This window comes from Populus trichocarpa, chromosome 13, assembly GCF_000002775.5.
Source record: "Populus trichocarpa isolate Nisqually-1 chromosome 13, P.trichocarpa_v4.1, whole genome shotgun sequence".
In the NCBI taxonomy this organism is placed as follows: Eukaryota; Viridiplantae; Streptophyta; class Magnoliopsida; order Malpighiales; family Salicaceae; genus Populus; species Populus trichocarpa.
The window spans coordinates 9,699,646-9,843,824 of record NC_037297.2 but is presented as its reverse complement, the minus strand read 5'-3'; the positions used below and the strand labels follow the sequence as shown (position 1 = coordinate 9,843,824).

General features: G+C 33.0%; 9 protein-coding genes and 1 long non-coding RNA gene across 24 annotated transcripts; 7 read left to right on the top strand and 3 right to left on the bottom strand.

Moving 5' to 3' along the window:
* Positions 1–16,127: 16,127 nt before the first annotated feature.
* On the top strand, positions 16,128–26,370 carry LOC7477753 (sucrose-phosphate synthase 4). The gene is made up of 14 exons (XM_002319284.4): positions 16,128–16,698; positions 20,088–20,177; positions 20,866–21,086; positions 21,274–21,337; positions 21,459–21,658; positions 21,748–22,228; positions 22,690–22,815; positions 23,083–23,214; positions 23,308–23,484; positions 23,877–23,930; positions 24,081–24,143; positions 24,692–25,534; positions 25,619–25,746; positions 25,859–26,370. The coding sequence occupies exons 1-14, from the start codon at positions 16,492–16,494 to the stop codon at positions 26,133–26,135; spliced, it is 3,063 nt and encodes a 1,020-aa protein (XP_002319320.3). The 5' UTR covers positions 16,128–16,491; the 3' UTR covers positions 26,136–26,370.
* On the bottom strand, positions 26,290–36,287 carry LOC7479018 (uncharacterized). 2 transcript variants are annotated; one of them, XM_024583593.2, is made up of 13 exons: positions 36,179–36,287; positions 36,022–36,079; positions 35,786–35,872; positions 34,944–35,077; positions 32,948–33,006; positions 32,811–32,865; positions 32,662–32,712; positions 30,270–30,309; positions 29,625–29,665; positions 29,448–29,552; positions 28,638–28,685; positions 28,139–28,258; positions 26,290–26,688 (listed from the first exon to the last, which is right to left on the bottom strand). In XM_024583593.2, the coding sequence occupies exons 2-13, from the start codon at positions 36,068–36,070 to the stop codon at positions 26,620–26,622; spliced, it is 858 nt and encodes a 285-aa protein (XP_024439361.2). In that variant the 5' UTR covers positions 36,071–36,079; positions 36,179–36,287; the 3' UTR covers positions 26,290–26,619. The 2 variants fall into 2 exon arrangements, with proteins under 2 accessions (XP_024439361.2, XP_024439362.2); XM_024583594.2 differs by lacking the exon at positions 28,638–28,685 and having other exon boundaries at positions 36,022–36,283.
* A 1,901-nt stretch (positions 36,288–38,188) lies between these two features.
* LOC7477754 (glycerophosphodiester phosphodiesterase GDPD4) lies at positions 38,189–43,145 on the top strand. Its single transcript, XM_002319285.4, has 9 exons — positions 38,189–38,505; positions 38,609–38,695; positions 38,820–38,917; positions 39,294–39,354; positions 40,015–40,095; positions 40,308–40,400; positions 41,682–41,771; positions 42,605–42,732; positions 42,817–43,145. The coding sequence occupies exons 1-9, from the start codon at positions 38,287–38,289 to the stop codon at positions 42,986–42,988; spliced, it is 1,029 nt and encodes a 342-aa protein (XP_002319321.4). The 5' UTR covers positions 38,189–38,286; the 3' UTR covers positions 42,989–43,145.
* A 7,755-nt stretch (positions 43,146–50,900) lies between these two features.
* Positions 50,901–53,830, top strand: LOC7479019 (uncharacterized). Its single transcript, XM_002319286.4, has 5 exons — positions 50,901–51,123; positions 51,204–51,274; positions 51,362–51,467; positions 51,701–51,833; positions 53,446–53,830. The coding sequence occupies exons 1-5, from the start codon at positions 51,062–51,064 to the stop codon at positions 53,608–53,610; spliced, it is 537 nt and encodes a 178-aa protein (XP_002319322.2). The 5' UTR covers positions 50,901–51,061; the 3' UTR covers positions 53,611–53,830.
* Positions 53,831–57,390: 3,560 nt separating this feature from the next.
* LOC7479021 (RING-H2 finger protein ATL7) lies at positions 57,391–61,712 on the top strand. 4 transcript variants are annotated; one of them, XM_024583211.2, is made up of 4 exons: positions 57,391–58,182; positions 58,273–58,358; positions 60,483–60,904; positions 61,290–61,712. In XM_024583211.2, the coding sequence occupies exons 1-4, from the start codon at positions 57,940–57,942 to the stop codon at positions 61,304–61,306; spliced, it is 768 nt and encodes a 255-aa protein (XP_024438979.1). In that variant the 5' UTR covers positions 57,391–57,939; the 3' UTR covers positions 61,307–61,712. The 4 variants fall into 4 exon arrangements, with proteins under 4 accessions (XP_024438979.1, XP_024438977.1, XP_052302178.1 ...); XM_024583209.2 differs by having other exon boundaries at positions 57,392–58,182; positions 61,287–61,712; XM_052446218.1 differs by having other exon boundaries at positions 57,394–58,182; positions 58,276–58,358.
* A 14,779-nt stretch (positions 61,713–76,491) lies between these two features.
* LOC7479022 (phytolongin Phyl1.1) lies at positions 76,492–78,607 on the top strand. Of its 2 annotated transcripts, none has more exons than XM_052446686.1 (2): positions 76,492–76,630; positions 77,028–78,607. In XM_052446686.1, exon 2 carries the CDS (start codon positions 77,430–77,432, stop codon positions 78,258–78,260), a length of 831 nt encoding a protein of 276 aa, XP_052302646.1. In that variant the 5' UTR covers positions 76,492–76,630; positions 77,028–77,429; the 3' UTR covers positions 78,261–78,607. The 2 variants fall into 2 exon arrangements, with proteins under 2 accessions (XP_052302646.1, XP_002319325.1); XM_002319289.4 differs by having other exon boundaries at positions 76,493–76,661.
* Positions 78,608–80,368: 1,761 nt separating this feature from the next.
* On the bottom strand, positions 80,369–92,134 carry LOC18104268 (tRNA-specific adenosine deaminase TAD3). 7 transcript variants are annotated; one of them, XM_024583803.2, is made up of 13 exons: positions 91,985–92,134; positions 91,737–91,812; positions 91,485–91,556; positions 91,177–91,257; positions 89,573–89,841; positions 89,430–89,481; positions 89,268–89,341; positions 84,102–84,223; positions 83,909–83,991; positions 82,336–82,435; positions 81,510–81,965; positions 81,181–81,290; positions 80,369–80,907 (listed from the first exon to the last, which is right to left on the bottom strand). In XM_024583803.2, exons 5-13 carry the CDS (start codon positions 89,652–89,654, stop codon positions 80,718–80,720), a joined length of 1,269 nt encoding a protein of 422 aa, XP_024439571.1. In that variant the 5' UTR covers positions 89,655–89,841; positions 91,177–91,257; positions 91,485–91,556; positions 91,737–91,812; positions 91,985–92,134; the 3' UTR covers positions 80,369–80,717. The 7 variants fall into 7 exon arrangements, with proteins under 7 accessions (XP_024439571.1, XP_052302644.1, XP_024439572.1 ...); XM_052446684.1 differs by having other exon boundaries at positions 91,177–91,249; XM_024583804.2 differs by having other exon boundaries at positions 89,573–89,844; positions 91,485–91,550.
* LOC7477755 (uncharacterized) lies at positions 92,116–95,802 on the top strand. The gene is made up of 8 exons (XM_002319290.4): positions 92,116–92,279; positions 92,376–92,480; positions 92,881–93,028; positions 93,718–93,807; positions 94,432–94,486; positions 94,594–94,716; positions 95,286–95,342; positions 95,494–95,802. Exons 1-8 carry the CDS (start codon positions 92,116–92,118, stop codon positions 95,625–95,627), a joined length of 876 nt encoding a protein of 291 aa, XP_002319326.2. The 3' UTR covers positions 95,628–95,802.
* A 9,755-nt stretch (positions 95,803–105,557) lies between these two features.
* Positions 105,558–110,942, bottom strand: LOC7479024 (uncharacterized). Of its 4 annotated transcripts, none has more exons than XM_002319829.4 (6): positions 110,401–110,942; positions 110,080–110,212; positions 109,502–109,637; positions 108,599–108,635; positions 107,205–107,490; positions 105,558–106,865 (listed from the first exon to the last, which is right to left on the bottom strand). In XM_002319829.4, exons 1-6 carry the CDS (start codon positions 110,581–110,583, stop codon positions 106,840–106,842), a joined length of 801 nt encoding a protein of 266 aa, XP_002319865.1. In that variant the 5' UTR covers positions 110,584–110,942; the 3' UTR covers positions 105,558–106,839. The 4 variants fall into 4 exon arrangements, with proteins under 4 accessions (XP_002319865.1, XP_024439748.1, XP_052302421.1 ...); XM_024583980.2 differs by having other exon boundaries at positions 105,558–106,845; XM_052446461.1 differs by having other exon boundaries at positions 109,502–109,631.
* A 4,574-nt stretch (positions 110,943–115,516) lies between these two features.
* On the top strand, positions 115,517–116,583 carry LOC127904232 (uncharacterized). The gene is made up of 2 exons (XR_008057165.1): positions 115,517–115,733; positions 116,341–116,583. It is a non-coding gene; the product is annotated as an uncharacterized LOC127904232 (long non-coding RNA).
* Positions 116,584–144,179: the final 27,596 nt, after the last annotated feature.

Sequence of the window (144,179 nt, the reverse complement as noted above, 5' to 3'; positions counted from 1 at the left end):
AACTTTCTAGACTAGATTTTGAGTAGAGTTTTAGTATAAGGAAAACTTTGCTGAAATTTTATTAAATTGGGAGGGTTGCCCATTTAAAAAAAATTAATGTGAAGTGTAGGCTAAGACCTTTGAAAAGAACCAATAATGGTAGAAGTAGGATAAGCATGGATTATGTGAAAAGGAAAAGGGAACATAATATGGAAATGTTATAATGAGTTCGATGAATATAAAGGATGTAAGTGAAAAGATATATTGAGATGAGCTAAGAAATAGATTGTAAAACAATGAGTTATTATGAGAATGTCGATGATAGCTAAAAACAAATAATGATAAAGGGAAAGGATTTGTCATTAGTTGGTGAAAATGTATTAAGTTGGAAACCGATATAGAGTTGATTTATATGCTCAAAGTTAATGATGTTGGTTTTCTTCATATAGTTTGAAAAATGTTAGAAATTATGAAGATGCAAAAGTTTATTATGATTTCTATGATCCCATGTGTAACATCCCTAACATTTAGGTACAAATTCCTTATGAATAAATCCAAGAATAGTGTAATTATTTTTTATTAGGTAGTTTAATCGGTCATCCAAATCGATTGAAAGATATCTATATTTCTAACTTGTTAAGATTTTGATGAAACTTAGGTAGAGTCTCCTTTGTATTTAGGACATTCCAAGTGTTGACATTAACAATTTGTTAAAGATAACAACACTTCATAATCACAAACACCATAAAATTTTCATCCCAACTTCTAATCCAATCATCCTGGATACACAACCAGATGATTGACACCAACAACAATTAATTGAATAGGAACAACATGTTACTCTTGGAGAAGATAAGAAACATGGATGAGCAGATTAACCGAGCCTCTAGTTATGCCTGAAGAATATGTAACAATGCCCAGCAGGTTAGAAGGGATGTCCATCGATATCAATAAAGCGGTTGAGACCAATGTTTTTCTTAGGGACATAGAAAATAAAGGTTTTGCCTTTGACCCTGTAAACAATAATGATGAATAAATTAGTTTTCAAATGTAAATGTTTTCATCAAGTATTAATGAAAAGAGCTTAGACCCAATCTTTTAAGCAATATCTCTTTGTGATGAGTTTACTTTTATTAAGCATTAGCTCAGATTAAATTATCTCGATAGTTATAAAAGGATTTAAATCCTGCCTGTTTATACAGGAATGATGGTCATATATTAGCCCGGGATATAACTAATCCATTCCAACATACATCATAATTCATAATCGTATATCCATATGCATTTATGAATTATGGAATATGCATTAGAGGTATTCGAATATAGGGCCCCCTATCAAAGTCTACAATACTAGGTTTTGCAAAAGGATGGAAAATAAAGAGAGGGCTCACCTTGAGGCCCACTACCAAAAGAGTTGGAAGATGTTAAGAATAATATGGCTCAGATGGCTAACTTAGTCGAGCAACTCTTGTAAGCGCAGTTTGGGGGAGGGACATCCAGTTAGCGGCAACCCATGTTACTGCCGCCAATAGCTCTAGTTATCCTCGATTCACATAACTTGAGGGCAAATCCTACTACTAGACAACAAGGAACAATGAGCATTCTGATGGCTTGCCTGATTACACATGCTCAAGTATCGACCATAATAGATCTAACAATGGAGCGACCCCACAGGGTTGAATCCTTCAATCATCCTGAACAAGATAAATGGGCTTCCTGGGAGGAAAGATTGAAGGTTGTTGAGGGATTTGACGTTTATGACCTGGTTAGAGTAAATGAAATATGTTTGGTGCTAGATGTAGTGGTGCCCAAGAAGTTAGGGTACTAGAATTTGTCAAGCATACGGGAATGGAATGCCCTAATACACAGTTAATGTCATATTGCAACAAAATAGCAGAAGTCATGCATAATGAGAAGTTGCTCGTCTATTTCTTCCAAGATAGTTTGATCGGTTCTATGTTAAACTGGTACATGACCTTGGATAACACAAGGATCAAGAAATGAATCATGTTTACGAAAAAGCAATAGTTTTTGTAGGTTCCATAAAGAAATGAAACATAACATCGATGAATGTGAAGAGTTTCACCAGAAGGTGATATAAATGATGACTTGTGTTCTGTTACAAATAGAGGAGGAAAAGGATGATGTTATAGGCATGATAAGTTTCCAAGGGAAGAAAACAGAGATGTGTAGGCTTCAACATACCAAGAGCGGTCTACCAAAGCTCTTCCTGACAAGGTCTGCCATTACCTATAATAGAATATATAATGCATTGCCTTATAATTACAAAAATTTTCCCAATGTTGAGGGTCTTGCTCCTGTGTTTCAGACTGAGATTGATGGATTAACTCAGTAACAGATATTTTACGCTTGAAGAACTAGAAATGCAGTAAAAAGCCAAACTAAAAGAGGTTGTGCATGCCATCAAAGATATGGAAATAAACAAACCCATAAGTGAGGAAGAAGCTGATGAATTCCTAAAGCTGATGAATTCCTAAAACTGATGAAGCACAATTAGTATAGTGTGGTAGAGTAGCTGAAGAAAACCTCTGTCAGGATATCCTTGATGTTTCTTATCCTGAGTTTCGAGCCACACCGCAATGCGCTATAAAAAGTGTTAAATGAGGCATATGTGCCCCAAGACATGGCCCAAAAAACTATGGACCATCTAATAGGAAAAATCCATATGATAAATTACCTATACTTCATTGAAGACGAGCTCGATACTAGAGGAACAGTTCATATTAAACCTCTATACATCACTATAAGGTGTAAGGATTGCATCATTGGCAAAGTGTTGGTGGACAATAGTTCTACTTTAAACGTATTTCAAAAGCATGTGCTGGATGAAAGGCTAGTTGATTCAACATATATGCTGTCAAGCACCATGATAGCTAGGGCTTATGATGGTTCCCCAAGGTAAGTAGTAAAGACCATTAAAAAGTGTTGTTCATTGGCCCATAATTGTTTTTAGTAACCTTACAAGTGATGAACATCCACCCTTTATACAACATGTTATTAGGAAGGCTCTGGATACACACCACTAGAGACGTGGCATCATCCTTACATTAGTGTTTAAAGTATATTATGAATGGAACATTGGTGATAGTTAAGGCCGAAGAGACCTTGGCAATGGGGTAGAATGTAGCAGTTCCCTACATATAAGCCGAAGGAAGCAAAGATGGAAATCTTCATGCTTTTGAAAATGTTAATACAAAATGGGTGCTAGAAAACACGGTATTGATAAAATCGGTAATCGAAGCCGTAAGAATGGCGGATAAATATTTCTTAAAGCATGGAATTCCTTTCCAGTATGATCCTATCTCTAGGAATCCTGAGAGGATAAGTTCGATAAGGTTAAAGACTGCAAATTAGAGATTTGGGCTCGGTTTTAAGCTTAGAAAGAGAGACTATAAAAGAGCACTGGTATCAAACGAGAAAAAAGGTTGGCCAAACTAAAAGGAAGGGAACCAGAAGAAGAAGAAAAATAGATTATCATCCCTCAAGGTTGCTTATATAATGCACTCTGAAGATATGACAAATATCCTTACCCAAGGGCTGGCAACTATGGGCATCAACATATTGGAACAAGATGACAATAAGATCTAAAGTTGCAGTGAGAAAGGAAAAGTTGTGGAAGGAGAAGAGTTGTTATCACAACTAACTATTCACACCGTGGAAGAAACATCTACAAAGAACTTTATGCAAAAGCTGGCAAGTGGCGAAATGATTAATACTTACAAGTGTATTTTTATCAAGGTTTTATATCATCATTTTGCACTTGAAGTATCAATAACTCCTTAACTAGAGCATGTTTTATAATATCATGTCTAATACTATAAGATACCTTTAATTTATGGTAAATGTTCATCTTAAATGCAGGCCTATCACATAAATGAAAGGATTGATTGATGAGTTTAACTACTAAAATTGAGAAGACAAAGAGAGGGCTAAGCTTAGAAAAGAGATGTTGGTTCAGTCCAAACTGGAACACTGTTCAGCCATTGGGTCATATCTAGAGCTATAGATTTTGGATTTCAGTTTGGTTTATATAGCTAGAAAGCTAAGACAGAGGCCTAAAACATTCAGGAGAGTCCAAGACTCAATTCTGCTGTTTGGAAGTCCAAACCTTAGAATCAAAAGAGAAGTCGGAATCTATCCTGCAGCCTAGACAATGTTCAGTGTTCAGCCCATATCTCGAGTTCTAGAAGTCTAAATGCACCAATTCTTTTCTTGTTAGAAAACTGAGACAATTTCCTAGAATTTTCATGAAGACAATCTGTTAAATTCTGACGTTAGCAATGAAGTTTTGTTCAGACAAGAAGATAAGGATTGTCACCAAGTCAAGATGTGGCCACCTACTCAAAAATTAGTCATCAAATCAATAGTTTCAAATTTTGTCCTATAAAAGGAGGCATTTGCCATGCATTTAGGCATCTTGGTTTTCAGATCAAGATCATGTTCTTGCTTTCTCTCCTTATATTTTTGTAATGCTTAAGTTTTGTTTATATTAATCTCTTGTTTATGCTTTTCATTTCCTTTCCTTTACTTAGTTAACTTATATCTTATTTATGTTCTTATCTTGTTTATTTATGTTTCTCTCTTTCATTATGTTTAGCTAAGTTTATTATGTCAAGGTGAAAAGGTTACACTAATGGTGTAAGAATAAGTATAGTATAAACTCAACATGGACTTTAATGTTTGATACTAACATGTTTTGTATTTATTATCTTGTTCACTTTTAATACTTTGCTTGTTAAATGGTTAATCTAGATTTATGTTGTATAATCCTTGGTACAACAAATACTTGGCACTTTCATAGCCCAACCGTATGGTATAACCGACACCTGTGCTATAAAAGAAACTTGATTTGTTGTTAACATAAGTTATAATCATAAATACCTGACAACATTTACAAGTATTAGCATTATTCGAATAAGATAACTAATGTAATCATGTTAACAATTTATAATCCGATTGGAACCTCCTTTATATGTGGTTTCCAGTTGAGTAATAGAAAGAGTTTATATTATACTTGTTTGAAATACCATTAGTGGATCCTCTAACCTTGACAATTGTTTTATATTTGTTTAAATCCTTACATCAATATCTCATCTCAAAGCTCTCTTCAACTCCTTTTCTATTATTATCTATTTGTAGTTTATACAGTTAACCTCCCTGTGGTTCGACTCCGGTCTTGCCGGGTTATTTATTACTTCGACACTCCTATACTTGGAAGAAGACATCAACTCTTTGGTCGTGTCATGAAAGGTTCTGAAATTGGGTGACTCAAAAGGCTCCTATAGTCTTTAAAAAGTAAATGACAATGTTGTTCTAATGTGTTTTTTGTGCTCTCCGTGTTTGTTTATGTGTTTGTCTTTGCTTTCATTCCAAGTTGGCAATTTTGGCTCAAGATGTCAACATATGGTTTTTATTGTAGTTGAGCCTTTCTTTTTTATCAATAAGATCATCAATTTTCATGAATTTTTTTCTCTTTATCTTTTCTAAATACACACTTACACTAAAACACCTTCTACTTTTAGAAAATCTAAAAGCAGATTATCCACAAAATCACGAGCACATTACATTAAGAATGATTGGTAAAATTTTAATGAGTACATGATTGCAATGGAAGAAAATGAATGGGAAGGTGATGATGTAAAAGAATTTTCTAAGCTAGTAGAACAATCAAAGCGAGCTTGGTAACCGGCAAGAGAAGAATTAGATACAATTAATATCGGTATAGGGCAGGATGAAAGAGCATTGAAAATAAGGATTTTAATCACTGATAGTGAAAGGCAAAACTTGATCTCACTGCTACGCGAGTATGTCGATGTGTTTACTTGATCCTACACAGATATGCCTAGTTTAGATACTGATATTGTAGTGCATAAGGTGTCATTAAATGAAGAAAGTATACCTATGAAACAGAAACTACAAAGAACTCGTTCATATATGGTGCTCAAGGTGAAAGCCAAGATAAAAAGACAATGGGATGTTGGTTTTCTAGATGTGGTTAGGTACCTACAATGGGTATCAAACATAATAGTAGTTACCAAGAAAGGCAAAAAAATCAGAGTATGTGTAGACTACAGGGGTTTAAATAAAGCAAGCTCGAAAGACGACTTCTCTTTACCACGCATCGATGTTCTGATTGATAAAACGATATAAAGCTCAACACACTCCTTCATGGATGGTTTCTCTGGGTATAAACAGATCAAAATGGCCAACAAATATAAAGAGAAGACAACCTTCGATACTCCATAGGGAACCTTTTACTACAAGGTAATTCCATTTGGACTAAAAAACACTGGGGTCATTTATCAAAAGGCAATGGTAATTTTGTTTAATGACATGATGTATAAAGAAATTGAAGTGTATGTGGACAACATGATTACTAAATCTAAAAAATAAGAATATCATTGTTAGAATCTAAGAAAGCTATTTGAAAGGTTAAGAAAGTATTAGTTGAAACTGAACCCTGCAAAATGCTCATTTAGGGTAAAATATGGAAAGCTGCTAGGATTTGTGGTAAGTAGCCAAGGTATTGAAATTGACTTTGATAAAATAAAAGCAATTCAGACCAAGGTTGTCAAAAATGCATTTTTGACATGGCACGGAAAATACAAAATAAACTCGGATCGTAAAAACAGATCATGAAATCGTAAAATCGTAAGGAAAATCATTCAAGAATACTAATTAACAAGCAGCTCGTATCCCAAACACTTAGCTGTTTAGAGCATGAGCTATTACATATTGTAACAGGATATGTTGCAGAATGCAAAATGCTCTATTATGTCAGCTACTTTTGAAAAGGCCATTCAAGGCTATATTCTTCTTTGAGAATAATATAAATAAATAAGCAAAAGTTGCAGAGTTGAATAAAGGTCTATGACCAGGAGGGAATAAGGTTTTAGAATCAGAATCCTAAATGAAACATTAGCAAAATAACAACACATAATTGGCAGACAACATACAAGGGATGAAATATAGGGATTAAATAATGAATGATTAAGAAACGGAAACAAAAGTGACTAAGCATGAATAGGTAGCATACCCGTTGGGCCACCATAAAATCCTTGAGAACATGATCAGGAAGAGTTCCTCTATGTCGGTATGCGCTAATTGGAAAATCCTAATAATAGCTAGCAATACAAACTCTATACTTCCTCTTTTCCAAAACAAAAAGCCTAATCGATTTCAGTTAAACGAATGAACTAAACCCCACCAAAACCCTGTGATAGTCGAAGCTTCAATATCCCCATCATGTTGCACAATCACTAAAATACAAGGGGGGAAAGGCTAACAAAGCGATGATGATCAAAACAAGTTACAAAGAAAAGAAAGAAGACATTTAGGTAGAAAGAAAAGGAAAAATACACAACTAATTACCTGCATTTTGACTTTGAAAACATCAAGAGGAGTGATAGCAAGGTGAGTAGTACCAGCACTGAGGATTCCTCCAACAGTGCAGAATCCATAAAAGGTCGGTGAGAACTCCTCCACGAGACTACTCCACCCTTTCACTTCCTTCATTCCTCTCTTTGATCAGATTATTCTTTGGTTCTCTTTACTTATTTATTGAAAAAGAAGAGAAGAGAAGCCACATTTCTCTTCAAGTTCAAAACTTCAAACCAAAAAGCAAAGACCCTTTTTATAGGTTTCTTGGATTGGAACCAAATGTCATGTGAACTATAGAAAAGCATAAACGAGAGTGGCGGTTGATTGTTGGACGGTTGAGAGAAAGAGACTAAGGATTTAGAATTTTATGGATTTGATTTTGTTCTCTGTGTGTGTGAAGTGAAAGAACGTGATTTTGCTTTTGTTCTGTAATAGCCAATAGCCAATAGTCACTGGACACCTGGTGCTGGAGGAAATAATAATGACAATTTATGTTTATTTCATGAAATCGTTAAATCGGTCCTGAAATCGTGATTTTACGCGATTTCACCCGATTTTAACGATTTCACCCGATTTCACCTATTTTCGAGTTTTTAGACTGATTTCGCACGTTCGCGATTTTAAAAACCTTGATTCAAACCATGCCAGCTCCCAAAACAAACAAACGAAAAAGTAAGAGGGTTTTTGGGTCGTTTGAATTACATTGCTCATTTTATATCTCAAATGACAGCAACTTGTGAATCAATCTTCTGACTCTTTTGAAAGAAAAATCTTGGAGTATGGAATGAGGAATGCCAAATAAAGATTTGCTAGTAGTAGGGGAAAAAAAAGAACCAGACTGGTGGACAATGTATTTTGATGGAGCAGTAAATGTATATGACAATGGGGTAGGAGTAGTGATAATTTCTCCTAACAGAAAACAATATCCTGTTTTGATCAAGCTACAATTTGAGTGCACCAATAATATGGTTGGTATGAAGCTTTCATCCTCGAATTAGAAGTTGCATTATAATTGAAGATAAAGAAACTTGATGTCTATTAAGACTCAATGCTAATAATCTGCCAAGTGAAAGGAGAATGGCAAACAAAAGATGAGAAGTTGCAGCATATCAAGAATATTTGTCCAAACTAGCAAAAGAATTTAACGAGATAAAATTCACTTATATGGGAAGAGACAAAAACCAATTTGTTGATGCTTTGGTCACTTTAGCTTCCATGGCCAAAATTAATTATGGGAATAGAGTGAAACATATAAGTATTGAAGTTAAAATTTTTAGGCTCACTATTGCTCAGTCAAAGAAGAAGTAGATGGGAATCAATAGTATTATGATATCAAATAGTTTATCCAACATCGGAAATATCCCTCAAAGGCATCCAATACAAATATGAACAGCCTACGAAGGTTAGCCATGGACTATTACCTCGATGCAGAAGTGTTATACAAGAGGTTATCCGATGAAACATTGTTGAGATATTTGGATGGGATAGAAGAAAAAAAAAGCACTACAGGAAGTTCACGAAGGGATTTGTGCAATTCATGCTAGTGGACATATGACAGCTAGGTAAATACAGAGGTCGGGATATTTCTGGATGACCATGTAAAGTGTTTGCATAGAATATGTTAGAAAATACCACAAATATCAAGTGTATAGTGATAAGATAAATGTGCCTCCAGATCCTCTATTCAATTTGACATCTTTATGACCATTTGGAATGTGGGGAATCAATGTAATTAGGTTTGTCAATCCAAAAGTCAGTAACAAACATTTGTTTATCATAGTGGCTATTGACTACTTCACAAAATGGGTAAAAGTCAGTTCATATGTTCATGTAACCCAAAAGGTAGTGAAGTGATTCAATGAATGAGATTTTATTTGTCGATATGGAGTGCCTGAAAAGATAGTGATTGATAATACTCAAAACTTCAATGGAAGAATGATAGTAGAGCTTTACATAAAATGAAAAATCAAGCACTCAAATTTATCTCCATACATGCCAAAGATGAATGGTGTTGTAGAAGCTGCCGACAAGAATATCAAGAAGATTAAGCAGAAGATGGTAGTCATGTACAAGGACTGGCATGAAATGCTTCCTTTTGTTATGTATACATATCGCACTGCAATAAGGACATCTACAATAGCTGCACCTTATTGCTTGATTTACATGATAGAAGCAATAATGTCGTTAGAAGTAGAAATCTCATCTCTAAAGGTACTGATGGAATCAGAACTTGAGGAAGCTAATTGGGTTAAGATGAGATACGAGCAGTTAAATCTAATTAGTGAAAAGAGGTTAGTTGCAATCTGTCATCACCAGTTGTATCAACAAAGAATGGCTAAAGCATATGACAAGAAAGTCAGACCTAGGGTATTTCAGGAAAGAGATCTAGTGTTGAGAAAGATCTTACCTCTACTCGATAAAGATTAGAGTAAGTAGACACCTAACTATAAAGGCCTATATGTATTGAAGAAATCCTTCTTTAGGGGAGCTTTGTTGTTGACAAGAATGGATAGAGGTGACTTGCCTAGGCTTGTGAACTTTAACTATGTAAAGAAATATTATGCATAGTATACTCGTCTTCTTTAAATCAATAAAGTTTGGTTATTCATTCTCATTACATCTTGTATTTTGCAAATGATCTCAAAAGGCTCAAGAAAAAAACCTTTTTCAAAAATAACTTTTTCTTAAACAAAGGTTTTCAAATTTTGACTTTGACTAACGATTTTAAGAAAAATCAATGATTTGTCAAGAGCAACGATTCACCTAGCAACTCCCTAGGAGATGGCTAAATACCCAAGTGAACGATCCAACCATTAAAGTTTATTATGCAAAAGCTACATAAAACAAAGACGATGAAGTTTTCATGAGTCATAACTTGCAAAATAATTTTGTGCAAACCGTTATGGTAATGAGGTCAAAATTTATCAATCCTGACCAATCTTGCTTGAAATGAGGAAATGCCATTTTTTATATCCCTTAGAGATAAATATGTCCCTTGCAGTCCCAATTTGAGCTGAAGTGAAGTTTTGTTTCTTTGTAAGATAACCATGGCTAGGATCACACCCCCTACACTAGGGGCAAGTATTAGAAAATGATGAAAATGAAGGTATTTGAGAATATCCATCAACGATGAGAAAGTGGTCAGAAAACCCAAAAAAGGTAGAACACCTATAACAGAATCCATGAGATCTTAATTGAGGCCACAGAATAGGAAAGCCTAATAAGCTCAAAAAAAGAAAAAAGAAAAGAAAAAAACTTTGCTAAATGATAAATCTTGAAAAGACACACAAGCAAAAATTTCTCCTGCAGCTTCAACGAACAAAGAAAAGGAAAATCATTGAGGAACTTGCAAATGGAATAAGATAGGGCATTGATATCTTAATAAGAGCAGATCAAGAGATTTTAGGAAAGAAAAGCCAATTAGGTGTTCGATCAAAGGTTTGGAGTGAAAAGGAAAACCTGGAAAGATCCCCTATCTCAACTTCTAAAAGTGAAAGAATTTAATAACATAACATATGTTGGAAGAATAACAAAAGAGGATGAAAGGGCATAAAGGAGTGAAGTTGATCATAGACCTACAAAAACCCTCAAACACTATTTGAGCCTGTGAACTCCTTTTTTTTTTGTAGCCATGAAACTCAGCCTTCATTACGTGCCTTGAAAAGTCCATTCTAATCAAGCAAACAGGAAAGAATAATAACTATCACTCTCAAAATGTAAGGAACCATTTATGAGAATCATGATGAAGTGAAAAAGTATTCGTTTTTGTTCACGTTGAGAAAATCTAAACACAAGACTTCAAACAAGTATTTGATCTTTCTTTTGAACCCAATGCAAAATAGGGCAACTCCTAAACCAATCACCATGATGAAATATCTTTCTTCAAAGACTAATACAAATTATGAGAGTTGCATGAACGTTGTTATTTGACATGTCATTGAAAAATCTCAGGTTTCAAAAAGACAAAGTAAATCTTACAAAATCTTTGTTAAGGAAAACACTCTAAAATAAAACCAAAATGTGTGTCACGAGTATTTGAAAAAAAAAAAAAGCACACGAAAAGTAATGTTGTCATAAGACAAAGAGTTTCAATTCATTCCTAATTAGAAAAAATATGATAGCATTCAACATGACCTAAATACTCATAAAAAAAGAATGCTACAAAGGCAGCTCGACACTTAAGACTTGAAAGTAACATGCACAGACTTGCTCGAGTAAACTAAGAGGGTGAGCTGGCAAAGGAGACCACTTCAAAAATTACAACCCTCAATAATAATTAAAAAAAAAGGAGGTTATTAAGAAAAGGGGGGCTATATTTTGAAAGGTATGCATTGCATATGGTTTAACCTCAACTTTGAAATAGTGTTGGCATAAGATTCGCCTAAGGTAGTGAAATCTACATGGGTGAATAAAAGCTAAGAAATGACAAAGCATCCCATCAATAGGGTGTGGATAACTAAGGTCATAAGACAAGGCTCTCGTTTTAAGAGTTTACCCTTGAAGGATATTTTGTTTTAAGTTTCGTTTTAGAAAAGTTTTGGAAGGATCCATTGTAGATCCTAATATTTGGAATTTAAAAAGGGTAGGTTACCCGTGAAAATAGACTAATTTTAGGGAAGCATAGAGGTTTGCTAAAATTCTTTTTGTGATTTAAAAAAAGATAGGTTGCTAATGAAAATAGACCAATTTTTGAATTTCAAAATGGATTGGTTACCTATGAAAATAGACTAATTTTAAGGAAGCATGGAAGCTTGCTAAAATTCTTTTGGGAATTTTAAAAAGAACAGGTCACCCGTGAAAATAGATAATTTTTTTAATTTCAAAATAGGCAGATTGCCCATGAAAATAGCAAAACCTTTAGGGAAGCATAGAGGCTTACTGAAATTCTTTTTTGGAATTTTAAAAAGGACGGTCACCCATGAAAATAGATCAATTTCAGGGAAGTATGGAAACTTGCTAAAAAAAAATTTTGGAATTTGAAAAAGAACAGGTCACCCGTGAAAATAGATAAATTTTTAAATTCATAATAGCAGGTTGCCCATGAAAATAGACCAATTTCAGGAAAGTATGGAGGTTTGTTGAAATTCTTTTTGAAATTTGAATAGGGATAGGTTGCCTGTAAACTATTTTTTAATTTCAAAAAGAGTTGGTCGCCTGTAAAAATAGATCAATTTTTTAATTTAAAAAATGGACAAGTCATTCATGATAATGAGACTATTTTCTTTCAAAAAAGTAAAGTTCTTAGAATTACAAGATGAGTTGATCACCCAACAAGTTCGACAGACACTGTTTTTTTTACAAGCTCATGCACTATGCAAAATCTTGATGAGATTTTATCTTGTAAACATTGTAAAGAAATGGCATCTATTGTTACATATTTTTTACCCCATAAAAAATCAAGAATAGAAAGAGAGAGAGAAATCCAGAATACAAGAGGATATATTTGAAGAAAGCTTAGAAGAATGCTCAGATTGATGATGAAAGATCAAAGTGACAAGTGAAAAAATTGAAAGACCAGTATAATTAATGAATAATATTGTACAAATAAACAAATCTTGCAAAATTTTCACATACAAATACATACGAGTATTGTTTCGTTTTCATTAAAAACCAATCATATATTGTTATGAGATCCACACTTTACTATCAATGAGTTAACACATCATTTTGCATAGGATCTTTGTATAAAAAGTTTATTTGTAAATTATTTTTTATAATTAATCGGCACCCAACACAAATTAGAAGCTTCCCTCCTCGAGAATTACTAACCATTCAAAAATAAATTGATTTATAATCAAAACTAAAATGAAAATGGAGAACCAAACGATCGGTATCAATTATCATTACATAGATACATGACAAAAACACATGTATATATCACGAACCTTTGTTATTCATGTGGCTGTTATGAGAAAAAGTGCAAGTGGTATACCTCTCTTGGGAGTGAAGATAAAAGGAAGAAAAGGAATTGAATGGTCACTAATATGATAAGCGTCCTTACCAAATGGATATTCCTTCAAATATCCATTGGCATGGGCGTTTCCATTCCTGTCTCGAGCCCTATATTATTATATTGCTTGGCTGCCCACTTGAACTCTTGGTTCTTCTCATGATGTAACCTTCACGACCTCCATGTCCATCCACTTAAATCTCTTTCCATAACCTTGAATGATTTGCTTTCGTTTTTCTCCCCCACTTTTCATATCTAACTAGCTCCCTTTCCTTTTATTCCTTGCTTTTTTGTATTGCAATATTTTTCTTCTTTTTGTCAAGATACTTCACATCTTCAGCCTATGATAGTCACCCAAGTTGGGTGTTCGTTCCTGTGATATGCCGTTGCCTTTAAGGTATCTGATACCGCAAAAATATGCTGAGTTTATTCAGCAAGAACCAATGTATTAAAGGATCTCCTCTTAATTAGTAATGACTTCAAGAGTACGTTTTACTTGTTTCGCTAAGGCATCCAGGTTTATTTCATTTTTAAAGATTGCCAAATAATTTCTGGTTTATTTCACTTCTTAATCTTGTGGTTCCAAAAAAAAAAATGGTAACAAAGTTGAGTCATTTATCTAATTCAACTTTCAATGGTCAAACTTCTCACCCACTTGATCATGCCTATGGTTTTCGCAAGTTTGGATTTTTTTATTTTATTTTTTTTTTTAGGAAAGCTAACAAAATTAAAGGGGATGGTTATCTTTTTCCCGGATCCAAAATGTTATAGAGATAACTAGCTATTTGATATATGTTTTGCCGTGAATAATTTACTTTTTAGAAAAAAAAAATTATTTCTTGGAACCAATAATATTATTTCTTGGAACCAATGTTTTATTTAATAAAATGATAATAAAAAACACGCATAAGAAAACGATCGTGTAGAATTAAAGGGGGGGGAATTTAAGTAGGGCTACAAAGAAAAAATATCTCCTAACATTAAAAAAAAAATGATGAAATCTTATTTGTGAACTAAGTACAAATTAAATCATGTTTTATTAAAAAAATCATAAAAAAAATTGTTAAAATTTTATTAAAATTGAAAAAGAAACCAAGTAATAAAAAGTGAAATTGCAAGGAAAAACACCCAGCTTTTAATTTCTCATAGATATAAGAGAATTTTCAAAAGTGAAAAAAACCTTCATCTATTTCTTTCCTTTGCAAAATGTATATTCACACACATCTATTCGTTTTATATAATTATTAATCAAAATCATGATTAAATACCAAAATAAAAATTTGTAAATAATATCCCAAGTGTTTTTAGCCACAACTTTTAGGATTTCTTATAATTATAATTGTTGTTTTTAAAACCACATTATTTTTACTGTAAACAAAAATTAAAATTACATGTACCTCCGATGCCGCTGGACGAATATTGAAGACAGATGCCTAATAACGGAGCTTTTTTCACCCTATTTATCTCCTCCTTCAAAAGCATATTTACCTTCTTAGGAACCACTACGTACATATATGGAATTGTTTGCTAGAGAATAATTAAGTACTTTGCATATCCAATTCATGAACTCGTTAATTTGGTGCTCTTGTGCATGTAATTAATCTCCCCTTTCCACATTCACGTAGAGGTCCCAGCAATTGAAGTGAAGAGAGAATATGTGCTTAAAGCTTATTGAATCTTTTCTGTGTGCTCAACTCTGCAAATTAAAGATAGTTCTTCATATATAATTGGGAATATAATGATTATTAAATATGATACATTCGATTCATCGCTGCTTTTGCTGATAATGCTTCAGCCTCTACGTCTCTGGTTCGAGCCTCACAACAAAATTATGCTACAAACTATTCCTGAATCCTCCTACAGATTAATCACAAGATTCCACCATTCTTCATACTGTAACAAACTTCTTTGATTGGTCAATTAACAAAGACAAAGGATGTAGAGGACCAAGCAAAGTTGACAGTGGAAAGATCTGCCCTTTCGCCTAAGGGTTAAGACAAACATGTTTAATGAGAAAGCTTCTAGCTACATGCATCGCCCATGCAAATTATTGCAAGAAGATTAAGAAAATAAAAAAACAAAGAGAATCGCAAATCATGTAAAACAAAACAATGCTTTTTAAGCACTCAATGGACCACGTATGGATGCCAATATAATATTACATATATGTTTTGGACACAGGGAGGCGAGAACCAGAAAAAGAAATATCAGCACATAAAATATCACAAACATAACATGCAAGATAAAAAAAATTAAAAAAAAAGGCACTCTTTATTGAACAGCATCGTATTTTGTGAGTTGTTCAACAGTAACAGTGAAAGTTTTAGGTTTATTGTATAATTTAAATATTTTTGTTTTGATCAAAAAGTATTAGAGAATAATATAAATTATATCTTGAAATCGCACCTAACAGTTTAAGTTATTAGGTTGAGATAGTTCTTTGATATAGTATTAGAGCCCTGATGACCAAGCGGTCACGAGTTTGAATCTCACCATCCTTATTTATTTAATAAAAAATAAACACAAGGTATTGTAAGTCTGTATAAGTTTCAAATCCAAAGGACTTTTATTTGAGAAAATATATTAAAAAATAATATAAATTATATTTTGAAACCTCACCTAACAAGAAAAAAACTAGAGGAAAGGAAGTTCTGTGCAGCTTGGAAGAATAAGTAGAGAATAAGGATGTTTGTGTAATATGCTCGATCGTGAAAGAATATGAGACAGAAACCAAAGCTTCCCGACCCAAGTTGCTAAATTTAATCATTCTTAGAAATATAGAAAGTAAAAAAGAAACCGTGGCCTTTTTAAGCAAATGCCTTGTCCACGTTGAACTCGGTTTCAAAGCACAAGAAGCCCTTGAAACCAAACCTCTCTCTCTCTCAAGAACCCTTCATCTGCTGCTATAAATATATATTCTTAGCAGACCATCAAGCTTCGAATATATACCAATTTCTTGTATTATTGTTTTCTCTATTCTTTCGAAAGTGTTTGACAGATGTTCCTTTAATAACATAATTTGAATTCATCATCACTTCTCTTAATTTTTAGCCTATTTTAAAAAGACTTTCCCCCTGTAGTGCTCTTAACACCATCGAAGTGCTCTTATTTATCTCGAGAAACCCAAGTGATACACTGAGACATTACTCGAAGGTCGAGAAATGGCCAGAAATGAGTGGATAAACGGGTACTTGGAGGCTATATTAGATGTGGGGAGTGGTGTTATGAAGAAAAGAAGTGATGGGAGATTGAAGATTGCCAAGTTTCAACAGGTGAAGGAAGACAAGTTGTTCAGTCCCATAAAGTACTTTGTCGAAGAAGTTATTAATAGCTTTGATGAGTCTGATCTCCACAGGACATGGGTCAAGGTTAGCTCTCACTCTCTTTTTTTTTTTTTCCGTAGCTGATGAATCAAGGGCCTATTAGATTATGAACGTATGGTACAGAAGAACGCTTACTTTTTCGTTTCTAATATGCTCAGAAGGAGCGATATATGTTGTATATGTGTGCGTGTGTCAATCTTTTGTGCTCCTTTCGAAAACTCTCTCCTCCATTCCATTCTATTGTTTTAAAATTTATTAAAGATAGATGCCCATTAACAACAACAACAAAAAAAAAAAGGGTGTTCATTACTTCCCATAAACAGTGAACCTCTTGATAAGGTTTTTTTTTTTAATTTTTAAACTTTTTTTTCAATTGCATTTATATATATATATAATTAAGCTCTAAATTAAAATACATAGAAAATACATGACTCGCCTAAATTGTTGGTAATTTTTCTTTTGATATAAAAGTTCATTTTGTTTATTTTTTAATCCCTGAATTAGAAACAATTAAGAAAAAGTTGTTCAAAATAACAAAAGAGAGAAAAAGTGATTGATCATCATGATACCAACAACAAGAATGATCAAACCTAGTATCCACGGGTTTCATTCGATGATGGAAGTTTAATGGTGGTGGGATTACCCTATAAACATGTCTGAAAAGAAAGATCGAGTTTCGTTTTGATTTTTTAGGTTCAGTTGATTTTGGTTTTATTGAGTGATTTTAAGATTAGTAAGTGTTTTACAAAGACTTTTATATTGTTTATTAGATGATTTTTTATGAGAATTGATTGAAAATGGATCTTCAACCCCAAAAAACCCTACCTCATGCTTTTTCAACCACTATAATGGTGGCCGGATTCTGAGCTAGGCACAACAAGTAATGCGTCATCTACCCTAACATGTTACACATTGCATGCCTTCATCTTTTTATCATATAATTAAAATTAAAAAAAAATATAATATATTATTGAACTCATTGGGGTCCACAACTTAGGTCACGGGTTTGGTGAGTTAATTCAGGTTGATCGAAATCGATCCTATATGTCATCATCTATTTTTATAAAAAAAAAAGCTTGAATTTTAAAATAAAAAATTCAAATCATTTTATATTGGTCCAGATTGCCTCACCCAAGCCTACACTCCTAGGCTTTTTTTTAAGGCCTGATATGTTAGGACACTCAGGCTTGCGTATTTGGTTTGGTCTATTTTTTATAATTTTATCCTTTAATATTTGATTTATTTTTAATTGATTTTTCTTTTTGTCATATAATTAAAATAAAAAAATATTATTGAACCCATTGAAATCCACAACCATGATCACAAATTTGACGAGTTAACTCAGGTTAACCAAAATCGATCCAATATATCATCATCTCAATATTAAAAAAAAAAAAGATGTTACCTTCAATTTTAAAAAAAAAAATCAAACTCTTTTTTAACATTTTTTTCAAGTTGTTTTTAAACATGAATGTCTGGTTTTTATTTTTTATGTTATTTTTTATCCTTTAATTTTATTTTATTTTACTCATTCATTCAACTAATTCTCATCCTTCTACTTCTACGTGATTTAATTGAAAACATAAACTTAACAAGGACTCAAGGAATAGATTTAACTTACCGATCAAATTTAATGATAATATCAAAAACTTTCCGAAAGCTCTTTTGTGTTCAAAAAGTTTTTACTCCAACCCGTATCATACCACGGGAAGTGAACTACTGACACCAAAAGAAAATCAAAGTTTTAATTAATGGGGACCCTTTTTGCATGATGCTAGATCGTTTCTTTCGGTAGTCCCGTGACAAGAATTAGTTCCTTGGATGAGGCCCACACTTACTTACCTTTATTGTCTTCTTTATTAAAAAAAATACTTTAAAATACTTGGGAAAATATTGTTATTTATGTTACTGTTTATCAAGGAATAAATAACTCTGAATTGCTATAATAATTTTTTTTTGTCCATTTTGTTTTTTTATTACACTCTTATAAACCCATCTTAATAGCCAATTAAAGCATATTTATTAAGAAATAGCAAGATTCAAAGATAGGAGACTAAGATGAAAGATGTGGTAAAAATAGAGTTTTTCTAAACTTGAAACTAAACATACACATTTTAGTCCTTCAACTTTTTAAATTATAAACTTTCAATCCCTAAACATTCATGACATTCAATTTTGATCCCAAACTTATTTTTCTTATTTTTTTGGTTCCTAGTTTGAGAAAGGAGAGAGAAAGTTGTCGGATTTCGATGGTAAAGAGTGAACATCTTAGTTGATACCAATTTTGGCCATAAAAATTGGTGGTTTGGGTGTCAATCGGTTCTTTTGATGGGAAAAGTTTATACAATGTGTTTATTTTCCTTTAAATTTGTCTGAAATGATATATTTGAACCCGAAAAGAATTTTGATTTCAAATATGTTTTATGAGGTGTTTAGGGTGGTATTTCTTTTCAGGTCAAAATACAATTGAAAATGAGTTTTTTTTTATCTGAAACAGAGTCATTGGAATCTAGAAAGTGTAGGTGACACATCATCTGCCTCGCATTGCCTGCTAAATTTTTTTCAAAGTATTAAAGGTGGATGACCTTTCATCCACTCCTTAAGAAAAAAAAATTAAAAAAAATAAGATCTAGTCAAGTGGGCTACTCCAGGCCTACATGCCTAAGCCTTCCTAGCTCGAAAGATAGGATCTTTTTATTTATTTATTTTTATCATTTTTATCCATTACAATTGTATTTTTTTCTTGTTTATTTTTTTTAATTTCATCACTTAATATTTTTTATTGTTATTAATTAGGCAATGTAATTTGTTTCGGTGTGATTTTTTTTCCAATCAATTTAATATTTTATTGGTTTTTAATTTTATAAGTGTAGATAAAAAATTATATAAAAAAAATGTTCAAACCAATTGAGTCCATAACTCGGACAATAAGTTTGACTAATTAACTTTGGTTAGGTAGGGATTGAACTTGTTTTTTTTTTATTGCATAAATAGTTCTTAATTTATTTAATTAGATGCATGCATGAATTTTTTGAATCCCTCTTGGGATTTTTTATTTACAAAATCATGTTGTAAAAGTTTGCATAAACATTGTTTTTAAGAGAAAAAAATATTTCGCCCGGTAGCAAAGCACGAGTCAAATAGCTAATATATATATATATATCTCACAAGATTTATTGAAACACTAATATCAATTGAGTTACATCTCATTGTCATATTTTTCTCATGTTAATGCTCAATTTTTTTCTTATGTTGATTCTCAGTTCAATATATTAAATTTCTATCATGTAAGGGCAAACCACAAAAACTTTAAAATCTTATATATTCTCTAATTAGTTTTGGGATGCCTGCTTGTGTAATTAATGGAAAGTATGCATGCATGGAAGTAACTTGTGAATGACGGTGAAAGTGAATGAATATGCTGCGGCATGCAGATGATAGCGACAAGGAACACTCGTGAACGCAGTAACAGGCTTGAGAATATGTGCTGGCGGATTTGGCATCTCGCCCGTAAAAAGAAACAGGTCTGCTGCCTATATCTATGCTTTAATTTATCCCCTTTTCTTCTTTTTCTTTTCCCTTTTTGTCTCTTTTTTTTTTTTTTTTCTAATAACTTATAGGTTCTATCTTTCTTTTTCCTTCTTCCCCGTAGTATAAACCCTAACCTGACTCATGTCCCAGCTTTCAAATTAAATAAGTCAAACCAAGTTAACCACATAGCTTATTTAAAACAGTGTACAGTAACTCTCTACACTCCACCATCTACTCTCCAATGACTATTAGGCCAGCCCATGGAAATTTTCAGCGAGCCTATTGCCCCAGTTTCAGGCTTGAAATGGCCTGTGCAAAATCTAGACATAGCTTATTAAAAACAATCGAAATGGGGAATCATCAATAATCGATTTGAATATCCTGCATCGTTTACTGGGTAAATAATATGGGAAGAGAAGGATATACAGAAGTGAATGCAACAAATAATAATAATAATAATAATAATAGCAGCATGTCCATATATAGTCCAAGGAAAAGCAGTATTACTGTAGTATATATCTGAAAGAAATATTGGTTATAAAAATTGCAATTCATATCTTAGGTTTACATCTATCAGAGTGGATGCTCTGAGGTTGAAGTCTACTAGGGGCGATTCGATAATGGCTCTTTTCTTTCTTTGCATTATATCAAGAAAGGGAATGAAGGATTATATATTCGCAGATAGCATGGGATGATGCACAAAGGCTTGCAAAAAGGCGGTTAGAGCGTGAGCAAGGGCGTAATGATGCTGCTGATGATCTTTCTGAGCTATCTGAGGGTGAGAAGGAAAAGGGCGAGGCCAACCTATCAGAATCTGTCAGGGATATTGCAAGAATTAACTCTGACATGAAACTATGGTCTGATGACGACAAACCTAGGCAGCTGTACATTGTGCTAATCAGGTATATTTCTACACAGCTTACCATAGTTAATTTCTATACCATAGTTAATTTCTATACTACTAGCTATACATGTGGAGGACAAAGTGAGAAAAGTCATATCTATAAAAAAAACCATGACAATAATTGAAAGATAAATCAAAGGAAATCAGGATTCACTATCTGATAATAAATATCATTTTTCCTGTAGCATGCACGGGTTGGTCCGTGGAGAAAACATGGAACTGGGAAGAGACTCTGACACTGGTGGTCAGGTAATTATGCCATACATAGCTAGTTGGCTTAGAGCCAGAATCAAGAACTTGACTGTGCAAACCTTACCAAAATAATCTGTGCTTCACCACCAATGACTCCAAATACCTTTTCTGATTACAGGTAAAATATGTTGTTGAACTAGCTCGAGCTCTAGCCAACACAAAAGGAGTCTATCGTGTGGATCTCCTGACTAGACAAATCACCTCCCCGGAGGTGGATTTCAGCTATGGCGAGCCAATCGAGATGCTGTCATGCCCATCAGATGACAGTGGTAGTTGTGGAGCCTATATAATCCGGATCCCTTGTGGTCCTCAAGACAGGTAATCAGATTTATCCTCGTTTGTTAAAGAGTTCACAAGTTTTGCTAAGAAAGAAATATATATATATAATTACAAGATAAATGCAACAGGTACATACCAAAAGAATCACTTTGGCCTTGGATACCTGAATTTGTTGACGGGGCATTAAACCACATCGTCAACATGGCAAGAGCGCTAGGAGAACAAGTCAATGGGGGGAAGCCAACTTGGCCTTATGTGATTCACGGCCACTACGCTGATGCTGGCGAAGTGGCAGCACTCTTGTCTGGGGCCTTGAATGTGCCAATGGTTTTAACAGGGCACTCACTGGGGAGGAACAAGTTTGAGCAACTGCTCAAGCAAGGAAGGCATTCTAAGGAGCACATAAATGCAACCTACAAGATAATGAGGAGGATTGAAGCGGAAGAGTTGGGATTAGATGCTGCTGAAATGGTGGTGACTAGCACTAGGCAAGAGATTGAAGAGCAATGGGGTTTGTACGATGGATTTGATATCAAGGTGGAGAGAAAGCTCAGGGTCAGAAGACGCCGTGGAGTGAGCTGCCTGGGAAGATACATGCCAAGGATGGTGGTATTGACCTCTCTTATTCCTTATTATCACCTCTTGTGTCCCAAAACAGAACAACAATTTTCAAACTTCTTGACTTCCTGATGAAATCCCTACTTCTAGAAAGTAACAAGACAGGAAGTTATGCTAGAATACGAGAACATCTAGTTCCTTTCACTAATTCACTTCACCATGAAATCACAGGATAATCTCCTAGCAAACCCTTCCATGGTACTGTCAAGAAGACTCCAAGTCTCCGATTGATAGTAATCTTCTGCCATTGATAAAAATACAAATGCCTGCATAAATCAGTAATTTGGGAAGTCCCCTCCGGCCATGTTAATACCAAAATGAAGTAACTAAGAATACTTGTTCAGATGGCTCTCGCAAATGATGAAGATAACTAAGGATAGCAAGTGCCTTTCACTTTTACAGTCCATTGATATTAAGTTCAAGCTCATATTCTAATCACTATCTGGTATCAGGTTATACCTCCAGGGATGGACTTCAGCTATGTCACAGCAGACGATTCATTGGAAGGTGATCTCAAGTCATTAATTGACTCTGATAGAAATCAAAACAAAAGGAGCCTGCCTCCAATATGGTCTGAGGTCAATCGTTCTCTCTTCATCATACGTGAATATTCTTGTGACATACTTTTCAAGTGTAAACTTAGAATATCTAGATATCACCCAAATCATTTCCTTTGATTTCTGCAGCAATTTCTTTTAAAAAAAAAGAAGAAAAAGTTGAAGCCACTGCATAAATCTTTATGGCCAACAATGATAGCCTTTCAACTGATTGCTAAAGGAAACTATCTGTAGAATCAACCAACAGCTACATTTTCTTCCAAAAGTCTAATTGAATTTGCAATGCAGATAATGCGTTTTTTCACCAATCCTCATAAGCCCACTATACTGGCATTGTCCCGACCTGACCCCAAGAAAAACGTCACCACGTTGCTCCAGGCTTTCGGGGAGTGCCAGCCCCTCAGAGAGCTAGCCAACCTGGTAAACTATGTACTTCATCTCAGTTCTCTATCAACAAGTTTAAATACAACCATAACACAAAGCTAATTTGTTTTAAACTCCATACTTTTGCAGACGCTAATACTTGGTAATAGGGATGACATTGGAGAAATGTCTGATAGCAGCTCAAGTGTTCTTACAAATGTACTCAAGCTCATCGACAAGTATGATTTGTATGGTCAAGTTGCTTATCCCAAGCATCACAAGCAATCTGATGTTCCCGACATTTATCGTCTGGCAGCAAAAACAAAGGTACAACACTTCATTTCCTAAAACTAGAGAATCTATCCCAATTATTCTACCAAAGTTCTGATTAGCAATGGGCCTGTTTCTCTCCCAAAAAAAAAGGAGGAAAAAAAAAAGGAATCAGCCTAGGTAGAGTTGACACATGGCAGCAACTCATGGTAGACAGGGTGTATAATGCTATGTCTTCTCCATTTTCCTTTTTTCCTGTCTTTCCTGTCTGAGAACGAGAACCTGTCACCATGTAGATTGGACCCCTCCTTATATCTACATAATCCATATACCATTAGCATTACCCTACCATACTGCCTGATAGGTGTCCACACCGTAACACATCTGCTTTCTCCTTGCAACATTTGAACTGCTAACAGTAATAATTCTGTGGTGGCTTTGTCTTGAAGGGAGTTTTTATCAATCCAGCTCTTGTGGAACCATTTGGTCTCACGCTCATAGAGGTAACTTTCATGTCTTAGTAGGCTCAAATTGGCTTAATCCATCTGATTAAACCTGGTCATTGTAATATTACCAGAAAGAGCATAAGGAGATTTTCACCTTGTTTAATAAATAACAATCCTCAGATTCCAATTTACCCTTTTAACTTGCAGGCAGCTGCATATGGTTTACCTGTTGTTGCTACCAAAAATGGTGGACCAGTGGATATTTCGAAGGTAATGGTATTCCATGTTTCTCACACTAAAACTTTGAACCTGTTCCTTTTTCTTTCTTTTTTTCAGAAACTAACATTCAGACTTCTACAAAGTATGTATCATTCACAGTTCACCAATATCCAACTCTAAAACTTGAAACATATAGCTTCCATAGGCAGATGATATCAGAAGTCTGAAGTAATATTTAACGGTCTGTCAACCTTTCATCTTTACAAAAGCATCCCCACAGGATTCTGATGAAACCACTTCTGGTGGTCTAACAAAAAGCAGTAAATTTTCAACAAACATCCAACTTTCTTTTGGTCATCAACTCAACTTACCAACAAAGATCTTCTGTGTTCATTTTTTATTTTTTATTTCCAGATGCAAGCCACTTAAAGAACACCACTAATATGCATCTTCCTCACTAAGCATTTGAAGACCTAGATTGCACAAGTCTATTCCAGTTTGGTTAATTCATGCTGAACTGTTTTGGTTTTTGAAATTTAGCATGCTACCACTTACAAATTGTGTAGCAGAAACTAACCATCTGAAGACTCTTTGTGTAGGTGCTTCACAATGGCCTGCTAGTTGACCCTCATGATCAAAAGGCCATTGCAGACGCCCTTCTAAAGCTTGTTGCAGACAAGAACCTCTGGACTGAATGCCGAAAAAATGGCCTTAAAAACATCCACAGCTTTTCATGGCCAGAACACTGCCGCAACTACCTATCCCACATTGAACAGTGCAGGAACCGCCACCCAACAACCCGTCTTGAGATCACACCACTTCCTGAAGAACCAATGAGTGAATCTCTAAAGGACATGGAAGACCTATCCTTGAGATTCTCAATAGAGGGAGATTACAAGCTTAATGGAGAGCTAGATGCAACAAACAAACAGAAGAAACTTATTGAAGCCATTACCCAAATGGCTCCGTCCAATGGCAAAGCGAGTGTCACTTACACTCCTGGCAGAAGGCAGATGCTATTTGTGATAGCCACTGATTGCTATAGCTTTAATGGACAGTCCACAGAGACCTTCCAAGAAATTATCAAGAATGTAATGAAAGCTGGAGGCCAAAGTCTAGGCATGGATAGGATAGGCTTTGTACTGGCCACTAGCTCAAGTTTACAAGAAATTATGGAAGCACTCAGATGTTGCGAAGTAAAGATAGAAGATTTTGATGCAATAATATGTAATAGTGGAGGCGATATGTATTACCCATGGAGAGATATGGTGGTTGATGTGGACTATGAAGCTCATGTGGATTACAGGTGGCCTGGTGAGAATGTGAGGTCCATGGTAATGAGGCTAGCAAGAGCAGAGGATGGGGATGAAGATGACATCAAGGAGTACATCAAGGCATCTAGTTCTAGGTGCTTCTCCTACAGCATCAAACCAGGAGTCAAGGTGAGATACTTCCGATGATATAAAAAACTGCCTACACATTCTACCCAACAATTACTAATAAGAATTCCAATGAATAAATTGCAGACTCGAAAGGTATATGAACTTCGCCAGAGGCTCCGAATGAGAGGGTTACGATGCAACATTGTCTATACACATGCAGCATCAAGGTTAAATGTGACCCCAATATTTGCATCAAGAACACAAGCCCTAAGGTTGGACCCATGATTTTACAAAATAGTATACAAGTGAAAGAAATCATGATAGCTTATCAGTAAGATACGAAAATCATAAAGCTTACACAGAATGATTTCATGTTTAATGCAGGTACCTTTCAGTTAGGTGGGGTATTGATCTTTCTAAAATGGTTGTGTTTGTGGGTGGAAGAGGGGATACAGATTATGAAGACCTACTGGCTGGCCTCCACAAGACCATTATTATAAGAGGCTTAGTGGAATACGGCAGTGAGAAACTTCTTCATAGTGCAGAGAGTTTTAAAAGAGAAGACGTAGTCCCCCAAGAAAGCTCTAACATCAGTTTCGTGGAAGAAAAATATGAAGCTGCTGATATCTCAGCAGCTCTAGTGGCTATGGGGATTAAGTGATATTTAACCTTGCTCTATTTCTCTTTCCTTATCCTAACAGTGATTTGCATATAATTATAGGCAACAATCTCTTCCTAGATTACAGTTGCACAATAAACTCATAGGAAATCAGTATCGGTTCATATGACAAGACCTTTATTCTGATTTCTGAATATCATATAAAGAGGATTCATATGCTATTTAAAGGAAAATGTATGTGTTCTCATATCTACATTTGATAAGCACTTTTGCACAAGCATTCTCTTAACCAGTAATATCTACAGCATCAGATGATATCCTCTTGTTCAAAAAAGATACCAGTGAGATTACTCTAGCTCGCTATGTACTACCAGCTACATCCACATTAGTGCATTTTTACAGACAGACTATCAGTTTTACAGTACTAGGTTCTTGTTAAAGTGCGCACTGTTACCAGCACAAGAGCCAGTCCATGACCGGTATCCTTAGCCTTCCTGCTTATCCATGGTTCATGTCCTTGATCACATCATGCACAAAGCTCCATTGCCACCTTGTATTCCACTCCACATGCACATTTAACCATATGTGAAATATCCTGTAAGAGGAACCCATGAACATGAACGGTTAAGTTAGATCAAGATCGGTTTTTCTGGATTGAAAACTGGAAAACCTGGATTGAAAATAACAAATGATTTCCTGGCATGGAAACAGCACTACAATTCTCATTTTTACAATCAGGATGAATAAAAAAAAGGGTTCTTAAGCTGGTCAAAGTAAATCATAATACAAATCCAAAAAATCCCAAAAACATTAAAAAGATTCAAATCAAGCGACAAGAAAATAACAAAGAACAAATAAAGAAACCACAAATTTTGCTTTAAGGTCCTTCAAAGTACACAGGTTGCTTGAAAACTAACAGAAGATAGTAAGAACAGAAGCACTAGACAGTAAAAGAATAGACCTAATTTTTCCTCACATGAAACAGAATGGAAAGGCAAAACTAGGTGGATATTGGTCGAATAGTTTATGAGCATGTCCAAAACCAAAGAAAATATGAATTCCATTTCCATTTTGAACAAAGTGTACTATGAAATTTCTCAAGGAAATGTAAAAACACAATCCGAGACTAATAACAGACACGGTAAAAGAGCCTCTCAAGAAGTTGCAGTCTTGCAGAGGAGTTGGATAGCCTAAGACACTCACTTTGACACCTCTGAAGGCAAATATCATTCCAGTTAGGCACCTGGTGTTGATTGACACAAACAGTTCTCCCACAAATCTTGCTTTGCAAGGGGAGATGGCTGATGGGGATGTGCGGTTACTGTATCCAATTTGTTGTATCAAGAGGGGAGAACAAGAGGGGGAGATGGCAGAGGAGGTAATCTATTGATCTCTCAAGTTTCAAGAGGAGAGAGAACGAGAGAGACTGAGAGAGAGGTGGCACTGGCAAGGGGACTGGGGGGAGAGTGTGGCTGGCTGGTGGCGGCTGCTGTCAATGCAATGGGAAAGGAGGAAAATGTTTTAAGGTTAGGTTAGGTTTCAATTTATACCCCTTTTTTTAAGTTGGTTTACATTTGGTCTGGTCCAGTTTACACAGTTTCAACCGGTCTGAATGGTTTTTATGGTTTTTAAATCGTTTTTTTTCTCTCGGTTCAGTGTTCTTGGTTAATTTTTTTTCAGTTTTTACAGTTTTCTCGGTTGATCGGTTTTTTTTAACATCCCTACTACCACCCATGATCATGACACCTCGGTACCTAAAAACACCAAACACATGTCTACTGAGATTTTAAGATGACTGCAGCATCAATAAAGTCATGTCAAACTAAGCATCTTTTCTTTCAATTATTTATTTATTATAGATTTTCAGAAAACAGGAATTCTACGCATGGAACATTGTCGTACATGGATTCTAACATTACCCATCATTTGAGGCCCCTTCCCAATGAAAACCCAGCTTTGGCCACTTCTTTCACAACCATTTCATCAAGTAAGTATGAGACCCTGATTTCAGCAAAATGCAGTGAAAAGCTGTTGACAACATTTACCTTAAGTTGCTTAATTTGCTTTTGCAGAGATTGTAAATACTCGATTTCTCCAGCTCTATCTGATAAAAGAGCTTTGTATTCTTCTTCCAAGGTCTTAATGTCCATTTCCAAGAACTCTGTCTATAGTCACAAAGATATTTGTTGAGAGGTCAAGCATAAGAATTACATGCAAGAAAATGTTCATAAATTATATTACACATAGGAGAACATGTATGCATAGTAGTAAAAGCCACTCATCATTTTGTTAGGTTCATTAGGCTTGGAAGCTCGATAATAACTGTATGGAATACCAATATTGGACTTTCCAAACAACATTTTTTTCTGGATAGTGGGGACAAGGATAAAGGTGGTGCCCAGACAACAGATATAGGGTTGGAAATTGTCAAAAACTTTAAAATTTGGCATTGAATTTGATGCCTCCAGACAAAATCATCTGAATCCAAATAGGCACACAAACATGTATTTATGCACACATATATGTACTGACTAAACATCTAACCTTAAAATCTTTGGCACTGCATTTCAACTGCTCAATAGACTGCTTCATCTGGAAAAAGGCAGCCATGACTCGTGAAAATTCACTACATTGAAGGAAAGATACAAGCAAAATATGTATTATAGTTTTTAGGATTTGTTAGCTCTCCTCTAGAAATTTCTTCCTAAATCTCTTTCTTTTTTTTCTCTGAAAGATGATTGGTGGAGTTAATGCCAAGCTAGAGTAACTATTATACATATATGGCTAGGTCGACTGTTGCAAGTCATAATCTTTGTTCACATCAGATGGAAAAAAATAATGAACTTGAAAAAAAATCCTTTTTGCAAGATGGAATATCAGAAACATAAAATAAGGTTTATAATGATGATAGCTCATTTCTAAGAGAAAAATCTCATTTACAGAAGCAGCATAAAGTTGAACATGGTTTTTAGGTATCGACAACAAAACACCATTGAACTTTAATTTAAAGGACCATAATCAGAATAGTAACAACTTTCTAATTCTCAGGCAACTCTAAAATCAGCCAAATGGGAAGCTAGCTTTCCACTTAAAAATGTTGAAATATAGAATTAAAATGAAGAAAAATATTAGCTTTAGGCTAAGCAATTAAAAGTTGACAAGCACTTTAGACAGATTCTAATTATAAAAAAAAAAATGGAGATCGCACTTGAAGAGAATTAACAAAAAAATATTCTAGAAACAAGAAAATTACTAGCTAAGTGAAGTTAAAAAATAGCACAAACACCATCCAGTAAATGGATGTATTTTGTAAAGCATAAATCAGTGTGCAAGAAATTTAATCAAACAAGCAACCTTGTTGTTCTCTGTAACAAGTTTGGATTTCATTTGTGCAATTTCAACAAGCTTGGATTTGGCAGAGCCCAGCTTGGCAATTAGGTTCTTTTCTGCATCATTCCCCTGCTATTCCAAGGATTCACTCAGAAATTGCAACTCCTCGTACATTTTTATTGATGGATGAAGGTTTTTTACCAGATTATCCATGATCAAGTGATTATCAATAGCACACTTCCCTACAAGAAAGGTAGAACGTGAGATGAAAGTGATTGATACTCCACTTCTAGGATGAGATGTTACATAACCAAGGCTAGGACGAGAGGTTACGAGGATACACAGACATTCCCTTTTCACTTGTTCCTTTTCTTTCTTTAAGCCTTGCATGTGATAGACTTTTCCCTTCAATTTATCTCTTCTTTGTTCTATCCACACATCACAATTTACACCAAAACAGGAAGACTCTGACTTCAAATCCCAAGACATTTCCAATATAATTTTAGGGTTTCCAAACCATGTGCGGGGACTATACATGAGGGAGAGTTTTTAAAAGCGGTGCCACAAGCAAACCACTCTCTAAGAGATCTAAAAGCTTAACTTTCACCTTTGTTTAAATCTTTTGTTGTTAGATAAATCCCAATATCTTGCATTTACCACTTGCAACCTACAAACTTATCATGTTCTTAGAATGTTATGGTTCACTCTTAGTTAACTTTGTGACATAAAGAGATCAAAATATCAATGGGCTACGAGTTAATATTGAAATAATTAAGAACTACAATATTTAAGAATTTCAGCTGCCACTTATCTCTAGCAACACGTAGAAGTAATAAAGAACCATACCTTTAGTTTTTGCCGTTTGCTTGTCAAATTCTTCCTTCACCTGTAAACTTACTAATTAGTGCTTGTGTGATGATACACTTATCAGTAAATATTCAAAACTTTCAAAGATCAAATGTGGAAAAGACAGTGAAGAAGATCATCTGAAGAAGATAAGAAACAACCAAAGCCAAGATAGCTTGGCAAAAGACAGCCCCCTAAGTGCTCCAGTTTGAGCATCAATCCCAACGGTAGTTGTGCGATTGGGAAGTAGAAGGCTCGTTTTTCATTTTTTTTTTTTTTGGTAAGAAAGTAATTTAATTATGATACTAGTTTGGGCCACATAGAAGGCGCTTCTTCCCATAACATTATGAAGCAAAACAACTTGTAATCCAACTCAAATTAGTAATGGTGCAATATGGATCTTACTATTTAAAATTTGAAGTGACATTATATGAATTCCAAAAGTAATATATACATAATTAAGTTCTAGCCAAGCTAGAGAGCAATTATTTGTATTTGTATTTAATCATGCAAAATAAATAAACTCGAGAACTTTTCTTAGGGACTTGGCCTTCCAGCAATTTTCAACATATTTCTTCAAAAACAAATTATCTTTTACAAAAAAATAATGATGATGATGATGATACCTACTGATATTCTTCTATAGAAAAAAAAAATTTCTACCACCTCCTCCACCAATGTTTTGGCTCCGATGAATGTGTTATTTGATATTTTCAGACTATGAATCTTTTCTTTTCTTTTTTTTTTCTTTTTTCTTTTTTTTCTGGTTATTGAAAATAGCATTCTTGTTAATTGAATAGCTATAAAACCAAGCAAACACATAGACTACTTTAAGTAAACTTGAATTAACTAATATATTTATTGCTTTAGTCTCCTATTTTTCAAGAAGTTTCATATCAAACAATGTGATATGAACAGATCAAGCTATGCATGCCCTTTCTCGTTTAAACTTATTTCCCATCACTATCACAATATTCCTTAATGGCCAAGGAATTAAGAATCTTCAAGTCTTTTAAAAGTCTTTTAATACGCACAACATCACAAATCCCACATGCAATTGCTCTAAACTTAGCTTCTGCACTACTCCTTACCACAACACCTTGTTTTTTGTTTCTCCAAGTACCTAAATTCCCTCCAATATAGGTACAATAACCAGAAGTTGATCTTCTATCAATTAGACTCCAGCCCAATCTGCATAGTTGTAGACTTCAACCTGTAAATGTTCATGTTTCTTAAACAATAGACCTCTTCCAAGAGTCCCTTTCAAGTACTTCAAGATTTTATTAACGGCATCAAAGTGTTTTGGGCTAGGTGAATGCATGAATCGGCTTACCATGCTTAATACATAGTGTGAAGCCTTTTGCCACAAGCCTTGCCTTGTACTTTTCTAAGCTTCCGTCTGTTTTGCATTTCGTAAACACTCATTTACACCCTACTTTCTTCTTTTCCATTGGCAGGTCAACTAATTTCCAAGTGTCATTTTTGTTCAAAGCATTCATTTCTTCCATGACTACTATCTTCCAATTCAGATCATCTAGAGCTTCCTGAATATTTCTTGGAATAAACAATTGAGATATCTTAGAGGTAAAAGCTCTATGATTATTAGAAAGTTTTTATTAAGATAAGTATTTAGTGACATTGTTTTCTCCTCACCGAATTTCACCAAATTTACAATGCCACCATAGGGGCAAAAATAAAAACTACCGAGAGTTTGACAGGAGCTACAAGACTACATTTCCTCAAAACCACTTCTGTATTTTGAATGTATTGAGGAATTTTATCGAGTGACTAACTCTAAGAAATAAAGATTTGTTGCAATTAAATTCAGCTTGCAAAATGGTTTTTCAGCCAGAAATAATGATTAAGGCATTTTCCCTCAACAAAATGGAGCAATTTGTACAGTAAGTTACTAGATAAAATCCTAAAATTTAATTTTCAGGTTATAAAGACCAGAAGAAAATTTGAACTTACCAAAGGCATGATGAGAAACAGAGGGGGGGATAAAATTAAGAAGAGATGAAGCCAAGTACTTGCTCCAGCATTGGACCATGATAACAAGCTCTACTGTTTGGGATTGTTCAATAGCTTAAATTAAGATTTCGCGACAAGGTTGTGCAACTAGTGTAAAAATCAAACCTTCCAGTCTGATCCATATTGAGAGCATGAAAAAAAAAAGACATTTGAAGATCTAAAGGCAATAGATGTGTTTATTGTTCTGAGAAGCTTATTCACTAAGTGCTGATCTTGTCTGCTCCTACCATGCATCTCTCTTTTATTTTTCAGGTTTGTTGAAATCTGATGCTGCAGTTCTTCAATTCATGTCTCATATTTTTAAGTAATTAGTGTTGCTTATCACATAAAAGAAAAGAAAAACGGATTTAGCAAGAAGTACCGATCCATGCTCTCCCATTTCTCCACTAATTCTGTGAGTGTGGACCCAATCCTGCACAAAGTCAAAAATAGACCGTAACTCTCGCAGGTTGAAAACGGGGAGAAATAGTGTACAGAAATTTTGCAAGGTAAGGAGTTTCAAAATCACACCTGTTGTTGTTGTAATTTGGAATTCATATCATCTGCAACCTTTGAATAGTAAGCACTGTTGTAGTAAACACATCAAAATTCTCGATCAGTATTTTAATTAACACAATTTAATCACCTAAATTTGTGCTCTCAGTAACCTTTTTTCTACAAGTCTGGCAGACAAACTGACTCTTTCCCGTTGAATAAGCTCCAATGTCTGCATGTTAAGAAGAGACAGTTGGACTGAATCAATAATATGAAACATAGGTATTGATTGTTTTTAGACAATCAAGAAGTGAATAGCTTAACTATTTCCTTGACAAAATACCCATTTATTTCATACATGATATCACCTTAAGAAGTTCGATATATATATTAAGTCCTAAGATCAATATTGTGATGCACATATTCTGCCTACACCCCCCATACTCCATCAAAAAATACTCTCACACTACTACCATATAGAAAATGTTCGTAATCATAACATTGAGCCTCAATCAACTATTCAGCCAAAGCTCATAGAAGGATTGAAGCTCAATATTCTCATGTACATTTCCTGCAGTTTTGAAAGCCCCAATTTCTCTCCTTATACTTTTTCAGAAATGTGCCATCTAGTGGACTGTATTATATCTGATGTAAGTGACTGCAGTTTCTGGTCGCCCAACATGTTAGTAGGAAGAGAAGCTGCAAGAGAGTTCAAGAAAGAGGGGGGATAGGAGAACTCCTCGTTGTCAACAAAAAGATGTCATTCCAGACCTTATACTTATGGTTAAAATTGTCCAAATGAACTTTGCATGCTTAAAATATGTGTGCATTAACAGGTGTAACAACCCCACAATGGGATTATGGGGAAAACAATAATATATATATAGAAGAATCCATCACTATATGCGCCTTTTTTTTTTTTTTTTGGTGGGGCGGGGGGGGGGGGGGGAGCTATAACATACAATAAAGGAACCATTTAACATGTCAATAAAAGAACCAGATAACACAAAGCAGGACCACAGAAAATTTTCAACCGTCACAATTTAACCTGTATTGTTATTTATATGATGATTAATGTAGTAATTTGTAGTTTTCAATAAAACATGATAGAGTTAAGGACAAGCAAGAAGACCTCCATTTGCTTTCTTCCTCATAAGGTTTGAACTTTGCTTTGTGAGGAACTACAAATGTCATCTCAAGATGCTAGTGCCTTGTTAGGTAGCAAGTTTTGATGCATATAAAACTTTCCTTAATCATACATCACGAAACTTCATGTGAAAGAAATCATAGTTTTGCAACATGAATTACAATTTCAGACTGCTATTTAAAAAGCAAGATACAGTTTAGCCGTTTTGCACTATTTAAAAAGCATGATAACTTACATTCTCAGATGAAATTTAAGTAATCCAAAAGCTATAATCTAAAGAGCTTCAACAGACATTCACATCAATAACATGGCAACATCCCGATCAAAGAAAGAGAAGAAACAAATAAGTTAGAATAACCAGAGTTAATTTTAAAGATTTTGAGCGACAAAGATATGTTATCACCATTTACCCCTTTTTTTCAGTATAAACAAGTTATCATGTCCTGAACAAGATCAAATATCAATTATGGTGATCATGCTACAGTTTATTATACATTAATTAGATCTTGAAGTTAAAAAGTAATTTCCCCAGTCATGATAAGCAAGTTTTATGAGAACCACCACATTATTCCAAGATTCCTTGCTACATTGTACTCTAGCTCGTTTTCTATTAACTTCTTTTTGTTTGGAGTTATTAGTTATTTCTTTTAATTCATTTTAAGTTATTTCTCAAATTATTTCAATTTTGCAGGGTTAGCAACCAATAGCTTAATGCAGAAACACTGACTTTTTTATTTATTTGTTTGTTTATTGAGAGAGAAACACGGACATGGTAAAAAAACTCAGCAAATTTATAGGTTGCACATGCTAGCTCATCACGTATTTTATGTTAAGAAATTTCTCTTATGGCCTTTCTCCACTTTCATTTGCAGCTGACTGCGTTGCACAAGTCTTGAACTAACAGACAGAATCATGATATGAGATCATAAATCATCCCATGAGCAAAATTGTTTTCTTTCCTCGTTTTTTTTTTTTTTAATTGAATTACTTCTTGTATTAAATTCATGCTACTCTTGGAATACCTGAGCGAGAGTGTATGAATCAGAGTCCAAAGAGGCAATCTTCCTCTGTTTTTCCAATATCTGTGAGCATATCTCCCCCTTTGCCTTCATCATCTGCTCAGTGTCTTCTTTGAGTCGCTTTGTTTCAGACTTTGCTGCAAAAATAAAAAAAGAAAGTTGGGAGAACATTGACGATCAGATATCATTAAACAACTTAAATCAAAAACTTGTTTGAACTTCAAGCACAATTGTTTTTGAAAGTTGAAACTCAGTATCAAAGTAATTCAAAATGCTGAGGCATGGCTGGTTATAATTAGCATTATCTGCAGATCACAAGTCCTAAACATAAACAATTCCTCATTCTAAGTGACTTTGACTTTGACTTCATAACCTACAACAAGATGTTTCGCTTGTGCACATTACAGGTGTCACTAATTTCAATATTTCGAGCTCACTCTAGCTTTAACAAATCACAACTGATGTTTAAAAATTCAAATTAGCAAATAAAAATTAAGCGTCTCATATTTTAAGCCTTTAGCAGTTATACTTTTGACTCTTTGCTTTCCAAAAATGTAACAGTAAATCAAATAAAAAGAACAAGAAAATAGTTTCCCTCAGTTATTCCATAGCAAGCAAGTTAAATTTAGAGAACGAGAGAATTTTAGAAAAAAAAAATGAAATATAATTGCACGAAAGATAAAATAATAGACACTGATAGCAATATTTAGAGTTATTCTAAATCGATTACTAAACAATTAAGAAAAGAAAAGAAACATATAATTGAATATTGAAACTTAACAAGTTAGGTTACGCAAGAAATTATAAACAAATAAGTAATTAAAAAAAAAAAAGGAAACACGAACCAGAAGCGAGGTCTTTCTCAAAGGATTGAATGGTAGTGATGTGAGTCTGCTCTTCAACTGAAATCTGCGCTGCTTGATCTTCCACTTCTGTACATCCATTTCATTTCAATTTACATCACTGCCACTACTACAACTACTAGTAGCAGTGCAATTTCACAATCACTAAATTTGAGATCAAATGCTTCGAAATGAAGCTTCTGTTGTTGATTTTTGAGAAAGAGAGAGAGATTGATTACCGTTCATTTGAGAGCGAAGAGTCTTCATGTGATGCAAGTACTCCTCCATCTTCAATGACTGATTTTCCGAATCAAACAGAATAATCCCTAACAATTGCTAGTATACTGAAAAAGAAATGAGACCAGAAAAATTGAAAGAAACTGATTCAAAATCCACCTTTTGGAGAGAGAAAGGAGTGAAAAAAGTTTTGGAGGGAGAATGAGAGCCGTTTGCCCTTTGTAGCCAACCGGCACAGAAGCACTTTGTGCGTGAGTGGCTTTGTGAGAGAATCTTTTTGAACTTCTAATTTAGTTATTAAAGTTCAAAAGTTTATATATATATGTTTTTATTTAGAGATGTTTTAATATTTTCATATAACATATTAGTCAATGAAGATTTGTTTGAAGGCATTTTTATATTTTTAATATTTTAATAAACAGAAAATAAAAAAATATACCAAAGAATAAAAAAACAATCAATAGTTTTGAATACAGGTATATAGGTATTTTTTTTATTTTTGATATATAATAGAATTATATATGTACTCTTTGATTTAAGAAATTTAATTCATTAAAATAAGGGGTATTAGGGTCTTTTACTCTCAATTTTTGTTAATTATTGGTTTGATTCAGAGTAATAATGTAATTTAATATTAAAATAATATTTTAATTTAGTATATTAGTTATTGGTGGTTTATTTGAGGGTATTTTTATATTTTTAATATAGTAAAATAATGAAATATTTCTAGGAATAAAAAAAAATCAATAGTTTTGAATAGGGGTATTTTTATTTATTTTTGATACATTGTATAATTACATATATATCTTTAGATCTAAGAATTTAATTCATTATAGCAAGGGTATTAGGGTTTTTTTAGTTGTTGGTTTGGTTCGGGGTAATGGTGTAATTTAATATTTAATATTAAAATAATATTTTTTATTTTAAAAAATTTGTTGGCACGTGCACTAGGGGAGAGCAAAAAAACCAAAAAACCTAGAAAACCGGAAAAAAAAATAACCGAAAAAACCAAACCGTGAAAAAAACCGATTAAAATTTAAAAAAAACTAGCCGATTCGGTTCGGTTTCGGTTTTATAAGCCTAAAACCGAAAAAACTGAACCAAAACCGGCAAAAAACCGAGCCAAACCGGTTTGAACCGGTTTCGATTCGGTTTCGGGTTTTTTTTAAAAAAATTCAGTTTAGTTACTTTTTTTTAATAAAAACCGAACCGAACAAAAAATGATCACCCCTAACGTGCACAGAACATTCTAGCACTTGAGAGCTACTATGTACTTTGGACGACGGGTGTCATTATTCTCGGAGGCAAATATTGATTGTTTGCGTATCACTCCCTACTCATTTTATTTTATTTATTTATATTGTTTTTCTTACCTTTATTAATTTAAACATTAATTTAATCATGTATTTGTAAATAATTTTTTTAGAAACAACCTAAATCAATGATAAAAACTTACATTCAAAATCAATTACTAGTCTATAACGCAACTATAAAAAGCTCATATCAGTATGAGTTTTTTTTTTTTTTTCAGGATCTAATCACAATGTATAACTTATGAGTAGTTAATATACTTGACTTTTGACAACACTTGATTAAATGAACATTACTTTTCTCTTGGAATCACTTTTTGAGAAAAAAAAATATTTGAGAAAGAGATTCCTAAAAATTTAGAATGTTTGTGATTGCTTAACAATATGAGATTTTTATTAATCATAATTTATTTTATGATAATAATAAAAATAAAAGTAACAAAGGAATAATCGGTAATTTTATTTATTAATATTTTATATATTTTTGAAAAAAAACATATTTTTGAGGCAAACCAAATAGAAAAATGCATGAATACTTTTTTTTTGCTCCCTTTTCCTTTCCATTCCATGGACTAAATGCAAAAAGCAATTGAATTTAAAAGCAATTAAAAACTTTATTTTATGAAAAAAAACTAAAAATATAATTTTTTGATGTTCTCTACTTCTCATTTATTTATTAAATTTACTAAAAATAAAAAAATATAATTGAAAAAAAAAACAGTAAATTAACTGATGACTAAGTTATAACGGATTAATACATTTAGGAATTAAATATATAGTTTAAAATGGACTAATTAGTTAGCAATATTAAATTATAAGGACTAAGTTACAATAACTGAACAAACTCCTCAGCTCTGATTTCAGGGGGAAAAAAGAAGGTAAAACAGTCTCCATCTGTAAAAAAGCGAAGAGAATAATATTTCGTAGGTTATCAGTTACGAGTGAGAGAGTGTCCAAATGGCGATCTCCACTACACTAGGAGGAGGAGGAGGAGGAGGAAGGAGACATCAACCATCGCTGCTACAGAGACATCAAGGCCGCTGGCGCAATAATCGATTCCCTAAACTGAAATTTTCCGGTTCAAGAAAATCATTTCGGTATATCATAATAATACTTGCCTTCATTGCTCTCTTGCCTCCCATTTTTTTCCACTTCAAGCTCCGTCGCCTCCATCAAGTAACCCCTTTTATCTCTCATTTTTAGTTTTCAATTAATCTTGCTTTCCTTTTCTGTTTTTTAGTTGATTTCATTTTTTTTCTTTTTGAAAATGTTTGTGCAGACGCAATTAAAGAAGTGTGGGTGGCTTAATGATCCGCCACTTGTTTGTGCTCATGGTGGTGATTCAATCAATGCCTTCCCTAATACTGTAAGCTTATGTTTTCTTTTCTTAAAAAAGAAAGTAAAAAAAGCAGAATTTGGATATTTATTTTTTTGGATTAAGGAATTTTGATATGTATTAGCATTAGTTTTTTTTTCTTACATATATGTAGATGGCTGCGTATCATTTAGCACTTCGTTCTAAAGTAGATTGCCTTGAGATTGATGTTTCTCGTTCTAAAGATGGAGTTTTATTTGCTCTCCATGACAGGTATATTCGGATTATTATTATTATTATTATTATTATTTATCTTTCCAGTCTGTTTAAGAATCTGAATAATCATTGAAACAGTGATTTATTGCCTGCCCATGTAAATTGTATGTTTTACGTAGTTTCTATGTCATTGGTACAAAGATATGGTTGTACCTTTTGCATCCCTATCTTTCATATGGTTTGCTGAATAATCATTTTGTATTCCATTTCAAACCTCACGTTATGGATATGTGATAATTCATCTTGGACAATTTTTTTACTTGAATATGGATCGTGTCCTTGTTTCGAGTATAAGTTTAATAGCTTTAGATTCTTGGTATATGAAGTTATATTTCTGCTGTTCCGAATCTTCATTTTCACATGACACAGCCAGGGATTTGCAGCGGATATCTGGTAACAGTACTTCTAAAGTTGGGCACTTGAGCATGAAAGAGGTTAGAATTGCTGACTTGGCTATATTTTCAACTATGTTGTTAAGTTCCTCTGATACTGTCATAGTAAATGCAGTTATTTTTTCTATGTGCTTGTTAGTTTTTACCTCCTCAAATGCTGAGTAGTGTATGTCCGTTTCTTTCAAGTCTTAACTTTAGTATGTAAACAAGGATTTTGGATTTGCACATAATGATCAAATTATACCTGGACTTCTTTCCACCTTTCCAGTCATTTTCGATACAATTGTTAAATATTGGATCTTCTGTTATTTAAATCATGTATCTCTGTCACTTGTAGTGATTTATCATTCAATGAATGACTGAAAAATGATCCACCGATCCAATTAGAATTTTGTTATTTTGTCCATAAGTAAAATAAAACATTCAAAATCTTACTTTTTTTCTTTTTAGATATGTAACTTTGCCATTATCTTTCTTCAATCATATTGATTTATATGTATGCTCTAGGTCGCTTGGTGAACTTATCAGATATTTATGTTTATCTCAACCAAGAGGGATCTTTTTCTGTTTTTGGAATCCACAAGTTGATTCAGTCGATTAACTAATGACATTTTTAGTCTTGAATTTATGTATTTTTCATTCATATTGGAAAACATCTATGAGTGCTGTTGATTAAGACTATATGTTAGTTTGTGGTTGTAGATTAAAGAATTAGCTGTACATCACCAGTCTGCACAGGATTTTCATAATCATACAGTTCCCACTATTGAAGATGCTTTGATGGTATTCCCGGGACCCTTCCTCTCTTTCTCCCTCCTACTCTTCTTATACACATTCTTCAACAATTGCACTTGCTTTTTCACAATTATGCGGATTAAATTAAAAGTCACATGCTATACACTGTTTTAATTTTTGTACTGTTATTTTCGGTTTTTTATCTATAATCTTTGGCAATAAACATTATTGCTCTGACCATATTTTACATAAATTTCCAGTTGGTATCAAGTTCAGTTCGGCAGGTGATTCTGGATGCAAAAGTTGGACCTCCATCATATGAAAAGGGACTTGCGAAGGATATTCTTGCTGTTGTGAGTTTCTGCTTGCTCTCTATCTTTTCATTTTTGATCATTTATGCATGTGTTTTATTCTTTCGATAGTTTAACATAAAATGCATAACAGTATTCATTTCCCACAGTTGTTACTGTATCTACTGGCTTGCAGTTACTAATTTTACCATTCAGACCTATAAAAGTGAATGGAAAGTGGTTATGCAGCTTTTTGTGAGAACTTGTTGAGTAATAACCCAGCTATTCTTCATGGATGTCTGCATTTCTTTAACATTTGATTTTAACAGCTCTAAAATGTTTTCATGAACTCATGGTTGTTGTATTTTCGGATAATCATCCACATGAGAAAACTCAATCGCAATATAGGCCAAGTAATGACCACTCACTAAGGAAAAGATGGAGTGTAAGTTTTTCTTTATAATTGATTTATAATATATATCTAGACACTTGATACCACATGTCAACATATCATTAACGAATGTGTACAAAATATTAAGATCTTAGTTGTGGTCTTTAATGATTATCTTGATTGGTGGCTTTCGTTTCTGACATTTATGATAATAGACGTGGGAGATATGGGAAATTCAAGGTTTAATAATAATATATGGGGATAAATTGCAGGTACATCTTGATTTGCCAAGGGTTCCTCCCACCCGATCCAACCATGAAAAATTATTTGAAACCTCCCATTTGGGTCATTTTTAAAGCCTATTTTGAAATGGACCCCTGAAATTAAAACTGAACATCCCCCCACACCCCCTAGATTAATTCTGGATCAGTCCTCAGCAAGTTTGTGTGGCAAGCACCTTGATAACTTGGGTGCTTCACATGCATGATGTAGTTCTATGCTTTTATTTAGTTTCCCCCTCCCATCTTAGCTTTCACACCTTTTCTTTCTTTATTGTTGTCTTGAAAACTCTAGTTATGCATCTTGGTTTTTGTTAAGCAGAGAAAATTTAAACTATCAAACAACTGTTAGATAGTCAATTGATTTGTTGCTTGGAGGTTTTTTATTATGCATTGAATGTGAATTTTGAATCAATATATGGTTATAGGTTTTTTAGAAACATTATGAAGGGGCTTGAATCTGCAGATCTAAGAAGTTGGCCTTATGCATTGAGAACAGCTAGCCCTGAATAATTTACTTGAAAAAATGATGCTATTGATGAATGTGGAAGCTTCCATTATCAGTATTGGTCTTTTGGCCCTGTGATAATCTTGTTATATTGTCTAACATAAGTTTTTAGTTAACATGTCTTTCTTAGTAATGTAGTCCTTATGCTTGATTGCTGAAGTTTTCAGGTTGAGAGATTGCAGTGTCAGAATTGCCTTATTTGGGCAAAAAGTGACAATCTGGCCAGAGACCTAATCAAACTAAAGTCGAATGTCACGGTAAATCAGTTCGGCTGTTTCTATATCACGGAGCTAATTATTTTAGAATTGATTGGTTGCTTGATACATGGCTAGTTTATCTTTGTATGGTAATTTATACTAGTTTTGAATGTTAGACAAAGATAAGCCTTTGGAGGAGATAAAGCTGGGACTTGTGCTATTACCTGGCCTCTTCTGTTTTTTGGGGTCTTTGGTTCATTTCATAAAGAGAAATGTGTGTTAGTTTTGGTGTGGTTGTTTACTAACTCACGAGCTGGGCACAACTGCACTCCTCAGCTGATCATAGCAAATTCAAATCCTTTCTTGTCAGGTTTTTAGCTTTCTTTTAGTAGCTTTTAGCTGCAACATTGAAACTTGAAGAATCAACTTGTTCATGTTACTTGTGGGATCTAGGTCCCTAAATCAAAAGGTTAAAAGTACATGTTCTATATATAATACCTAGACACTAGAAAAAGAAGTTTTGGACAGAAAAATTAGTAGTGTGTGTATTATTTTTTTTTAAATATAAATTTACAAGCAATGGGGGTATCTGTGGGTTCCTTCAGTTCACCACAAGTAAACCTCACTGCTTAGGACTAAGCCGTCCTAGGTCCCTCTAGCCCTTAGATCAACAAGAGCCTACCTTGATTTTGGGAACAGGTCCCCCACCTGGTGGCCCACAAGAGTTAAAATCCATAAGATATTGAAGGGCAAGAACCGAGGAGGTCTTGTACCTTGGGTCAAGTATTAAACATTTATGCTAATAACCCTTGTGGGTTCTTAAATTTGTGATGTTATGTGTTTCAATTTTCTCACTAACATGCAACTTTATGTAAATGCTGGTCCTCTTTCAGGTGGGCTATATAGTCATGGTGGATCCTGATACAGGCATTAAAACGAAACTATTGAGAATGAAGGGTGCTGGTGTTGTTGGTGTTCACCATCCATTGATAGATGAAAAGCTAGTGGCAATTCTCCACAGGTTTGAATTGCATTCTAAACCATGCATCACTTTGCACATGCTAACTATTGTGATGATCCTGATTATATTTGAACATGTTTACAGAAGGAACAAAAAGGCATATGCATGGACGGTTGATGATGTGGATTCTATGCGGAAGATGTTGTTTGAGCATGTTGATGCTGTTGTTACAAATAACCCCAATCTTCTTCAACAGCTCATGCAAGATATTAGAACTGAATGTCGGGAGGAAGGTTTTTCGTTGCCAAGAAGATAATATTCATCTCAAATAGTTGAACTTGTGCGTTACAGCGATCAGCCGTTTCCATTTGTGTGGTGCTTATCACAAGAGAATTCTGTATATGGTCTTAACTAATCATTATTTGCTCAGTTCCATTAATCAAAAGCAACATATAAACATTACTAAAAGAAAATGGAAAAGGAGCTATTAAATTAATACCCCAAATATTAAAAAAAAAATCGCTTACAAGTATAGAAATTAAAGGCATTTGATCATGATGGGTAATGCTACCTGTTCTTTGGCAACGTGCACATGTCCTCTAAAAGTTACTGCATATTTATACAAAGAACATCAATAAAAACACATTCTAATATCTTGTAGTCTTTTTTTTTTTTTTATTTCACATCCACCACAAGCACATGAAACTTTGAAGTAAAAACCTCTTGTGAGAGATAAGTAAATAATGAAAAACCTTGTTATACTTATGCGGTGTGCAAAACTTGCAATATCCAAATCATTATAAATAGCTAGCTATTCTTGTGTACAAGTCGAGTTTATACTTTAATTTATCATCACATTCAATTTATCACCACTATCCAAATCAAACATTTGTTGCATTAAATAATATATAATATCGTTGCATTCACTACAAAATTGCATGACATTGAAATATTAAATTCAACTATTTCACCACCAAACTCTATAATTAATATTTTTGCATGCACGTCAATCTTAGTTTTAGTTGTCATAAGAAATGGTATACCTAAAAAAATAGATGATGAATTAGGTGAGTTATCATCTTTCATATAAAAAATGTGAAAATCAATAGAAAATACCATACCTCTAATTTGGACTTACAAATCCCAAAGCACACCGATAGGATAAATAAAGGAATGATCAACAAGTTAAATAATAATACTAGTTTCAGTTAAAGGATAATAATACTAGTTTCAGTTAAAGGATAAGGCTAAAAGTTTCATAAATAAATTTTGACATTACACTAATTAAAGCTTCTAAGTCACACATAAACTTTTCAAAACTTGTATTACCAATTTAAAAAGGAATAGAAATTGAACCTTCATCCTTTTCTTTTAGTGAGTTTCTTTTGAATAATAGCAGATACATTCTCCCTCATACTTACCATTTCATTACCTTTGAGTTTCTCATTCCTTTTTGTTATGTACAACTTATTAAAAAAAATTACATAAAAAGAGATGTTTAATTGCATCCAAGAGTGGAATATCGATTTCATCCTTCATAAACATCTCCAAAATCTCCTTCTCTTGCTCTTTTTTTGTGTGACCTAGAAGAACTCAAAGGAAGATACGGAGTTAGCTTAAAAGAGGAATTAAAAGGTTGAGAATTTACCTTGAAAGACATGAAAATTAGTTTGATCATGTTTAAAGAAGTTTTAGAAGGTTCGCCACAAGTAGAGATATCTTGACCTCAACTTCTTTTCCATATTCTAAATAGTTAATATACTTGATTTCTTCTAATGATTTTCCACTCCTCGATGTGATAGCACATGCATTTTTCCTATTAGGCATAGCTTGCGAATGCAACTTTTTAGAACTTTGTGATTCCAACTTACCAATGACATTAACAAGTTATCCTAATTTTTCTTCAAGTTTTGGATACTTTAAATTGTTCTTGTTGAAATGACATCATGTTTTGTTGAATTGACAAGGTATTAGATGTAAATGATTTCATCATCTCCTTTATATTTTCCATTGGCGTGCCACCCTTAGATTGACTTATTTGGAGTGATGGTAATCTAGTTTGATATTGGGTATGTCTATGTTTAACACCTTAATTTTGTGATGCAAAGCCACTTATTTAATTCTCATATCTCAAGTTAGGATGATCTATCAATCCACGATTGTAAGTTTTATAATTAGAATCATACTTGTGTTGTGGGTATGAGACCATTCCCATAACATTAACTTGATTTATAGGGTCACCTTAAAGAGTTGAGAAATAACTAATAGTATGCCCTTGCATCATACAAATTTCTTAAGTCTTAACTTGTTGTGAGTTACCTGTCACTAAAAAACACACCAAAAAGGTAAGAGTATATAATATTTGCTCAAAGTTAGAAGAATTTATCTCATTAACAAGTTTAATGGGTGTGTCAATCCTTGTGCCAAATTGTTAAGTATTGGCAGCCTTATTAGATATCATTGTCTAGCAACTTTGGGTGTTTTGTCCACTAAAACTCCTCTACTAGTTGCATCTATCATTATCCTAACTTGGGGATTAAGTTCCTCATAAAAGTATTGAATAAGAAGTTTCCTAGAAATTTGATGCTGAGGGTAACTAACATATAGTTTCTTAAACTTTTTATAATACCTATACAAGAATCCCCTATTCAGTTGCCTTATTCCATATCTTTCTTTTCTTTTCATAATACCCATGCAATAAAGTATTCTTCAATGATTGCATCTCTTCCTATGAGATCATGGATCCAAGGGAAAGATAATATAACCAATCTTATACCAATTTTTTTAAAGAAAAAAAGGAAAGGCCCTAAACTAGATTTGTTCCTCTATGACCCTAATGAGTTTCATACTTGAGCAAACAACATGAAATTATTTAAGATTCTTATAGGGATCATCACATACAAAGCTATGGAAAAAGGAAGTAAATGAATAAGGTTAGACTTAAGCTCAAAATGAACATCAATTTGTGGAAAATTAATGCAAAGTGGTTTTTGGCTCAAGTTTGGAGCAACGAGCTCCTTAAAAGTATAAGGTTGTTTGATTGTCATTTTGGCATGTTTGTTGATTGAATTTGCTTGTGGCACTTGTTCAAAAATACATGGTATGAAGTTTTCTTGTTGATTCACATTCTCCTCTAGCACAATTGATAAAGGACGCGTACTTGGTGATGCAAAAATTATGCATGTAATGAACTTGATGTAATTCTTCATAACTCTTATCCTATTATCGTCTTGATTGAATAATTATCATGGAGATCAATTTAGTGCCTCTACTCTTGCTTTATAAAATTCATCTAACGCTTCCTCGCTAGGTTGTATTTCTTTTTTGGAATTGGAGTTAGACATACATCCTACAACAATGAGCTAAACTAAAAAAAAACAAAAGCTTAATTCAAGTAAAAAAAAATGATTAGTATCCCTAGCAACAACGTCAAAAGTTTGACGAGTATTGAAGTTGTGCAAATTTAAAACTTTAAAATTAATGATTTATAGTATAGAAATTAAGGGTATCGTCTCACAAAAATACTAGTATTAAAACTTAATTACTCAATTAAAACAAGCTACTTAAATTTAAATTAAAAAAAATAAATTAAAGACGCACAAAATGTGTTACTATGATGGAATCAACTAATATGTAATTTAAATGATAATTAATTAAAAAGGGGATTTTGTTTATGATCTAAACTAGCTCAAAACAATTTATAAAGCTAAGATAATGAAAGAAACCAATTCTGAAAATTAAAAGATAAATTTGACAGAATATAAAATATATAGAGAAAAAGTTTTAACTTCAATTATAAGAATTATTCCTCAAGGATAATTAAACATCAATAATTGAATTTAAATATGATTTCTAATCTGATTTGTGATAATAAATAAAACAACCATGAAACAAAACAAGTTTTTTTTTTTTCTATCTATCCTTCCTTTTTAGTTAACTTAGCATTCATGCATTAATTAACTATAATCATATAATAACCTTAAGTAGGCATGCAATAATTAATTATGTGACAATATTAAAATCAATATAAGTGTAATTGACTAATGATAATTAAACACATATAAGGAGTTAATTTAATTAAGACTTATGTTTTCTAAGTAAAAAACAATAAAACATGGGTTCAAAAATTAGATAACCAGGCTACTTAAGTTAATTAGTCATGAATTTAACATAAACTAATCAACTAGTAATAGATTTAAAACAAAAAACATATGCTGCGCATGATATAGAATTTAGATGATCAATCATTAAGTTTAATCATAGAAAAGCATAACTTATTCATGTATCACAATCAAATATAGAATAATTTCAAGTACAAATCCACATGATAATTTAAGATCCAAGAGTACTAACCTCTTAAAATTAAAAACTAAGCTTCTTGCAAATTCAAAAAAGATAAAAGATAAAAAATAATCTGATAACAATAAAATCTCTTATTATCTTCTCCTATATCTCTTAACATGATTCCTATTCTTTTTTAGAGCTTAGAATTGGTTATATGAAATTGAAAAGGTGAAGAACTTTTCTAGTTAATAACTAATTCCTAATCAGATTACTTTAAGGTTTCTTTACACTAATCTAACTTTAATAACATGTGCATTGACTTTGACCTTCTAGAGATATTTTCCGGTGATATGGGACCCTCATCATATCATTAATGAACTTCCATGTCATTATTAGAAAGATAGACTACTTTTGACTAAGTTTGTTGGCAGATTTCAATCCTGACTTCTTAAGTGTCCTTTTCTCTCATCAGGATGGGTTACCAGGCCTACCATATATAGATGAAAAAACTCAGATGTCTAGTTTTCATCCCAACTAAAATCCTAACAAAATTCCACTTGTATTTATATATATATGATCCAAAGAGTACAATGAGGTCCATTCTAGCATATTTGAAAATTTTAACCCAACATTTTGTCATATCTTTACCAGAGATTCTATACACATGATTTATACTCTGACCAATCATAATCATACTAAGATTCTTTGTTCAAGTTGGATTATTGATGCAATTAGGATTTACGCTTCTTAGCTCCAATGACATGTTCAATATGCTATTTTTAGTTCTTTGCTTGAAATTGTATTAAAAATGCTTTATTTAGTTTTTTTTCACACTTTGTGTCTTTATGACACTGTTAAGTACAAAACAAGTTAAGCAAGTTATTATAAGACATAAAACATACATAAAAAAATTAAGAATTAAGTATTTAAAAACAAAATAATATGAGTGTATCATTAAATATAAAAGGAAAAAGGAAAAAAATATATCACACAATTTTTTTATTCATATTTACTATTATAAAATTATAAAGGAATTCTAATTTGTGTACTCCACGTAATCATAAAAAGGGAATCACATTTGATAGTAGGGATGATCATTTTCGGTTCGATTTGGTTTTTATAAAAAAAAAGTAACCAAACTAAAATTTTTTTTATAAAAAACCGAAACCGGTTCAAACCGATCGGTTTCGGTTCGGTTTTTTATGAAAAAAACTGGTTCAAATTGGTTTGGCTCGGTTTTTCCGGTTTGGGTTCGGTTCGGTTCAATTTTTTCGATTTCAAGCTTATAAAACCGAAACCGAACCGAACCGGTTGGTTTTTTCACAATTTTAATCGATTTAATTGGTTTCTTTTCACGGTTCGGTTTTTTCGATTATTATTTTTCCAGTTTTCATGGTTTAATTAATTTTTTAGTTTTTTTACTCATCCCTGTTTAACAGGTTGTGATTGCTCAAACTATCAATGTTTTTTTCCGAAAAGAAAATTGTATAACAAGAATCATTCGCTTTTCTTGTGTACGAGTAGAATAAGTGGTATGAAAGCTACTGTGACTTTTCAGGCATAGACATCGTGTCCATTCCATTTACATAATCTTAGAGGAATCCATTATTTGTTTGAAGGAAAATGTTTTTTTTGTTTTTCCAAAGCCGATGGATTATCTTAAAGAAAATGATTATACATCTATACTTATTGCATGTTTGTTTGTCTTTATTTTCTCATCCTTTTCCTATAGAAAGAAGAAAAAAAAAAGAGATGATTAAACAGCGACAAAATTAGTGAAATAAATAAAAAACAAACATGAAATACATATATATATATATATATATATATTAGATTTTAGATATTTTTATAAGATATTCTTATATGTATTAACAAAGAAACTAAAATAGCATGGACATTCATTATTCACTCGTACTTACTTTTATTGTTCATTCATTGTAAAAATAGTAATTTTATAGATTTTTTCAGTATTTAAAGTCTTACAACTTTGTTTTATCCTATGGTCGATATTTATAAACACAATCACTGTGTTTATTTGTTTATAGTAGGGAGCACAAACATTCTCTATAAGAAAAAAGAATCCAATCTATATGAACTAAACATGAATACGATCTTAAAATATTTGCTGACTAATTTTGCGAGATTAGATATACCTTTCAAACTATATATCAGAACGAGTTAAAATATTACAAGAAAATACTATACACGTAAAATTATATTTTGATAAATTTTCAGATCAAATAAAGTTCAAAGATATATTATTTCATAGGATCAAAGTTAATAGACAAATCTTGTAAAATCTGCTAGACTAGATCTTGTATAATTTTTGGGACATATTTGGAGCTATAGGTGGAATTTTGCTGTCATTCAAGCTATGATAAAAATTAGATATCACAAGATTTCCAACCATTTAATAGTCAAATGATTAAATTGTCTTTGAAAGCGAAATGTATTTAATTGGTGTCCAAGAGCTTTTTCATATTTTCATCATGGTTTTTGGGTTATAATCAAGTGTTCTGATGAGATAATTTAGTATTTTAATAAATATAAAATATAATTAAAAATCAAAAGTGATTGGCGCTTGTGGGGAGCCTCTACCGTATTCAGATGACACGTATGACGTCTCCTAGTAGCCAAACACTAACTTTCACAGTGGAGTTAGGAGCGGCCTATCGAGCTTTTCTCAATGGTGGGGCGCGTGTCGGTAGACGACAGACGGTGTGACTTCGACAAGCTATTTCTCTTCTCATCATATTTTTTTCTTTTCTCGCCTTGAATTCCACGTCTATCCTTTTAAAAATTAAATGTGTCTTCTTAGTTTGTTTTTGTATCAATTTTAATCATTTTTTTATTGCTATTTTTTTGTTTATATCTTTTTGAAGTTAATTTTGTTTTTCAATTTTATTTCTCAGCATTTGATTTCATTTAATTTTTGTGTCCAATTTGGTGTTCATTATTTTGATTACTATTTTTTAATATTTTTCTTGATTTATTTTGTTTTTCAATTTCATCTCTCATTATTTTATTCATTTAATTTTTATATCAAACTTGGTTTTTATTTTTTTGATTGCTATTTATTTTGTTTTTTAATCCTTTTATTTATTGATTTTTTTTAAATTTTATCTCTCATTATTTTATTCATTTAAATTTTATATAAAACTTGGTTTTTATTCTTTTGATTGCTATTTGTTTTGTTTTTTAATTTTTTTATTTATTGATTTTTTTTAATTTCATCCCTGGATATTTGGATGATTGAGAATTTTGCTTCTTGATTTTTTCATGTTTATCTCTTATGAGGTAATCTCAATCTCATAATCCAGTCACGGGTTTTGAAGATTAGCTCATTTAACTTTGATTTTTTTGTTTTTTTTTTAAATTAATTTTTTTTCAATTTTATCTTTTGACATTAGATTATTCAGCATTGAGTCTTGTGATTTTTTCTGTTTTTTTTAATAAAATTATCTAAATCTCATGTTTGAAATTGCATGTTAGTCAAGTTAATATAGGTTGAGTGGTTTTTTTTTTTCTTGATTTTTTTTAGTTTTTTTTTTATAATTTACTTTGTTTGAGAATTGATTTCTATTTTTTTTAATTTAATATATATATATATATATAATTCTTTCAGTCTTTGGATAAGAAATTTAGCATAGTGAACTCACGTCGGTATCTTTTTCCTTTTTTTAAATAAATTTAGCATGCTGACTCTACAATCCAGACTCGAATTACTCTTTCATTTTCTTCACCTCTTCTTCTCCAGCAAAACGACAGATCCATGCGCGGTGAGAAATGCACACCTGTCTCTCACCCATACAGTACGCCACTCTAAAAAAAATGGAATTAAAAAAGGAAAATGAGGTGGCCCCATCCCACAGGGTACCGACCTAGCGTTCCTGTGACATTGTCACAGCAGATGCAAACCGAACACAATTCTTCGAAGTTACAACTACCTTTCTTCCCCTCACCAGAATATCTCTTCTTTAGAGAGTAAAAAAGAATCTGGTAATACATGAGGAGGAGGGAAATGACTTTAATTTAATAATTTAATAAATAAATAAATAAATACAAGAAGATCGAAAGAAGAAGTGAAAAAATCCCGATACCGAAGATGGGATTGATGGCTTGGTTTAACAAGAGTATCGTCGATCCTCTCTATCAAATCCTTCGCAGGTTCTTTAATATAATTTATTTTATTATTTTATTTTATTTTTATAGAATTTGATAGATTGTTGTTATATATCGTTTTGCAGGGGTTTAGAGCCGAAGCAATTGGCTCTCTCAACGGCACTTGGTATTACTCTCGGAATATTTCCCATTTGCGGTAAGCTTTATATAAAATGAAATAAAATTACATTGTATGGTTCTTGGAGCTATTAACTAAAATAAAGAATTTTGGTTGGATGGATAGGTGTTACTGTTCTGCTTTGTGGAGTAGCTATTGCGTTGCTTGGATCTCTTTGCCATGCTCCCACTGTGATGTTAGCTAACTTCATTGCTACTCCTTTAGAGTTGAGGTATTTCTGCTTTCTGATCATATCCATCTTCATCGTTGATCTTGCGTTATAAGGTTCGGCTTCTTTAGGAAATACTTGGTGATTTGATTTGCGTCTCTGAATGCACTAACGGGAGTTGGCATGCATTCGGACATGATAATAGCATTTTCTCTTTGCTGCCCTTTTTGTGCATTTGCAGCGTACTGGGTTCGATTTTCTATTCTGAATTCTGAATTTTGTGTTTCACTTTCAAGCTTGGTGGTGCCCTTCGTGCGTTTTGGCGAAGTTATGTCCGGTGGACCGCATTTTCCATTGACATCTGATGCATTGAAAAAGGTTTTCACAGGACAAGCTTCGCGTGAAGTTATATTAAGTGTTGCCCATGCGGTAAGTAGCCAAATTGGTTGTAACCAAGGTTCTTGCTCCATCTCACATGAATGAACGCAATTGTAATCCCATGTTTTCCTTCTCTGCGTATTAAAATCTTTAAGATATTAGGTTTAACATCTTGGGATCAAGAAATGAGTCAGTATACCGAAGTAGAGCATTGAATTTAGAAGTCTGAAGAAATAGTTTTCCAAGGGAGCACTTAGACATGAAAAGGTTATCTTTATTCTAATTGCAGCTCTTATGTAAATTATAGAAGTACCGAAATATATCTTGGTTCAAATAAATTTCAACCCTCCCAAACATAGTAATCCTGGTAGAGGAATAATTTGTAGACTACATCCTCCAGTTAATCAGTTGAGTAATATGGTAATCAAATACTCCCCCATGGCATAAAATACACAACATCTGTAGTTGTGTGCTCAATCTCTTTGAGGATTGAGGGGATCATAATCTATGATGTTCCTCAGCTTAAGCTACATGTTATTTTGAACATGATCTATTTTGATGAACTTGAGCTTGAACAATATTATATGTCTAGTTTTTGTGCTCCACTTGGCTTGTGGTCTTCGTTTGCTGTATGCCAGTTACCCTTTCTCCCTAATGCCTTAGCTGTTGACTGGCATTGTTAACAAAAGAAGCTTGGATAATAAGAAGTGTGAACATTTCTAGGAAATGTGTTTTCCAAATGTTCTAAGATCCAAGGTCATGGTGCCAAATTGGTACAAGTGACACAGCATTTGCTAATTATGCTACTCCTATATGCTGGATGAATGTTGAGAATGTCACTGTAGAACCATCTAGTGGGTGATTGCAATACTTTGTTCGCAGTGTAAGGTTTTTTAATTGAGTAGGTCTGTATTTGTGAATTAACCTTTCAGATGATTCTTGAGTCCCACAACGTCATGGCCAGAGGATATTGGTTTCTTTAAATTGAGTAATCTAGGACATGTTTTGGTGTCCGAGGTGGGAGTACAGAGTTAGTGTTCTTGATTTGCATGACTAAATTTGGCTTTAAGAACATCAGATGATAATTTTAGGTTATTATGGTTCTTCATGTTGAGAGGATGGATGAATCGAGCCACATATAGGATGAATCGAGCCACATTCTAAAGAATGTGGATGCAAGAGCACACAGATGTACAAAATCCTTTCAGTTTATGGAGTTGCTGTCTTTGCTGTCTTATTAATTATCCACTTTCTAAAGACTCTGGATGGTATTTTTTTGAGTAGGGCATATGCGTTAACAAATGATGAAGTGGTAGAAACCCATGCACTCGAACTGTGCATAAGCGAAGTCCAATGCACCATTAGTTCAAATTAGAACAAGGAGGATAAGATGTATTAAAAATCAAGTAGCAGTTTCTGAGTACCTAATTTGACTCCCAATGCTGATTGTTGTAAAATTTTAGATTAGATAGAACTTCCAATTATTGTAGTGGATCAGCAATGCTTTGACTTGTTCTTTTCAGTTTCCTCCTTGAATTCTGCACTTTTAAACGGGCTAAATCCATATGTGGCTATACCTGTAGATTCAATATTTTTTTTTTGTTTCCTTTCATAGGTATTCTTATTTTATCTGATATTTAATGTTAACACAATGATTTTGCAGCTGTTGGGATGGCTAGTTGCAGCACCCTTTATTCTGGCTGCACTCTACATCATATTTTTGCCATGTTTCAAGGTCTTGGTTCACAAGTTCAGCACCGTTCCATCAGGCCCTAAGAAATCACCCAATTCACTCGCAGAAGTCAAGCTTAAGGGAAGGGATGTTTAATGAATGTTTTGTAAGCCATTCATTGACTGTCCCATTGCACTGACAGCAAGACCGCTGATTAACATAATAATACTGTATGTACATAAAAATTACAGAAACTTAGTGTATACATAATGTCATGCCTTATGAGCTTGCTGCAGTCAATTTGTTTCCAAAGTTTGTACTTGTATTTGAATTTATGAAAGTGGAAAGGTTCCTGGTTAATTTTGTCAGAGGAAAATCCTACTGTTGTTTCTATTTTGTTTCATTTTGGGTGCACTCTTTGATTGCTTTCATCCAATTGTCATTTTACTCTTTGTTTTGTGTTGGCCAGAATCTTGACTTTGCAGCTCCTTCCGCTGCTGTTGTAATAATGTAGTGCGAGTGGTAGAACCATATGAAGGGAGTCTGTGTTGGCTTGGCTACATTTCAACTTTTGTGTTGACTAGGAATTTTAATGGAATTGGATAGAAGTTATTGCTTTCAATTTTGCTTCTGGTGATAAATGTTTCTTGTGCTCCATTACCAGTAGTCTTGATCGAGTTCGCATTTGTTTATTTATTGTTCTTTGTCGCCTCCTTGGTTCCTCTTCCAGATTCCTATTGAGCATGGAAAAATTCTGTCCAATTTTGAACTCGAGGTTAGGGGATGCCTATTGAACATGGAAAAATCCAGTCCCATATTGAACTCCATTTTAGGGGATAGCAATACTGCTTCAAGTCACCGACTACAGGTTTTATGCCTGTTTTGGTTATGTACCGTGCTCTTAGCAAACTGTGCCCCATTTGTCTTGTGGGAAAGTATTGGTCGTGGTGGTGGTCATAAGGAGTCGCTACTGGTTCAATCAGTTTCAAGAACTGCTGCGGGTATAAAATTTAGTAGGGAGAAAACTATTTGATATTGTTATTAAATTTAGTTGAACAGGTAAATTTTGAAATCTTTTGATTTGATAAAATTAATTCGTGTGAGAGTTGTCCTGATGTAATTTAGTTAACTTGGTCTATTAAAAATAACTTAGTTGATCAGTAAAAAAAGTTTTAATGATAAAATTGAGAAAACAAAGATGAAATTGATTTTTTTTCCTGATTCAACTTCTTGTCTAACCTAGATTTGAAGCTTTTCTAACATGACTTAGTTGACTTGACAGGTTCAAGGGAAAAATGTTTTAAAGTTAGGTTAAGTTTCTATTTATATTTATTTTCTAATTTGGTTGAACTAGTTCGGTCTAATCCGGTTCACATGGTTTTAGCTTTATGAAACTGAAACTAAATCGGATTGAATGATTTTTCTGGTTTTTAAATCAATTTGTTTGATTTTTTCTATTGGTTTGGTGTTTTCAATTATTTTTTTTTTTTATGATTTGCTCGGTTGATTAGTTTTTTTAGACACTTTCTATTTGTATATCAATCTAGAAATGATCTAAAAAATAAAAATTTAATAAGTTTTATTTAAAAAAATTTAATATATTTTTTTAAAATATTAATTCTAAGATTTGAATCTAAGAAAATGAAAGAAAAAAATTTAACCACCAAACATATTTAAAAGTATCGTACATTTCAATCAAGAGCAATACCAATCGATTTTTAACTTGTAAAAAGCAAAAAATAACCTTATTTTCTGAAAAACAAAATGTGATACTCAATTTTCATTCAATTTAAATACGTTATAGTAGTAAAAAAAAAAAAAAAGAAGCAGCTATATATAGATAAAAGAAAAGTTGCCATAATCACAATTCACATACTAAAAAAGACAATCCCATATTTGAAAAGCATGACAGGAATTTGATAGGAGAGATTTATGATTTAAGCAGAGGATGATGATTTTTAGTTTGGTTTGGTTTTTATTTATAAAAATTAAATCTGAAATTTTTTTAAAAAATTTAAATCAAAATTGAACTAAAACCAGTTCCAATAAACCGGTTTTAGACGTGAATTTGACATAACATTATAAAATTCCATTTTTTATAATAATATAATAATTAATTTTTTTAATGAATAAATTTTTTTTAATTAAAATTAGTGATGAAATCATAGTGATAAAACCTAGATTGGCCTAGCGGTTTAATATGATATTCAAGTTGAAAATATGTTTTGATTAACTCGGTCAAAAACCTGATTTGACTCATTGACATGGAAAAAACTTGACTCTCAACTTGTTGATTTTTTTGAACAAAAAATATCAAAACAACATTGTTTTTATCTTATAAAAAAAATTAGAAGTTGATTTATCAATTTGTAACTCTGGCCTTGCCTAGATCCATTTCTGAATTGAGTTTTAAAAACAAATTTTAATTTGCTTCTGATGAGCTTGTAATTCAAGTTAATATTATCTATTTTTCTTATAAAATAAGTATATTTAATTTTTTATCACAAAATATTCAGTTGTATTAAATTATTAGTGTCAATCTTATGTTATTAAATTTTCTAGGCACTAAATATTTATTTATATTAAATTGTTAGTATCATTCCTGTGTTCAATATTGTTTTTCTATTTTGTTTGTGGAATTTGTTGGAAAATTACATGTAGCAATGAGTAATAATTAGTTAAAAAATCAAGGTATTTATTAAAAATATATGGTAAAAATATTATTTTTTTAATTTTTATATCTTTTAATATAATTTATCATGTTATAATTACATATTTTGAATCCAAGTTTTGATGTTGAGGAATCAAAGTGCAATGTTTTTGATGTGCTTCTTGAGTAGAATAACGACGTGCACAATAAATTTTTTTTTTTTGGCATGTAGTGTTTTATTATTGTTATTTCTTTTTAAACTATTTTAAAATAATATTTTTTAATTTAAATTTTAAGATGTATTTTATTTAAACTCTTGTGCAGCAGGAATCCTGCTCATTCAAATAAAATAAAAGAAAAATATTAAAAATACAAGAAAAATATTAAAAAAAAAATGACATCAATAATTTAATATAAATAAATATTTAATGCCAAGAAAATTTAATAACACAAAATTAAACTAACAATTTAAGATTTAGACCTATGAATGAATACATTTATTATATGTTATTGATCGTCGGCTGCTTTTTCTACATTTTGAATAATCATATTCTGTAACTTTTTCTTAATCATTTATCGACGTAACAACTGGGTTAGAACTAACAGCAGGGGAAGGTTGGTGGGGTTGAAGGCTTAGATTTCCAAAGTGACGGCTCATCATCATATATCATGTGGTAGTCAATTCTCTACTGCTAGTGAAATCAAAGGATATTTGGTGTTGATTTTTTGATGATAAGAACATATTGATTTTACAGAAACCAGAAACGTCGAGAAATCAAAAACATATACTACAAAAGAATTGAAGAAGGGTACTTAGATATGCCGCTTCTGAGGCTTGAGAGTGCTGCAAAATTTACATGCACAATGCACAATCAGAAGTTAAATCCGACTTTAAGTTTGTTTTTTTAACTGTTATCAAAATCTTAGAATTATTAGAAATTTACATGATCATTAACTTAAAATAACAAAATAGATTATATTTATTGAAAAATACAAAATCATATCTATACAATCTGCGTTGTGTATCTTAATCAATTGGATCGGTTTTTTATAGATTTTAAAAGTTTATCTAGATGTTAACTTTAGAATTTTAAAGAATTAATTGAATTATATCTATAATTATTATAAAAACAAATATTTTTTTATGGCTTGATTTTTTTAATTAATTTTTTATATTAATTTAATTGATTTTTCAGTTTTTTTTTTTTTCCCTGAACTTAGATTCTTAGATTCAAGTATAAACATCAAGTTACTATGACAACGTTTTGTCGAGGAGATTCGAGTCTTCCACGTGACGCAAACTCCCTAGATCAGAAGAAAAATAAAATATTTTTTTTTTCACAGTTCAAAGCACTCTCGTCTTTTTTATCACTTATCCAGAAAACAAAAACAGATAAATAAATTTGCTTTTCCAGTTTTCACAGGTATCCAAAAACAAACCAGCTTGTGCTTCTGCTCATGATGTTTCACCTACCTTACCTTACCCTGCCCTTCACTCCTTCATCTCGTGATCCCTCCTGTATTATTTAGAGCACACTTGCATTTCCTCTCCTTGCTGCTTTTATCTATTTTAATTCCCACATTTTCTTATTCTCTCGCATTTTCGAAAGAATTTAACTCTTTCTTAATTGTTTATTCTTGTGCCCTTCAAGATTTAAAAACAACATTCCCTTTCTTCCTTGATTTGCTTATTTTTGCTCCCTTCTCAATCCGTCAAATATATTTCTAAGCTTTATTCGCCATCTGGGTTCTCTTCAAAGCTTGCATTTTTTTTTGTTCTGTGATTTATGTGAATCTTGGGTTGTTTATAATTGAACTTAGTGTACTAATTTGCGATGTCTCGTTCCAAATCTGAGCCGCCTAGTTGCTGTTCAACAACAGCCTCTTCTACTTCACGATCACCAGTAGCTTCAACTGAGCTGAAGTTATACCAAGCTTTCATCTTTTCTGTTCCAATTTTCTTCACTTTCATCCTCCTCTTCTTGTTTTATTTGTTCTATCTTCGTCGTAGAAGGGTTGATTGGGCATCTATTAGAATGCAAGCTTCTTTGCAAGACCACACTGTTGACATCTCTAGAGTAAGATGAGGTTTTGGCCCTCTGTATGCCTTTTCATAATTCGCGTGTATGCAATGTCAATTTGGTTATGTACTTTTGGTTGTGAATTCGCAGGTTGAGATGGGTTTGAAGAAAGAATTGAGAGAAATGCTTCCCATTATTGTATACAAGGAAAGCTTCTCTGTCAGAGATACACAGTGAGTACTCTTTTCTTGATTTGTTTTACTCTTTGAATGTTTTCTTGTTTCCTTTTTAAATTTGGTAGACTTATGATTCATCATACTTTTTATTTTGCTTTTGCTTTATAAATATATTTGAATCATAATCTTATCAATATATGTATATGTATAGGAGCTTAAAAAAACAGCTCATGATACTAGCTTGCTTTTATATGCTAAGAGGAGTGGAGGTGGGAGTATTTTAGGCGGAATATTATGGTGCCTTAGCACGATCATTTTCAGCATGCTTTTTTTTTTTCTTCCTGTGTGAGGGTTTCTGTGCTGTGACTTGCAAGTGTCTAATGCTCATTCGGTGTTGTCATCACAGATTGACAATGTGATGGAGTAGTTGTTGGCCATGTTTCTGTTAGCTTCTATTCAGTCCACTTATAAACTTTTGAATTGAGTATTATTTATCACGTAGAGATTTCGATGCAAAGAACATCGTTAATGATTGTGCTATGTTGTTACTCCTTTGGATTAAATAAATTAAAAAACAACGATGAGCAAGCAAGTAGAGTGAAAATTTTTAATGTTCTGTTCTGTATATGATGGTTGAGGGATCATTCTTGTACAAGATCAAATCCCATGTCATCACTATATTTTCTAATCAAGGGACAATTTCTAATTTGAATTCCACAAGTAGTTGAATTTTGATTTATATGACTTTGGCTGGCATTATTGTCATATTTTAACATGATAATTCTTTTCCTCATTATTATAAGAAAATCAAAGCATTGGTATTGCTCACGTGACAAATAATTCGAGTGCATCAATAATGGTCTTTTTATTTGGATCCTGCAAGGCCGTTTCACAAGGAAACCATCATGTACGCAGAAGCTAAGTAGAATGGTTTCATATTTTACCTGCTTCCATCTCAAGATAGCTTGAGCCACTATAATGATGATCAATTGACTATGCTCACAAAGCACGGAGTTCTGAGATGCAGTCAAAGGGTCATCTTTGAAAAGTAAGGAAAAAATGTAAATATGATCACAGTTATATTGTGGAAAGTGTAGATCATATTTCAAGCATTTTTTATTAAAAAAAAAGTACTTTACCTAGTTTTCCATATTTAAAAGCTGGCCTGACTACTGGTGTGCATCATTTTCCATGAAAAAAGAAAATGTACTTCAATGTTTTAAAATGGTTAGATTTGGGGTTTTATGCATCCACAGGCAGAGGCTGGGGCTAGGCGGTACATGGTCCAGCCATAAGTGAAAGTTTTCCCTCATGCCATCGTTCTTATAGTTTTGCATAGAGGAAGTTAGGGCCCAAATGAGTTCTTGGGTCTATTTCATTTATAATTATCCAAGTCTGCTCTGCAAGCACATCTGAACAAGTTATTGTGAAGTAATACAATAGAATCCACAACCTTATAGTTTAATATATATATATATATATATATGAAGTCTTAAATTTGTGACATGTAGTATGCTACATGAGCTGAGCTTTCTGTGATAGCTCATGACATGAGCTGACCTTGAATTAATGACATTCAGAGGGATTTCATGAATTAATTCTCTTCCAGCTTTTATTTTATCTATGTTTCCTACGGGAGGGATTTATTTCTGAAATGCTTTGGAAACATATGATGCAATTATATGTTCTATACTTTTATATTCAGTGAGTGCCTTAATTGCTGGAATTTTAACTTGAAGGTTGTTAGGAAGAATTTGTCATATACAACAATGTTGCTATATATTTACTCAATGTTGTTCCTTGATTTTGATGAGAGAGCTGAATCATATACAAAGAAACATTATAAATGTTGTGGGTTCTTGGATAAGGGCACAGGCCATGAAATTCTTTATTTTCTAACAGCATATGCAGTGAGTTAGAGCTATTTATTTTTTTGAACAAATGAACTAGAATAGAATTTTGAAGACATAATGAAACATAAAACCACACTCATGAGCTCAATAAGATGGCAAACATCTTTACTCATTGGCTGAACGATAGAGAAAATTTTAATCACTACTTTGCTATATTACATCTTTCAGAGGCATGAGGCTGTAATTCAGAAATTGCACCTATAAAAGTATCTGAGCATTTAATTCTGAGCGTTGATTATCTGATGAGGTGCTCACTTTATGAACACAGATGCCCGGTATGCTTGGGCGACTACCAAGCAGAGGATAAGCTTCAACAAATACCTGCATGTGGCCACACATTTCACATGGACTGCATTGACCATTGGCTTGCCAACCACATTACCTGCCCCCTCTGCCGTCTTTCCCTCCTTCCATCAGTCAAAGCTCCTAGTGAACCACCTAGAAATCAAGTAGAAACTGTTCAGGAATCTTCTGCGGCAGAGAATGGTGAGGAAGCATCTGTTCAACCAAGGCCAGAAAGTTGTGAAGAATCTCAAGCGACACCACTGTCTCAGTCAATGGATGAAGAATCTGGGACTCTTCAAAACAGTGCTGGAGAAGAGCAAAGATCTGAATGTGCTGATCAAGGGAGAGAGTTCAGGTTTGCAAGGAACGAAGCCGAAGAGCATGAGAATAGTAGAGATTCTTCTGGTACTTTTCAAGTTCTTGGAATGAACACACACACGCACACACATATATACCTCAAATTTTAACTTCCAAGATCTGAGGTTCCTAACAAGAGCAGTTTCTGCTCTGGTCATTTTCTAAATTCAACTTGTCATGTGACCACCAAGCATTTCAATATCATGACAATTCTGGAAATTTACACCTGTATTCTTGTCTTCACACACATAATTATAGTTATAATTTCAGGATCCGCAATGCACTCATGTTACAAGCCTGAATATAGAATCGGTCAACTGTAATTAGTGTTTCATTTATCATGGATTATTCTATCAGCCTGTTGTTGATGTTCCATAGAATATGACATATTTTGATAAGCCATTGAAATTCTCTTTTTACTGTCTCTTAGCAGCTCAATGTCATGCATAAAGTGAGAGAACGAAGCTGATGGTGCCCTTCACCGAATCCATTGGCCATCCCCCTTCATGTTGCTCTCCAAGCAAGAAGAGGAGTTGCACAAAATAGATGTTGCCAGCCGGCAAGGTCCATTGTTTCTCATTACGACGTTAAAATCCGAAAAGGGCTTAAATATATGATCCGGCTACTAAGATGAGTTTTGTTTTGGCCTGCATCATCCGAGGAGGGACTCATTTTGTCCACAGGATTGGCATCATCAATGCATAGATGGATAATGTGATACGAAGGCGGGGGATTGTATAGCTGACATCTGTACTTCTGTTTGGTAGTGTTTTAGCCTGTAATTTATCAAGAATTGATGCATTGTATTCTTAACATGGTGGTGGTGTTCAAGGATGTGGGAGAAGATGCTTTTAAAGTGTTATTTATTTGGAAATATATTAAAATAATAATTTTAAAATATTTTTAAAATTATTTTTATATTAACATAACAAAATAATTTAAAAATATAAAAAATAATATTTTAAATAAAAAATTTAAATGTTGGAAAAACATGGCTTTAACTGGGTTGCAAAAGGAAAGAGTGTGAATACATCCATTTACTATGAGCAATCAAGTCATGAAGAAAATTTCACAATTCTCGGAAGTATGTGCCCTTGCTCTGCATATTTTGAAAGTAACTGGGATGATATGCAGAACTATTTCCTTATCCAATGACATGAAATTCTGTAAGTTTATAATCATCCTGACATGTAAGCACGTTCTAGGAGCACATGCATGTTGAGAAGAGGTGTATTTCATTACCAATGATTGCCTAAGAAAATGAAAAGTTGCAAATTTATTTTAAAAAAAGGGCTCAACTGGATATTCAAATATGCATTTAGGTGCTGTTTAATAATGTGGTTGTGTGTGATCCACAAGAATTTATGTTTGGACATGAAATTGAACAAAAGCAGGACAAACTAGCTTTGCAAGCAGCACCTTACATCACCTTATTTTTCAAGATCCATCGACAGATACATATCAAAAAAGAAAAAAACCATCAGAATATCAAACTTCTCAAAACCTCAACAATTTATCATCTAAAAAATCCAAGTAAAAATACTTTGCAATTTTTTTTTATCGGTTAGATTCCTCATCTCTCACAAAAAATTCCAGATCTCTATCTTCTCCGACCATCTTCTCTCCTCTGCTATCAAAAATATTTTTCTTCCTTTTTTATACCTTATGTGCTTCTCCAATGTAATCTTGTAGATCTATTTAAAAAAGGTAATTTGTTTCATTGTTTTTTTGTTGTTGACACCGTGAACAATTTTTTCTTTCTTTTGTACTTGTCTTCTTCAAAATTAATATCTGGCATCTCCTTGTTTTGTCGTTGCAGGAAAAAAAAAATAAAGTCTATTTTTTTTTTATTTCTCACAATCTCGTATGTATTGTTGATAAATCTATTTGCAGATTTGTGTTGATTTTAGAGGCATAATAATAAGGGGATCTTGAAAACTTGTCTGGGAACAAGAAGAGGTGTTGTAAAGTAGGTAATATATTTCTTTCTTTATAAATATTTAACTAAATACCTATTTTAATTACACAAGAATTAAAGTTTGGGTGTCGTGTATTGTTCTTATTTACAATATTGTGAACATTGGGTGTTGTGAAGTAGGTTAATTAATCATCTTCATTACTCGGTTTGTTGCCGACATGAAAAAAAAACTTTGGGTGCTGTGAAGTTGGTTAATTAACCATCTGCATTACCGGGTCTACAATACTGCAAACTTTGTTGATTGTTCTTATTTATAAGATGTTTTGTTGGATCTTTTTTAACTTTCACCATGTACTCTATTGTGAAGGATTTGAATTAAGTCTTTTGTTGACACAAGAAAAACTGAGAGGGATTATGCAATGAGAGAGAGAGAGGTGATATTTCAAGATCAGTAAATGGGACAATTAAAGAGGTTGAAAGAGGAGTTTATGTTGGATATCAGACTTGTTGTGTGATTAGAAAAGCAAAAAAATAACTATTTAAGTGAAAATTTTACTTACACAAATTAAATACTTTATAAGGTTTTGTGTATGTGAATTGACAGAAATTAATATACAAGAAGAAATTAATTTTCTAAGTTTGTATTCTGACTAAATTAATATACATAAATTAATACTCCATAAAGTTCTTTTCTTTGGCTAATCATTATATACTAACTAAATTGTTTATACATGTTTTTCTAAGTTTTCACCCTCATATTATCTATAAAACTATGGCTTCTTCTAGCCAGTGACTTTTGATAGGTTGTTAATTAATTTTAGCTAATGCCATAATATTTTTTTTTTACATGTTTGATTTAACTACCACATATATTTGATGATATAAGTTCATTTTTGGGACTAGAAGTCTTTTTCTTTTCATTTCAATTTTGTCTAGTTCGTTAATTGTTTGAGTACCTTTATGTTAACTATACTTCCATCAAAGATTAGTCAAATTCTAAGCATGTTATAATTCATTATGTTAGCTTTCAAATATGTTATCCAACTAGGAATGGATGGTCTTGAAACTATGGATAAAACTGCTTGGACTAAAGAAATGTTGCGTGCCTTTTATGACCTTTACATCAAGGCTATCGATATAGGAATGAGACCAAATACTCATTTCGATAAAGCTGGTTGGAAATATTTGTTGCCATCCTTCAAAGAACAAATTGATTATGCATTCATTAAGGCACAATTGAAGAGCAAATGGGATGGCTACAAAAAAGATTGAAGGATATGGACGAAGCTCATTTATAAAACTGGCGTGGGTTGGAGTAATGAATTAGGAACAATTTTTGCTAGTGATGAGTAGTGGAAAGAAAAAATTCTGGTTATTTGTCATTAATCCATAATCTTTAATTTGTTTAAATCTTAGTTTAGTAATTAATAAATTATTTAAAGTTGCATTAAATAATTTTATTTGTTTTGTGTAGGAAATAAAAGGATCAAAAAAGTTTAGGCAAGATAGTATCAAATCGTCTTTACATTTGAAGTTTGACAGAATGTTCTCAAACATTGTTTCTACTGGAGAGTATGCGTGAGCACCATCATCTGGAGTTTTGTGTGATGATAATGTTGGTGCTGATAACAATCATAATGTTAATGTTGATTAGCCTGATTTGAAAGAAGGATGCGGTGATTCGAAAAAGGATGGAATTCTAAATTTTGCCAACGATGTTTGTAACATGGTTAGAGGGGTTTCTAGTAATAGCAACACACGTAGTAGTGGCAAGAGAAAAGAAAGAAAACATTTTGTGGTTCAAACTAGCAAAAGAAGGAATTCTGGAATTGGGTTACAACTTTTGTCATGTTGGGATCAATTAGTTGACAACATGTCAAACAATAGTGATTCAACATCTATTAGCAAAGATAGGAAAATGTGCATTATTCCTGAGGTTATAAGCAAGCTTCACTCAATTGAAAGAGTAAATATTGGAGATGATTTTCATGGATTTGCTACTGAGTGTTTGGGTTTGAGAAGGAATAAAGAAATGTGGTCAACAATGGAAAATCTTAAAAACAAGATGAAATGGTTGCGGAGAATATATACGCGGAGTAAAACACCTTAGACTGAGAGGTATATATTGATCCCAAATACATGATTTTATTTATTCTTTAAGTAATATTGTTGAGTATGTTATTTAACATGTTTTTAAATTTCTTGTCATTTAAATAAATTTACAGATTAATGTTGTGGTAGTTTTCTCTAGATGATATGGCTAAGGAATGCTTCCTTTATGTTGGTTCAGGACTATAAATTAATATGACAATTGAATCTGTAACATCCTCATTTACGAGACCAACACATCAATCATAAAAAAGAAAAAAACATGGTGAATTGTTTTTTTGCTAAACTCATACAAAGTTTACCAAAATGTCTCTTGAAATTTCGGTAGAGTTTCTCCTATACCAGGAGGTCCCAAATTATCAATAAATCACCTATACACAACCATTACTCATTGCTCATACACATTCTAATTATTCAGGGTCTCAAACATCATATTATTCAAGAGTACAAACACTAGATTTCAAATATCAGTCTTTTAAAGTCGGACATAAATTAATTATTAGATAAACGAAACAAACATATATTAAGATAATAAGTACATAATAACACAATTTACGTTCAAACATTTAATTTAAAGGATGCTACCACAATTCAAATAATATAGTTTCTTGAAAGACAAAATACATTTACGTTCATTTAGTTTTAATAACACGAAAACCAGGGCATCTAAAATATTACTCTTGCGTGAATACGATGGACCTGCAATAATATAATATTTGGAAATAATTATATTAAAAGCAATAATATCATAGAGAAGAGAAAACAAATGAATATATATATATATATATATTTTTTAACCAACATCCGTATTTTTAAGGTTGAAAGAATAATTCCTTCAAGATGCTAATCCCCATTTCATTAACACCTTTAATCATTCTCCATCGAGAATACCATCATAACACTTCTTCCCAAAACTTGGAAGGTAATGCCACCACTAATGGATCTCATTAGTGCCATTAGTCGCTCTTATTGGGGTTGACTAATCAAGTTCGTTGTAAATACCAACATCAACGCAACTAATTGATGTCATTGACTATCTCTAACCCAAAATAGTCAATCAATTATCCATAACACATTGAGATATTTTCGAGAATGCGAATGTCAAAGATTCTTGACATCATTAGTTTTCACATCAGGAATAACTAATCAAGTTTCATGTGATTGCCGATATCGATGTTACCCATCAATATCATTAACTATTTTTACCCCAAATAGTTAATCAAGTTTAGTATCTCTCATTCTCAGGAATGATCATGCCGATGTTAGTAAACCTTATTAACATTATTAGCCTCCTGTACTCAGGACCGACTAATCAAATTTGAGAAGCATTAATATTGAACAGAGTACCAAAATTAATATAGCTCATATTCTTAATCAAATCAATTACTCAAATCAATTTGTTATTTTTCACTTATTTCACCTTATCTTATCTCTTTACAACTTCACCCATAGATATAAAATTCAAGAATTGAATAGATTACCAAAATTGATGTCATTGACTATCTCCAACCCAAAATAGTCAATCAATTATCCATAACACCTTGGGATATTTTCGAGAATGCGAATGTCAAAGATTCTTGACATCATTAGTTTTCACATCAGGAATAACTAATCAAGTTTCATGTGATTGCCGATATCGATGTTACCCATCAATATCATTAACTATTTTTACCCCAAATAGTTAATCAAGTTTAGTATCTCTCATTCTCAGGAATGATCATGCCGATGTTAGTAAACCTTATTAACATTATTAGCCTCCTGTACTCAGGACCGACTAATCAAATTTGAGAAGCATTAATATTGAACAGAGTACCAAAATTAATATAGCTCATATTCTTAATCAAATCAATTACTCAAATCTATTTGTTATTTTTCACTTATTTCACCTTATCTTATCTCTTTACAACTTCACCCATAGATATAAAATTCAAGAATTGAATAGATTACCAAAATTGATGTCATTGACTATCTCCAACCCAAAATAGTCAATCAATTATCCATAACACCTTGGGATATTTTCGAGAATGCGAATGTCAAAGATTCTTGACATCATTAGTTTTCACATCAGGAATAACTAATCAAGTTTCATGTGATTGCCGATATCGATGTTACCCATCAATATCATTAACTATTTTTACCCCAAATAGTTAATCAAGTTTAGTATCTCTCATTCTCAGGAATGATCATGCCGATGTTAGTAAACCTTATTAACATTATTAGCCTCCTGTACTCAGGACCGACTAATCAAATTTGAGAAGCATTAATATTGAACAGAGTACCAAAATTAATATAGCTCATATTCTTAATCAAATCAATTACTCAAATCTATTTGTTATTTTTCACTTATTTCACCTTATCTTATCTCTTTACAACTTCACCCATAGATATAAAATTCAAGAATTGAATAGATTACCAAAATTGATGTCATTGACTATCTCCAACCCAAAATAGTCAATCAATTATCCATAACACCTTGGGATATTTTCGAGAATGCGAATGTCAAAGATTCTTGACATCATTAGTTTTCACATCAGGAATAACTAATCAAGTTTCATGTGATTGCCGATATCGATGTTACCCATCAATATCATTAACTATTTTTACCCCAAATAGTTAATCAAGTTTAGTATCTCTCATTCTCAGGAATGATCATGCCGATGTTAGTAAACCTTATTAACATTATTAGCCTCCTGTACTCAGGACCGACTAATCAAATTTGAGAAGCATTAATATTGAACAGAGTACCAAAATTAATATAGCTCATATTCTTAATCAAATCAATTACTCAAATCTATTTGTTATTTTTCACTTATTTCACCTTATCTTATCTCTTTACAACTTCACCCATAGATATAAAATTCAAGAATTGAATAGATTACCAAAATTGATGTCATTGACTATCTCCAACCCAAAATAGTCAATCAATTATCCATAACACCTTGGGATATTTTCGAGAATGCGAATGTCAAAGATTCTTGACATCATTAGTTTTCACATCAGGAATAACTAATCAAGTTTCATGTGATTGCCGATATCGATGTTACCCATCAATATCATTAACTATTTTTACCCCAAATAGTTAATCAAGTTTAGTATCTCTCATTCTCAGGAATGATCATGCCGATGTTAGTAAACCTTATTAACATTATTAGCCTCCTGTACTCAGGACCGACTAATCAAATTTGAGAAGCATTAATATTGAACAGAGTACCAAAATTAATATAGCTCATATTCTTAATCAAATCAATTACTCAAATCTATTTGTTATTTTTCACTTATTTCACCTTATCTTATCTCTTTACAACTTCACCCATAGATATAAAATTCAAGAATTGAATAGATTACCAAAATTGATGTCATTGACTATCTCCAACCCAAAATAGTCAATCAATTATCCATAACACCTTGGGATATTTTCGAGAATGCGAATGTCAAAGATTCTTGACATCATTAGTTTTCACATCAGGAATAACTAATCAAGTTTCATGTGATTGCCGATATCGATGTTACCCATCAATATCATTAACTATTTTTACCCCAAATAGTTAATCAAGTTTAGTATCTCTCATTCTCAGGAATGATCATGCCGATGTTAGTAAACCTTATTAACATTATTAGCCTCCTGTACTCAGGACCGACTAATCAAATTTGAGAAGCATTAATATTGAACAGAGTACCAAAATTAATATAGCTCATATTCTTAATCAAATCAATTACTCAAATCTATTTGTTATTTTTCACTTATTTCACCTTATCTTATCTCTTTACAACTTCACCCATAGATATAAAATTCAAGAATTGAATAGATTATCAAAATTAATGTTATTTAAAAATGTATAGGTATAAAAGACCTACTTACTGCAAAAGCTTGACTCGTGCTCCCTTGTTCTGTTGTGCCCCTTTTGCAGTTCTTCTTGAATCCACAAGCATACTAGATTATTTCTTACTCAAGTCACATTTTACAAAATAAAAATAATAATAACGACAACATTTATTCCCCTTTTTACAATTGTTTTTCTTACATTTGCGTTTCCATTATCAAATCATAACTAACATCACAATTTCAATTTCAAATATGGTTTATTTCCTTTCAAACATCGAGACATGACACTATGTATTTTTTAAACGGAAGAAAACTGGATTCTATCTCTAACATGACTAAATTTCACCGTTTTTCCAATTTGCCGAATCTGCCGTCAGAGGTGGCAGCTCGACCTCTCCCTATATATTTATCTATATCTGGTATTCTAGAGCTCCAAATTAAGCAAGGTCAGACTTGTTTGAAAGCTACCATCCCTGGCTATAACTCCTATAAGAAACCTTCCCCAAATCTAGGGGTGAGCAAAAAAACCGATAAACCGATTAAACCGAAAAAACCAGGAAAAAAATAACTGAAAAAACCGAACCGAAAAAAAACCGAATTAACCGATTAAAAAATCACAAAAAAGTTCCGGTTCGGTTCGGTTTATAAAGTATAAAACCGATTAAACCGAACCGAATCGAACCGGTTCAACCAAGCCAACACTAAAAAAAAAAGTATAAATAGGAAATGTTTTAACCCTAAACCTAAAGTAGCATTCCTAAACAAATTAGCCACCGCTCTCTACATCTCTCTCTTCCCTTTGTCTTTGGTCTCTGCATCTCTCAATTCTCTCCTTCTCTGGATCTTCAGCAAGCCCTCCCTTTGCCTTTGCTCTCTGCATCTCTCCTTCTCTAGATCTTAACCAGCAACCCCCCCATAGGCACACACACAAACACCTACTTGATAAACCTCACAGACAGACTTCTCCTCGACTTTTTCTTCTTCTTCATCGAACTCTTCAACTCAAACGAGCTATGGTTGTGCCATGACTAATGTACAGATTCTTCAGTTGCTTTTGAAGCTTTCATGCGATAGCATAAAAACACGAGACAATCCTTTACATGTAAAAGGTTGTGCCATGGTTGATGTACATATTCTTGATAAGGATTGGGTTGCTAAAAGCAAACCCCTGTTTTGGCTTCATAAGGATTGGGTTGTTAAAATCAAACACTTGTTTCGGCTTGTACAGATCTTGATAAGGATTCAAACCCCTGTTTTTGCTTGTACAGATTCTTGATAAGGATTGGGTTGCTAAAAGTGAACCGAACCGACCGGTTTGGAAGGGAAAAAAACCGAACTGAACCGAAATTAATCGGTTTGAACCGGTTTTCGGTTCGGTTCGGTTCAAAAACTTAAAAAAAAAAATTAGTTTGGTCGTTTATTTTGGTCCAAAACCGGACCGAACCGAAAATGCTCAGCCCTACCCAAATCTCATCATATTTAGGCCTGAATCCTCTTTGGAATTAGGGCAACAAATCTGTCCAGTTTCATCAACGGTTTCTATATATGAACTTTTAATTATCTCCATTTTCCTTTCTTCTCTCAAGACAACTATTCCTATGTTTCACAACTCCTTCTAAGATATGCCATAGGCTATATATAAATGTTAATACCCTCATTTTCTCTTCATGTAACACACGCATTTGACTCCTGAAATTCCCTACTACCAAGTTATCATGCTTTCCTTCATTAGTGAACTTTCTACCACACCTAATTTATGCATCATTAACATATGACATCCCAAAACTCTTCCTCCCTCTCTTTAATTTGGTCTTGGTCGAAACTTGTCCTAAGGGGACCAAGGGTCCCCTTTTCCTTTTCATGCAATTGTTTGTTTCATTTACTCATTGTTCATATCATAACAACATATCATAAAGGTTTATCAAGCAAAATTCAGAATTTATTTTCCTCTCATTCAACCCTTACATGGCCTGCCACTCATGTCCCTTGATCATTGATTTTTTTTTCTTTGGTATTCTTGTATGATTTCATATTCAAGGCAACTTATAACACTTCAATTAACCTAATTCTAACAAATTCTACAATTCTTCTAAATTTCACTCAATAACCCTGATTTTTAAATTCTGAAATTGGTGCAGCGTAATTCCTAATCAAATTTTAAATTGGTTTTCACAATTAGGTTTAGGGCCCTTACCTGGAGGAAATTTGGATTTCAACTCAAATTTGGTTGAAGATTTTTAGCTCCTCCCTCCTTGCATGCAGCCGACCATCTCTTTCTCTTTTCCTCATAATTTCTTCACTTGTTTCCTTATTAATTCCTTTGTCAAGGAATGTTCTCTTTACTTAGAAGTCTAGAGTTTGTATAGCCCTACAAAATTTGGTGTTTTTCTCTCAATTTTGGTAGAGGAAAATCTAAAATCTCCCCCCTCCTTCTTGTCTTGGTGCAGCCGGCCACATAGAAGAGAGAATAAGGTATTTATAGTCTCATTCTTTCTTAATTGCACTTTGGCATATTCCCCCCCCCCGTTTTACAACTTGAGTTGCACTTCTTTTCATCTTTTTAAACCCCCCCTTTAATAATTGAATTTATTTGATTTTTTTTCACACATTTAATTCCCACATTTTATTATTGTATTTGTTTTTGTAAAAGTTTGGGTTTATTGTAACAGTCAGACTGTATGACTCGATCGATGTTAAAAGATCCCAACATATCCTCTTTATTTGAGGGTAATTTTTTTTCTTTTTTATTTCCAAAAATTCAGTAGAGTTTCGTTTGCATTTAGGACCTCCCAAGGTATCGACTACTATCAATTTACTCAATCAACCCATCATCACAAGGTCTCATAATTCCGAACCTTATATCAAACCTCATAATTCCACACAATATATATATATATATATATATATATATATATATATATATATATATATATATATATATATATATATATATCATACGAGTAAGTTCACTATGAACATAGTCCAAACATCATATCATGAAATTTAAAAGAAAAGGAATACTAACATGCGAAGAAAGTATTTACAACATAATAACTGTTCTTAAATATTTCAAAAGAGTTAATTACAAGATAACTAAAATACTAAATGCTAAGCTGAACTTTTATAAATACATCAAGGTTTACACAAAAGTATACTACATAAACACGTTAATTCCCTTTTGTTTAAGTTAAATATTTACATAAGCTTCACAAGGTAGAGTCCTAAACTAATGATCTTCCTGGATATTTGATGGACCTGTTACACAAATAAACATACTATTATGTTGATAAAGAATATATATATATATATGCTCATGTAATGAATACGAATGAAGTATTAACTTTCTATCGGATCCATAAGAATTCTAACAGAGAACTTATATTTTGTTTGTAAATCTTTTAAACCCAATTAACACTCATTTGTATATTCTTAATTTGAATACTCTTATTTACTTGCATGAACCGGGTGACCTTGCAAAGTCTAATCTTGTAATTCATTTCCCGGCAATTCTATCACGAATGCCATTAGCCGAAGCTAATATTGTAAATCATCTCCCAGCAATCCTATCACGGATACCATTAGCCGAAGCTAATCTTGTATTTATGCTAGACTTTATTTACATTGAACACGACAATTATTGTAATTGCATTAACCAGAAGAATTTTAAATTGTATAAGTGCAAATAGGAGGAAAATCACGCACCTGCTTCGTCTGTCTCGCGACCTCCCCTAACAGAAGATCCAATCCTGGTTGCTCCTCCTGAATCATAAGGAAGTTTTTGGTTATGATTCCTTCAAGCTGACATTATAGAGAATTCATATTCATTCACTACTCATATGTTACTTTTTATAATGTTCATTTCCTCATAATAACATACATACATATATCATGAATATTTTCAGAGTTAGTATCTCAATGTGCAAGTGTTCATATGACTCAATTCTTTTATATTCTTATGTATATAGTATTCATGTGAAAGTCTACCGTTACTCTCTAGATATTGAACTGTTACTGTCTAATTTTCAACTGTTACTGTCCAATTTTCAACTGTTACTATCCAACCGTTACTGTCTAGACATTGAACTATTACTGTTTAACTTTCAACTGTTACTGTCTGAACACTCATCAGATTTTTAACTATATCTAAAGTTCTAAAACTCTATTTTAAGTGAGATTGATCTCGTTAGAAAGCTAAGACACGAGGCTACAAGTTCTCTGAAGGGAGGAGAATCTAGTTTTGCCTCCAAAATAGTCAAAAGTGCTCATTAACTAATTAGTCCTACTGCCCTATATAATCAGTCACGACTCAGTCTCAGCTGGTAACACATAACTGGAGTTCTACATCTCCAAATTAAGCAAGACCAATTTCCTTGGTTAGCTAACATTTAAATCTACAATTCTTATGAGGAACCCGATCCTAATTCCCTCATCCTCCACCCGAAATCTCATCAAAAGTCAGGAGACAAGTCTGTCCAGATTTGTCTCCCCCTCCCCTTCACACAATACTTTCATAAACTACATACCACACACATGAATTAACTTAATCTCAACAATAAGTACTTTTTCTCCAATTTATATCTAAGAACCCTAACCTATGGTTCAATATCAAGGCATCAATTCTTTATCGAATTTAAAAATATTTTTTTTTAAGATCATGTTTAGAATACCTTACCCGGTACAAATTAAGATTTTGATCTTCAACCAGTTGAAGATTTTCAACTCCCTCCTTTCTTTTCTTCTTGTTCAATTTCTTGATAATCCTTTGCTCTCAAGTGTTTATCCCATCTATAAGCTCTTAATCTTGGATGGGTTCTTGAAATTTTAGTGTTTCTCTCTTGATTTCTCAACAATGGGTATAAATCTCCCTATCTTCTCTCCTTATGGTTCCTACAGATTTTTAGTGAGGAGAGAGTATTTACACTCTATATTTTTCCTTATTTGCATTTAGGCCCCCCTTTTTCTTTAAGTGTATTTTTATTTTCAATTAAATCCAACCCTCAATAGTACCGGGTTTATTATAATGTCTCAAATTATTTTGCCTGGAAATTTATATTAAAAAATTTCTGAATTTCTGTTTTTATTTAACCATATGCATGGATTTCTTCACTTTTATTTATTATATATTTTTTTATTTTTTACCCGAGGTTTACATTTACATTCTCCCCTCTTAGTAGAAATTTTATCTTTGAAATTTAGGTTATATACCTGTGTTAATGAATAGATACGAGTATTTCTCCTTGAACAATCTACCATTAAAGTTGAATGGCTTATCATTATGGCCGATCTACTCATTTGTAATGTAATACTCTCTTTTTAGCTCTCATCCTCGTATTATTATCTACTAGAAACTTACTAATATCTCTATCTATGTTATAAGTTTCAACCATTATAGCCAAATAATTTATCTTTATAGTTGAACAATCCACATTAAAGTTGAATAGCTTATCATCATGGCCGATCTACTCATCTTCTATACACATGACATTCCACGTGTATAAAAGGTTTAAACAGTAACACGTAATTTATTAATGACTAAAAAAACTAAATATTTATTGTCAAATTTTGTTGTTGTATTTAATATTCAAGGTTGTTTTGAAAATAAATGTACATTAAGTTATTCTTAATGCACAAGTTAAGAAAATACATTTTTCTATATTAAATTTTAGACATTAATCTTATAGGGTAAATAATAAAATAATTTTTATATTTATTTTCTTATTAATATTAGATAAGAACTTAATTTTTCATTTTAATTTGGTGTTGTAAAAGTATATAAAAATAACTAAAGTAAATCTAAAAATATCAAAGTCGAATTATAATAAACAACTTACAATCCAAATTGAAGCACCAAATATTAGAAAAGCTAATACCTCAAAGAGCAAAATGTTTAAAAGCTATTAAAGAGAAAAGAAAACAGAGTTGAAGCATGTATTAATTTATAGCATTTAGTATAAGTACTAGCATTATATTCATGCTATCTTATGGGTAAGGTTTAAAATTAATTTTTTATGTAAAAGATAAAAGTGCTTCTATTATGAATGTGTCTTTGGGTATCATATTTATTTTTAATTAGAAAACATAAGAATGTTTTTTTATACTTAATAAAATAAATTAAAATAAATAAAAAACATGGTGTTAACGCTAATTAAATAATAAAGCAAGAAGCTAAAACCTTAAACCCTAAAATTAATTTATAACATAAGAGAAAGAAATAAATGTGTTATTAGTGCGTTATCATATATCATAATGTTTTTTATTGAGAAATAAAAAGATATTTATGCTTTATATATTGGCACTGCTAATAAAAAAATATTTCCATTTCTATAAATATATTATACAAATTTATGTAAAATATATAAAAAAAAAATCAAAGACAAATAAAACTAATCTTTTTGAAGCATTATAAAACTAAAAACATATTAAAAAAAAATCATTGCTTTAAAAGAAAAGTTAAACTAAATATTTTAAAAATTAGAAAAGATGTAATTAATTAGTATTTAAATAGAAAACATTAAATGAAATAAAAAAATAAAAAAAAGATATCAACCGTTAATGGGTCTATTATGTCAAACCCATGTATGCGGTCTCTAATCCAAAAGCTCAGGGCTTTTGTGCCTAAAAGCCTAAGTCTGCACTGGACTTTTTTCCTTCGTAGAAGACAATGAGTCATCCATTTCATTTTTTGTTATAATTAAACGATAAGTCACTTGCAGTGGTAAGCAACATGTCTTCACCTAGTTAGTTTTTTGCCACCTTCGGTTAATGGAAATTGAATTTTAAGTTTGTGAACCCTTAAAATCTATTTTATAACTTATTTTCACTTAAAAACACCTTAAAACACAATAAGAATTTTGATAAACCAATTATCAAAAAAAAAAAAATACTATAAAAAAATGAAAATCAAATGAATAAAATAAAACCAAATGGACCTCGATCTATATTTCCAACATCTTTGGAAGAAAACACCACCTCAATTGAGCTACTACTAAGAAGAGAACTCATTCACATAAAGATTGGTCGTTTCGGTGGCCAGAATATAATCATCTGATTATTTTTTTTTAATTTTATTTGTGATTTTCTCACTTTTTTTTTCAATGTTGATTGATTAAAACATAGAAAAAATAAAATTTAAAATTAAAATATGCAGTACTAAAATAAAAAGGACCAAACATTTGGTATGCTAAAAACTATAGGGATCAAATTATCCAAATAAAATCTTTTTTTTTTTGTTAATTTCGATCTCTTTTCTTTTAATTTTAACTTTTATCCATAAATCAAGTTTCATTCCAAGAAATCAGGTCTCATTACACCACTGGAATATACCTCAAAATTAACATGGAAACCTCATTCTGTTACTACTCTAGCTTTTTCAATTGAATAATTATAATGACAATAATGCCACTGAAACAATGATACAATTTTTATAGAATTTTCAACTCTGGAGGATATAATATTGCTATTAAAATATAATAGTTTGACTGGGTAATTGTTTTTTGTTTTTTTTTTTTATTTTATAATTTGTTTTTTAGTTTAATATGGGTGTCCGGGCCAGCTTGCGTGTACCTCGACTAATCCCACGGGTCCTGAAGTTAACGACCATGTAAGCCTCTAGTGGCCATCATATGAGCAATTACAGAGCTCGAATCTGAGATCAGAGACAACGAACTTCTTATTTTCAAATTCTTACAAATAATTTTTAAAGTATTCGTAACATTAAAAAAAATTGTGATAACAATAATGACAAACAACAACAAAAAGATGAAGTTAATGGGATAACTAAAGTACAGTTATAGAAAGAGGGCAAAGTGATTGAGTCAAACTGTCAAGCCAACAGCGCTGCAGTAAAAACAATCCTTTCTTTATAACTCTCTCTCTGTTTTCTTCAATCCACCTTCCAAACCAAACCTCTTTCGTCTCTGCGCTGGTCGTCTTTCCTACCGCTTGGTATTTTACAGGTAAACGATGTTATCCACAAAGTCTTTATCATATGATCTATTTGGTTTCAAACAATTTTGTCATAAATGTAATTCTAGCTGTTATGATTTGCATGGGGTTGATCTTTTTTTCATCTTTTGATTTACTGGGAAGTGGAAGAGCTTGATTTTAGTGAATGATGGTTAGATAAAGTTTTCAACTTTTCTGGGCTGGATCTTTTTACTCGAAATTTTTTTGTTGGATTTGGGTCAAATTTTATGTATATGTAATCTGGGTAGTTTTAGCTGTTAGTGGATACGGGGTTGGCTCAAATGAAATTTGTGTTCATTTATGTTACTGGGTTTGTGCTAAATCTGATGATAATATGATTGTTGACTTAATTGCAGGGCACCTCTAACTGGGGGTAGCTTGTTTGCTGATTTTGATGGTTTGAAGAGAGGCATGAGGACGTCTTTCTTGACTTTGGATACTTAGTTGAAGAATCGTGTTGGTATTTGTTGGGTACCCTTGACGTTGTTGTCTACTAATTTCTTGTGTTTTGTTTGGAGCTTGCCCACTTGGTTGAGGAATATACGAAGATTATCTTTTCCCAAATTGCTTTTCTTTAGATGCTTGAAAATTCTGAGTTTGGACTGCCTTCTGTGTGGTCAAAACCAGATGCTTGTTAAAGATGAAACTAGTTGGAGAAAGAAATAGATAGTTTGTGTCTCTTTTTTTTTTGGGAAGCTCAAAAGAATTTATTCAAGATAAGGACTTTTTTAGACTAGTTTTTGGTAGGTATCATTTAAATGAGTCCAATGCACAATACTGTCCATTACTGCTGCGTAGCAAAGGGTAATCGCACCTTGTATGTGTATAGTGGGGCAGACATTGAGATTGAGAATGTGGCAGCGCTGTGCTTGGAAAGGCCTCCCTCATATCACAAGTGGTATTTTGAGACGATTGCTAAAAAAACTTTTGGATTTTTTATAGAAGATGGTTTTGTTTATTTTACGATTGTTGACGAGGGTCTTGGAAACCCAGGTGTACTTCAATTTTTAGAGCATGTAAGAGATGAATTCAAGAAGGTAGCTAGAAAGGGTTCTAGAGGAAGTTTTTCCGGTATGAACTCGATCAATATACAAGAACAACTAGTGCCTGTTATTCATCGCTTGATAACTTCTTTAGAGCATGTCTCTAGCAATGGTTGGGCTGGTGAGAGTTCCTCATCTGATAACTTAGGCCTCTCTCCATCACCTGTTAATGCAAATGGACAAATTGAAGTTGTCAGTTCTACCAAAGCCCCTTTGTTAGGTAAATCAAACAAGCAAGACAAAAGGAAGTCAAAGGATCATGTTATTACAATAAGAGATATTGAGTTAGAAGAGCATAGAAAATCTACCGATAGAGGGGCTAAGCTCGATTCAACTACATTGGATTCCAATAATCAAGCTGGAGTAGGTTCTTCAATATCCCTACAAAAGGATTTGGGTTCAATGAGGATTAGAACAAGCTCTCAAAGTATTCGAAAGAAGTGGTGGCGCCAAGTAAGGATTGTTCTAGCTATTGATGTGGCCATTTGTTTGATTCTATTTGTAATTTGGCTATCAATCTGTGGTGGTTTCGGGTGTACTCATTGATCTCAAATTTGAAAAAGAAATTCACCTATAGTTAGAAGTAAAAGGACCAGTTTGTTTGGAGTGGTTCACATGGATGAACGCAACACATCAGATATTGTGAGCTGATATTAAATAGTGGAGGTATGTGCTGGAAATTACACCGTGGAATCACGTAAGTTTATTAAATTCTGTGTACAGTATCATACCTGGAATGTATATGCACATGCTTGTCATTTGTCTACTATGGCTTGTGTTATTGTTTTGTTTATAATTATACATTATGGATTATGAGTTGTGATGTAATCTTAAAATCTGTATTCCATCCTTTTTTATGCTCTTTCTTATATATATTCTTAGTTGAATCTCCATATGTGAATGATGATTGCCATAATTTCTCTTTTGTACAGATGATGGTCTTTCCGCATTCTTTCTTTGCTATAAATTAATCTCAAAATCATTCATAAGAGTGCAATTGTGTGGTGTTTTCCTAACCTTTCTTTTAGCAAATTTGCTTGTCAAAAATAGAATTCGAGATTTCCACCAATTGAATTTCACATGGTGAATATGGTATATGGTGTTGGAAGTATGCGTATCCCTTTGGATTTGAAAGTATTTTGAGAACATAGGTTTTGTTAGCAGCAATAATGGACTGCATACAGAGGATAATTTAATTCTAATGGATATCAAAGTGTCTTTTTTTAATTTTGATTAGAACATTTTCTCTAGCCATTCCTTGTTACTTTTGGGTGGCTTGTCACTGTAGCATCAAGTAAAATGTCCTCATTAAAGTGGCTCTAACATTGGTCAGCCAATCTTTATAGTTCCTCCATCCAAATAGGAAATTTCTGGAGTTGTTGCTGAAACTGCAAGAAATTGTAGCTTTTTTCATAAAAAATTTCTCTGCTGTTTTAATTGGTTGGAGGAGGTGATTGTGTAAGCCGATATCTTACTTTATACACGTGATTTTTTTTTTGTGTGTTTACATAATGTCACTAATCACATTCACAAACTTGCTGGTAATATATTTTACGTTTCGGTCAAAAGTACTTGAACCTGCCACTAGCGCTCATCTCTGCCTCAAGGTAGTGGAAATCAAATTTGACCGAGTCTACGATGCATGCTAATTAAGAGTCAATCCAGTCATAATTTGATAATGTTGTTTCACTCCTAGTTGAATTCTGTTGGCAAAGTTGAGGAACAAGGTGGGTTCTGATAAGAAAAAAATACAGCAAAGTTGTGATCAGCCCAGAAGGTTTCTTGCCTGATGGAATTGAACTAGTGATACAAGTGAAATAGTGAGTTGTCGAGCTGGTAGTACTGCGCTGTAGCTGTTTCAGATTTTGGCTGAAGTCATGCAAGAATTCTTTATATAAATGAATTCGAAGAAAGATTCGATATTTTTTTTTTCAAATCAAATGAAACCTTTTCAAGTTTCTCTTGGCTTGACTGTTCATATTCTTGACTTGCGTTGGATAGAAGGATATGGTAGACTTGGAATGCCATTCATGTGCTGATAGGCTAACAGTAATGCAGATTTCATGGCGAGGATCTGTGTTATTCACCAACTCCTCCCCATGGTCAAGACATCCATTTGCTGTTGGATAGGTCGTGTTTAGCCCGCCTCTGCAAAAATGTCTCCTGTGACAGTAATATTTTTGCTTATTGAAAAGATATAATCCACTCTTATAGAGCACGCAAGGGATAAATTTGTTTTTTTTTTTTTATATGAAAAAAGGACAAAATTGTTTTACTTTAGGAATCCTTTTTGCCTTTGAAGCAAGGCGGAACCCATTCTTGATTTTTCGAAATTATTGGTTGCATACCTTGCAAATAATGGACTCTCAACAAATACTATTATCTATAATGCTTTCGTAGCCTGCATTCATTTACATCACAGGAACTCTTATAATCCTGTTTAAAACTACGTAAAGGTTAGCACCTTCGCTCCCTTTTCTAACCCAAAAATTGAAAGATGAAGGCTAATAATTCTGTTTGATCAAACACTCACAAACATCTTATGTTGTTGGCTAGCAGGCAGAGTGCCCGTTTCATAATGATTTCTTTTTGTTTCTGGGGTAGCACCCTCCAATTCTTTAATCCACCACAAATGGTAGCAGAAAAACATGAAATACTTTCTGAAAGCAGCAGCTTTGAATAGAAACTGTATAGTTAACACACGTGAAGTGTTTGAATAAAATGTACATAATCCATGAAGGTCAACGATCTGTGAATCAATCATCAGCACCTTCAAATCAAGCCATAATACATATTGGCTTTGACAACTCAGGAGCACATTTCTGCAGTCCAAAGCTCTGTAAGGAACTTCTGCATTTGCTAAGAGAAAAATCATGCATTCATCTTCTTGGTAAATATCAGGTGCAAAAGTTAATCCTATTCCTTGAAAAAAATGCTCAATTAAATTCTATCATGACCTGGACCAATCTTGTTAACTAACAGTGGTTGGCACTTCAGTTGACATCAGCAGCTCTTGCTGTTTCCAGCTATATCAAGAACTTCTTCAGGCACACAGATTCTGAATACAGCATAATGATGGTTTAAGCTTTTCTCTCCTTGTAGTCTGTGAACACTTCCCAATGCACCAGTAATTGGATTGGGGAAAGCATAAAATATTCGTCTAATTCTTTGATGAACAAGTGCCATTGCACACCTTAAAGGTAAAAATGGTCGATAATTAGTCGAAGGAATATTGAAAAAACCTATAAGACCGAAAACAGATAGAAACAAAAAAAAAAAAAGAAAAAGAAAAAAAAGAAAAAAAGAAAAGAAAAGAAAGCCAAGCCAGTTACTGCACTCAATTCTTTACTGACAGCATAATCATTGAAGTTGGAAAAGGCTATTTTTGAAAAATTACAGTAATATAAAGAGGGAAATCAGGGAGAAACTAATAAAAGAAAAAGGACTGTTGGCATGACAAACTTACATTATACATGGCTCCCACACAAGATAGATGTCATAACCAGTGCACAGATAAGGTCTCTCTGGTACAGAATTTGAAGGCATGTCAGGAGGATCCGCTTCCTTCTTCTCGACCTGAAATAGAATAACATGAAGCTGAGATCCATTTCAACCAATCACCTTGAGAAAATGTAGTCACTAAACAAGGGGAAGTCGTTATTATTTTTAGCATTGGCTAAGAATAAGATGCTGCCCACCAACCATTCCCATCAACTCAAATAATTAGGTAAAAGGTACCTGTCAAAAGCACTATTTTATAAGATTGTCCAAAAACAGGGCACAGAAACAACTCACATTTGCAACACTCGTCTTTTGTCTTTTCACTGGGGAACCAACATAAGATGATTGTGAAGTTTCAAAGGATTTCTCTTCAGCATCTCCTAAACCAGGGAACAGGCGTCTGTCCCTGTCAGCAGAAGATTCAATGGCAACAACAGCAGCATGTCGTAAAGGATGCCAATAACAAGAATTAGCTGTATCTGATCGCTGTTCAGACCACTTCCAAGGGTTTAAACAAGACACCACATAAGACAAACTTTCAGGTTCACCAGGCGAAGCATTTGGAAGCACTTCTGTTATAAGACTTGCTGCTCCATTAGACTGATGAGAAATAAGGGTCGTGGACTGTTCAATGCAGTCATTTCTGATGCAAGTCTTGTTCGTGGGAGCATGCCACGAGAAGATTTCATCACGTCCATTTGTAATGATCTGCTGAACTGAAGGATCCACTATAACTGCAGCATTGACAATCTGCAGAAACAAGAACAAGAGGCAAGTTCAGACACGATATACAAAGATTCAGCATAAATGTATGTTTTATTATAAATGCAATTGCTATGTTCTGAATCAGGTGTGAGCGAACAACACTCTAGTATCTCTGAGAGCAAATGAAGTCAAAAGTTACAGCATTCAGATTAAATGGCAACTAGTTTAGTTTATGTCACAAATTGCAAGTTCACAGCGTAGTTGAGACTTGAAAACAACAAGTACCAGACAAGAAAAAATGCCAATTAAAAATTTACAGCACCCAAGTAGAAGCTTTGTAAGGTAAGTAGACTACCCTATCATTGCATCCCTTTACAGAAATAAGTTTAGTTTATAGAAGAAATTACATAATTACCAAACCATCACCAGATTTTGCCAACTCAATAGCAACTTTCATGAAGCTGAAAACTGACAATGAATCCTCTGCACTGAATCCAGTAATCCCATCAATATTGCTGAAATTAGAAGAACAGAACACAGCAAATTCAAGTTAGGAATTTAGATAAAGAGTACAGCTAAAGAAAAGGGCACTTTTTTTAATTGAAAAAATAACTTTTGAACCTCTTTTTTTGGTAAGGGATAGTTGTTATGCAATAGTTTGGAGGGAGTTTATGTGTTTTTGCTTCTTTCTCAATAAAACTTTCTTTAACTAGAGACTGGTTAGTGTGGTGCTGCAGATATCTACCATGGAGTTCAAAATTCATATTCCTTTCTCCCTTGATCATAGCCCTCGGCTCTTTTCTTCACAAATATTGAATTTATCATCAACAGTGAGAAAACAAAGTACAAACAATTATGTCAACCTTTTCATTAGCTCTAAAGTATAATATAACATCGCTCTTGTGGATTTTTCACAATGTCAATAACTGACGAACTATGAGACATGAGTATAACAATAAGCTCCTCAAGACATAGCAAAAATATGATTGATGCATAAATAAAGTGTTGATAGCTCAAACTCAGGGATTTTGTTTCAATTACACAGTTTTCTAACATTTTTAGTTCATGCCTCCAAAATATGGAATCCTAAACTTTTGACATGCTAAATATACCTGCTCGTATTAACTCAAACTCTTGAGTGAATGCACAACAGCTCAGCAAGGTTGTGAAAGTCAGGATCCTACTTACGATCAATGAGTATTGAACTGGAGGATAACTATAGGACAACCTCTAAGATTTATGTATACAAATTGACATGAGGTGAATTCAGAAATAGACAAGACAAATGATAGATGCATGCATAAAACAGAAGTAATCAAGCTTGAAAATCAAAAGGTGTATTGAAGGAAAGAAACTTAACATAAAGTGTATAATAAGTAGATGATTTTTTTTTAATAGAGAGTAATTAGTTCTATAAACAAAAGAATAATGAATAATAATCAGAGAAAAACAGATAAAGTTAAAGGGGCTAAGCTTTTACTAGGAGTTTGAGCCATTTGTCAAACTAATATTCTGCGTTTTAAATGTAGATAAAATTTCTCAAAAAAAAGTTCTTTTAGATACAAAGTTAATGAAGAGAATAAGAGAATCTGGTGGAGGTAAAAATTAAGAAAGAAAAATTTCAGTGCAGGATTTTCTACTAGAATGACTTACCAGCTGATATAGCACATTATACATGAACCCATCTAAACTGTCTACACATAGAAGTCGTCAAGGATCATATTATGACAACCCTGATTGCAACAACAATGCCTCTAGGTGGCACCAGCCACAGCAATGGGTGCTCAACTCTTCAGTCAAAGAAGCAAAGCAGTTGTTGGGATTCCAAAGTTTTGTTTCTTTTCGATATGAAAGATCAGAAGGGAAAAATGTCCCTTAACAGTTGTACTCTTCACTCTTAAAACTAACTTAGTATTTACAATATAATGAAGAAACATAGAGGAAAAAAACATACGAGAAACAATACAGAAGCATAATTTAGAACTTACTAGGTAGGTGGATGGTATGAGGTTGGCCATAGCTTGCATTGTTCTTCCCACTCTTCTTTGGATGTCGCGGCATATTTGCAAACCTGGAATTGATTAAAGTTTAGTTCATAATTCACTAGTCTTGACCATTTTTAAATGCAATTAGTAATGAATATATGCATCTTATCAGGGGGGAAAAAGAATAACAACCCACTTTTGTAACAAAAGGACTCAACTGGTAGGAATTGCTCAACTCTTGTACATCTTGTGGCAAGCTGTTCAACAGACTGTTATCCTCAGAAGCAAGACATAAAATTACTGAAAGCTGAGTTTTTCCTGTAAAAAAGAGCACTCTTTGACTACTGCATCAGCAATGTATCAATATATATATCCCTAGTGTCAAAGGAAATACCTATACCTACACATTTAATACCAGCAGATTCTTTACTTATTTATTCTTTCCTTTATTGGGATATACTAACTGTAGGTTAGCTGTTTCTAAGGGCTGAAGATCAGCCTATATTATTTCCTGTATCAGCCTGTATTATTTCCTGTTGTATTCTTTCCTTTCTTAGCTTGTAAATTCTACCTATATAATGGGCAATTCTCAATGAGAAGACACATAATTTTATTCAAAAGACTCTAAACTGTCATGGTATCAGAGCTACAACTCTGAATTATTATTTGCTATCAAGTTTCTTAGTCTCGGTTATTCTTGATCAAAGTTCTCTTGACCTCATGTCTTCAGATAAGTTTGATGTTTCTATGATTCGTTTCAATGGCAAGAACTACTCTGCTTGGGCGTTTCATTTCAGGATTTTTGTCAAAGGTAAGGAGCTGTGGGGACATGTTGATGGAAGTAACCCAGCTCCTGACAAAATCAAAGACATAGACCAGCACGCCAAGTGGGAAGTCAAGGATGCTCAAGTTATGGCTTGGATCTTAGGATCTGTCGAACCTAACATCATCTTGAATCTTCGATCCTCTCAGACTGCAGCTCAGATGTGGACTTACCTGAAGAAAATTTATAGCCAACAAAACACTGCTCGTCGGTTTCAGCTTGAACATGAATTGAGCACTCTTCAACAGGATAGTCTTTCTATCTCTGATTTTTACTCTAGATTTACTAATCTTTGGACTAAATACACTGATATAGTTTATGCTGGCTTACCATCCGAAGGACTTAGCTCTGTTCAATCTGTTCATGAAACTACTCAACAGGATCAGTTTCTAATGAAACTAAGACCTGAATTTGAAGGCACCAGATCCAACCTGATGAGCCGAGAATTTGTTCCCTCCTTGGATACATGCCTCAGTGACCTCCTTCGTGAAGAACAACGCCTTCTCACTCAAACCACCATGGAACAACGACGATCTACATCTATTCCTGTGGTCTATGCAGCACAAGGTAAGCCAAGAGGCAGGGATATGAGCACTATTCAGTGTTTTTGTTGTAAGGGATTTGGCCATTATGCTGCAAATTGTCCCCGAAAATTCTGCAACTACTGCAAAAAAGATGGCCATATCATCAAAGAATGCCCTACTCGACCTCCCAAGAAAACAGAGACAGTATATACTGTCTCAGTTGGCTCTTCACCTCTGACACAAAGTGCTCCTACTCCTGTCCAATCCGTGACTCCTGCCATGATTCAACAAATGATCATTTCTGCATTTTCAGCTTTAGGGCTCTCAGGTAAAAATCTTTCTACATCATCTCCTTGGTATTTTGATTCCGCGGCTTCCAATCATATGACAAACAATACTGCTTCTCTTACCAATGTCAACAAATATTTTGGAAATCTCCAAATTCATACTGCTGATGGCAGTCATTTACCTATCACGGCCACTGGTGATGTTTCTCCTTCTCTCACCGATGTTTTTGTATCACCTGGTCTTACCACCAATCTTGTGTCTGTCGGTCAGTTGGTTGAAAATGATTGTAAACTGGAATTTTCCAAATCTGGTTGTGTTGTGCAGGATCAACAGTCAGGGAGGATGATCGCGAGGGGGCCTAAAGTGGGACGTCTTTTTCCTCTTCAATTTCCTTTGTCTCATTTTTCTTTGCCCTTTGTCACTTGTAATTCTGCTCATGTTGATTATCGAGCGTGGCATAAACGTCTCGGACATCCAAACTTTAATGTTCTTTATGATTTATTGAAATCTGGTTTTCTTGGAAATAAAGATTCACCATCTCTTAGTGCTATTCAGTTTGATTGCAATTCTTGCAGGCCTGGCAAAAGTAAAACTCTACCCTTTCCTATTCACACACCAAACGTAGTCCAGCCTTTCGATTTGATACATAGTGATGTGTGGGGTATGGCACCAGTCACTTCTCATGCTAATTGCAAATACTTTGTCACTTTTATTGACGATTATAGCCGTTTCACATGGATTTATTTCCTTCATTCTAAAGATGAAGTATTTTCTGTTTTTAAGATTTTTCATGCACATATCCAGACCCAATTTTCAGCCCAAATCAAAATCTTTCATTCTGACAATGGGGGTGAGTATATGTCTCATTTGTTTCAGGACTTCTTACAACATCATGACATCATTTCTCAACGGTCTTGCCCTTCAACACCTCAACAAAATGGGGTGGCTGAAAGAAAGAATCGTCATCTTCTTGATGTTGTTCGTACTCTTCTGTTAGAGTCGTCTGCACCTTCTCGTTTTTGGTGTGAAGCTCTCTCCACTGCTGTCCACCTCATCAACAGATTGCCTTCCCCCACATTGAACCACGACACTCCTTTCCTCAGGTTGTTTGGTCATCCTCCAACTTATTCCAACCTCCGTACCTTTGGTTGTGTCTGTTATGTTCATCTTCCTGCACATGAACGCACAAAACTCACGGCTCAGTCAATTCAATGTGCTTTCCTAGGATATTCAGTACACTAGAAAGGTTTTTTTTGCTATGACCCAAATTTGCGTCGCATTCGAATTTCTAGAAATGTGATCTTTCTAGAAAACCAATATTTCTTTTCCATGCATCAGGATCCTGTTCCTCCTTCATTTTCTGTTTTGCCTATGTTTACTAACTCTTCTGCAGCTCTAGTCCCTTCTAAGCCTCTCCTAGTATATCAAAGACGTTCATCTGCTACTTCCCACCAGCCTCCAGACCCTCCCAAGCCCCCTCCCGTTCCTTCCCCGACTGCTGCTCCTGTTCCAGCAACTGCAACTCCCTCTCATTGACAAAGTACTCGGGTTCGTAGACCCCCTGATAGGTATGGGTACTCTCCTCCCTCATCCTTCACAGCCACCTTGTCTTCTACTTTTCTTCATTCATCTTATAAACAGGCAATGGAGCATGAGTGTTGGCGAAAAGCCATTGAAACTGAACTTCTCGCACTTGAAGAAAACCAAACCTGGGATATTGTTCCATGCCCCTCATCTGTGAATCCCCTTGGCAGTAAATTTGTGTTTTCTATCAAGCGCCGTTCTGATGGGTCCATCGACCGTTACAAGGCTCGGTTAGTGGCACTTGGCAACAAACAGGAATATGGTCTTGACCATGATGAGACCTTCACACCAGTCGCCAAAATGACCACTGTCCGAACTATACTCGCCCTTGCTGCATCTCAATCCTGGCCCTTATATCAAATGGATGTCAAGAACGCTTTCCTTCATGGTGATCTCAAGGAAGATGTTTACTTGAAACTTCCTTCTGGTATGTCCACTTCCTTATCTAATGAAGTTTGCAAACTGAAACGTTCTTTGTATGGTTTGAAGCAAGCACCGAGAGTATGGTTTGACAAGTTTCGATCCACGTTGCTGGGTTTCTCCTTCACTCAAAGTCAGTATGACTCCTCTCTTTCTACAAAAGACATCCATGGGTATTGTTGTCCTCCTTGTTTATGTGGATGATATCGTCTTCACTGGCTCTGACTTGGAGGCAATCTCTGCGATTCAGACTTTGTTGCATTCTACATTCCACATGAAAGACCTCGGTCAGCTCACCTATTTTTTGGGCTTGGAAGTGCATCATCAACCTCACGATCTCTTCCTGCATCAGCACAAGTATAGTCAGGAACTAGTTCAGTTAGCCGGCCTCACCAACACTACTTCGGTTGACACTCCCATGGAACTTAATGTGAAATATCATCGTGACGAAGGGGAGCTTCTTGATGATCCTACTACCTATCGGAAGCTAGTTGGTAGTCTTATCTATCTAACTATTACTCGACCAGACATTTCTTATGCTGTTCACACTGTCAGCAAATTCATGCAAGCACCAAGACATCTCCATCTATCTGCTGTCCGCCGCATAATTCGCTACATTCTTGGCACTCCTAGTCGTGGCTTATTCTTCCCTACAGGTTCTTCACTTCAACTACAAGCCTATAATGATGCTGATTGGGCCGGTTGCCCTGACACCAGGAAATCTACTACCGGCTGGTGTATGTTTCTTGGTGATGCCCTTATCTCATGGAAATGCAAGAAACAAGACAACGTCTCCAAATCATCTACTGAAGCAGAGTACCGAGCCATGTCTGCTGCATGCTCTGAGATCATTTGGCTGCATGGTCTCCTCACAGAACTCGGTTTCTGTCCAGTTCATCCTACTCCATTTCATGCTGACAACACTAGTGCCATCCAAATTGCAGCCAACCCTGTCTATCACGAATGCACCAAGCACATTGAGGTTGATTGTCACTCAATCAGGGAAGCATATGATCATCAAATTATCACCCTTCCACATATCTCCACCACTCTGCAGATCGCAGATATCTTCACCAAATCCATGCCCCGTCAGCGCCATCATTTCCTCACTGGCAAATTGATGCTTGTCGATTTACCAGCATCAATTTGAGGGGGGATGTCAAAGGAAATACCTATACCTACACATTTAATACCAGCAGATTCTTTGCTTATTTATTCTTTCCTTTATTGGGATATACTAGCTGTAGGTTAGCTGTTTCTAAGGGCTGAAGATCAGCCTATATTATTTCCTGTATCAGCCTGTATTATTTCCTGTTGTATTCTTTCCTTTCTTAGCTTGTAAATTCTACCTATATAATGGGCAATTCTCAATGAGAAGACACAATTTTATTCAAAAGACTCTAAACTGTCACCAAGTACAATGGAGAAAAAGTGGTATGCATAGATGGTATGGTTCCCAAAATCATTCTTCAAATGGTGCCACTTATTATTTAACATCAATCTCTTGAAAAAAGAGGAGGACAACCAGAGCTCGTAATTTTATAGGTGAAAATTTAAATCAAGCTTGATCATTCTGTTCTCCTTGACTAGGAAAAAATAAAATAAAATGAAAACTAATTTAAAAAAGAAACATGCTTTCATTTGCTGCAGTTCACTTACTAAAACCAAAACAAAAAAAATCAGTAAAACACTTGTGATAACAACAACAACAAACAACCAGTACCTCCTTCAAGATGCTTCTTTCGAATCCGCTTGACATGGCATAGATTTTCAAAAGGAGCTATCTGATTTAATCGCCTACACAATTTTATTTTATTTTTTTTCACATTAATACAATTTCATAAAGTCTCAAATAAATAAAAAATTCTTAGTAAATGTGAGTGACCTTATAAGGGTATTAGCATGCTTTGGATCAATAACTGATGCCAACACATTCACTGCGCAATAAACCAAGATAAATATATTTATTAAAAATTGAAAAAAGCAGAGTAATCATATAGGAGTGAGTGTTTGGTTTTGATAACTCACCAGTGGGTTGCTGGTTAGGAGGGATCGGTGGTTTGTCAGGGATGTGGATGATTTTCCACATGCCCATCATGTTGTTTTTCATCTTCCTCCTTGGTTTGTATGAGATTATTATTAATAACAAGGCAGAGAGGGAAGAGAAGAGGTTTCTGAGTTTTTTTCAGGGTTTGTAATTTTTAGGGCATCTGAAATTTGGAGAAGAGGGCTTTAACTGGGCACATATATAGGACAGTAACCACAAATTTTGGAGGATTACTGTTCCCCACCAGAGCCTGCTGAACACTTGGAGCATTAGTGGCAAGCTTTGTCCCCCCAAACTTGCAAATTATGAAGTGAAGATGAAACTCTTTAACAACAAACATTAAAAATGTTTTGTGGGGGAGAGAGTGGATCATCAGAGAGTAAAATGTGAGAGATGTCAAGATCATGCAAACAAAATGTGAACTAAGAAAACTAGGTGCATTTTCATTTCATGCTTTGCAGACTCAAATTTGCTTTATTGCTTCTTTTTCTCAGAGAAAACTGGACTGCAAATTTACAACTTGCAAACGAGAAAAAACTTTGCATGATAACATCAGTAAGATATGTCCATGTTGTAGACTTAACAAATAGGGAAGTGAAAACTTAGGGATGAATCTATTACCAGAAAAAAACTAACAAGCTACTGGACATACTTTCCTTTCCTCATTCATGAATCAGGAGTATGATGAACTGCTTTTTTCTCTTTTCTTAACAACAGACTGTAAGCATGGGACAAAAATAATTATACTACCATTAGATGAAGAGAATAAAGAAAACCTGTATTTCATTTCATGCTACTGTTTTTTCTTTAAAAACTAGAACCCAAGCTGCTAAATGAAGAACTAAGAACAACCAGCTTTGGATAAAAAATTATCATGACTTAAAGATTGAAGAATACAGTTTTCTTCAACATATATTGCATATTTTCATAAAAATGCAGGCCTGACTTTGCTTATGAAACATAAGGGGAAACAAAACATTGAAAACAAATTTTTTTATTCACATGTATTATGAACAAACTTAGCTATATCCTTGGAGAGACAAATGGTTTTGTTTTCCTTTTTAGAACCTGGGTTTGCTAATTGATATACTATTTGGAATCGCAAAGAGAGAATGAGGTGATAAAAGCAAGTAAAAACTAGGTGAACGAAGGAGCTAAACCACTGTAAATAATCTTTCAAGCATTAATCAAAGGTTTTTGTTTGCAGGCCTAAAGTTACAGATTTTCTTCATTGCTTTTTTTTTTTAACACATGACGATCTATTTCTTTTATTGCTTCTATTATCACAAGTCTTAACTCTACAAATTTCAAGATTACTCATTAACCAAGTCCTATATAAAGGAATAAACAATCATTGAAATCAATTGATCAAGAACAAACAGAAGATATATTATAAGTATAAGAACTAAAATAAAAATGCATCGTTCCTGTTTGATGCAAACCAAGCAGAACTTATGAACTAAAAACTCCCACGACAAGAACTTCTCTGTGAATTACCACAACTAGAATTTTCAGAAACAAAGCCTCCACTAAACCACCTCTTTTCTTATCTTATAGGAAGTAAGAGAATAGCAAGAAAGTATACCTTGTGAGTTCCTTGTAATTCAGTAATGTAAGCATTCATATCAACAACCACAGAATCAAGATTCCCTTCAAACCTATTACGCTGCAGGGCAATGAAGACTCAACTATTCATATCATCAAATAACTAATGATGAACTGTTTTTGGTCTTTCTTAATCCAATAAACCAATACAAAGTGGGTTTTGCATACTTTCTCAAATTCTTAAAATTTTCTCTAAAATTGACCAATACCCGGATAACATTGCAGCCTATAAATGATCTAGATTCCATCAAAAACATTATATATACAGAGAGAAAGAGTTAGTTTTACCTTCATAAGAAAATAAAGCCATTCAAAGGAAAACACTGCCCAGTTCGAACCAAGAGCTTTCTTGACCTGCCACTACAATTTTTTTTTTTTAAAAGAGAGATAATATAAACTTACACTAAAGAAAGTAATGTACACCTGTATCAAAATTAAACCCACCATCCCTTTTCATATTTCCAATCAAAATGAAAAAAACTCGCAAAAAAAAGAGTTCATTTACATATTAAATAAAACATGGCTCAAGAAATAAAGTACCTCAAAGCACCAAAAAGGAACGAACTTGATTGCAATTTCCACAGGGGAGATAGAAATGAAGAATGAAATGGAATTGCTGCCCAGAAAAAAAGAAAAGCTAGGGCATAAGATTCAATGAGATGAGAATATATAGAGGATATACTTGTAACAAGATGAAAAGTTTATGGGTAATTTTGTCCGAAAAAATTCATTAAACAGAAAAAAAGGAGAAGCGAGTTTCATGATGATATGTGGAAAATTTGGAAAACCTCATTTCGCTCCGCTCCCCTGTCCAAAAATCCCTCATTCCAGCCACTAACCCCTACTGGTTTATTTCTGGGGAATTTTAAATTTTTGCAGGGTACGGGCTCCTAGCCCCTGTTCCAGAGTTCCATATGATATGTGGGCTTTTATAAGCAGTGTTCGAATTCTAGGCTGCTGTCATATCTATCTTGCAACCTCCTCTATTTTTCATAAGCGGTCTCCTCCTTTTGCTTTTGCTGCTTCCATAAAAAACAATACAAACAACAACATGAGCTCTTCCTTTTCTCATTCCAATAGAGGGTACGTTTCTTATTCTGCTCACCTGATATAATTTCCCCTTTTCACTTGGTTTTGTTTGATTTTCTTCTGAAATACAAAATTGGGTATTGGTGGCAGAGGAAGAGGTTTGGAGATGCAAAACGATAGAGAAGGGTCTAGAGGCCGAGGCCGCGGCAGAGGGGGATCTAGTAAGGATAAAATTGATGCACTTGGCAGATTACTGTAAGCACAACCTTGAACATTACACTTTTTTTTGTCGTTATATTTTGAATTTTTGTTGAGATTATTAATTTTTAGTGGAAGCATATTATGAATGATGTGAAACAATTTTGTTGATTTTGTGTCAAATTTGTCACGTAATAATATAAATGATATCTAGGTGATATCTTAAGCTTTTGGGCTTATATTGTTTTTTGACATATTATTAGTGACTTGTTAACCAACGGTAACAGTTTTGAATCTCATTATGTCATTATAATTAATAAAACTAAGCATAAATTAGTATAAATTAGTGTTAATCTCTAATATGTTAGAGAATAATATAAATTATGTCTTAAGATCTTTCATAACCGTTTAAGTTTTTAGGTTAAAATGATTCTTTTATATAATTGAACATTTTCAGGACACGGATCTTGCGTCATAAGGCTTCAGAGTTGAACTTGAATATGCGGAGTGATGGGTTTGTCAAAGTTGAGGATTTACTAAAGCTCAATATGAAAACATTTGCTAATGTTCCGTTAAGATCACATACTGATGATGATGTTAAAGAGGTTGGTTAAGTAAATACTTTTCTTTACATACATTTGCATCTTTGTTCCTGTTAGGCAAATGATTTTCTTGGCACTATTTGATTGAGCATTGATTTCTCTAGGAAAACAATGTGGGGTGAGGGAGAATATAGCTCGCGTATTGTATCATTTTTTTCCTGCATTGATAGAAAACTTACTTACTTTGATGTTTCAAAGAGTGTCTGACAGAGATTGACGAATGATTGCCAAGGATGTTTGTAATTCGTAGGACATGACTTATAACTTTATTTTCCTTTTTAGACTTGGTTTCTTACCATACTTCTTTTGGAATACAAATTTTCCAACCATAAAAGCACCATTAAATAGTAAGTTGTGATGTTTGGGGCCATGTTTATTTACTTTCTTACTCCCATAATGTTGATGGCTGTTGTATGTCTATGTACAAGGTAAGAACAGTTATGATGGATAAAAGATACATGTATTTATATTCTAGTTCACCTGATTCTTATCCGGCTGTTAATGAAATATGATTTTTACAATTGCTAAATTTGTAACAGAAGGTTTGGCTTCTCTGTAAAACTTATCCAACACCTGGAGCTCATATTATTGAAACTTGTTGTCACTCCGCACAATGAAGTTCTATACCTTTATTTATTTTTGTTTTTGAATAAACTGCCTAGAGATTACATCTTTTGTTATTGCAAATTCAGGCTGTTAGAAAAGATAATAAGCAGCGACTTAGCCTCCTGGAAGAAGGTGGGGAGCTTCTGATACGTGCTAACCAAGGCCACTCGATAAAGGTGATAGATATTTACTGTGAAACAGCAATCTATTCATCCCAGTAGGTTATCTTTGTGATTACAAGCAAAACTTGGACATTCAACTGTGTCTTAAGAGTGAGATTTTGCAATAATAACATAACAAAATTGGTTCTCATGCTTTTGCTGCCCCAGCATGTTTGATAATTCTTGATATATTTATGCCTTTATTGATTGCTTAGGGCACTAGTAGCAAAGCAAAATAATTAGCTTAACTTATCTGGAAAATATCTGAAAATCAATCTGGATGAAAATTTTAATCCTGTCAAGTTAGAACCTTGGATGTATTTGTAATATTCACTTCAGGAGTAAAGAAACAGAAAATGAGAAGATTTTATGCTCTTTATGAAATTTATGTTTACTTACAAATTTTATGCTTTGTGAACTTTGACATATATGTTCCTCATACTTGTGACCATCAAACTGTTTGTTACAGAACTACACAGGTTTCACTATTTTTCTTTGTACCACTTGAATTTATGTTAAAAGTAGTTTACGTCTCAGTTCTCTGTATACTAGGGTGTTGTGTCATTCATTATGATGTTTTCTCAAAAGAAGAAGGATGTGCATTAGTTTAGTCTGAACGGGTTTCTTATGCATGTGCAGACAGTTGAATCTGAAAGTCTGTTAAAAGCAATTCTTTCGCCCGAGGAAATTACAGGTAAAAGTTACTACTATGCTATATTTCCATCCTCTCAAATAGGACTTTTCTATTTTCCCTCTTTTTTTAGGTTGTTATTTGGTTCATTACCTCCTTCCCTAATGCAGTGTGTGTACATGGGACCTATAAGAAGAATCTGGACTCAATTTTGGAATCTGGTTTAAAGAGAATGCAAAGATTGCATGTTCACTTCTCCAGTGGTTTGCCAACAGATGTTGAAGTGATTAGTGGTAAGATACATAAGGAAACTTGCTTTTAAGTTGTTCTTTTGACATTCATGGCTTCATGCTCTAGAGATATCTTGCGATCATTGTCTTTTAAGATTTGAAGGAAGAGTCAAAATGTAGAGTGCAGGTTTTTTTTCCATAGGTTGGGGGGTGGGGGACAATAGAGTCTGCCTATCTGTTTAGTATGAACTCTTCCCAAAATAGCAAGCCTTTACCAAAATTTTGTGGATCTGAATTTTACTGGCCAGCATCTACATGACTAAAAAGGAAAATTGCCTATGGTAACGAATGGCAGGCCATTTCAATAGATTTTACTTGAGTGCTCCAATGTTTACAAGAACACCCTTTTGTAGCCCTAATTTGAAAGAAAGCCAGTGATGGAAGAAGGGAGGGAGTGCTTTAGTTGCTAGCTGGGAGTATCTTTTGTTGGTGCCTTTTGCAATTGTTTCTCAAATCTGAACCTTGATTAGCTCATGTTCAATGAAGCAAGGCTATCTAATTGATAAATCACTTAGCATACTTTTTAAGATGTTGATGGCTTTGTATGATATATTTGACTTTTCATCTTTCAGGTATGAGACGGGATGTTAATGTTTTGATATTTCTTGATGTCAGAAAAGCACTTGAAGGTATAAACATCAACACCTCTGATCTTTTCAACCAGATAACAAGTTAGATAAAATATGTATACATGTTGAGTAAAACATTTAGTATAATGGCGGACAAGCATGGGTGATAACTGATTCCTTGTTCTGTGTTTGCAATTATGTTTGATTTCAGAGGGGATGAAGCTTTACATTTCAGACAATAGGGTGATTTTGACAGAAGGTTTTGACGGCACCATACCTGTCAAGTATTTTGAAAGAATAGAATCTTGGCCTGATAGACAGCCTATACCCTTCCAGACGACCTAAATTTGATTGTGGGTGGTCCTCCTTTTGACCTATAAGATGGTAGTTTACATTTGATAAGGCGTAGTTCTTCAGCTGCCATGGCATGCAAACTTGGCACATATTCAGCTGACGCTATTGTAAGTTAGTATGTTGTAAGGAAGGTGATGAAAAAAACCAAGTTGAAGCTTTCGCCCAACAGCCTTCTTGTCTCCATAGTAACTAAGGTACCTCCGCACGAATTTCTTCAACCCTGTCTGCAGATCCGTGGTAGGCTTATATCCAAATTCCTTCTGAGCATAACTAATATTTGCGTGTGTACATGGAACATCCCCGTTGCGTGGCAACTGTATAACATTCCTTTTAGCCTTAACCTTCAAAAGCCTTTCCAAAATACTAACAAGATCAGTAACTGGCACAGGAGATGTATTCCCCAAATTGAAAACCCTCAATTGTGCCGACCCTTTCTTCTTCCCTCCACTCCCGGTACTCTTCTCTGTTGTATCCAACGAACCCAAACAACCCTTCACAATATCATCAATGTAGGTAAAATCCCTTCATAATATTCCTTGCATGATTTGTTTATAATATAAATTTAAAGAAAGAAAAGATGAATGGAGTGATCAAGTCCTGTGGTGAAAAGATTACATGGCCTGGGCATGATTGATAAATAGAGCAAGATAGTAGTGATGAAAAAATCAAGAAAACTTTACCTGTCTCTTTTCGTAGTTATACTTACGCTCACCTATAGCAGGTAAGAAAGTCAACATCATGGAACCACGTCAGTCAACTCTAAGATTCCCAGACTGTTAAGAAAGAAGAAAGATGAGGAGCAACTCTGTTTGAGGTGGACAGAAGTATACAAGCAACAAAAGTTATACTTCCACCGAACTTGGAGAAAGTTGGAAGAACAGGTTCAACAGAGAGCGCAGGTTTGCCCTTGAAAATAGAATATGGAGCAAATATGCGATCTGCAAAATTCCAGTTTTAGTTACATAACAAGACATAATATCCAAAGTTGCAAGACACCTAGAAAACCATTTGTATGGATGCCTTGGTACCATGACCAGCAGAACTCTGCCTGCCAGTAGAAGAGACAGCCTGGAAAGTTAAAGCATGCATGCAATGCTAAACCATCTCTAACATCACTACGTTTCGCAAGTGCATTCCTGTTTAGACAGTAATAATCAGAAGCAAGTCCAGAAAACAAATAGAATGAATAGTGCAAAGGAATCAAAGAGTTTGAAACAACTCCAGAAACACCATCAGGTTTATGTATCACTTCAGACGACCTAGTATGTTTAAAGGGTATTCAGCTAAAATCAAATTGAATAAAATATACAATAAAGAAACAAAAAAACTAAACACTTGAAAAGTTAGAAACAACTTCTATATACTGAACAACATTATAAGAAATTAGCTACCAGCGAGGGAGTGGTAAAAGAAAATTAACACAAGAAGATTGGAAACCCTTTTAGACACATGTTGTACTTTCAGCGGGTAAGCGATCAATATGTTTATAAATCCTCTTTATCCAGAAAATAACACTAGGATTACATAAATGGAGTAAAGAAACTCCAAAACCACAAGGAGAGGCTGGGAGGGGAACCTTCTAAAAGCACAATTTTAGTCAACATTCAGATGCAGAAGTTTCAAGGCTTCCAATAAATATAAAGATTCTTCAGCCAACTTTTTAGTAGCACATCCCTTTGCTAGTTAAAAAGGAGGAAGAGATGAAGATGGGAAGTTTCGATAGGGTAGAAGGAAGAAGAAAGCAACTTCATAACCAAATTCCTCTTACAACCATATATCAACATATCACACGAACAACAAGCACATATGAACAAAAACAATTCAAAGATTTTCTTAGCTTGAATTTGATATGAATACTAAAACAAAGGTTAAGGTCCTAATCAAGATATATCCCGACCATGTGTTGTAGGATAGTTTTCCCCCTTTCTGGATAAAGGAAAAATATACACACAAAATAAGGCACTCTCTAAATAAGACGCACGAATTCAAGGATCAAATTCGGTTGAAAATAGGGGTGAAATTAAAAAAATTAGTAGTTTGAAGATCAATTGAGGACATAATTGAAAATATCCGAGACCAAAGATCAAGTTGAAAAACGCAATAAATCAAAGGGTCTTTCTAAAATTTTGTAGGGGTAAAATTGAATTAATTCTCAAATCAGAATTCAATTGAGGACCTAATTGAACAAATTCAAAGATTGAGGGTTGAAATAAAAAAAAGGGATTTATGACCTAATTTAGTTTAGGATGGCCAAAACAACATCGTTTCATTTAAATGAAATGACATGTTTTGGTTTAAAACGACATCATTTTGGTCACTGCCTAGTAAAAAAAATAAAGCCAGACGGCGCGTTTTCTGGCACTATTCATTGTCTTTTTTTTTTGGTCCTGTAAAAGCTGATCGAGAGACCTTTTATGCAGAGCCTTTTAATGCACTCATGCCTCAGGTAAGACACAAATGCACCCTTTAGTAGCTTTGATTTTGTACTACATCGTTAGCCCTATTCCCGTCGATTTTCCATCCAACGAACCGTTAAAATATTGACCCAAAGTTGCTGACTAGCTAGCCTTAACAACCTGATTTGATGCTTGGAAGGGACCTCGAACACCTATTTCACCCTTTATAAATAGCGGTGAAATTCAGGTGAAGAAAGAGAGAAAAAACTAAGAGAAAAGAGAGGAAAAAAACTTGAAAAAAGGAGAGAAAAAAAGAGAATAAAATCAACCACCATTTTGCACATAAACTAGAAGAAGACTGAAAAAACAAACATCTTTCCTTTGCAATGAAATAAAACCAACCCTTCATGCACTATTAACCATCAACAACTAACTCCACTGTTTCTTTTTCTTCCTTCTCTAGTAGCCACCGTGAGCCACCAACAATGGAAGCACCGCCACTAGCAAGCTCCTTCCCATGCCATGTAAGCTTCTTCTCTTCATGCCTTTCCATGTAAATCATGCTTGAATAATTGTATTATGGTTGGAAAAACCAACTTGCAACATGCATAATAGTGGTAAAGAAAGGGAGGTTGGGCCTCTTACCTCAGCCCAGCCCGTGTGGGTGGGCTAAGTTTTATAAAAAAATCCTTTGGGTCATTTGTCAGCCCGAACAAAATCAGGTTGGGCTGGGCCTGAGACCAACCTGTATGTGTGGGCTCGAGTCTTGGGCCCACTAAGCCCAGCCCATGTGGATGGGCCAACACTAACCTATACTTATAGGTGTGTTTGACATGCCTTATTTTTCCCAACAAAAAACTCTTTTTTTTTTCTTTAAGGTGTATTTGTCAAACACGGCTTTAAGACATTTTTCATGCCTCTAGTTTTAGGATATAAACTTGTTTGGAAAACACGCCCTACTACCCCCTGAAAAAAATGAATTATGAAAAATATCTGAAAAATTAAAAACATAGAAACACGAATTATAACCAAATGGAATAAATAAATGATAAAAGACTTATGGTAACATATAGTATAATGAAATTTGAAATGCCTTATTTTAAAGTTAATGAAAACAGATCTCACGATCAGGTAAAATTTACTTGGAAATATGAAAGGTATAAAAATGGGACGTATAGGAAATTAATCAAATTATGGTGTGTGTGTGTGAGGGGGGGTGCTTGGCCGACTAAAACTATAAGAGAGAAAAGGTAAGAACTCTAGAAAATTCTTAGGAGACTTAGGAAAAAATGGAAATTAAAGAGAAAACCTTGAAGATTAGTAAGAATTAAGTGTGTTAAACACCAAATTAAGAGGAAAATAAGTATGAGGAGGTAAAGAAAAGGGAAGAGAGGGTCGACCAAGGAAGGAGCAAAGAAAGGGAATTCTAGAAATTCATTTGGAGCACATTTAAGGCTTATACAAGTACTTGGTAAGGTATTCTCTTTTGATTTTAACAAGTTTACAAGAGAATTAGATGATTTGAGTTGATATTTTCAAGTTGTATTTAGTGTTTGATATGGATGAATTGGGGTTTTTGAAAAATTAGTTTCAATTAGTATTATTGATTTGTATTAAGTTGTCATACTAGTGAAATTATAGAAAAATCTGACAAAACTTATTGTTGTGTTGTATAGTGTATGGCCGGTCATGGAAGAAGAAATTTAAGGGTGGATTAAAATAATTTGTTTTTGAATATGTACATGTGTAAATCAAGGAAAAAATAAAGAAGGAATATGGTGATTGGAAGAGAGAAGGAGCCAACCATGGTAAGTGAAAAATAGGAAATACTTGATATAAATTTGTATGTGAGGAAATTGTGAGTGAATGAAATAGTTTACATAATGTGATTAAGAGAAAATAACCTTATTTTTGCTAATGAAAAATCTAGGTTAAAAGGAAAAAGAAATGAGAACTTAATTAGGTAAGTAAATGTATCTCTCCACACAGAGAACACAAAGAATAGAAATATCTTCTCTACTTACAAAAAATATATTTTTCATCTTCTTAATTTTTATGCTTATCACTTGAGCATCCAAAACTCAAATACTAACTTAAGCATCAGAGTATCCCTTCTTCCACCAAAAACTTGTTTTGTAGGTACAACTCAAGCTTATAACTCAACAAAAAAAAGTCCATTTATGTGTAAAGTTTTTTTATGACTTTATCAGTGATGCCATCTATGGGAGTTAAAACAAAAGGCCTTTTCATTCCCTTTCAACTTTTATAAAAAAATTCCATGGTTAATGAGACTCTAGTATATGGGATAGTAACTACTCTCCTACAAGGACTTAAGTTCCCCTAGGTATCTAACAACTTTTCTAACAGGTGCAAGCACTCAACAACGTTGTTCTAGTCATATAAAAAAAACTTCACTATCTATAATACAACTAATAGAAAATTCAACCCACATCACTAGATGCACATAGCTCCAGTTTCAAGAAGAAAATGGCAAAACAATATAACTAATAGGCACCATACTCCAACTCTTCAAATTAGCCAATGCTCCCCAGCAAATCCATGCCATAAATATAGCCATTTTCATAAATATTTTTTTGAGTCTTGATCTTCTCATTCACATGTTCCCCATCATAAAAAACCTAAGACATGCACGAGACTGCACCAACCTCAACTCATGCACACCATTCCCACCAAGTGAAAGAGTTTCTGCTTTGTCATAGAGTGCTACACACTCACCTTACTAAGGATTATGTCATTTCTAAAGCCAACTTATACAATTATAATGGCCTAAAAGACCCTAGAGAGCATATACAAAATGTTAGAAGCATCTTGAAGCCAATGACAATAAAAAATGATGCCATATATATGATTTTCCCTTCAACTTTTCATGAATCTACTAGGTGTGGTATTATAGCCTTAAACATGGCTTCATCCTAGGTCTTCTTGATCTCTTTATGAATCTCATCTCTCATTCAATACCAATATTCCTGTCAAAAAGAGCACCACAAAGCTTTTTACCATTAAACAATGAAACGATGAAAGCATAAGAGCATATCTCTAGAGATTCAACGAGGAAATGCTAAGTATGCAGAATCTGCTTGAGCCCATCACCACCGAAGCCCTGATCAATGAAGTCTATAACTATTTCTTATGAGAAAGGTTATACATAGTTCCTGAAAAAAACCTCCTTAGCATAAAAAACACAATGGAAAACTACATCAGGGTAAAAGAAGCTAGTGTAACTAGACAAAAGCACCAAAAGAAGCTAGTATGACCAGATAAAGGCACCCAAGTTTCCATACATAAGAAGAGTCTCCATCATGCCATCAATATGCAATAAGATCATCTGAAAGAAGTATCAAGGGCACACTCATGATCGTCTGACATTCCTCAAGCTCGTAACTCTACCTCTTATAATAACATTTACTGAGAGGAGTTGGTTGCCATAAACAGAAAAAACCTTTTGTAATACCCACTTCCAATGAAAAGTGGTTCTAATATAAGGAACCCCAAAAAGTTCTATCTCATTCATCATGATCATGGAAACAATGCATAAGAGTGTCATACAATCATCAAAAGAGATAGAAAGACTTATATCCAAAAAAGGCACTTTAAAATATTTATGAAGGAAGATGATGTGAGCCTCGTGATCACGTTGTCACACAACCAACAATGAAGATGATAATTTCCCTAAGAAAGTTGAATAATCAGGTTTGGTTGAATCTTGACCTAAAGTTAACCTATAACTAAGAACTAGAAGTATTGAATGATTGTAAGAGATGATATAAGATCAATTATACCTTGATAAGTCGGATTTACTCTATGTCCCAGCAAAAAAAAAAGAAGTTTGATTAAGAAAAACTGAATTTCATTAATGTCTAAAGGCTGCCTAAACTTGCAACAAAACAAAACATAATATATTCCTAAGATAATAACCCTAATAATCCCATATTAGGCTGCATACCAATGGACATTAACTAAAAAACTCATCTAAGTGTAAGCCTAATGTTGAAAATAAATCTAAACATTGATTTTGGGCAAAAAAAAATCTAACAAAAATAAAAGCCCTAAAACTAAAATATAATTATCCCAAATAGTAATTAAGAAAATAAATAAACCTTAAAAAATATTCAGATTAATACAAGTTATCAAAACAGCCCTAAAATCATATCTCTTTGCATTAGATCCATTATAGTCGAATATGAAACTTGTAGAAGAAAGAATGTCCCTTTGTGTCGTTCATTAATCCATTTTCCTTGCTTGAAAGATGTTGTCTTGAATGCTAAAGTTTCTTCCTTTTTCCAACTATTATAAAAAAAATAGAAAGGAAAATGGCTGAAATATCTCCTTTAAATAACCTCTCATAATCTCAATTTTGAATAAAAAAATCCTATAAAATAAAAAAAGAATAAAAAAAGAGTCCTAAGCCTCTTTGCCACCACATACATTCCATAATGGATATAAAATTCTTGCAAATTATGGATAATAGTTGATGCCATAAATGTCTTCTTGTTTGACATGAAATTCTTATAGAATAGATAATTCAATAACTACCACACTCTTGTTTACAAGAGCATTAAGGAATCCTTGTATTGACTGAAATCCATAATACACAAGGAAACAATGTTTTTTCACTTTTCGTATATTCCTGGTAGATTTCAGTCTTGAATTCAAACACGTCGTTTTCCTTTGTCCATATGAATTAGTAGGCCTACCATATATTTCCAAAAAGGTACGAATGTGTACTTTCCAACCCAATTTGAATCTTAGCATAATTCTTTCTGTAGATCTAGATATAGTCTGAATAGTAAACGAAGGTCAAGACATACATATTTGACAAGATTTGTCCAGTAACTTTAACCCTCTGAAATAATGCCTTCTCAAACTCTGATTTGCCTAAAATTTTAACCCAATATAGAATAACATGTTTAAAAATCTCAGCTCAATCCAATAATCGACTTGAAAGTTATGCTTTATAGCGTAAAACTGAAAAATAGAAAAGTTTACGCCAAAATCTGAATCTAACTATGCTTGAATCGTATAAGAAGAGATATAATATGAACAAATGGAAAAAAAAAAATCCTCGTGAGGTACTACTTTATATAATGTAAATCTAAAAAATTATAACTCCATTATCCTTTGATTTTTTTTTAAATAGCGCATCTCCATGTTTTCAAACATGAAATGTCTTGTTAGAATTTCAATGACAAATCTCAATTGATTCTCCAATTGTCTTCAAGTCTTGTGACCAATTATCTCCAGGTTCTTGTAACCATTTGTCTCCAAAATTTTAAAAAACAACAAATATTTAAAGGCATGCTCATAAAGGCAACATTTGTTTGCACACATAAAGGTAAACTTTTACACTTTCAGTATTTTCTCCTTTTTTTTTTTAACTAGTTAAAGTCTTCCAAACATGTACATTTACATGACTTGGGGGGTAAATAATGTAAAAAAATAATAATTTAGGCTTACCCAACTGAGGATCGGTTTGGCTAAATCTCTCAGCCCGATCAAGCTACCTTGGGCTGATTTTTTTCTAGCCCAATTGAACTACTATGTAACTCTGTTAGGCCAATTTTCAAAGCCTAATAAACTCGGCTAGGAAAAATCCATATCTAGGAGTGGTTTTTCTATGACTTCATCATATATAAAATTTAAAAACCATATCTTTCTCAACATATTTCCCTTGACATAAAATCCCCACTGCTTGAACTGATTTTACTGAGTTAGACGTCACACAAAAATGTCAACTAAAGTCGTACTAAGCAAACTGATGCAAGAGCTATTTTAGAAAAATAAATCTTTTAGTTAATTTTATTTCTTCCTATTTTATTTTCCTATTTTTATTATGATATTTTTCTAGTTTTTTTCCTTTTTGAAAGGGATATTTTTCTCTAATTTATTTATTTTTCTATTTAGTATTATTAGGGTATTTAGTTTTTTTCTATATAAAAGGTTGTAATAGCCTTTTGGAAAATGAGAGACATAGAGGAATAAAATTAATTATTTTGAGAGTTTTCTCATATTTATAGTGTTCTTGGTCCTTGAGGGTTTTTAACTTGTAACAAACCCTTTATCCTTTGCTTCGCCTGCGTCATTTGATATCAGAGCCCAAGAATTATTGGTAGTTATTTTTCTTTGTTGTGTGCTATAGAACAACCATGGATAGAAGAGGTTACAGAATAGGACATGCTTGTATAGGAGGGGATGATCAGGAGGTTCCCCCATCAAGAAATAATATCCAAGAACTAGTGTGTTTTTTTTTGTCTCCACCATTTGTTGTCATTCGAAATCTTGGTGATGAGATCTATGATGAGAGGACCCGTATAAAAGTGTTTTGTTAGGGATCCATGTTGAGTTGGTTGTCACAAAGGTGTCAAGAATCTATAATAGGGTGGCTCACACATAAAAAGATGTTATTTATGAAGGACAACTTCTAACTGAAGGCTGAACTCAAGGACATGTTTCTTCCAACCCGGAGAGATTGATGTAGGAGTTTTTTTTTTTAATAGATATTTTTTTTAGTTAGTTTTATTTCGTCCTATTTTATTTTCCTATTCTTGACTACAATTCTTTTCTAGTTTTTTTTTTTTCCTAATTGAAGGGGATATTTTCCCTAATTTATTTTTTCCTATTAAGTAGTATTAGGGTTTTCTAGTTTTTTTTTTTCTATATAAAGAGTTGTAATTATTTTTTAGCAAATGAGAGGTATGAAGAAATAAAATTAAGTATTTTAAAAACCTTTTCATATTTATAATATTTTTTATCGTTGATGGTTTTGATTTATAATAAATCTCTTATCCTTCGCTACTTATGCACCACAAAGATTTTATTCCAAAGCATCCAAATATCGCAACATACAAATAAAAAACGGGATATTGATTTAATATCATTTGAGCATAAAGTACAGACATTTGAGTGGGTGGTGGATTTAGATTCAATCAAAGCAGTTTATTGGATGAGTGATGGTTCATGGTTCAACAAAGTCATGGAGGATGCAAATTCATTTCAACTCTACTGCGGTAAATGTTAAAGCTTCGAGGAAAGTCAGCTTCATTCACACCATATATAAGGGATTGTGCAGTTGCTTGCCAATACGAAGCTTGGATAGATTTGAGGATTTCGTAGCCTGGTTCTAATTCTATGCTCCTCTTTTAGTTTATTTTCTTTCATCCTTTTGCTTTAGCTTGCCATTTTCTTCATGGCCTGTTCTGTCTTGCCGCTCTTCTTTAATAAAGCTCATTGTTTTTCATAAAAAAAACACTTGTTACGACAGCTTTTCTTAGTCTCTAGTTATTATAAATTGGTCAGATGCTGCTTTACACCAAGTGAAAAAAATATATACTCCTTGTTCTGATTAAAGAAAAGAAAAGATTTACTTACACAAGGTTGTGCCAAAAGGTTGATCAAATCATCAATACAAGCATGCATACAATAACGTGGTTGCTCTCCGTCAAATCATGATAATTTTCAAAACCAAAAATTGAAAATTACCATGACAAAATTGTGAAGAAATTCACCATGACAAAATTGTTAACTTAAAATAATTAAAGATGCTTCTCATGCATGCGAAGAAGTACGCATAGTAGTCCAGAATTAAGACATAGAAGTAACGTCCAATCTCAACCACCATGGTTGGAGAATGAATGCTGTCCTAAGTAGCTTTCTAGTTACAATCCAAACCATAGGCTCATACATAATATAAAAAGTATTTTGGTGCATCTCCAGGTAAAAGTTCCATGGAGAGAGAGAGAGAGAGACATGAGCAGGAAGAGAGAGAGAGTTGGAGAGAAGGGCATAGATTGGTAAAGATGACCTAAGTCCTAACCATGGTTGGTGGGTTAGAGGAGAAGAACCCATGGGAACCAAAATATCTCCCTGGGTTACATGCAGGTGCTGTGAGCTCCACATCCATTTATGGAGTTCTTAGCATGATGTAATAAGATAAAAACTAAATGCAAAATAAACAAACACTACCCCTCCTATTGCTTACTGAAAGGGGCAAAAACTCCCAAAGTTTAGCCCCATTAAATTTACAAGAAATAAGAAAAAACTAGAGTTAATAAGATTTTCTTCCCTCACCCAAAGGAAAGTTTTTTTTTTTTTTTTTGTGTGTTAAAACACGTTTAAGATTAATTAAAAGTTGGTAAAAGCATTTATGTAAACATGACTGCAATGTCCTAGTTCTAAAATCCTAATGACTAGCTAGCTAGATGTTAATGCACAAAAAAAACTGTGGGCAACCATGCCCATGATTTTGCTAAAACGGCCTCTTCAACTCGAGGTGATTAGCCATTGTTGGAGGGATTACCCATTTAAAAATTTGCTTTGAAAATAAAGGGTTTGCTATTTTTCTTGATCAATTTACATTTTTGCAAACCATTGTAAGTTGATTAGCCTTGCCTAGGCTAAAATTTGCAAAATGGTTGTTTTACTTGGCCTTTCTGGGCCTAGTGATTGAAAACTTTTTCCAACCAAGCTAATCCAATAGCTTGAGTTGGTGATTACATAAGTATTGGTTCTCTTCAAGGAACCCTTCTTTCAAAAAGATGCAATGAAAGGAGATGCATGCCTCTCCAATTCTTGGAGATGATTTTAACCCCTATGGGGGGTTTTGCGTGTGCAAGAGCCCAACAGCCAAGCATGGGCTAGCTTGTGTTAGGAAGAGAAAGAAAGAGAACCATGGTTAGGCCGAAGGTTGTCGAGGCCTCAAATGAAGCAGCTGAGGAAACACATAGAATAGTAGTGGCTAGATTCGGACACCCTCTAGCGATGAGGAATTGGTGGAGCTTGTAGAGCCATGGTCACGCCTGTGGTACAGCAAAACACACTGCCAAAGATATTAGTACTCCTCCAAAAAGAAAAGGGCATAATTAATAAGAGGACAATAATTACTTGGACCACTTCTTGCTGTTAAATTTTTTAAAGCTATTGATCCATGGACATGTTTGTTTGAAAAATGAATCAGAGGAATTTCAAATATAAGAGGATGATTGATAGCATAGTTTAAATTTTTCATATGAAAATGTCACTTACCCTCTTTAGTAAAGCGGAAAAGTAAATGATACTATACATATATATCGATGAAAATCAAATTTTCCAGTCCAAAATTTGGTCGAAACATTAAAGGCCAGATATATAAGAAGAAGCCATAATAAAGAGGGCAAACCTGATGGCAAGGCTGCAGTTGGAGCAAGAGACATAGGTGCACCATAATGTTGTGGATATCCTCCAGTAGTTGAATTAATGGATGAATACTGAAACAGGTGGTGTGGGTACTGGACACCATAGCTCTGCCCAGAAGTGTTGCTGTAGCTGGTGGCTCCTCCAGTACTCCCTTCTCCAAATTGGAGATAGGGGTAAAAGGCTGCAGCCGCACCATTCATCATTCCACCATGCCCAGATCCATACATAGGGTACTGGGCAGTTGCCCCTCCATACATATTATAGTAGCTCTGCACCACAAAACCCAAAATCCAAACAAGTCATTAGAGGATAGAATCCAACCAAGTCATTGGTAATTGTCAGAGTGTTGGGGTGTGCACAATATTTAAAATCTTGGTTTTGAGGAAATCTATGTAGCCAAGAAACAGGATTTGTTGAAGTTTTAACTTATTCCTGTCTTCTCACAATCTAACAGAAAAATCATACCGGCCCTCACAGCCGGTCCATGAAAGTACTGTTGCGGAGAATGGATTATATAGTACTGTCCATGTTCAAATTGACAAAGAATAACAAGACAAAGCACCATGACATCCCTTTAATTTACCGTATTGAGCAAATACAATGGAAGGGCATCATGATCTACAAATCTTAACACTATTTTCCTTCTCTAACCCAAAACGATTCTTTATATACTATAAGTCTATATATATTCACATGTTTCAAGCTAAGCATCAACAATTAAGAGCATTTTTAACTATCTCTCTAGAGAAAAACAATGTCTCTAAAATAAAGAGTTGCATTCGCGCATCAATCAGTGAATAATATTTGTTGCACATAAGTTGTACAAAACAACTATGTTGCCGTGTCGACAGTTGTGGTAATAAAAGTTAAATGGCAACATCCGCCACCAAACATGGCAGCATAGTAAGCAAAATCCAACCTAACTTTTTAAGCATCTGACTAGCTTCAATTGATGATAAAACCGGATGCATGTTTCCCTCCATCAATAATTCACATGATGACAAAAGAAATTGTAGACATGCCTAACAAATATCATACTTATAACGTCTTTCCATTTTGAACCCTTAAGAGAAAGGATAACAAAATAGTTGTTAAATGTTGCCATGCATGTCAATATGTACAGTACTCTGACACAACGTGAAATTCTTTTGAAACAGTGAGTCATTCAAATTATTTTCAAGGAAAAACTATTTGAGCAACTAGAAAGGAAATCTTCAATATGAAGGGAAAAAAATAGTAATAATAATTGAAATAAAAAAAAGTAAAAGAGTCGTTGTCTGCTAAAAGCAAGCAAGCAAGCATGCATGCATGCTTCAAAACGCATCCTAAGATATGTAGTGTGGAAAAAGCAAACGAAAAGCAAGAATTTCTACAAACCGCTGGGTATGTGTAGTCTGGCGAGTATGAAGAGTACCTGAAACAGTGTTTAAAGAAATAAGATTAGTGTTTGATGATTGTTAAAGAACTCAGCGAAAATTCCAAAACTTAACAGCTGGGACTTGTGAAGAAAAAACATTATAATGCTTGCCTTTCAGCTAGCATATATTTGTTGGTATGCATGCATAAAATGATAGAATTGCAAGGGGCTAGAGACTTTTCTTTTCTTTTCTTTTTTATAAATATGTCGGACAAAGGCAAAAACATGCAATTGATCTTCAATCACAATGAAACACGACGCCAGTAATTTTAAGCAGAAATCTTCTATTTTGGCTATATAATCCTCAGGTGAAAAATGAATAAAATGTTAAGTGTATCATGAATTAAATGTATAGAGCAAGACTTTTGAGCTTGGTTTTTGTCTATTGCAAGTGGGTCTGGCCTACCATAATGGTTACATTGAATTCACTACGAGCTTGTTGGTGATTTCCAACGGTATTTTAAAGATGTGAGTGTACAAATGTGCTAGCTAGCTAGCCATTATCACCATTAACATGTGTACGTACTTAGGGCTAGAAGCAAGTCGAGCAAGGTTAAGCAAGAGGAGGAGTCTTGGGAGAGAGAAGCAAGAAGAATGTGTGAATGATGACGGCAAGGAATAAATAAATGAATGGCTATCATTTCTCTTGGTTTGTACGTACCACCACTTGGGGAGAGAGGGAGGGAGGGAGGGAGGGAGAGCATATGATGAAAAGTGGCTTCATACAGATGAAGCGTGGTGCTGTCGACCACCCTAGTTTAATGGGTTGGGTGTGCATGAGGTGGCACTGCACGTGCATGTAGCATCCCAAAATAGGAGGGAGGGGGGGGGGTGTGGGGAGAGAGAGAGAGAGGGTAGCCTACCCATAAACATTATACGGTATCCCTTGTTGGATGGCATAATGAGGGAAGGACGCAGCTGAAGGAAAAGCTGTTCCCACGCCACCTCCAAACCCTGTCTGAAAAGAGCTCATCACCCTAAAGTTCCTTCCTGCTGCTCCTACCACAGCACATTCAATATTATTTTTCAACTAAAATCAGCGAAAATAATCGAAGAGCTAGCACGCTTTCGATCAAATCACACACACACACACAAAAAAAACCCTCGCATAGGAAAGAACAGAACTAATCTCCTCCATTTAGGAGGAATATTCATGCTGCATTTTGATTCGACTGTCAATGTGTTTGAAACAGAATATACAAACTAATCAGCACTGAATATCCACAAAATACTAGCTAATAATCCTTCCTCAAAGAATTAAATAATAACATTTACTGAAAATATTACAGCATATATCCCTATAGTCTAAGACTTTAAACAGCGAAAAGTACAATATGAAAGCTCTTTTTTTTTAGGATCTCAATTAATGTATATCGAGACAAAATCCGTATTTACCACATGAAATAATTGTATGGAAAACCAGTAAAAGTAGCTAGTATACCATGCTTTGGGGTAGAGGGTTTGGATCTCTGAACACCCAAAGATGCAAGATTACAATTAGCTCTTCTCCCATCTATCACCGGAGAAGCATCCACACAAGCCCTCATGGCTGCATCAGGTTCCCGAAAAGTTACCTAAAATAGCAACAGCACATTCTCCCAAATTAACTACCTCAAAAACAAGACAAGACATAGCATAATTCTCCATGAAATTCTTTCTTTTTTTCATGCAAAACTATGCAAGTACTACATCTTTCTTTCGCTTCAAAGATCTCATCTCTTATTTACAACATTAAAGGAAAAGAAATAAAACAGAAACGTACAAATCCATAGCCTTTGGATCTGCCAGTGGCCTTATCAGCGATGACAACAGCCTCCAAGATCTCACCAAACTGCTCAAAATATTTCTTCATGGTCTCCTTTTGTGTTTCCCATGCCAACCCTCCAACAAATACCTTAGTATAAGTTGTGTCACCAAACTGACCTGCCAAATTTGAGGGAGTCATGATCTTTCTTCTCTCCAAATCTCTCCTCTCCTCTCCTCTCCTTTTCTTTCCTGAGATCTCTTCTGAAAACCAAAGTGCCTAGTGGCTACAAAACTTTATAGTATATGTCAAAATGAGACCTAAATACGTGTCTATAACTACGTGGAACAACTTAGGTCTAGGTTGATCTCAATGTTAGTGTGCCAAATATAACAAAGACCCACTAAAATCAAGATGGATTTTTCGAGGAGAATTTTGGTTGTGGTGATGGTGCTGATGATCAAGGAGGGACAATTAGGGTCTTTGAGATTGAAAAAGAGAGAAAATTGCGAGGGAAGAGAAAGCATAAAGGGGTCAGGAAAAAGAAGAAGAAGAAGAGAGACCGACGGGCATGAATTATATACACGGTAGCCCCCACGGCCTTTTCACTTTCTCACGCGCCATTACAACGAGTGTTTGCCACTATAAAAATAAATCATGATTTCATCCAGGTTTGTTCATCATGTGTGGTATTCACGTGCTGTGTTGAGTGTGGGTGTTGTTTAGGCAGCATTATTATGTCTCTCATAGCTGTACTTCGTATTATTTTAAAGGAGAAGGTGGAGTGACGGATTTGTCTGCGGCTCTGGCTTTTAATTACGAGATTACCAAGCGGAAGTGGGGTGATGGGAGCAGAAGCCCTTCAGCAGAAACGGAACGGGGAAATTTTGTAAACTGAGGGAAGAGAAGGATAAAATCACGCGGGAGGTCAACAGTCAACTCTTACAAATTACTAGTCTGAAGTGGGGCGGATCACGTGGGCAGCTTGTAAATTTTTTTATAATTTAAATTTACCTTTTTTCATGGTTAATTTTAAATCATTATTTCCTTTTCTTTTTCATTTTATTTCCCCATAGATATATTTTCAAACGTGTTACAAAATCTTCCCATTAAAAAGTTTTAAATACAAATCTGTTATGAAATCATATATGTTCCGTGAATGTCTAGTAGTCGTCTTTTACCTTTTGACCTTTCTTTCTAAACAAAACACAGATGAAAAACTTAAAATAGAGTAAAAGTAGGAACATTGTGGCCCTTGGACATTCACAAGAATTTTTTTTATAAATTATTCAACCGGTATTTATACATTGATTATATATAAAAAAACATTTATTAATGGAATCACGAATAATAACTATTAGATGAAAACTTATCGTTGATGATTTTTATTATATCAATCAGTCTATTAGTAATATAATTAGCAATGAATTTATAAACCAAAAAAGTACATGAAACAAAAAAGAATTTACTGGCATCATTCCATTAGTGAGTATAGCATATCATATACAAAAAATACATACCATTTATAATTTTCTTAGTGATTTAATTCATATTATCGACAGAACTAACCTGTCAATAATTTAAATATTGTTAGTGGCATTCTCTGTATTTTTTTCAAATTCCTTAGAACTTTTTGAAAGACTTAGTTCGTTGGTAATTTCATCTGTAATGATTAGTGGCAAAGTTGTATAATTTTTTTCTAACTTTTTGCAACTTTTTGATGGGCTTAATTTGTCAATAATTCCATCAGTATTTTGTTTAATATATATTTTGTTTAAATCTAAAATAAACAAAACATAAAAAGATTAAAAGAAATAAAAAATAAAATAAAAAACCAAATATTTATTACTAATTTATAAATTATTAGTTTGAATACAATTTATCTAGAGGACAGAAGCTGAAGGAGAAGGAGGAGGCGGAGATGGATATTCATCAGGATTAGGTGGGAGAGGTGGACCACATGTACTATCGGGGTTCGATAACAGCTTCATGTACAATCGCCTAATTTTTGCCATCTCGACACTAAGTAGGGTCGTCTTAGCAGTAAGGTGGGTTGTTTTAGCAATAAGTCGGGTCGTCCGAGCTTTAACTTATTCTCGTATAATTGCCTAAACAACCAAAAATTGGGAGCTCAAACCTGATTGCAAGGAACTAATGATCGATACACTATGACCCATCTGCATATCCTCGGTCGTAGTGTTTGAGATATCGTAAATCTGATTTTTACTGGGTCCATCAGACAATCCAACCTCCAACCATAAATCTAGGTCGAGTTCCGGATGGGTGGAAGGATCGTCCCTATATCTTTTCTACAATTGAAAGGCATATGTTTCCTAGAAAAAAAACTAGTAAGATAATTTAAAAAAATAATAACTTAAGAAAAAAAATATTGAAATCCAACTTATCATGAACTTCTGAGCTTGGCTATCCATGAGTTGCCACACCCCTTTCTGAAGATTATCATTTTGCATGAGTTTCTTCTAATACATATCATAACTTGTGCAAGTAATTATTTTGAAAGCAAAAAATGGACAAAAGATACGTATATATGCTTACTTCAGCAACAACGACAGACAAATTCAAATTGTTTATGCAGGCAATTATTTAGTTTTTTGTATATAAGGAGGAATGTTTCTATCATATAGTCCAATAAAATAACTATCTTTAGAACAAACATCTCAATTGCATTTGTTACAAGCAAGTAAAACACCTTCTTCTTAGGCTTCACAAGTGTGTAAGAAATTATTTCTTCCCAAGTCTTTGATATTTTTTTTTTTACTGAATTATAATTAATTATTTATCATATTTTAATAACAACATACCAATAATTTTTTATTTACATGTAATTAAAGATATGGATGATCCACGGTTTAATGTCATATTTAACAAAGATTTTGATGATGATTATGATAATGTAATGAACCGCATTGTAGACCACATTAAGTATCTTAGTTGTGAAGGTAGTGGTGCCTTGACTGCTGATGCTGGAGATGACGATGATGGAAACAACAACAACGACAACAATGACGATGCTGATAGTAATGACGGTGACGGTGACGGTGACGGTGACGGTGAAAGTGATGATGATGATGATTTTTTTTAAGGAGACAGGTTGATATAAATAAATTAATCATATGCACGACTAGAGCTATAAACATGTATTATATTAATTATATGCATAAAGAACCATGTATGGTTTCATACAATACATGGATGCGTTGGTTGAATGAAGTTTTAAGAGGTCATTGGAAACGATGTGTGAACATGTTTAGGATGGACACAACCACTTTGTTGAGTTTGTGTAATGATTTAGAAACACATTATGGCTTAAAACCTTCAAGAAGAATGAGCTTTATTGAAATGGTGGCAATGTTTCTATTTACAATAGTAGTTGGGGCGTCAAATAGGGAAGTGCATGAGAGATTTCAACATTCAGGTGAAATTGTTAGTAGATGTCTAAAAGAAGTCCTTAAATTCATTTGTTTGTTTGCTATAAAAGTCATAAAACCAGTAGATCCATAATTTACGAACACACCAAGAGAAATTGTAATGAATCCAAGATATTTGCCACATTTCAAGGTAAAATAATTTTTTTTATTACGTTGTTTAAATGAATATCAAATATTTTATTAATGTTTATGATGACTTACGAAATTTTTTCTTTTTTTTTTTGTTTGTAGAATTGTGTTGGTGCAGTTGATGACACACATGTTCGTGCCTACATATCATCTAATAATCAAATTCCATTTATTGGCATAAAAGGTGTACTGACACAAAATGTTATGGTTACTTGTAGTTTCGACATGCATTTCATCTTTGTGTGGGCAGGATGGGAAGGCGGCGTACACGATACACATATTTTTCTTAAAGCTATTGACAATAGTAGTATTAAATTTCCAAAACCACCGGAAAGTTGTGATTTCAAGTAAATGGAAGACTTAGTAATTTAAGTCATATAATATTCTTTTTTATTTATTGAAAAAATTAGCATGTTATTCCTATTTACAGGCAAATACTATTTGGCTGATGCTGGATATCCCAATGAGTATGGGTATTTAGGTCCCTATAAAGACGAGAGGTATCATCTACAAGAATTTAGGCGTCGTGGACAACCATGTGGTCGGGAAGAAGTGTTTAATCATGCACACTCATCACTACGTAATGTGATAAAGTATTCAATGCCACTACATAACTATATTAGAAGAAAATTGCATGATGATGAGGTTTTTGCAGAATATGATCGCTATCCCAATTTAATTCGGGATGACTTTTTACCTGATATTGTAGCTCATTCAGATATTCAAGGATCGTAGAGGCCTTCACTTATGGATTTTGTACGTGATGGAATTGCAACTAGTTTGATGGGATAATAAAAGAGAAACATAATGTACAAAGATTATTAATTTCGTTATGTAATCATAATCACAATTTTAACCAAACACCTATATTTTTAAACAAACCTCAGCAAAAGTGATTTTTTTGAAACCACAACCACAAAAGCAACCACAGTACCAAACATGTTGTCTTTCCCTTTTTAGTTTCTTATATATCTTTATCTTCTCCATCAAGCCATTCAAGAAATCAAGTTTTGTTATATGATTATTATCTGCCAAATAATGGCAAGAGAACCAAGAAAAAAAAAAGCAATAAAAGGAACCTTTACACTATGTTTACAAGAAAACATTGTTGGGTTCCCGGATATCATACACGCAATGAAAACAATAAAACAAAATTACTCAAGAGTCCCTAGGATCCTGCTAGACAAATCTAGTGTTGTTTAAGGATTTATTACATGAAGATCTGATCTTTTTCGGCTTTAAATAATCCTTTAAAGGCCAGGTTGTCGCAAACTACAAGTCGTTCAATTGTTCGACCTCCAACGGTAATCCACACGAATCACCAATGATAAATCTCCTAAATCCCTATTTAGGAGAGAGGGATTGCTATACTCAAATAATAAGTAAATTCAAATTAAAAGAGAAATAAACTAGTTAAAAGAAAATATGAAGACAAGATGTCTAGATTGTGTTTGAATATAGTATTTAGATAAAATGAATAATATGATGTGAGGGTATAAAGAATAGAAAAATTATTTGATGAAGGAATTATGAACATACAGTAAGCAAAGAAGTAACTTGAGTTAAATATGAGGTTGTATGTAAAATAATGATGTTATATTTGAGAATGAATTTTTATTAGAACAAATTACAAATAAAAATATTACGTGCTTTGTGTTTCGGCACGTAAGAAAAATATTGATGGACTAATGATATAATGACACTTGATTGATTCAGGAGTTGTGTCTGGAGCTGGTTATCAGACAGGAGGAGCTGGGTCATCCCGAGCAGAAGGTAGGTGATTCGTTACCTTATTTTGTAATTTTTAGTTTCCCTAATAATCTATGTTGCTTATTTAATTGATATTAAACGAATGGAGCAAATGAATAAATTGAGTTATGATTATGTGAATTACCGGTAAATTATGTGAAATTACTGGTTTTGTTGGTTAACAAAGAGGTTAACCGGATATGATTATGTGAATTACCGGATTGTTTGGCTAATAAAAGAGGTTAGCCGGATGCTGGGTAATTCAAATGGAATTACAGGATTGTTTGGCTAATAAAAGAGGTTAGCCGAATGCTGGGTAATTCGAATGGAATTACCGGATTGATTGGCTAACAAAAGAGGTTAGCCGGATGATGGGTAATTCGAATGGAATTACCGGATTGATTGGTGACTAAGGAAGGAAACCAAATTTCTGAGTAATTATATGGAAGTGTTAGATTTATTTGGTAATTAAGATGAGTTAGCTGGATTTGTAAATTTTGAAAAGATTATGTAAATTAAGGGATTAAGTTAGATTGAAGTAGAAGTACTAAATTTCAAAGGTTAAGAGTAATTAATTAATATTAGAATAATATAGTGAGTAAGTTACTTAATATTGTTATTGTTGAAACAGGTACACCGCGAGGTGATGCAGATCGTTACATGTAGGAATACTCCTGTTTATGAATTACTATTTTGGAATGTAATATTCATGTCTTTACTTTGAGTGTAAATCCTTTTGTGTTGTAAAAATTAAGTAGAAGGTGTAATATGTAGTGGATGTATTATATATATGTATAGTTGTTAGTATGACCAAATCATTTTCAAAATGATAAGATAAGATTTATTATAAATATAATATGACTCTTAATCTTAATGTTGTATTTATGTAGTTTAAAGGCTTATATGTAGTTAGTTAGCATATATTACTTTTAATGATGAATTTGTTTATCTTTTGAGTTGTTTTGGTAGTACATTTATGTTGATTTACTAATTGATATTATGAGACTTGCATATATTGATAAGTATAAATATTGAGTTATTGTTTGATGAATGGAATGTGATCCAGGATGATTGGATCAAGATGGAAGTCGTAATGACATATAATAGAAGTGTTGTCGATAACTTGATACCAACAAAAATAGAGGAAACTCTGTCGAAATTTTCAAAAAAAAAAATCCCATAATTTTAGACATATTACCCAATACTTGACATTGGTAAAGAAATGTTGGGAGATTTCATGATATTATAATTTGAGGGTGTTACATTATCATAAGTAGAGTAAATTAATGTTGCACCATTAAGCTTTTTGCTAAAATAGGTAATAGGTTGCTTCTTCTATATTAAAACAACTTCAATACCTATTCATGAGGTATTACATTCAATTTTAAAAGTTCTTGTAAGTTAGGTAAAACTAATAAAGGTGTTGAACAAAGATTTTATTTAAGAATTTTAAATTCAATACCGTATTTGAAACTTATTGATTTTCTAATAATTTTAGTTAAAGGTGTGGCAAAAGTACCAAAATCATCTATAAAAACTAGCCAAACCATAAAGAGTTTATACCTCAATGATCGAATTAGGTGTAGGCTATTTTTGGATAGTCTTAACATTTTCTTCATCCATTTTGATACCTTTTTCATTAATAACTAGCTAGGCTTTCTTGAACTCCGATCACTATGAAGTTTAAACCTATAGAACACAAGGCCTTTAAAACCCTCTTAAAAATTTCAACCTAATCTAATGATCGAATAAAAAATTATGTTTGTTAGCGTAAAAGTGTGTATTAGAAAAAATAAGCCTAAAATCGCATCTCCTTGTCTGATCCACAAGTTACCAAGATTTCTTGCCTAATCTACAAGCTAAAAGGCTTTTTTCGAACTCCTTCTCTTATGTGGATTATATTAATTAAAGCCTGATCATCTTTATGTTTGACTTGTGTAAACCCTGATTAAAAATTTGGAAACAATTACTTGTGATAGACATAAAAATGTAACAAACCTAAATTAAGTATTAAATGGAATATGGGGAATAAAAATTAAATGGAAAAGTGGTTTAAATAAGATTTTATAAAATGGGCATGAAAACGATTGAAAGAAATAACATTGGTTTGGTAAAATACAAGAGATAAAAGATAACACAAGTAATAAAGGCATTGTAGTAATTTACATGTGTGTGTATAAAACTAAACCTTCTAAAAGAAGCTTTTATAGTTGTAAATGGATAAAAAGAACTAGAGAATTCTTGGTTTTCTTTGATAATTTTATAGAGAAAATGGTGAGATTTGAGAGTTTAGAGTGATCTAAAGCTAAGATTAAAAGAATAACTTAGAGATTTAGGATGTTAAAGATAGAACAAAGGTGAGTAAATAGAGATACAAAAGCTCACAGAGAAACAAGAAGAAGGAAGGCTTAGAAAGAGCTTGAAATTTCCATTGTTTAGGTGTAATCAAGAGGTAAAAATCTTATTTTCCTTTTCTTATTGAAGTCTTAAGTTGATTTAAGTAATGGTTAATGTGGGTAGTGGTGATGTAAGGGTTTAATGGAAGATGGAGATAAAATAGGGTTTTTGTTGAACTAATTATGTAGCATCAAGTAAATTGATAATTAAGTGTATTGATGAAGAAAAAAAATTCAAAAGGAAAATTCTAGGAAATGCCCTACATATTTAGGCCAAGTTACCTTATAAAGGTTGGATGTATTTTGACTTATTTTGTTGAAATTTCTATGAATTATGATGTTTTAGAATAATTTCAATTGATATTAGAAAGAAAAATTCAAAAGAAAATCTTAAGGATCCTTTGGATGGATTTTGGCCTAACTAAAGAAGAAAAAAGAAAATGAATTGAATTGGTAATTATCATGTAAATTTTTTAGAGAGAATAGAATAGACATAAGATTTTTGTTTTATTTTTCTTGGCTAAGAGTTAAGTTTATTGGGATAATAAAAATTGATTTCTTGTGTGAAAAGTTGTTTAGGAGTACTAGAAATATAATATGTAGAAAGGAAAACCCATGAAATTAGTTATATGGAAACTTGTAGAATTGATATGCCTTGATTTGTTGAGTCAAAATTATTATGGATTATAAGAAATTATGACGTTTAAAGTGAATATGTTATAGCATTAAAAGAAAAATTCATGGAAAGAACTTGTATTGGCTTAATCGAGAATCCTTAAAAGTGAATTGATAAAAATATAAAAGGTAAAGTAGGATTTGATGGAAACAAGTTAGACTAGCGTATTTGGAAGTGTGGTTATGGTTGCTTTTTAAAGTGTTTTTCATTTGAAAATGTATTAAAATAATATTTTTTATTTTTAAAAAATTAGTTTTGACATCAGCGCCTCAAAATGATCTAAAAACACCAAAAAATATATTAATTTGAAACAAAGAAAAAATAAAAAAAAATTAAATTTTTTCAAAAGCATTTTTAAAATGCAAAAACAAACAGACAAACTAAAATATTAAAGCTTGAGTTTGGATGAGGAAACAAAGGAAAGTCTAGGAAACCCATTCTCTCCTAATTTCAGCTTAAAGGAAAGGAAATGAAAATGATTAAGCTTGATAGTTATTTGATTTATACATCAAATGTTTATTAAATCTTGAAAAATGAATATGTTTAAAACAAATAAAAAAAGAAGAAGGAAAAACTAATGAACCATGCATGAAAGTGTAATTTGTTTAAAATGAAAAATCAAAGAAATGATGGTTGAGTTGTTGAGATGATACATGATGGATTGGATATGAATATGAAAAACTAATATTACTTATGTTTCTTGGAAAATCAGGATAGGCAGTAGCTGCAAGACCTTCCACTATTGGCGTACAAACTATTGAAGGACTATGTAGGTGCCTCTAAGCCCACCTCTTAAGTTTTAGTTTTTCATGCTTGTTGGTGTTTGTGAATGTGGTTGCGGTTGCTTTTCAAAGTGTTTTTCGCTTGGAAATGCATCGAAATAATGTTTTTTTTTTATTTTAAAAAAATTATTTTTGACATCAGCACATCAAAATGATTTGAAACCACCAAAAAATATTAATTTGAAGCAAAGAAAAAAATAAAAAAAATTTCAATTTTTTCAAAAGCGCTTTTGAAATGCAAAAACAAACAGGATAAACGAGTAATGGGGTTTTGAAAAAAATTAAAAATATTATGGACTTGCAATGGGATTATAAGAAATGGACTCTAAATATGAAGGTGTTGAGATTTGAGAAATATCATCCTGCCATTGGTATATTTAAAAACATGGGATGTTACAACTTGGCCTAAATATTTTAAAATAACCCATTAAATACCTTTGTGGTCTTCTTAGCTCTTTGACATTGTAATAAACCTAATTGACACCTCTAATGGTTCTTGTGTTGCTGCTTGATAATTCTCATCACTTACTTTTAGTCCTTTATATATTTTTTATGTCTTACAATAACTTACTCAACTTGTTTAGAGACACAAAGTAAAAAAAAAAAAGAAAAAAAGCTAAATGAAGCCTTTTTACCATAATTCCAAGCCAAAAACTAGAAATAACATACTGGGATGAGTCATTGGAGCTAAGAAGTGTAAGTCATACCTGTATTAGAAATCCAACTTAAACAAGGAACCTTAGTGGGATTAAAATTGGTGAGAGCATAAATCAATGCATAAAGATGCAAAGAAGCTTAGGTGAAGATGTGGCGGAACATTGGGTTAAAATTAGCAAACCTCACAGATTGGACCTTCATGTACTCTTTAGACTATATCTCAAGCTTTTCATTCATATATGTAGACCAAGTAACTCATCTAGATGAGAGAGAATGATGTCTTTGGAGTCATGCTTGAAAAGCAAACTAAAGTGAGTCTAGCCCATCTTTCCATGTTGGGATGATGATATGAATGCTCATTAAAAACATGAAAAGGATCTCATATGACCAGGAAACCTTTTTAAAAGGTCAAAGTCAATGCACAAGCTATTAGAGTTAAATTAGTATAAAAATCTTAAAATACTCTGATTAGAAATTAGTTATTTACTAGAAAAACTTCTAAAAAAATAATCCTCATAACCGACCCTAAATTCTAAAAATAAAAATAAGGAACACTTTCAAAGAAGGGAAGAAGGATTCTATTGTGGCAAAACTTTTTTTTTCTCTTCATCTTTTTCCTTTTTGAATTTGAAACAATCATAAATTATATACAAGTTTAATTTTCAATTTTAACAAGTTAGTATTCTTGGATCTTAAATTATCATTAGGATTTGACGTGTCAAAGTCATGCAAATTTTTACCCTCAAAATTAATGATTTTTAGTATAGAATGTAAGGGTATTGTTCTAAAGATATACAAATATTAGAACTTAATTACTCAATTAAAACAAGCTATTTAAGCTTACATTAAAGCATATTAAGTAAAGATGCACTAAATACACTAATATGATGAAATCAACTAATATGCAATTTAAACAATAAGTAATTAAAAACAAGGTTTGTTTATGACCTAAACTAACTGAAAACAACTTAAAAAACTAAGAAAAAAAAGAAGTCAATTTTGAAAAATAAAAGGCAAATCAGTAGAATATGAAAAAATTAAGAGAAAATCTTTTTTTCTTTATAAGAAGTATTCCTCAAGGATAATTAAACATCAATCATTGAATTTAGATATGTTTTTTAATATTATTTGTGATAATAAATAAATCAACCATGAAATTTTTTTTCCCCTACCTATCCTTACTTTTTAGTTAACCTAGCATTCATGCATGATGCATCAATTAACTCTAATCATATAATAAGTTTTAATTATATGACAACATTAAGATCAAGATAAATCAATTGATTCATGATAATTAAACATAAATGGGGAGTTAATTTAATCAAAACTTATTGTTTTCAAGTAACAAATAATCAAACATGGGTTTGAAAATTAGATACTCTTGTTATTTAAGTTATTTAGTCATGCATCCAACATAAACTAATCAACTAGAAATATATTTAAAACCAAAAGCATATGTTGTGAATCATATAGAATTTAGATCATCATTCATTAAATTTAATCATAAAAAAACATAAGATATTAATGTATCACATTCAAATATAGAATAATTTTAATCAATAATCCTCATGATAAATTTAAATCCTAGAGTACTAACTTTTTAAAACTTGAAAATTAAATTTGCATAAAATTAATGAATGTTGCAAATTTAGTAAAGGAAAATGATGAAAAGAAAAAATAAAGTTTTTGCATGATAGAATCACCCTTCTCTTCTCTAAACAAATCACCTCCTTTTCTTTTAGAATTAGGCTTAGTTTTTAGATAATTTAGGAGATGCAGAAGTTTTCTAGTTAATAACTAATTTCTAATCAGATTACTTTAAGGTTTTTTTACATTAATATGACTCTAATGACTTGTTTATTGACTTTAACTTTCTAAAGTGGTTTTCTAGTCATGTAAGACCCTTTCCATGTCATTAATGAGTCGCCATGTCATCATCCCAACATGGAAAAATAGTATGGACTTGTGCTAGTTTGTTGGCATATTTCAATCCTAACTTCAAATATGTCATTCTCTCTTTTATGAATGAGTTATAAGCCTACCATATATGGATGAAAAGCTTGAGATTTCTAGTTTTTAATCCAACTTGAATCATAACAAAATGCCACTTATAGCTTCAATTATGATCCAAAGAGTACACAAAGGTCCAATCTAGCGTATTGAGAAATTTTAACACAATGTTTTGCCACATTTTCACATAAGCTTCTATACATACACCTTCATACACTTGATTTATGCTCTTTCTAATCCTAACCCCACTAAGATTCCTTGTTCAAGTTAGATTTCTAATGCAATTATAATTTGCTCTTTTTAGCTCCAATTACTCATCCTAATAAGCTCTTTTTCTTTGCATGAAATTATGCTAAAAATGTTTTATTTAGCTCTTTTTAATACTTTGTGTCTCCATAGCACTGTTAAGTATAAAACAAGTTAAGTAAGCTATCGTAAGACATAAAACATGTATAAAAGACTAAAAGTAAGGTGCTAAAAAGATATAATAATATCAGTGTATCAACCCCCCCCCCCCCCCACTTTGATCTTGCATGTCTACGAGTAAAGAAAAGAAAAGTAAAAGAAAATAGACTCTAAAAATAAGACTTGAAATTCAAAAAGGTTAATAACTAAAGAATCTAATAGAACATAAAAATGATGAACTCAACATCATATAATCATCAAAACACATGAATTCATCATCATCAAAGCATAAATACTTAGCTTCTTTTTATTTCAAATTCCCATAGTATATTATCATTAAAATCATAAAGAGAATATATATTTTTATTCTTGATTCGATCGAAATTAATCATACTTAAATTCAACACAAAACTCCATCACATAACCATTTTTACTGAAAATTGTCAACCATAAACCCATATAAACACCATGCATATGTTTTACTATTCTTCAGCCAGGAAAAATGAAACATATGAAAAGCTAAGGCTCATAAAACATAGGTAAAGCAAATAAAAGTTAAATAAGCTCAAAAGGACTAATTAATGGATAACATGTTTAAGTTGGCCTTGTAGGTTTAAATGGTTAAATTCATATATGTCTTTATCATGTTTATGCACGTTTGTAATGTAAATATAGTCTTTACAAGATATTAAGTAAGTTCTGGAAATACATAATCTTTAAATGAATAACAATTATCAAATAATCATATCGAAGGCTTAAAACTCACAAAAGATAAAATTATATACTAAATTAGCATGGCATACTTTCAAAGTCAATCCTTAAACCAATTAAGCTATAAATATTACAAATAAACACATTCATTTAGTTTAGACCTTCATCAAAATCAACTAATTCTAACCTATTATACACATATTCTCATTAACCATTGGGAGATCAAAGATAAAATCAAACACTTAGGGTTTAAAACAAAAGTCCAACAAAATTTGTTTTTATCACAAAGTAAAATAAATCACACATGCAAAGAAAAAACATAGAAATATGGACAGATTCAGGTAAACTAGGTAAAAATATGCATAATCACACCGAAAATAAAAAGAAGACGAAAGTAAAAGAGCAAAGCAAAGAGAAAAAAAAAATTATATATATTTTTTTGTTTTTGTATATTAGGTTGCCTCCCAATAAGTGTCTTTTTTTTTCTCGGATTTATGCCCATGTCTAAGATTCGGCCAAATTAGCCTTCCACTATGATGACATGTCCTAAAAAGACTACCTTATTTAGCCAAAACTCACATTTATCAAGTTTGGCATAAAGTTATTGTTCCTCAGTATCTGTAAGACTATTTTAAAATGATTCTCATGCATCACCTGAGAACTGGAGTAGACAATAATGTCATCAATGAACACTACTACAAATTTATCCAAGTACTATCTGAACATCTGATTCATCAAATTCATAAACATTGTCGGGGCATTGGTCAACCTAAAAGGTATTACCAGGAATTCATGATGTTTGTAATGGGTTCTAAATGCAATCTTTTGAACATCTTGTTCTTTAATCCTCATCTGATGATATTCGGACCTCAAATCTATCTTATAAAATACATGAGCTCCTTTCAGTTGATCAAATAAATCATGTATCCGAGGTAATGAATATCTATTTTTCATGGTTACCTTATTTAGTTGTTGGTAATCAATACACAATAGCATGGTACCATCCTTCTTTTTCACAAACAACATTAAGGCTCCCCAAGGTGAATTACTTAGACATATAAATCCTTTGTCTAGTAATTCTTATAATTATACCTTTAACTTTGTTAACTCTCCAAGGACCATCCTATAAGGTGTTTGGGCTATCTGTGTTGTTCATGGTATCACTTCAATTTCCCTCTCAAGAGGCAACCTTGTTAGTTTATCAGGAAAAACATCTAAAAATTCCCTCACTATAGGAATGTTACTCAACTTTGATCTCTCCTTGTTAGTCTCAACTAATGTGCTAAGGCACACCCTTTTCTCAAACATTTCCTCGCTTTTAAGGCCAAGTTTAAAAAATTAGGAAGTACTCTCCTATCACCTCTAAAAACTACTTCCTTATAATCTACCCTTTATAGAGTAACTGTTTTTGTAAAGCAATTCATTCTTACTCTATAAGAACTCAGTCAATCCATTCCAGTATTAAGTCAAAACCCCTCATTCAAGAGGAATTAAATTTACCCTCGTCTCATGCCCACAAATAGTTTCTTCACACCCTTTATATACAACATTTATATATACCTTCTCTTATAAAGGTGTATTAACAGTTATTCCCCCATTCAACTTACTTTTTCCCAAATTCAGTTTACCTACAATTCCACATGCTACAAATGAGTGTGTGACACCTGGATCAAATAATAAATAAACAGAGATTGAATTTAATTATAGCATATCTGCCATCACATCCGTTGTAGTCCTTGTATCCTTCCGAGTTATTTGATAAATTTTTCCCTATGTCCTCTCCTATTGTGCCCTGTGTTGACCCCAGCTAGCACTAGTATTAAATGGTGCAGGCCTCAAAGGTCTATTCACTATTATTGATTGTTATTGGCTTTGAGCTGGTAGCGGTAAACTTTGAGCCTAACTAGTCTTTTTTAGAGGGAAATCCCTCTTGAAATGTCCCCACATCACCACAATGATAACAACTCGTTTCCAAATATTTTCACTCCCTCTACATGTGCCCTTTCCTGCCTATAGATATAACATCTACCCACATTCACAGAATAGTCTCCTAGATACTTCTGATTACATTTCTCGCACAAAGAAAAAGAAGACATCCTTTGTCACATGGATCCTCCATAGGAGTTTATTCTTGGGCGTGCAAGCCCTCCCGATGAACCTCCTCCACTAATCTATAAAAATCTTCCTGAAAACCCATTAACAATAAAGCTTCCCTTCTAAGCCGAAACTAACCAGTCTACTAACCCTCTTTCTTTTTTTTAGGAAAAAGGGTTTTCGGGTGGAGAATTCCATATCCTTCCTCTTTTCAAACCTTATTGATGTATTTTCCACATCTCTTTATTGCTCCTCTCTAATCACAACTTTCAAGGACTGAGTTGCCTCAACCAATTCCCTCACTATCTTAGGTTGAAAAGTAATCAACCCCTTTCTAAGTTCTTGTCTAAAACCATCCCTCAACCTCTCGATTCTATGCTGCTCAGTAAGCATCAAGGTGGTAAAAAATATAAAGAGGACTTGTAACCGCCTCTCATACTCCTTTATTGTCATATTTCTCTGCCTTAAAGTCAGAAACTCTTGTTTCTTATTTTTCTGATGTTTCCTCGAGTAGTATCTAGTTTCAAATTCAGCCTTGGAATCTCCTCAAGTCAAATCCTCGTTAAACCTCTTTTCCCTCACCATGGTCCACCACAAATAAACCCCATCTAACAATAATTGAGCCACACAAGCTACCTGCACATCTACTGGACCCGGTATATATAAGAGTGATTGTCCCACCTTTAACAGCCAATATCTAACCACTTCAGCATCCTCCTCTCCTAGAAAAGGTATACAACCCATCTCTCTCATATTTTTAACCCAATACACTAGAGTATGCATTTGCCCTGGTCCTAGTAGTTGCCACTTCTGTCATCCCTTCCATAAGAGCCTTTGCAACCTATTCCTAATAGGCAAAGGTCTGGGTAGGCCAATGTAACCCCTAAAAGCACTACCTATATGGGTCATTTTACTTGTACCTTTGCAGTTGTCGTCACTTATGGTGGCCCTTCAGCTTTAATCAATGTTGGATTACCTCTCGACTTCGATGACTCCCTATGAATAGATTGCACCTGCATTGAAGGTCCATGAGAGGCACTGTCAGCCAAAAGGTCCTCCCCCTATTTTCCAACATTCTCACTTTCCTTTTGTTAGATGAGATATGAATCAGACAATATAGTTTAATCTTCCTAAGAATTCCATCACCTTCTTCTTTGTCTTAGGAGATGGGATGGATTAAATAGCCTTTAATTTACTTTATCAGGATCTATCTTTATCCTTCTGTCACTTACCACGAACCCTAGTAACTTCCCAGACTTAACTCTAAATGAACATTTTACAGGGTTAAGCCTCAATTTGTACTTTCTTAATCTCTCGAATAACTTCCTTAAAACCTGGACATGACTCTCTCCTTTCTTAGACTTCAAAATCATATCATCAACATACACCTCAATTTCTTTGTGCATCATATCATGCAAAAGAGTCACAATGGCCCTATAATAAATGGCCCCTGCATTTTTCAACCTGAATGGCATAACCTTGTAGTATAATATTCCCCAAGGTGTGACAAATGTTGTTTTCTCCTTATCTTCCAGAGCTATTTTTACCTGGTTATACCCTGAGAAGCTGTCCATGAAGGAATATGTTGAATTGCGCACAACATTGTCAACCAAAACATCTATATGTGGTAAGGGAAAGTCATTTTTGGGGCTATCCCTATTCAAATTTCTAAAAGTCCATGCAGACTCTGATCTTCCCCTTCTTCTTAGGCATGACAATTATGTTAAATACCCATTATGAATACTTAACTACATCTAAGAAGTTAGCGTTCCACTACTTCTCAATTTTTTACTTTACTTTTATCAGGACATTTGGGTGGGCTCTCCTCAACTTTAGCTTGACTAGTCTGCATCCTTCTACCAATGGTATCCTATGTACTAGATATTTGTATTCAAACCAAGCATATCTTCATAGGACTAGCCCAAAACTAATGTAACCATATTATTTGATAGTTTTACCCATATTTACCTAGTATTTTTTCTACGTTATATATATATATATATATATATATATATATATATATATATATATAATGTCTTGATATTCTTTGTTTTATGTTTTGAAGGCACTTTTAGATGTAAGATTCTAAAAGAAGTAAATTGGAGATAATTGACAGATTTGACCTCCAATCAATGTTGTGCAGAGCTTGAGCTCTAGAGGTCGAAATGAAATGATTCCAGTGGAATTAAAAATCTAACATTCATACCTTTCTATACATATATGGCAAGAAAAATAAAAGGAGAAAGAGCATGTAAATTGCAGCATTCAAAGACAAACTTCGCATTCTGCCAGTGTTGACCTTTAGTCATTTCGACTTGAATATCTTGAGCTAGAGAAGTCTATGTGATGCAAACTCAATTTTATTGAATTCCTGACTCGAAGACATATCAACCTACAAAATTATAGAAGAAAAGGAGCACATATGAGAGAGATATAAGTTTTCTAAGATGACATATGAATTCTGCCAACAAACAGGTTTTGTGAAGAAACAAGTACAAAGTACTTCCCAAAGCATCCAAATTGACATCCAAGTCTTTATTTCAGCAATTTAACTCCTCTAAGTTCAAAGTCAAAGCTTGAAGATTTTATTCAAGGCTATTTCTCCTTTTTTTAGGAAAATAGTTATTAAAATACTTAAATGTAAATTGTCTACTTAGTAAATGACTATTTTATAGGGAAGGGGGATTAGGGTTTCCTATTAAATAAAAAGAAAGTGATAAAGGAAGGGAAGGGGGCGATCAGAAAGAGAAGAAAAATGAACCTTTTTCTCAAAAAGCCTGAAATCATGCATTCTTCTTTCCTTTTGATTAGTTTTTCAATAGATATGCAAAGCTAAACTCTTTTTCTTGGTTGTAAGGACACAGAAACCTTCAAATTTTATTTTACCTTTTCTTTTTAGTTTATATGATGAACATGCTTGTTTTCCTATACTTATTTCCTATGATTTTTTTTAATTGCTAGAGGAGATTCTAAATTGTTATTGTAAAAATCTATTGCTAAGTTTGCTATCAAAACTGGAGTTGTGGTATATAAACTTGTGAAGCAACTAAGATTAATAGTTGTGTTAGATCCAGGTTATTAATCTTAGGGAAAACATTCAATAAAATCAAGCATGGACTGTAGATAGTTATGTTGTCTAGATTAATCAACTTATCTTTTCTAGTTCATAAGGATGCCATTAAATTAAATTACTAGTGCGAACATTGTGGTTGTTTAATGGTTAGGGTAAGTTATATGGTGGATCTATTAACTAAGCAATGTTAAGAAAAGATAAATGTTCAGAATATAAATTGATGTATCGTTTCAATGATTGGTTCTGATTTCCATAGGTGGATATCTACTTGAAACCAAGGTTTGTTCTCTTGATAGTTTTTTTATTTATTTAATTTAGCTTGATTGTTTAATTCTATTATAGCCTAAATAACATCAATCCCCCCTCTAATTGCATATCGTATAGCATAAAAATTTGAACTAAATCTTCATTGTTGGATCGACCCCTTACTTGCTCTATATTATCTTATTTATTTAAGCTAAGGTAACTAATTTATGTGACCGCGACATCGCAACAAAAACATTTTTATATTCTTGTAGTAGGGAAGTCATTTCTACTATTTCCTTAGGAATAATCAAAGCTCATATTTTCCATCTCCATCTTAACATGATCATCACCTACATTTATGGTCTCAAGTTCTTCTGTACCAGGTTTCCAGGCTTGTTCATGCTGCTCTAGTAATTTTATGATTCCTTGATATTATTTTCATCACATCCTTCATCTCCCACAGCTACTACATATTCATTAAAGTTTTGATGTGGATCAACCCACAAACACCAGCACAGACCCATTACATGTTCGAAATGGGCTAATGACTCGATCCAAGACAAAGGCATTGAATGCATCTGTTTTGAAGATTTCAACCAAGTCAGATTTGAAGGGTCTATTGGAGTATCAAAAAGAGGTTTTAGTACATATTATCCATGTGTAAAAGAGGCAGAATCCAATCATGTTTGGGCTATAAGGTTTTGGCAAAAAGGCTGGCAATTTTCCAAATTTTCGACAAGCATTGTGTTTATGATGTTTCTATATGTTTTATGGATTCCTAATTTGTTTTGGACTTTCTATTATGTATGGGAACATTAATTATTTCCTTTAAGTATGAGGATTTATTATTTTGTTTATTTCCTTGTTAAGTGAGGAGAAAACATAGTAAAAGAAACAAAAGAATCCTACTATAACTTGGAAACAACATAGACAACTACCTTTTCCTTTAGTTTCTAGGATTAATGGGTTGCATGGAAGGCTATAAATAAGCCTTGAATCAGTTATGTAATATCTTTTTTCCTTCTCTTCTTCTTACGGCAGAACATGGATTTAATATGGACTTTATTTTATTTTATTAGCTACAGCCTAAGGCTTGTTTGGGCTTAATTAATACTTTGTTTTTAGCCAGGATCCAAGACTTTTTTGGATCCGGTTATGGGCTTTTTAGTTTAAGGTTTTTGGATCAGTTTTGTAAGTGGACCAAATTAGTCCACTAGGGTAGATTCATTAGGGTTAATTTTTCAAGAACTATTTAAACTCACGTGACCTAAATTTTGGCAGCCATTGATGAATAACACTTCTAAATTTTTTAGTTTTAATGTGTGAGAAAGATTATTGCATTCTTTGATTCTTGAACGAACTGAATCTAACTTATCGAAGATTAACTAGCTTCGTGGCGTCATTCAACTTCATTCCAATAGTGTTAGTGCTTTGGAACAAGTTTTCATTCTGTGACACACTCTTATCAGACCTATTTTGGCTTTTTAGAATCAGATCTTAATCTTGATTATTGGTTGCGTGACCACATGATCACGAGGTTCACATTAGTTTATATCAGAGCTAGGCTGTGAAATAAGATCATATCCTTCTGTTATTTTTATTTTCTTAGTGTTGCTTTAAGTTTTTTAGTGTTTGTGTTGTTCATCTTCTTGTACTTTATGTTTGTGGCATCTAAGCAAAAAAAAAAGTTATATTTCATCTTGTTACTATCTTTAATCATATCAGTAGCATAAAAAGAGAGAGGAGATTAGACAACATTTGAAGGTTGATTCAATTCTGCAGTAGAATGAACCATAATCAAACCACATTAGAATCAATTGAAACTCTATATTTTATCTATTGGGGGTGATATTGCACCATATATTAAATTTGGGCTTATTTTGATATCATTTTCTTGAGGTTTTAATTCGACGTTCAATTCTGCCGCAAACTGATCACACAAGAGGTTTGGGTACCTAAACATAATAAAACAACCTATAAACTAAGATTTGTTGTTTGTTTGATATCAAAATACTTAATATTGAATTAGAGGTCATTTAAATATCATTTGGTCTAGTTTTCAATTCTAGTACATAAAAAAATTGTGTAACACGTCAGATTTGCGTTAGTTCCAAAACATGATACTTACTATTTGTTTTCATCCAAATCATTTTGTTTCTATTATAATTGGGTTATTGAGGAGTCAAGTAATTTTTTTTGATAAATTTTTCTTCTATTTTATTTTAGGTGTGTTTAGGATTGTGGTAGTGACGGCAGTTCAAAATGCTTTTCAAGTAGAAATGTATTAAAATAAAGTTTTTTTATTTTTTCAAAATCATTTTTGACATAAGCATATCAAAACGATCTGAAAGCATAAAAAAAATTCATTTTAAGCAAAAAAAATATTTTAAAATTTGAGGAAATGCGGTTTGCACCGCGTTTCCCAAACACACCCAAATTCATGTCTTCGTTTCATCCACAATTCATATGAATTGCATTGCTACTCATGAAATCATAATCGTAGTTTCATTTTGCTTTGTTTTCAGTATATTTATTGATTCTTGAGTCTGAAAATTATAATTGGATTGCAATACGAAGGCTACTGACTTTGATTTGTTGGTTCCAGTTCTTAAAGAACCAAGGAAAGCAAGTTGTGAGGTAAAAAGCATAGTGAGCTTATTAGAGTGAAAAACCTTGATTTTTATGTGAAACACGAGAGGTGTGAGGATATATTTTATGTTACTAACCAAATTTTACAGATTCAAATAATATTTGAAACAACGAATCAATGACACAAAACGCTGATGTCGTTTTCCAATTGCAAGCCATAGGCCAGCAACTCAAGCTCTTGTCTAGGAAATACAAGGATCTGAAAGATGAGGTGAATTCAATAAAGCAACAGAATAGTGGGGTTGATCGCCGAGGAAATATGATCTGAAGGTTCGTACGAAATGTCAAATCTGATTTTAAAGAGTTTGTTGACGAAAACGCAGATGCGGGTGAAGATGACTATGATTTTGCATCCGTTGGCCAAAGAATCAGGTCTGGACTGAATAAGGCTAGGAGAAATGTGAATTTCCATAGCATGGGAATTATAAAGATATGGACGAGGACTTGGACTTCATTAAATTTAAAATTCCTAACTTTCAAGGTAAAAATGATCCTAAGGCTTATTTGGAGTGAGAGAAAAAGGTAGATTGGATTTGTTATTACTATAGCTATTCTAAACAAAAGTAGGTGAAATTGGTGGTCATTGAGTTTACGGAGTATGCATTGATTTGGTCGGATAAGATTGTAATCAATAGTAGGAGGAATGAAGAGCAACCCGTTCAGACTTGAGGGGGAGATAAAAGTCTTAATGAGGAGATGATTTATTCCAAACCATTATTATAGAGACTTATATCTGAAGCTACAAGGTCTGAATCAAGATTCTAAGTCAGTAAATAAATATCATAAATAGATAGAGATAACAATGATTCGGACCAATGTTGTTGAAGATAGAGAAGCCATCATGGCTAGATTTCTTAATGGGTTGAATCAGGATATTACCAATGTTGTTGAGCTACAACACTATATAGAGCTAGAGGACATGGTTCACGTGGCTATGAAAGTGGAGAGACAACTTAAAAGGAAGGGACATGTTCTGTTAACGTTTAATTCGGGTTATTCATCATCTTGGAAGTCGAATAAGAGGAGAGAGGGTATTGTCTAGTCGAGGTCATTTGTTCCTTCCGAAGCCGAACTACCAAAGGCTAAAGTTGATGTCCCTACTGGTTTCAAAGGTAAATCTGAAACTCAACCTAAACGTACTCGTGATGTTAAATATTTCAGGTGTAGGAAATAAAAGAATCCTATTATAACTTAGAAACAACATAGGCAGCTACCTTTTCTTTTAGTTTCTAAGATTAATGGGTTCCATGAAAGGCTATAAATAAGCCTTGAATCAGTTCTGTAATATTTAATTTCCTTCTCTTCTTCTTGCGACAGAATATGGATTTAATATTATGTGCTTTATTTTATTTTGTTAACTCAGCCGAAGACTTGTTTGGATCAGGTTATGGGCCTTTTAGTTTAAGGTTTTTGAGTCAGTTTTGTAAGGGGGCCAAATCAGTCCACTAGGGTAGATCCATTAAGGTTAATTTTTCAAGAACTATTTGAACTCATATAACCTAAATTTCGGTAGCCATTGATGAATAATACTTCTAAATTTTTTAGTTTTAACATGTGAGAGAGATTTGCATTCTTCAGTTCTTGAATGAACTGAATCTGACTTATTGAAGATTAACTGACTTCGTGGCGTCATTCAACTTCATTCCAATAGTGTTGGTGCCTTGGGATAAGTTTTTATTGTGTCACACTCCTATCAGACCTATTTTAGCTTTTCGGGATCACATCTTAATCTTGTGGGTTGCGTGAATACGTGATCATGAGGTTCACATCAAGTTTGGCGACTCATTCTCGGTGCAAGGTGTATGTAGTGTTATGTGAGATCCGTTTTCAGGATTCCTGAAAGCAAAAAGTGTTTGGTGTAAATGCATAAATAAAATAAAGAGACAATTTTGGAAAAATGCATGATCTCATCATTCAGGAAAAAAAAAGTAGGCTCAACAACAAAGATAAAACCTAGCTGACATATTGAGCCTCGATTGTTAACCAGGAACAAGAAAAACAGGTAAACAAAAGTAGAAATAAAAGCACTTTGAAACAAGCAATGTTGGTTTACATTCTAAACACCACTAGAACTTCCTGGGTCACCCAGTTTTGAAACTTCTCACCTTTGGCCAGTTTTCACACGAAAGTCTTGGTAGAGATTTTTTCAAAATTATGGATGGTCAACTGTGGCAGCATTTCATCCTCCTTTCCAGGCTTTGTCCTTTTGGCATCTCCTTTGACTTCATCTTCCTTCAAGGTGTTTATGTTCATTATAGAGAGTTTCTGACCAAGGTTTTCTAATCCTTTATCAGGTTGCATCATATATGTAGCCTTTGAGAATGAAACCCTAATTTGAGGGATGGTTTCTTCTCCAGGCTTTTTATCCTCAATCTTAGCCATTCTTCTCTCTCTTCTCATACTAGCAACTCATCTATAATCCTTCCTTTTGGGATTATACCCAAACTCGAACCTTTAATCAGCATATTTTATCTTCATTATATTAACCCTTTTATGGCATTTTAGTGTTAGGGTCATATCGAAACGGAATCTCATGTCTTAGGAAGCATTTCCTTATTGCTTCTAAAATCTTTGATCTTCTTAACACCGTGTTCTTAGCAACCAACTTAGTGTTCATGATTTCAAAAACGTGAATGTTTTAATGGCAATAAAAAATCAATGATGGTGAAGACACTCTATGAGAGTGTTCGACAACATATAAAGAAAAAAAATGAATAATATGCATCTAAAGTTAATAAAGGTAGTAGGCATGTTATCTTTGAACTAGGTGATTGGTTTTTGGTGCATATGAGGAAGAAAAGATTTTTTTTTCCAATAGGAGATCTAAGTTGCATCCTAAAGGTGATGGTTCATTCTAAGTTTTTAAACAAATCAACGATAATGCATATAAAGTAGATCTTCCAGATAAGTATAATGTTAGTGTCATTGTTAATGTTTTTTTATCTTTCTATGGTTGATGTAGGTTATGATTTAAGGTCAAATCCTTTAGAGGAGAGGGAAAATGATGAGAATCAACGAGCATCACCAAAGGATCCATTAGAGGTGTCAATTGGGTTAATTACAAGGTCAAGGGCGAAGGAGATTAAAGATGCATTCAATGGGCTAATTCAAGATATCAAGGACAAGTCAAACATCAATATTAAAATAAGGGATGATCAGGCTTTAATTAATGTAATCCATGTAAAGAAAGGAGTTGGATCTTGGGATTGAGACATGCAAATTAAGCTTATTTTTTCTAATGTTTAGTTTTATGATAATGAGCATAATTTTGGTCTGACCGTTGTTGGATCAAGCTTAAATTTTTATAGAATATTCCAAAAGCCTTTTTTCCAATAGGGTTAAAATTATGTAGTGATTAGACATCGGGAAGGCTTTGCGATAAAGCCAAGAATTTACTGTTCAAAATTTGCAATATTTTCCTAATTGATTTAGGATTATCTTTCCTATTTTATCTATAACTCTTTTGTTATTTTTTTCGACCTTGTTTAGGATTTTTTTTCCTAATATAAATAGGTTTATTTAGCTTTTATTTAAGTTTTTTAGGGTATTTTGATTTCAGAAATAATATTATGTGTGCAAAGATTACTTCTTTATGGTATTCGTCCTTATAATTCTAGTTCTTGATTTTTTATAATCAAGAGGTTGGGATTTTCATCTAATAACTATGGTTTATTGGTTCAGGTAATTATTGGGATGGGTTCTTTTCAATCTAATTTATTTTTCTTAGGTTGTGTTCAATCTTAATTGTGGATTCTAAGGTTTTTACCCTTTGGATTTTCATCATCAACCTAGTAGTTGAATCGAATTCTTGTGCCTCAGGAATGCTATAACCATTAATTCAGCAAGGAATTTAGTTTTACCTTCATATAAATGTTTTGATCTTTTTACTACATCAATGGTACCTAAAGAGTTGAAGAAGACTTTATAGACATTTCCAGGTGTACCTCTACTTATTATTCTATTTGAATGAAACCCTCTCATAGCTAACCTCAACTCTTGAAAATTTAACTCCTTTAACCCTGTCACTAGCTCCATTTTCAAGCTCTTTACTTTTTTAATAGTCTACCACTTTCAGAAAGCAATATGATCAAAAGCCTTAGGAACACACACAAGATAGCATAACCAACAATCTCTGGGTCAAAATAAGGCTCTTGTAATGTTATTTGCAGAATTTGACATAGTAAAAATAGTTGTTGTTACTATCATAAAACTATCATATACATTATGAGGATTTGAATTTGGATTTGAAGGAATGAAGCCAAAGGTTCTAACAATTCACAACTGAGTGAAACTTAATTCTTTCTTCTATAAAACTTGAATATCACATATAATTTTTTAAGACCCTCAAATCATTCTGATATTCAATCCTAATAATGGTCAAATCTCACTCTTTAAATCAATATCTTGCAAGATTAGATCAGTAGTCTTGATTGAATCAAGGCTATTAATATTTAAACCAACATAGTGGTCATTTGGATCATTGAAATGGGCATCAAGCTTGGTGTCAAACTCAATAGCCACAAACTTGTTCTTGGTCAACTAAGAAGCATTAACAAGACTAAAGTACCCTTCGAGGCTTGTTGAGAAAAAAGTTATGGTATTGGATTCTCAATCAAAAAATGGAATGGGGAACCCTATGAATAGAGAAATCCAGAAATCTACAGTCAAATCGACCCTTCCTGAAAAAGCTAAATTCAATCCTATGATTGATTTTGACACAATGATAACATGTATTGAGACACCAAGACTATAGAAACTGAAACGCCACCCATCATTTATGAAGACACGTGAATAAGTAGTATAAAAGATGCCATGAAGAACAAAATTAAAAGAATTTCCTATCACACACATAATAGATTATTTTGAAATCAAAGTTTGTATCTAAGAAAACCTAAATACAAGCTAAATAATCATATTTATCATAAGTAAAAAGGTCTTAAACAAGGTTGGAAAAATAATAAAAGATTTCTACAAAAAATAGGGAAACATCCTACATCAACTAGGAAACTAATACAAATTATGCATGGTAGCTTTTAGACCTTATCACAAGGTCTTTCTGATTTTCGATTGCTATAAAATTTTAATTATATATAAAATTGGGCCACCGGAATCATCTGGTAAAATTTTAGATTGATCTAACAGTCAGATAAGAAATTATGCATGTTAGCATAAAATTGTGTGTTAGAAAAAATAAGCCCAAAAATCACTTATAATGTTCTTAAATGATAAGAAAACCTTGCCAATGAGAAAATCCATAAAATAAAAGGAAATGTAAGTTGCTAACATGGAAGACCTTTCCAAAATAATCTCAATCATCACCACTTATGTTTTTCTTTTATAAAAAGAATCCTTGCTAAATAAGAAATCCACAAAAATAAATAGCAAAACTTGTATTGCAACTTCTAGTATGACTTTAAATACATTGATCTCTCTCATCTAGATAAATTAATAGACCTACTATATATGAATGAAAAGCATGAGGTGTCTAGTTTCCATCCTAACTAGGATCACAACAAAGTTCCACTTGTAGCTCCATACATGGGCCAAATAGTACATAAAGGTCTATTTTGATAGATTTATAACTTGTTAACCCAATATCCAAAATCAACCCAATAAATTTCTCTTGGATCCTCTTAGTTTCAAACCTTGTAATAGGCCCAATTGGTACATTTAATGGATCCTTTAGTGATGCTCGTTGATTAGCATAATCCCCCCTCTCCTCAAAAGAACTCGTGTTTGAATCAACAATAGGAATACCATTTTTGGGCAATATGTCTTCATAATCTTGAAAGAAAGAAACACAAACACTAGGAATACAAGAATCAAGTTTATTAATGTTAAAATATATCTCTTTATAAACAAGAAAAATCATAGGCATGTCAGAAAAAAACAAACATTCTTAATCTCATTCTTTTTAGCATAAAACTAACTCTTTTTTTTCCACACTCTTCTTTTTCCACCCTTTCTTTCTTATCTCCTTTTTTTTTTCTTATCTATTAGTCAAAACCCTATTTTTCTCTACCATGGTTGAATTTGTTCTCTCAAGGCTTTATTATTTTCACCCTTCCTCATATCCTCACATAGTTATTCAACTTCATTTTCTTTTTCCAGCTTTAATTAATCTTTATAAACATGTCTCGGTGATAATAATACAAGTATGAAAGTATTTCCATCTTTTTTTTAAGTGAATATATGTTCTTAAACCCATTATGCTTGTCCTTCCTATCAAATTGCCAAGAATGCCCCAATAATAGATGAGTAGTATACATAGGAACCACATCTCGCAAAACCTTATCCTTATACTCTCCAACCACATCTCGCAAAACCTTATCCTTATACTCTCCAACCACAAACAAAATTAAAATTTGTTTAGTAACTCTTACTTTACCATATTCATTCAACTATTGTCGTGTATAAGGTCTTTCATTCTTAATTATGTTTATATTCAATTTTTTGACAAATATAACACTAGTAATATTAGCACAACTCCCACTTTCAATAATCATACCACATGTCTTATTACTTATATGGGAATATGACATCTAGTATGAAAGATGTTCTCCCTTTTTTTATTCCACATCATCATGCTTAATCAAAAAATTAAGTGATGTTCTAATCATCAAAATCTTTCCATCAACTAGATACTTCACATCACTACAATCCTTAAGTGGTGGCATCTCATCCTCCTCTGATTTTTCATTTTCAAATTCAATCTCCTTTTGTTCTCTCATAACCATAACCCTTTTGTTTGGACATAATGAAGTTATATGTTCATTACCCAAACACCTAAAATACTTAATATTACAGTTATGATTAATTTGAGTTTTAGTTTTACCTTGGACAAATAGTGGTTAAATCCTTCTTTATGGCTTTAGATGGTTCAGGTTTGCTTCCCATTATATTCGGCTTTGATAGGGTAGCCCCCTTTCTCCTATAATTTGGCTTCCAAGATGAAAAATAACATGAATTACCTCTTTAACTGCTTTTCTATCTTGGTAGTCATATAAACCAAATCCTCTATCTTAATATAATATTGTAATTCAACCATACTAGTTATCTCACTATTCAAACCATTCAAAAATCTTGTCATTATAGTCTCCTTATTCTCTACAGCATTAGCTCTAATCATGGCAATCTTTATCTCCTTCTTGTAACCCTCCACACTCTTTAACCCTTAAGTGAAACTCTGTAATCTCTAAAATTATTCTTTATAATAATATACAGGAACAAATATCTTTCTCATGATTGCTTTCATCTTATCCCAATTCTTTATGAGTCTCTCCCCATTCCTTCTTTAACTTAATACAATTTGATCCCACCAAATAATATCATAGTCAGTAAAGTTAATAACAACAAGTTTTACTTTTATTTTCTTAGAGTAACGGCGACAGTCAAAAATCAACTCTATTTTCTTCTCCTATTCCAAATATACTTTAGGATCATTTCTAACCTAAAAAGTTGGAATCTTCATCTTAGTACTCCCTAAGTTTTTGTCCAAACCATCACAAAAACCATCATTTCTATTTTATCTCCTATGGTTGAAATAATCATGTGGCTGAACTCCCTCATGTTTTTGGTTCCTATGTTTATAATCAAAATCCTCAGCCTCCTCATCTATATTTTTTGGCTATAAACTCCTTTACAAGTGAAATAGCTCGTCTTGCAAGCCTCTACACTCGGGGCCCTTACAAACTAGCTCATCATAAAGGCTAGATACTTTGGTTCTCAATCCATCCATCCCATTCATAACCTCTATAAACCTCATGTTCATCATCTTTAATTGTTGTTGTATAGTTAAATAACCCTATTCCAAACTTATTTTTTAGCGGTGATGATGCACTTTTGGTTTATATTGTCAAGATCTTAAAATTATGTTAGTAGTAAAAAGAAGTATACCCTCACATACTTCCTCACATGTTTACACTCCATAGATATCACTCTCCTCGTGTTTCACTTAAATTTTCAGCTTTTGACTATAATAAGCTCACCTTTAGTCTTTTACCACTCAATATCAAAAAATTTATTTCTTTAAGGAACCAATTCACAACAAATAAAAAATAAATTGATGATTTAGTGGCGCAATCCAAAATAATATATAGACTCAAGAAGCAATAAAAAAACTATCAATACAAAATCATGAAAAAAAAAAGAATTCATGTAAAATATGAATGATAAAAATTTACGAGAATAAAAAAAATTAATGGAGTAAGACTCAAATATCCCAAACTAAGCAAAGACATTATTTTTAGACCATTTTCTATGTAGCAAACCCGAAATCAACAACAAAATAGTTTTTTTTATATAGAAAGATACTTGTTATGAATTTCTTTTTGTAATTTTCAATAATATCCCAACAAAGTATGTCTAAATAATCTCAAAATCAACATATGGCACTAAGAAGTCCCAAGAATAAAGAAATTTCATATTTGAGTTACCAAATTCAAGATTTGATGAAAAGCCCTAATTTGCGGCCTAAACCCAGCTTTTTCCCCTTATGATATTTATTTGATCTTTCTTCTTCTTTTAGTTGTAAGCAACCAAATGATAAATAATCTTCATTTTTTTTTACTTTTGTCGTAACTAGGTTATATATGTCGGCAATGATTAAATAACATAAAAACTAAAAGATAAAGGGATATAACATAATTTTAGAACATTACTCTAATATCAATTGATATAAACCTCATGATATTAAGATCCAAAACCTCACAGTTAAATCAACATTTTCCAAGAAAGCTAAATTCAAGCTTGTGATTGAGCTTGACACAACGATAATCTGAACCGAGGCACCAAGACTATAGAAATTAAACTTCCACCCAATGTCTATGAAGAGACACGAACAAGTAGTATATAAGATGCCATAAAGTTTGGTTAATTCTTTGATAAGCCAGAGTAGTTCAACAATGAACCAAGTTAAGAGAATCTCCTCTCACACATACAATAGATTATTCCAAAATCAAAGTTTGTATATAAAAACCTAAATACAAGATAAATAAACATATTTATAGTAGGTAAAAAGGTCTCAAATAGAGTTGAAAAAATAATAAAAGATTTATAAATTAAATAGGGGAAAAAATCTTAAATCACCTAGGAAACTAATACAAATCTCACGTTGTAGCTTCTAGATTTTATTGCAAGGCCATCTTGATTTTCGGTCGTTATAAAATTTTAACTGTATATAAAATAAGGTCTTTAGAATCTTCTGGTTAAATTTCAACCTAATTTCGACGATCGGATAAAAAATTATGCATGTTAGCGTAAAAATATGTAATAGAAAAAAAAAGTTCAAAAACCGCCTCTAATGTCCTTGAGTTATAAGAAAACATTGCTAATGAGGAAATCCATAAAATAAAAGGAAACACAAGTTGCTGACATGGAAACTCTTGCCAAAATAATCTCAATTGTTGCCACATATGCTTTCCTTGTATAAAAGAAATCCTTGCTAAATAAGAAGTCCAAAAATCATAAGGAAACAAATAACAAAACTTGTACAATAGCTTTTATCCTGACTTCAAACACGTCATTCTCTCTTGTCTAGATTATTTACTAGGCCTACCATATATGGATAGAAATCTTGAGATGGCTGGTTTCTAACCTAACTAGAATCGCATCAAACTTTAACCTATAGCTCCAAATATGGCCCAAAAAATACATAAAGGTATAGTTTGACAGATTTGCAACTTGTTAACCCAAATATCCCAAATTAGCCCAATCAATTCCTCTTGGATCCTTTTATTTTTAGACCTTATAATAGGCATAATTGGTACCTCTAATAGATCATTTAGTAATACTTGCTAATTTGCATTAAACCTCTTTCTTATTTCAATTGTTAAGGTCTCCCTTAAGAATACAATATAAACTATATAAATAAGAGAAAAGAAAAGGGAGGAGGAGGAGGAGGAGGAGATTGAGATTGAGAGAGAATTGCAATTCTACATAGAATCAATTTCGTATTACCTGCCTTGTACATTTCTTTACATTTCATCTATATACAAGAGTTTCCCTCCCGTCTAACTACCTAACAAAATCTTAACCAACTAATTGTTGCACTTCTTCCTCTATTATAATTGTTTTAGTTGTTATCATTTTTCTTGTTGTTGTTATCTTGGTTTTGATCTATTGCTGCTAACTAGGGTTTGTAATAACTTTGTGTGTCAGATTAGGAATTTGGATAACCGACTAGAGTTTTTTCTAGATGAACTTCAACAAGATTACATGTCAAGGAGGGGAAGCAGTGGTGTGGGAATGGCGGTGAATGGTTTTTGTTAAGGTTCTATTAATTTTTTTCTAATTTGATGGTAAAGTTAGAATTTTAAATGGTAAGGGCTTTGTAATCATTAATTCATTAGTTCAATTATAATGACAATTCTATAATTTTTTTCATTCTTTTTATTGATTAATTTTTCCGTATTCAAGTTAACTAATTATACAATAAATAAAAAATAAAAAAAGCAAAAAGCAATCTTATGATTTTTAAAAATGAAAATTAAAGATTTAGCTTGTATAAATCGCTATTGGTTTGATACCAATAATGCTAGTCGGTTTAGTATTGTAAGGATACATATATGTCCACGATTAAAGATTCGGTAAAGGTCCATTTGTCATATATATCCCATAACATATATAATCTAGTGTATAAAATATATGAAAACAAGGAGACGTCCATATACATTGTTTTATATCCCATATTCCATTCTGATATATGAAATTCATTCATGTATCAATTTGATCTAGAAATGAATCGATTCAATTTTTCGTTTTAAATTTTTAGATATAGATATAATTTTTTTTTTCTTTTGTAAAGGAAGAAATATAGCATTCTTTATGTATTATTGTCTTTGTTTTGGCATTCAGATCTTTCATTTTTATTTTTTCTGTCAGTGAATAATTTATTCAATCCATAGATCAAATTGAAGTGAAAATTTTATAAATAATCTGATTATTGATTGGTGAATCTTTGTTGTTTTTAGTTTCATTTAATTCATATACTTCTCTAAATCCAAACGATTATTGATTGGTGAATCTTTTTTGTTTTTAGTTTTATTTAATTTATATAATTCTCTAAATCCAAATAATAGAATTGGATTTCTTTTTTATTTTGAAAATTTATTTATTATTTTTTAAAAAAATAGAATACCTTTGATGAACCAGTTTTTTTTTCTCGATAAAAGTAGAAATAGTTTTCTTTTTTCTTTTAAAATTGTTAGAGTTAGAAAACCATTTTTTTTTTACTTTCTAAATTTTTTTTTAGTTTTTTAAAAATGGATTTAAAAAGTGAAAGTTTTTTTCGGGGAGAACCAAAAGGAAGTTCAGCTTTCATTCTTCAAATTATTAAAAAACAAAAATTATTTTTTTATCTTTTCTTTGTTATTGGATCTTTAGAAAGGAATTTAAACTTAGGTATGTGTTAAAATTGTAGTCCGATATGTTTAGTATTTGCGAGAATCTTTTGAATCACTCTATTACTTAAGTTAAGTAATTGAGTTATTCAAAAGGTTGTCAACGAATTACCTAAAAACTAAACTATGTAACCTTAATTGGTTAACGATGAGTCCCCATTATTATTGTTAGGTTTCCAATTCTTTTCTCTATTTTCTTTGGGTCGGTCTCTTACTAGTTTTAGATTGAGTTTATCTACCTGTTTTATTCCCGACTATTGTTGATTTTGAGTCGGTTATTTTTATCTCGAACTCTGCTAAGTAACCTTACAAGGGCACTCTTACCTCGAGTGCCCCAACTGTTAAAAAACAAAAATTATTTTTTTGTCTTTTCTTTTTTATTGGACATTTAGAAAGGAATTTAAACTTAGATATGTGTTAAAATTGTAGTCAGATATGTTTAGCATTTGCGAGAACCTTTTGAATCACTCCATTACTTGAGTCAAGTAATGGTGGAGTGATTCAAAGTTTGTCAACTGACTTACCTAAAAACTAAACTATATAATCTTAATTGTTTAATGATAACTCCACTATTATTGTTAGGTTTCCAAGTCTTTTCTCTATTTTCTTTGGGTCGGTTTCTTACTAGTTTTAGATTGAGTTGATCTACCTATTTTATTCCTGATTATTGCTGATTTTGAGTCGGTTATTTTTGTCCCGAACTCTGCTAAGTAACCCTACGAGGGCACTCATACCTCGAGTGCCTAATCTCCCCCGCAATGGAAGATTGTATTATAAATATTATACGCCACTTGTGATCTCAAAAGCTACGAAGGGAAAATGCAATCGCTCGCAAGTAATTTTTCCTATATTAAATTTGGAGAAACTAACGGAAATGGCAAAGTGGAAGTACGAAGGCATGAACAAGTGCAATTTGGTAACAAAGTCAAATTAAACAAACTCCACCGGGCCCTTGATGCATCCATTTTACTGGACAGAGACCTGCCACAAACACCTTCCTCTGTCTCACGATATTTTAGGAAAGCAAGGTAGAAAGCTTATATATAATACTCTTATCAAACAGAGGACGAATCTCTGACCTGTGATTTTGCACGATTCTCAGCCGTGGATCATAGATAGAGAAACAAGACCATGACTTGGATTCACAGTGGAGGAGCAAATAATAAAAGAAGAGAAGTGGGGCTTGTCAGCATGCTGGGGCAGCTGTCTCCAACTTCTTTGACTAGAAAGCAACATCTCAAAAACTAGGTAAACCCCACGTTCTCTCTCTAAGAATGATGCTTGCACTTTCTCTCGTATTATTATATTATTGTGTTTTGTAGTATTTTGTCGATTATTTTGATTGATGAAAAGCAAAACGAGATATGAGAAT

What these genes read in the sequence shown, in the direction of transcription:
- LOC7479019 (XM_002319286.4), top strand. Translation starts at nt 51,062, where the DNA reads ATGGGATTGATGGCTTGGTTTAACAAGAGTATCGTCGATCCTCTCTAT. An exon ending in CTCTATCAAATCCTTCGCAG is followed by an intron (nt 51,124 to 51,203) that starts GTTCTTTAATAT and finishes ATCGTTTTGCAG; the next exon opens with GGGTTTAGAGCCGAAGCAAT. An exon ending in TATTAAGTGTTGCCCATGCG is followed by an intron (nt 51,834 to 53,445) that starts GTAAGTAGCCAA and finishes ATGATTTTGCAG; the next exon opens with CTGTTGGGATGGCTAGTTGC.
- LOC7479022 (XM_052446686.1), top strand. Translation starts at nt 77,430, where the DNA reads ATGAGTCCAATGCACAATACTGTCCATTACTGCTGCGTAGCAAAGGGT.
- LOC18104268 (XM_024583803.2), bottom strand. Translation starts at nt 89,654, where the DNA reads ATGAAAAACAACATGATGGGCATGTGGAAAATCATCCACATCCCTGAC. An exon ending in TCATACCATCCACCTACCTA is followed by an intron (nt 82,436 to 83,908) that starts GTAAGTTCTAAA and finishes TTCTAATTTCAG; the next exon opens with CAATATTGATGGGATTACTG. An exon ending in CAAAATCTGGTGATGGTTTG is followed by an intron (nt 81,966 to 82,335) that starts GTAATTATGTAA and finishes TTGTTTCTGCAG; the next exon opens with ATTGTCAATGCTGCAGTTAT.
- LOC7479024 (XM_024583980.2), bottom strand. Translation starts at nt 110,583, where the DNA reads ATGACTCCCTCAAATTTGGCAGGTCAGTTTGGTGACACAACTTATACT. An exon ending in ATACCGTATAATGTTTATGG is followed by an intron (nt 108,636 to 109,501) that starts GTAGGCTACCCT and finishes ACACTGTTTCAG; the next exon opens with GTACTCTTCATACTCGCCAG. An exon ending in AACTGCAGCCTTGCCATCAG is followed by an intron (nt 106,846 to 107,204) that starts GTTTGCCCTCTT and finishes GCTGTACCACAG; the next exon opens with GCGTGACCATGGCTCTACAA.
- LOC7477753 (XM_002319284.4), top strand. Translation starts at nt 16,492, where the DNA reads ATGGCCAGAAATGAGTGGATAAACGGGTACTTGGAGGCTATATTAGAT. An exon ending in GATACATGCCAAGGATGGTG is followed by an intron (nt 22,229 to 22,689) that starts GTATTGACCTCT and finishes ATCTGGTATCAG; the next exon opens with GTTATACCTCCAGGGATGGA. An exon ending in TCAAGAACACAAGCCCTAAG is followed by an intron (nt 25,747 to 25,858) that starts GTTGGACCCATG and finishes TGTTTAATGCAG; the next exon opens with GTACCTTTCAGTTAGGTGGG.
- LOC7477754 (XM_002319285.4), top strand. Translation starts at nt 38,287, where the DNA reads ATGGCGATCTCCACTACACTAGGAGGAGGAGGAGGAGGAGGAAGGAGA. An exon ending in TCAATGCCTTCCCTAATACT is followed by an intron (nt 38,696 to 38,819) that starts GTAAGCTTATGT and finishes ACATATATGTAG; the next exon opens with ATGGCTGCGTATCATTTAGC. An exon ending in AACTAAAGTCGAATGTCACG is followed by an intron (nt 41,772 to 42,604) that starts GTAAATCAGTTC and finishes GTCCTCTTTCAG; the next exon opens with GTGGGCTATATAGTCATGGT.
- LOC7479018 (XM_024583593.2), bottom strand. Translation starts at nt 36,070, where the DNA reads ATGGAGGAGTACTTGCATCACATGAAGACTCTTCGCTCTCAAATGAAC. An exon ending in TCTTCGCTCTCAAATGAACG is followed by an intron (nt 35,873 to 36,021) that starts GTAATCAATCTC and finishes ATGGATGTACAG; the next exon opens with AAGTGGAAGATCAAGCAGCG. An exon ending in GCAGTGCCAAAGATTTTAAG is followed by an intron (nt 28,259 to 28,637) that starts GTTAGATGTTTA and finishes TTGTGACTATAG; the next exon opens with ACAGAGTTCTTGGAAATGGA.
- LOC7479021 (XM_024583209.2), top strand. Translation starts at nt 57,940, where the DNA reads ATGTCTCGTTCCAAATCTGAGCCGCCTAGTTGCTGTTCAACAACAGCC. An exon ending in ACACTGTTGACATCTCTAGA is followed by an intron (nt 58,183 to 58,272) that starts GTAAGATGAGGT and finishes GTTGTGAATTCG; the next exon opens with CAGGTTGAGATGGGTTTGAA. An exon ending in TTCTCTGTCAGAGATACACA is followed by an intron (nt 58,359 to 60,482) that starts GTGAGTACTCTT and finishes TTATGAACACAG; the next exon opens with ATGCCCGGTATGCTTGGGCG.
- LOC7477755 (XM_002319290.4), top strand. Translation starts at nt 92,116, where the DNA reads ATGTGGGCTTTTATAAGCAGTGTTCGAATTCTAGGCTGCTGTCATATC. An exon ending in CTGATGATGATGTTAAAGAG is followed by an intron (nt 93,029 to 93,717) that starts GTTGGTTAAGTA and finishes TTGCAAATTCAG; the next exon opens with GCTGTTAGAAAAGATAATAA. An exon ending in ACCAAGGCCACTCGATAAAG is followed by an intron (nt 93,808 to 94,431) that starts GTGATAGATATT and finishes ATGCATGTGCAG; the next exon opens with ACAGTTGAATCTGAAAGTCT.